This window comes from Lynx rufus, unplaced genomic scaffold, assembly GCF_022079265.1.
Source record: "Lynx rufus isolate CCGP_SWC_20201006 ecotype Redwood Valley unplaced genomic scaffold, mLynRuf1.p SCAF_7, whole genome shotgun sequence".
Classification (NCBI taxonomy): Eukaryota; Metazoa; Chordata; class Mammalia; order Carnivora; family Felidae; genus Lynx; species Lynx rufus.
In genome coordinates this window covers 96,244,854-96,356,336 of record NW_025814889.1, presented here as the reverse complement: position 1 = coordinate 96,356,336, position 111,483 = coordinate 96,244,854, and the positions used below count along the sequence as shown (strand labels likewise).

The following is a 111,483-nucleotide window of genomic DNA, read 5'->3' as shown; positions in this document are numbered from 1 at the left end:
CCATTTCTGTCATACAGGGTGATTAATATCTACATTTTATAGAGCTGTTATGTCAACTAAATGGGATGTGTTTATAGTGTTTATCACAGTGACTGATAGATATTAGATGCTCAAAGTGTTAGATATATCCCTATCCCTCATTGATTCTGAAACCAGAGTGATAGAAATTTGGCACTAGTTTATAATCTTTGGAGAAGACGTCCAAATGCAAAATATTACAAATGAAGAGGGCCATGTAATCATTAATGGCCATGTGAGTAAAAAGTTAAGAAATAAGACAGGGTCTACAAAATTAGGGAAGTTTTATTTTAAGGACATCAGTGAGTCCTGAACAAAGGTATTTGTGATACCTATTGAGGCATTTGTGAAAACAAGAAAGAAATAATATAGGCCATCCTTTACTCAGCTGGAAAACGGAAGGACTTCCAGCCTGGGAGGCTTTTGACAATCAGGACAAAGATATAGAAAAAGGTGATATAAATAGACTAAGGAAACCAAGGAATATACATGGTTCACAATTGGAACAGACCAATCTTCCCACTCTATCAACTTTCCCCACCACACACACATACTTCCATTTTATAGGCAAAAGATGAGAGACCCTGAGGACTTCCTATTTTTCCCTTACCACTCACTCCAATCACTCTTGACATCAAGAGAAAGCTAAGCTTCAGAGATGCAGAGATATGTGTTGGGGGAAATGATAAAAAGAAATAAACTAAAAGTAAGAAAGAATTCTCCTGGCTACTCCCAAGGCAAATGGAGAAAGCAGGTATGAAGTTACTAAAGAATAGCTATGAAATGTGAGAGTATGGAAATAATTTAAAGAGAATCAATAATGATTATTTTGAAATTGGGAATCAACAAAAGTCTGATCTTGTCCTTAAATAATTTATTGTTCGGGTTTTAAGCCACTATTTCAGCCATTCAAGTTTATGTCACAAGCAAATTTGATACATGCCTTCTGTGCTTAAACTCATGTTGAATGAAGCAAAAGAAAAGGCTGAACTTGATAACACAAAACCAACCTAATTAGTTTGCTTGGCTTTTCTTCCCATTGACATCTGACTCCTACATCTTACAGGGTGAACTTCAGGCTCCATGGCAGGAATTGTTCACCATCATGACTCCACTCCTAGTTCCTCCAACTTCACCATATGAATACCATGCCAAAATAAATGTATACCATGTATGAAGTATCTCCTTGTTGCAGTAGTAATTTATCAATAAAAGGAAATGAAATAAGCCTGCCATGACTACGTTTTGGGAAGCTCAAGCAGGCCCCTCCATAACACCATTTTCAAGGTATTCACAAACCAACATCATGTACATAGTTAATGAAGTAGCTGTTTATCTGGTACTTTAAATATCTACAAAAGGATCCAAACAAATAAGGCAGCGGGATGAAAAAAAAGTCATAGGTTCAACTAAAACCTTAGAAAAATGTCAGTTTAACTTTTGAGTCTTCATCAAAATTGATTTTAATCATGATAGTCAATATGACTATGCTCACATTTCCACACAACACCACACAAGTGGCCTCCACTGCCTCAACCCATATTAGAACAGGTGAAGGTATTTATAACACAACGGACACGTATTTATTCCTTTCGGGTACCCCTAAATACTACAGAAAATATTATTTTGAGGGGGGGAAATATAAACAAAGATAAAGCTCTAAACTCTGCAAGAAGTTTGTCTCAACCGACCAGATATCTAAACAACATAATCTAAAATTAAATCACAAAGGACGATTTGCTGTCTGACTGAACCTACCTATGGTTGAAAAATAACTTAAAACAGCAACCCACCACCTTAGGCATCTATTTGTTCACTGATAAAATGTTCACTGTCAAATAAACACCATAATTTCCATACTACTAAAAAGGCTTACTGCTGATAGATAGGTTTTATGATTGTTTTTAATTTTTATGATTACTGTATTTGCTATATTGACCAAGAGGGGTTGGCTTGAGAATGATCAGACCTCATTAATAAGCAAAATATGAGAAATATGCTGGTGTTCCCTATCATGTTTTTATAACAACTTTCATAAAAGGAGACTGATAAAAGACCAGCACATTTAAGCAAAATTTGAAGAGGATAAAACTGAAGCACAAGGGAGATAGTGCTTTACTTTGGAGTCAGTAGTCAGTGTTTCAGATGAAACCAGAATACATGGTTCAAGACTTAAACTCAACATGACCTCAGTCAACAGGAAACAAACCATATGGTGTCCCAAGGCTGTTCCTGTAGGATACTACGTTTTGAGGGGGAAAAAAACAAACCACAGAGCTTTAAGATAAAAAAAGATGGCCTGTGTGATATTTGGTTGCCATCAGATAACAATGATAGCATTTATCAATGCTTAATCATGCCAGGCACCACATTAAACGTTTTGTATGTTTTCCATTTACTCCTCACAACTGGGGTATTATTTTTCACCTCCAGATGAGAAACAGAAGGCTCAGAGAGAACAGTTATGGTCACAAAACAAGGCAACTGAACCAGATCTCAAATCCATGACTGTCTGGCTACAGTTTCACTTTTCTGTTCCATATTCTTAAGTTCAGTGGACATTTTCTACTATGAACAATTCCATCAGTTTGACTGAATTTTTCCCCTGACATCTGACTCCCAGAACTTATGGGATAAACCCTATGTCCACATCATGAACCTTACAAAGCTTAAGATGATGAAAGCATCCACATCCTACCCCAAGCCACCTTGAACTACTTGAGGAAACAAATGCCTCAAGCAAGTTGCACTATTTGTCCAGAAGTACCCCATTAATTCATATTCTTTGTGTTTACATGGGTATGTAACTCTAAATTATGACCAAGACACTTTGAAATCAGTGATAAATAACAAGAAAAATAAGGTATGCAACACTCCCTAAGGATTTTAAAAGCAAGTTTAGGGGTGCCTGGGTGGCTCAGTCAGTTAAGCGTCCAACTTTGGCTCAGGTCATGATCTCACAGTTCGTGAGTTTGAGCTCCTCGCCTGGAGCCTCCTTTGGATTCTGTGTCTTTCTCTCTGTTCCTTTCCTGTTCGCCCTCTCTCTCTCAAAAATAAATAAAACACTTAAAAAAATTTTTTAAAGACAAAGTTTAACAAAGAATAGCATGTAATATATTTAAAATCCATAGTGATGCTGTCAGACAAGGTGAGAGCCCTTCAGACAAACTTGGGAATCTTAGAAAAGAGATTAAAATAAGAGGGATCCCCCTAGACCAAGGCCATGCCTTTCATGGATTCACTCTACTGTGAAACTATCCCATGATATGCTCAGCCACATGCAAAAGAATGAAACTGGACCATGATCTTACACAATACACAAAAACCAACTCAAAATGGTTAAGAAATGCTTACAATTGGGGCACCTGGGTGTTCAGCCAGTTAAGCATCCAACTGTTGGTTTCGGCTCAGGTCATGATCTCACAGTTCATGAGTTCCAGCCCCGCATAGGGCTCTGTGCTTATGGCACAGAGCCTGCTTGGGATCCTGTCTCCAATCTCTCTGACCCTCCCCCACTCACTCTCTGTCTCTCAAAAATAAAAAAGAAATGCTTACAATTATTGAGTCTTCATAGAATAAACTCCCACTCTTCTAAACTTACCTTTTTATGTCTATTTCTGAAATACAGAATTGAAAAGGGATATGGAAATGTCAGCAACCTGGTATGTGAAAAGCATTGCAAAATCAAATTTAGAGAGTGGCCAAAAGAAGCAGTAATTTCTGTGGCAACAAATCTCCTTTTCCCCCTACAATACGGTAATCGTATTACTTGGTATTTACCCCAAAAGTACAAAACACTAATTCGAAGGGACACATGCACCCCTACATTTATTGCACCATTATTTACAATAGCCAAGCTATGGAAACAGCCCAAGTGTCCATCCACTGATGAATGGGTAAAGATGTGGTGTGTATATATGTATATGGGTAAAGAAAATGTACTGTGTGTGTGTGTACACACACATGGGTTCAAACCCTGCATCAGGCTTTATGCTGACAGCACGTGTCCTGCTTGGAATTCTCTCTCCCTCTCTCTCTGCCCCTCCCCTGCTCATGCTCTCTCTCAGAAGAAGAAGAAGAAGAAGAAGAAGAAGAAGAAGAAGAAGAAGAAGAAAGAAGGAGGAGGAGGAGGAGGAGGAGGAGGAGGAGGAGGGGGAGGAGAAGGAATGAGTCCTCTCTCATGTCTGGAATGAGTCCACTGTAAGTTAGGACCAAGGGAATAGATTAGGAAAAGGATACTGTTGAGGCTGTAATGGCCCCAAGATCCTGTCACCCGAATTCAATCTGCTGGCCATCAGCTCATAATTAAGAAAAGATGTGCCGGGGCGCCTGGGTGGCTCAGTCGGTTGAGCGTCCGCCTTCGGCTCAGGTCATGATCTCGCGGTCCGTGAGTTCAAGCCCCGCGTCGGGCTCTGTGCTGACAGTTCAGAGTATGGAGCCTGCTTCGGATTCTGTGTCTCCCTCTCTCTCTGCCCCTCCCCCACTCATGCTCTGTCTCTCTCTCTCTCTCTCTCTCTGTCAAAAATAAACATTTAAAAGAAAAAAAAAAAAGATGTGCCTAGGCCAAGGCTAACCCACCCATTCTGTAGGTTTCAGTTTATGAAACTAGGGCTTGTCACCCTTCTTAGGTATGAAATGTCAAGGAAAGAGATTCTGTTCCCCTCTATCCTCACCAATCAGTAAAACTTTGGCATGAGTCATACATACTAAACAGAAAGCATAAAGGCTAATTTGGAAAACCAAGTAACAGGATGTGAAAGAAGCTAGTGAGAACCATAAGACTGGGCTTCCCCTTCTTTGGGAAGTCCATTAGCCTTTTCTAGACTCCTTAAAAGCTCTGTAAACCAAAACAAAGTATTTGTCCCAAAGTTACTCAGAAGTTGAATTTAAATTGGGCAATTTAACAAAATTCAGTTTTTAGACTTAACTTCTTTACAACCTAATATGTGCAAAGGAATGTATCTTGAATTTTGTCTTTTTGGGAGGAAGAGGATATAGGAACACCTATGTGTTTATAATAGCATGTCTATTAAGAGTACAAAAAGTAAAAGTACTTGAACAATTTCACTCAGAAAACTTAACAATTTGGTCTTCACATTGCCTATTTGGGTTAGATGCTGTTAACTGCTAATGACTTCCTAGTCAGCAAATACTCCATTTGGCTCACTTAACACTTGACTCAGCTAACAAAAAGCAAGTGCCCTAAACTTCCTTTGGGTGTATCCTGCATAGTTGTGCCCAACAGTGACAGCAGCATGCAGTGTAATTGCTGAGCACTCAGAAGTACCTTGATGCTTCTCCACTGGAGAGCAATTTGGTTTACAAAGTGAGCCTGTGACACCCATGAAGAGATTCTAGTCCCTCGTACAACCAGGCCATACAGCATCTAAACCAATCTAGAAACAGCCCTATTTGTGTTTTTAAAGCAGTCTGCTAACCCATTGGGTTTGGTGCCCCCAGACTAGTGTGGTGTTGGAAACATCTATTTATGGACAGTCCCAGCAAAAGCCCATCTCTGAGGTTAATAAGTCTTCTTAATTAAAAAAGCTGAATCAGAAATGGGACTGCTCATTGATCACAGCTAAGCCTATTGGAATGTTCTTTTCACTATCTTCTTTTGCACATAGATATATGAGAAGCAATATACCATATAGATATTTGAGGAGAAGCATATTAAATAGCTGACTCCCTGTTATTCTAACATTCCAATTATAACTTTAGGCAAATATGGTATTTCTGATTCCTGACAGTTATTAGAAAAAGAGACTCTGGTTATAATCAGCTTTTCTTTACAGTGAATTTGTAAACAGTATAATTTCCCACAGGCTAAAATAAAAGTGCTTTGGATATCTAAAAAGAGTTACAGAAGTATGTCCAGTCCAAATTGCCTTGCCCCACCCCACCCCACCTTTGCATCAAAGGGCAACACAATGTTTTTCCCTATGTCAAGATGGATAACCTAAAAAATAGGAATCTATTTACAAAACAGTGAGAAAAAGATTTGTAATCAGAACAATACTCAAAAATCTACAACTTAAAATCCTCATATAAGAACCCAAGAGGAGAGCAGGCCACATACATTGCAACATTCAAATGACAGTGTATTCACATTAAAAGTACAGATATTTAGGATCAGGTAATGACACTAGATACTGATGGAAACCTCTCATATTCACTTCAAATTTAATCCTGTTTCATGTTTAGAAATAAAGTAACACTGGGAGTGCCTGGGTGGCTTGGTTGGTTAAGCATCTAACTCTTGATTTCAGCTCAAGTCATGATCTCACGGTTTCTGAGTTCAAGCCCACATCGGGCTGTGTGCTGAGAGCATGGAGCCTGCTTGGGATTCTGTCTCCCTTTCTCTCTGCCCCTCCACTTCTCACTCTCTCTCAAAACAAATTAAAAAAAAAAATGTTTTTAAAAGTTACACTGGAAATTTATCTTCAAAATGTAAAACGGAGGGGGAAAACTACATAGAATAGGCCATGATGACTGTCACACTTTTTACTAAAAATGGTGGCCCAAACTAGGGCAAATCCACCTTATCATCAAGAAACTATTTTAAAACTCACAGACTTGTCTACTAGACCGTAAGTCAAAATTTTAACCTATGAAATATATAATGGCAGTTCTCTAAATTCAGGGAGGCTCAGGAACCACATGGATGCCTGGAGAAAATGAGAGACACTTTGCGAAACTATGTGACTTGTCCCCAAAAATATGCACACAAGACTTCAAATATAGTAAAAGATTCATACATCTGAAAGCCCCAAGTAAAGAAATCCAAGCTAGAAGGATGTTGCCTGGTTACAGTAACACAAAAGTCAGGTAAAGTTCTAGGTTCTTCAGTAAACATTCTCGGTTACTTTATACAAATTATCTTTAATAATGGACATATATGAATTTCCCATAAGAATTCATTGGCATCCATAAAAACCCTTGCAAATGTCAGGTTCAGCTTTTCCTTATCTAAGCTTTTTAGTCAACACCAAGACTAAAGTTCCTAGCATACGAAGAGATGAAGAATCCTAGACACATGAGACAATCAAAATAGGGATGTTCTTAAATTCAAAAGGGCCGGGGCGCCTGGGTGGCGCAGTTGGTTAAGCGTCCGACTTCAGCCAGGTCACGATCTCGCGGTCCGTGAGTTCGAGCCCTGCGTTGGGCTCTGGGCTGATGGCTCGGAGCCTGGAGCCTGTTTCCGATTCTGTGTCTCCCTCTCTCTCTGCCCCTCCCCCGTTCATGCTCTGTCTCTCTCTGTCCCAAAAATAAATAAATGTTGAAAAAAAAAAAAAATTCAAAAGGGCCTCCCACAGACTCTCATATCAGAATTGAAAATACTTTTTATAGTTAAATCAGAAATTACTTAAATTTTAACAACTTTAAATACCAGATAATATGTATTAATATTTTACAAATTATCAGGGTACAAAAGGAACATCTTATGAAAACTGAAATAAATCTTTTAAGAAGTCAATCTAACCAATTTATCTGAACTATTTTAACAATCTCAATAGCTCAAGTTTATATAGCATTTCCTAAGTGGGTTTTATGGCTCTCATTAAGACTTTATCTAACACTATGCTGTATTATTATTTAAAAATGAGCTATACAGAAATTCAGACTGTTTAGTAAAAATGTTTTAACAAGTAGTTTTATAATAAAACTTGACAGAAGTTCAACTTATTAAATGTGCTAAGATTTTTTTTTTAACTCCGAAGTAGATATTGCATTACATAGTGGGGGAAAAAACCTCTCAAAACCCCTATCCAGGAAGAACAAGAAGGACATCAAGATGTTCTAAGCAATTTCCTGAACAACAGGAAATGAAAGGCTGAAGAGGCCGAGTTTCTAATCAGTTTACTTTTTTTTTTTTTGTCTAAATAGACTTACTCATTATTAACTGATGAAAGATAACACACATATGATATTAAAAACTAAAATCTAATGATTCTCCTGTCATGATTGTCAGTTAATACTCAAGTAGGAAAAAAGTTCATTTGGTTCCCTAGGTTTTTTTTTGGGGGGGGGGGGTGGAAATCTATCTACTGGACCATTTCAGAACTGCATTACTTTTATTTTACATTATTAACATCAATTGCGGGAAGTTGCTTTCCCAAGTCAGACAACTATATCCTCCAAGACAGCACTATGCCCAAGTCCATGCTGATGAAAATTCATTTTCAGTTATAAAAGGGGTCATGTTTCTTTCTCATGTCCATAACTTATTCCAAAGATTGTTTCAATCACATAAAAATAGGAAATGTCCTGGGGACCAGCTTGGATTTTTTTATTCTTCCAGTGAAGAACTAGCAGACTGCTTCTAAGTGTAATTTAACTGAAAACACTACTTCAACTTCAAATTTATTTAATGATATGTACAGGAGTTAACAAATTACAATTAAAACGGAATCAGTTATGTTAATTCCACATAACTTAAAATCATGCAACACTGCATGGTAAAAACAACAGCTTCGTTCATATACAAAAAAGTATTTTTTGAGACTCGTGATAGTATATTGAAATTTTTGACATAAGCTTTCTGCAAAGAGCATTTTATAAAAATTTAAAGACCTGATTAATCAGTTAATGAATTATTAGGAAAGATAATAAACACATTAGTAAAGTGAGGTTACAAGCAATTAATTTTAAAATTACACAAGGTACAGGGTTGAATGTAGTCTCATGAAATAAATGTTTGGTTAAGAAAATAGTTCTGAAAAAGTTATCATACTGAAGCTATGTATTACTTTTGTCAAATCAGGTTATATAAATCAATAGTCAAGTTTATTCAGTTAAAGAAAATATGCCTATCCTTTCTTATACTCATAAATAAGTACTTATTATATAGTCTTTATATACAAGTGAAGAAAAGTTCAATGTAAAAAATATACTGCCAATCCACTTATTATGGTTGAAATAGCTTTTTATCTACACATTAAATTGCATTGATGAAAATATCCAATTTAAATCACATTCAACCAGCATAAATATTTAAGCTGAGTACTGTTGTAAACAATAGAGAAAAACAAATTCTTTTATTTCATCACTTGCATAACACAATCTACTTCTCAGCTTAGAATGCTATAGAGAAGCCTAAGATTTAATTTAATCAATTCCAAAACCCACTAAACTTAGAGTAAACAAAGTGAATGTTTTTCAAAGTGCATAATTTCCAACTCATCCACTTGTAATATTTATCCAATTCCAGTTCATCAGCAAGAAAATAAAATGTACTTGGCTATAAAAATACTAAGGAATGTTATTGAAAAGGAAAGGCTATTTGGTAGAAGTAACTACAAAAATAATTAGTTTAAATCTTTGTAAAGCTTTAATGCAAGAACATCAGTACACTTTCTTTCCATAAACCTTAAAGCATGATCAACACCAAGATTTTAAATTTCCTCCTTTCAAGTACTTGAAAAAGGTCGCAACCAAGTGTCTCTTCAAAAATTAAGCAAGAAGAATGATCATGCAGGTGTTAATCTGCTAACATTTGGGGACACTGATATCTGTGTTGTGTTGTCATCTCTGGCTCCACTGGTAGCAAGTACGGGCAAGGCATCACTCTGAAATGTAGATGCAGGACAACTAGTCATGGCAACGCTCTCATCTTCACCGGTGTCTGAATCTGGTGTTGCAACTTCACTGTCCTGAAGCCCCAAGATCTCACAAACTGCTTGTGGCAATTCCTGAATGTGCAAAATCAAACACAAAACCATCATTCACTGTAGAGGAAAAGTAATCACAAAATAACATTTGGACTTAAGACTACACTGATTCCAGAATCTGAATAATTATTCTAACAGTGTAATTGTTACGTATCTTCTCACAGCTTCCTTCTTCAGATGAAATTCTAACCAGTTTTTTCTTAAGTGGTCCCTGATGTTCTATTCTGAATTAGTCACTCTCCACCCCATCCTACCACTCCCACAAAACACAAATGTTTTCTAATATTTTGAATTTATTTCATTCTCCTTGTTACTATAGTATCTTAGATATCAACTGAAATCTTATTTACACTATCTTTCTCCCTTAATACCCAAGGTTCCTTAAAGAAAGAAGTGTCTCACTCACATATTTTGAACAGAACAGCTATCAAATAAATGCTGGTAGAAGTGAACCATAAGTATTTGGAACCGTGAACAAATGACACAAAGACCAAACAGGAACTCTCATAAAAATACGAAAGCCAAAAAACATCAGAATAGAATGATTTAGTTCACAGTCAGATCATATCAAATTTGCCTTGTTTTTAGAAATATCTGAGAGCTTCACTGATACAAATGTAAGGATATAGACTAAATACCACCCATTTAATTATTTCTGATTAGCATCTGTCTTTATTTGGGGATACCACATTTAGTATGAGGTCCTAGTCTGTATTCACTAATTCTACTGGATAACACATCAATACTTCAATTCTACAGCCCCCTTTAGTTGTTGCAGAAATGTTTTCATTATTTTTGCCATTTTGCTGTACGATGTTTCTTATCTAGCGTAATTAATCAACTGTTTTCAATTAAGTGTTGTAACTCCATAATGGTAAACAAAATGCTAGCCAATGCTTGGTGTCTGCCTTCAACCTGCTAAAACTGCCTTTATCTTACATCTATAAAGAAAAATTTGTTCTTGACCACCAAAAACATACAAACAAAAAAATCTTACAATTATTTAAAACACTGTATACCTTGCATTTTACCATCTGTAGAGAAATTGCTTCTGCCTTGCATAGTACATCTTCCACATCAATTTTCATGGACAATTCATTGATATGCTAAAATGAATCCATAAAATAAAATAATTGAAACTAAAAGCACTATTATATTCTACTATATAAACAATTTATTACCAGTTATATTTCACTACAGATAAAATCTGTAAAATAAAAATATTCACATACTACAAATATCCAAGAGATTCAATAGATCTTTCAGTTTTAAAGTTAAAGAATAGCTAATAAGCTTATGGAACATTAAATCCAACAGTTGTCCCAAGTCTACCATCTCAAAGTTCTAAGCAAAAGACAATTATTTTTTTAGAAAACTAAACTACATAAAAAAGCATTTGTTAAATTTATTTTTCTTCCAAATTAGCCAGGTAAAAATAACTGCCCAATATGTATTCAACAAACTGTCATTCTCAGAGAGTCAGTCCTAGTACTAAGTGTTATTGATATAATTTAAGTTTTAACTCAAGGGATTCAGTAAAGCTCCAAGGAAATGTTTTGTGTATCAGTACCACCAAACAGAAGAAAGAGTCAAAATATTAAAATCTAAATTAAAGGAATAATTACCTTAAGTATTTCATTAAAGCCATAATGCTTTTCCATTATTTGCTGCTTTTCTGATTCCAGAATAGCACAACAGAGAAGAAGATGGAAATTTTTACATGGCAGTTCGGTCCACATTACCTATAAAAAATAGAACTATTTAGTAAACTATTTCAATTCTAAGATATTTTCCTCCCAGAAACAACGTTGAACTCTAAATGACTTCTATGCAAAGCAGAAGGTGCCTAGATGGGGTAGGCCACTGTTTTTCTAGTTAGGAAGTGAGGAGTAGGGAAGTGAAATTTTAGCTTTACCTACATAACTAACATCAAGTTCAACACTACGTGAATATGATGAATTCCAAATGGTGGCACTTTAAGTAACTACAATTAGCAAATCACCGAGCCTGACCTAAATGATAAATGTTATTAATTAAGAAGCTGTATCATAAGTAAGGTATAAGGGTTAGAGGCATTTTCAGTATTTCTCTGTGCCTTCAGTTTCTCACTTTTAAATCATCTTCTGTCTCAAAGGGAGGGGGGGCTATATCCTAGATGGTAAAATTCAGCTAAATAGTGCATGGAATCAAAACCACCCAGAGACAGCTGTACATTATATTACATAGCACAGAATATCCATGACTGTGACAAAAACTGAATCAACTACCCAAAATTTATACCCAAATGTATAAAACATTTGGTCAATAGCTGCATGTACTAAACAGAGATAATGACCTCAAATTTAAGGCCTTAATTTCCTCCTGTTAACCTACATAATAATATCTTACCTGGAAAAATTAAAAGACACACATAAAGAATACCTGAAATGTTTTACTTCTTTTCAAGGTGAATAATTTTCAGAGTGAATCCAATTTTTGAAAGTTTAATTATAGTGCAATTAACCTCAAAGTTTTCATTAAAAGTGCAATTTATTTGGTAAACAGATTGAGGATTATTCTAGCTATATATTAATAATATTCTCAATTCATCTTTTAAAAAAGAAGTTGAGACATTTATTTAATCAAATCGATAAACTTTAAAATATGATTCCATACAGAAAACAAACTGGTGGTTGTCAAAGGGAGAAAGGGGATGGGTGGATGGGCAAAACAGGGGAAGGGGATTAAGAGGTACAAAATTCCGGTACAACAATAGAGTATATATATATATATGTATATATGTATATATGTGTATATATACATATATATATAATATATATAGACAATATTTTATACACATATATATGTGTATATATACATAGATATGTGCATATATGTATATATTTATATATACACACATATATAGTCAATAGTACTGTCATAAATTTGTATGGTGACAGATGGTAACTATATTTATCATGGAGAGCATTTTGTGATGTATGTAAATGCTGAATCGCTATGTTGTACACTAAACTAATATAATACTTTATGTCAACTATACTCCAATTTAAAAATAAAGAGGGGTGCCTGGGTGGCTCAGTCGGTTGAGTGTCTAACTCTTGATTTTGGCTCAGGTCATGATCCCAGGGTTGTGGGATCAAGCCCCACACTGGGCTCCAGGCTGAGTGTGGAGCCTGCTTGAGATTCTCTCTCGGTCTCCCCATCTGTCCCTCTCCCCTGCTCGCACACAACTTCCCAAATAAAATTAAAAAAAAATTTTTTTAATATTATTTCTGAGAAAGACAGAGACAGAGTGTGAGCAGGGGAGGAGCAGAGACAAAGGGAGACAAAATCTGGAACAGGCTCCAGGCTCTGAGCAAGCTGTCAGCACAGAACCCAACACGGGCTCAAACACACAAACCACAAGATCATGACCTGAGCCGAAGTCGGATGCTTAACCAAATGAGCCACCCAGGCGCCCCTCAAATAAAATGTAAAAGTAACATAAACCCCCCCAAAATAAACCAAAAAACCACACAAAGAAACAAACAATAAATACATTTTTGAAAAGTACAATGCATTTACTGGAAAATTAGGATGTGATGATTACTGTGTTTTTTTGCTTAACTATCAAACCATTAAGATTAAATTTCATGACAACCCTCAAAAAATAAATTTTAATTAAATTAAGTATGATTCCAGGTAAAGAACAGGTGAGTTTTACTTCTAATTTCAAACAAAGGAAGTTATCCTACACAAAGCAATGATCCTTTGTCAGCACATCACCTTCTCTAATGGTGGCTGACAGTACAGGAGCCAGTCTCCAGCTGTAAAAACCTCAGAGGGCACAGGAGTTCCACTATATAGAAGTCTATTTATTATCCAAATGAATTATTTCCCCCATTCCTTCCTTAGGAGAGTTTCTGTAATCCCTAATCTTTATGAAGATAAGGTAGCAATTAGTCATTACACCAATATTCTATTTTAAAAGCACACTGATCCATTAACACTGATCCATTAACAGTCCATTAACACTGTCAGTGATTAAATGTGACCTTTCTTTCCTATCTTTGCTGTGCACATTCTAAAAAATAAAGACCTCTCACCTCTTCTTGAGGGCAATTTGGCAAAATCTATCAACAGCCTTAAAAACTGACTACTCTTTGATTCAGAGGTGTCTTGAAATTTATTCTAAGGACATATTCGGAGGTATCCATGAAAATTTGAATATTAAGATACTTGCCTTAGTGTTAAATATGATGTCATCGCAACGCTGTTGCGCAAACAAGCAAAATATCTATCAGGTAGAAATTAAATGGTCATTAACCATTCATCAGTTGATGGACATTTAGGCTCTTTCCATAATTTAGCTATTGTTGAGAGTGCTGCTATAAACATTGGGATACAAGTGCCCCTATGCATCAGTACTCCTGTATCCCTTGGGTAAATTCCTAACAGTGCTACTGCTGGGTCATAGGGTAGGTCTATTTTTAATTTTTTGAGGAACCTCCACACTGTTTTCCAGAGCGGCTGCACCAGTTTGCATTCCCATCAACAGTGCAAGAGGGTTCCTGTTTCTCCACATCCTCTCCAGCATCTATAGTCTCCTGTTTTGTTCATTTTGGCCACTCTGACTGGCGTGAGGTGATTATCTGAGTGTGGTTTTGATTTGCATTTCCCTGATGAGGAGCGACGTTGAGCAATGAGAAAGAATGAAATATGGCCTTTTGTAGCAACATGGATGGAACTGGAGAGTGTTATGCTAAGTGAAATAAGTCATACAGAGAAGGACAGATTCCATATGTTTTCACTGCTATGTGGATCCTGAGAAACTTAACACAAGACCATGGGGGAGGGGAAGAAAAAAAAACTGGTTAGAGAGGGAGGGAGCCAAAACATAAGAGACTCCTAAAAACTAAGAATAAACTGAGGGTTTATGGGGGGTGGGAGGGACAGGTGGGTGGGTGATGGGTATTGAGGGCACCTGTTGGGATGAGCACTGGGTGTTGTATGGAAACCAATTTGACAATAAATTTCATAATAAAAAAAAAATTCAAATAAATGAAATAAAGAAATTAAATGGTCATAGATTCATGAGATGTTTATTACATTATTAATATTTTTCTCTAACTTAAATTTCTTTTAAAAAGCCAAACACAAGTCAGCTCCCTCCCAATACTTCACATACTACAAAGTGCTATCTCAACAGACTGGCCTGTCAAAACTTCCTTGAACTCTATACAAACCTATACCAGAATGCATCAGAGTCTCACATAAAGTCAAGCCTCCCAAGGAAAGAACACAAATATAAATGGTCTAGAGAACTTGTTCTGGGAAACCTAGTGGCCCAGAAACTTCATGAGGATTGTGATTTATAGAAAAATGCTCCAAAGACCAGATATTCAATTTAAGATCATAAAATTTTAAGGAGAGACCACAAAAACCATATTTATACTATACTTATTACACACTTGCTTTAGAAATTTCAGTTAGACTATTATAATTCATTTATACTCTATAGAACAATAAAGTATTTTCCATAATAAATATTACATTTGTAAAATAATTTAAGAACTTACCTCCCATAATCGAAGAATATCTAGAAAACTAAATTCCCTTTTAAATCTGATTAAAAGCCATCTGAAGCAAAAATAAAGGTATCCAGAGTCCTGAGATTCTATACAGAAGAAAAAAAACATATATATGGCTTACTCTTATGTTAATTATCTCAGAATACAGTGACCTATTTCAAACTCAAATATTTCTACACAGCTTAAGCTATTAGAAGTCCTATAAATTTAATTGCCTTTACTAATTCAAAGAAACGATTATTCAAATTTGTTTAAAAGAAAACCATAAAATAGTAATAATTCATTTTATGAAGAAACTGTTTTAAGGCATAATTATAGAAAGATAGTTTGGTACCACACTTTGATTTCTCAGAGGAACTCAGGCAACAGTGACAGAGTATATGGGGCTTTCAGACAGTTCTTTACACTTTTTCTCTCTATATATTACCCTACAACTTGCTGGGTGTATAATTTGATTAACCAAACTTACCTAAGTAACTGCAAAATCCACTATCCAACAATCGAAGTAAGGTACTGAGTTGAATTAGTTGGGTCTTCATGCCTTGCATTTGTTCTTCAAAATTTTGATGCTTTAAAGGGAAATAAATGTTACCACATAAGTAATACTGAATACATATTTTATAGTACAAAATCATTGATAGATAAAGCAAGAGTCTAAGGACAAATGCTGGATTTATACCACACTGGTTATATTAAAAAAAAATCACAACAAATTAAAAAGCTAAAGCAACATTAAAAAGGAGGGAAGAAAATCCTTGGAATCAAACTAAGGATTACTTGTTTTCCTCTATTCATTTGACTTAAAGAAGAACGCAGAGCTACAGATGGATACACTTATTTCTTACATCAAATAAGAAACTTGGTGAAAGAAATACACACTTGCGAAATAAACTTTTATCAAATCACTTCCACTGGTAAATATTTCTTCAAATTGTCATATAAAATAAAATTAATTTTAGCTTTAACATATACTTCATTTTAAAGATTTCTTAAATTTGATGACACTAGGGAATCTGTGAAGTCAAAATCATTTGCATGACAATTCCAAAATATTATATGCATTTTGCACTTTAAATTCTCCCCCAAGTATGAAGGGCTATATGAGGAGTGACACTGCAATAGAATGAATACAGGAGCAGGTAAGAAAATCCAGCTGTCTTCCATTAAAGTAGACACTGAAGAAAATGGAAAATGGAAAACAATCCCTCTTCTCAGTAAATTGTTTCCGTTTGGAAAAGTTGCTTTTCATTAAAAAAAGGTTATAGGTGTTATGGTATAAAGGTTTGTTATTTTTAAATAATTAATAAATATTTATATATTTCTCTATTAATTTTTCATATGATAAACATCAAGAGATATAACCTACATAAAGAAATGTTCAGAGTCCTCAATAATATTTAAGAATGCGAAGGGGTCCTGAAATCACAAAGTTTAAGAATGGTTATGGTTTACTTTACATACTTTAAATAATCTGCAAAGTTGAGTAAACTCCCTACCAAAACTTTACCCAAGTGTTGGGAGGTGCATAATGAGACCAAAATAACAGGAAGGTTCCTTAGATCATTCTGATCCCTTTTATCCATGTGCCGCCAACTCCTCTACGGTAACCTACTGTCCTAGTGCTTATAAAAACCCTAAGGACAACATCTCTTCCCTCACACTTCTTTTTTAGCTTTGGAAACACAGCATCACTCTCAGCTTAAAAAAAAAAAAAAAATTAAGGCTACTGATTCTCAAAAAACTGATTGTTCTTTTATGCCTTAAGGAACTAGTTTACTAGATTGACACAAGCCTTTGGGATATCATTCCTTGACATTTACCACAGAGAGCTGTAAGCGAAAGGCAAAATTAACTCTCTGATTAACAGCATCATTTTTTATTATGACAGCCAAAGGCTAGAGTTGTTTTGGGAGTACCAACATGGCATACTCTGCTATAAAAAGAAGTGCTCCCAAAATGACAGAAGACAACTTTGGAAAAGTAGCTACTCCTGGAGAAGGGAAAATTAGATCAACAATGGATACACAAATGGCTTCAATTGCATCTGTAAATAAATATGCGTGCATATTTACATACACATGTATATTCATATATATACATGCTCATATATATTCGTGTATATGTATATATACACATGTGTGTATACATATGAGGAGGGAGGTGAGGAGAAGGAAGGGAGGAACTAAATTATACAGCAAAATGAATGGGTGGGTATAAGAAAGTTCATTAGATCATTTTGCTAATCTTTCTATAATATTTCTATAATAAATACAGTCTATGACTATCCCTACATTAGATGTGAGTAAATATAACAAGAGTAAATCTATGGACACCAGGTTCAGTCATCACAAAAGAAATAAAAACTTACATGAAATAAAGCTGTAAAACAAAAAGAAGGAGTCAAATAACAGTATGGGTTTAAGGACACCAAACCAACAGCAATGCAGTAAAAAATAATCATGCAGATTATTTTGATTGCAACATGTTACCCTTTTATTCAAATATGAAAAAAATGTTAGTAGACAATATATTAAGAGATTTTTTTTAGAATAAAGACTAGAAAAATCCCCAGACCATTCTCAATGGAAAAGGCAAACACAGAAACATTTACTATGAAAAAGAAGAATTTGAATCTTCATACACAAAAATGACAAATAGACCGTAAAGTGTATATTACAGATGTTCATTTACATTTGAGACCTAAATACATGCACAAGTATGTATGTATGCATGCATGTATGTATATATATGGCATCATAAGTCCATTTTTTGCACATGTCAATATTGGCTCAATTTTATGGAAACTATTACTGTAAAAATCAAAATGCAGTCAGTATGTTCATGTTAATTCTAAAGTGTCTAAACTAAGCACTGGGGAAATCTTCATGTATTTATTCTACAAAAATCTGTTGCACAAAAACCTCATGTTGGCATTAGGAAAATTCTGGAAGCATACCAGAGAACTAGTTAAACAAAGACATGAGCCTTTTATCAAGGAACATACTAGCTCTAGTGAAAAGAGGATAAACAACAAAAACACAAGAAAGGCAGACAACAGTTTTTATACAATTAGTATCAGTTGTACAGACCTTTATAACAAATGCCTCAGGTTTCTAGAGCACTTGGGAGTAATTGGAACTAAGAAGGCAGGTAAAATCAAATCAATCAAAAAGGTAAGGAAGACAAACTATGATATTAGCAGATTACTGCAATTAATAATCGTTCCAAATAATCCAAAACATTAATTCATGGTCATGACTATTCAGTTCGAAATACTTATTAACTTAATAGTAAAAGATATTTTTAAGTATCAAATCTTATCAAATATGTGTTTGGAAAAGCAGAAGAAGTGAGGATGAGTTGGAACCATGGATAAGAGACTTAAAGAAACAGGGAAAAGTGGGAAAAACTGGAAGGGCAAAGAAAAATTGGCAAGCTAATTCCCGAGAGGAAGAATAGACTAAGGAAAAAAGAGAAGGGTACTATTTCTAAATCCCACATTCGTATCCTAGAAACTGAGTTAAACCCTATGTTACAAGGAAACATTTTATATGATTATATAGTCAATATCTTTATCCCCTTGCTAGCAAGCCATTTGAATACCCAACCTCAAGGTCCAGCGGCAAGTGCATTAGTTTTACTCTGAAACAGTACAGTGACTTATGTAGTCAGGTCTTTGGATTTCATATGCCTTTATCTCCTTTTAGCCCTCTTCTATTTTTTTTTTTCTTTCTAATAGATTACTTGAGAAGACTGTTCTATTTTATTTCCCTGTTAATACTCTGTGCTATTGTCCCAGAATTCTGTCTCCAAGATACATCAGTGACAATAGATAAAATGTTCTTTGTAATAATATGTATATATAAACATAGTTCAACTCTAATAATCACATGCTTCTGAGAAAATAACAATGAATTACTAAGAAAGTGTCACCATTACAAATAGTTCAAACAGAGATCTAGAAGAAAAATCAGTTACTATAATGACAAAATCCAAAAATGTTCACAAAAAGTAAGGATATTACTTGGCATGACTAAGCTTTATCTCTGAAACAGATGATATGAAAGTTCAACTACTTCACAAGAACTGAATTCATCTACTTCATCAATATTCTATAATGACTCATAGCTCTTCTGCAGAACACAAGCATTTACTGATATTAAATCCTGATTACTCTTGTGCTACAGGCACTTACTATCTACTTCTTGTATTAAAAACAATGTCAGTATTTTCAAGCCCCTTGAAAAGGCTATTTAACAAAGAAACAAACAGGGGTGCCTGGGTGGTTCAGTCAGTTGGTTAAGCGTCTGACTCCTGATTTTGGCTCAGGTCATGATCTCACTGTTTGTGGGTTTTTCTTTCGTGCACTGACAGTGCAGAGCCTGCTTGGGATTCTCTGTCTCTTGTCCCCCTCTCTCTGCCCCTCCCCCACTCTCCCTCAGTCTCTCAAAAATAAATAAACATTTTAAAACAAGAAAAAAGAAACAAACAACACAGACCAATTTTTAAGTTCCACCATAACTGGCTAAAATATAAACATCAATCTTATGTAAGATAATATAACTAAATTTTTCAAAATTAGTTTGATTAAAGGAAGGAGCCCCTGTTCTTACCATTTGGTCCATATAAGAAGCAAAGCACCAAAAGGCATCCACTTCATTTTCCATCACATATAAAAGAGGGGAAAGTAAGTCACTCATTCCCTGAACATACCCTAAGAATAGAAAAAACAAACAAAAAACAATCATGTTTCTGAAAACCTAAGCTTTATGTAATTCTTCTGTGCATATCATTACAATTTCATCTAAAATTTCATCTTTTCTTTGGTTTCAGAAACTGGTAGATATTGACATCTACTGAGAAAAGAAAACAAACAAGGAGGAAGTCTAGCAATCAGGTAAGAAAGATGAGTTGTCATAGACTGAGATGCCAAGCAGATATATAGCTGCTATTCTATGTCTTCAGTGTGGTCATCACTATCAAGAGAGGGTAATATTATTAAAAATTAAGGGGGGCGCCTGGGTGACTCAGTCGGTTGTGCATCTGACTCTGGCTCAGGTCATGATCTCACGGTTCGTTAGTTCGAGCCCTGCATCAGGCTCTGTGCTGATGGCCTGGAGCCCGGAACCTGCTTCAGATTCTGTGTCTCCCTCTTTCTCTGCCCCTCTGCCACTCACACTCTGACTCTCTCTCTCTCAAAAATAAACAAACATTAAAAATTAATGTGCAAAATTACTACGATAAAACAGGAAAGGTGAGAAAAAACCCACAGGAACATCAAATATAAGTGTATATATTCAAAGGACATTTGAGAAGGACCAGTCAGAAGTAAGGGGGAAAAAAACAAATGAAAAAGGTGTTGTAAAAGTCAAGGGGGGAAAACATTTCAGGGCCCAAGAGTCAACAGCCCCTAATGGCCATGAACAAGCCAAATAAAATAAGAACTTTTAAAAAGGGTCCAACTGCTTTAGCCACCAGATCACTGGTAATCTAAACCAAAAGAAGTACAAAATTATGTATTTCTTTTAAATAGCCCTATCTATGTTCTTCTTGCCCTTCTCTTCTTGTTATTCTATGCACAACCAATGCTAGCAACTGGGTGTAATCCAATCAATACTTTGTACCTGAAACTACCACTCTGACTACCTTTCTCTGGATGTTGTTATAATTCTCAGTCATGACAATTACAGCCCTTGATTAAAAAGAAAAACTGTAAAGTTAAACAATCAGGCCCCTCACTTTAAAAGTCTTGGTTTTGCTTCTCACCTCAACATGTCAAGCTTACTTTTTAGTTCCACCATATAAAACTCTCAATTTTCTTAAGTGTTTTACAATTGATTTCAGATTTAAGACACATTCTTGAACCAACAAAGGGACAAAAGTTCATATGAAACCTTTTTACATACAGATTATCATTCAACTTTGGTAACTTTGGTACATCTGTTAAAGTTACTTAGAGATTTTTTTCTAATAGTAGCTTGAAGTCATGGAAAATATAGTCTTTCATGTGCAAGTCCAAAGCTTACATTCTTACCATTCACAAAAATCTATGTGCACTGAAGCCATTAGAAGTATATATTTTAAAAGGGAAGAGGGTATTTCTGCTAGAAATGATATACCATTCTACACCTCTCTTCCTTATTTTGGAATAAAACTTTAACAAAGGACTTCAGGAAGCATATAGGCCAGAGTCTCTTGAGAAAACTTCTGATCAGAGATATAACAGAGAGACAACTCAGATCACTTCGGGATCACCTTACTATCTCTGTCTGCTCTGAGCCTTGCCCTATCATCTACTCCTATGTTCCTATCAACCTAGGTCTACATGATACCCTGTGGAAAAGTATGGCTCTACTCGCATTAGCACGAAAGAATACTTGGGTTGCCATGGTGGGCATCCGATTACACCAGACAACAAAGTTACCAAAATATTTGGAGAAAAGTGCCAGGGAAAATTGGCATATGGTATGATATCTAAATGTAAGTATTTCTACAAGTTTATCACAGGCTTTTTAAAAATCCTGCACCCTTGTGATGATTAGCTTTATCTCTCAATTTGGGTGGGCCTCAGGACACTCAGATGCCTGGTTAAACATTATTTCTGTGAACGTCCTGAAAGTGTTTCCAGAAAAGATTAGCATCTGAATTGGTGAACTGATGAAAACAGATGCCCGCCCCCCGCCCTGCCCCCCACTGTGGGCGGACACCAGTCCATGGAGAGCCTGAGCAGAACAAAAAGATGGAGGAAGGTGGAATGTGCTCTCGCAGTAGCTATTTGAATTGGGACAGTGATCTTCTCCTGCCTTTTACAGCTCCTGGTTCTCATGCCTACAGATCTGAACTGGCATCTGCACCACTGGCTCTCCTGCTCTCAGGCTTTCCTGGGTCTCCAGCTTGCAGACAGCAGACTGTGGGACTTCTCAGTCTCTAGAATCGTGTGAGCCTACACCTCAGAAGAAATCACCTCAGAAGAAATCTTTTTCTTTTCTTTCTCTCCCTCTTTCTCTCTCTGGATATATATGTTAAAATATACAAGAATATATATATATAAACACAAAAAATACATAAACATACAGAATCTTAATGGTTCTGTTTCCCTGCAGAACCCTAATAAAAACACTTTTAAAAAAGAGTAAGTGGGTTAGAAGGAAGACTAAATTGTTATCATCAGAACTTCTCTAGATGGCACTGACACAGTGAAAGCAATGACCAACATAAAGGCTAAACCAGGGGTGCCCGGGTGGCTCAGTTGGTTAAGCCTCTGATTTCGGCTCAGGTCGTGATCTCACGGTCTGTGGGTTCGAGCCCCACGTCAGGCTCTGTGCTCACCGCTCAGAGCCTGGAGCCTGCTTCTGATTCTTTGTCTCCCTCTCTCTCTGCCCCTCCCCAACTAGCGCTCTCTCTCTCTCTCTCTCAAAAGTAAATAAACATTTAAAAAAAAATTTTTTTAAATGCTAAACCAATTAGAGTATGAAAGAAATTTGATCTGAATTCAGCAAAGTGCAAAAGAGTACTTCACTGGGTCTGACTGTATACAGTCTATAATAAAAATATTTCAAAGTGTGCTATTCAAAAGATTTACCAAGTACCTCTCGTCTAGAAAAAAAAAGTGCTTTATTATAAAGTTATAATGAATGACAATTTCTAAGAAGTTTATTTAATCATTTAAGTCTTCAGCTTTCATATGAGATCACTACCATATTTCTTATACAAGTCTTAGCTGAAGCAAGTAGTCAAATTAATCTTCATACTCTAGTTGCTTTTAATCTATTTTATTTTATACATGATGTTCTTTGGGGTATGTCATGAGTTGCGGGGGTGGAATTAATGTACAAATTCCTTTTAATTAAAGAAAGATTAAAGCTGTTTAAATTAGCATTCAGTGACACTAAGATCCTGCAGTAGTGCTGACTGATGCACATCTTAATCAGCACTACTACAATTTCGCAAGTAGTTCTCTAAAATTATCTCCACAGCAAGTTTCTTTCAGAGGGGGGTGGGCATGAGAAATGAACTCCTTATCCTAGCACACACTTTCTTACACTGCAAAGAAAAAAATCACCTACATATAGGTCAATTTCCAGGTTAACTGAACCTCAGCCCTTAGAGTATAAATAAAAAATATCAGAGGAGGTGGAAATCATTTTTTTTAATTAGACACTCTCTGCCTTCTTACATACGGTATTTCAAATATAATTTAATGTTTTGTTGGCTATTTAGGATCATCATCATGTACATACACCATTAAAAAAGATATCTCCCAAGAAACATCCTAAGTGTAGTGTCTTTGCACTAACGAAAAATTATTCTTCCTTGAGTTCTTCTGTCTGCTTTTGGTAATTTTTGTCTCCTTCCTCACTATTCATGACATTGTATTCAATGTAAATATACCTATACCTCATCTGTATGGTCTATGAAGCCAAACAACTCAATATGACAGAATTACTTACAAGAGTAAATTTACAACAGCCCAGGTTACTTTGCCATGAGTAAAAGGCAAGAAATTTGGCCCACTGCTTTATGAAAACTACACTGACTTCTCACAAGGCCAGAGTTCTTAACAGGAACCTTGACTATGTTTCAGATAACTTAGGTACTTGCCCAGAAAGAACGAGGGATTAATAGAGACAAATGAAGACAGTAATTTATACAGTTAGCTGGACTACGCCCTGAAAAAACTGAGCATTCAGGAACTCCTACGAATATGCATGAATTCCTATCTCAAAATTATCATCTGACAGTAGAGGGCAATGCCTCCATTCCCTAAGACAATGGTCCTATTCCCTACAGTAAAATGGCAATGGGTCAGTGTGGTGGATGTATAGAGGTGAAAATGCCAGCCTGAAAATAAAGACCTGGGTCTTTACTCCAGTCCAATATTTGCTACTTGTACAACCTTGAGTCACTCTCTGGATCAATATAACCTTATAAAATCGGAATGATTTCCCCACTTCTTTGAAAGGCTGCTATGAGAGTCAAAATCAAGTATGACAGCATTCTCTAACCTGAAAAGCACTACTCTACCAATAGGTTTTCAATGATCCAATTTGAGGCTCATTATTTGAGGTGATAGATAGGACTAAATTTTACATTTTAAAGATAAATCTGTGTTTTTCCATTTACTTTCACCAAAGAGGCTGATGCCTCAAGATGCATAAAGAGTTTACATCTTCCCCTAACATATAAAAGAAGCCAAGAGGAATTTACATAGACACAAACAGTGAAGAAAATGTACCACAATTCAAGGCTCACTTGGGTTTAATACACTAAATATCTAATTACCTTTTCCAAAACCTTTTCAAGCTCTACTAAAATATTCTGGAAACCATCTATTTCCACCATTCTCTACTTGGAAGTTACTCACATGGTAGATAACTCAGAAACTTATCCATTACTTATACTTACTTACTTGCTTAGAGAATCTGTTCGTCCTTTAAAGAAACAACTCAAGTTCTCTTATCCCTTAAAATATTGATTCCTTATATTTTCTACTCTTATCATCCCTTCCCCATGCAAGCTGCAACTGCCCCTCTCAGCCTGTCTTTCTAACCCATTCTTGGTAGGAAACACAGTTATCAAGAAAAGAGAGTGAAGTTCTACATGGCCTAGATAATTATCTGCATGGCTTGCCCAAGACATCACATCAGTATTTTCCTTCACAAAGTAGATAAGTTTTCCAAATAAAAGTTCCCAAACTTTCTCAATTCACAGACTTCTTAACATCTTAGTAATTTTTTTCCAAAGCACTCCTCAGCTCAAGAAAATAACTAACACTTCCACTTATTAAGTAGTTAGATCCAAACAACTTAATATCTATTTATGTCCTAAGAACTCAGCACCTGTTGGATACTACACTATTTCTCAAACCTTGGAATCCAATTGGAAACCACCATTCCCATTTCCTGTCCCTCATCTATTTTCACACAGTACTTGCTGAATCACACAGCAAGGCCTGAAGCTCTGCTTTGCAAAACTAACTTCATCAGGAGGAATGTGACCATCTAATGTTGAAACTCTGAACTACTTTAGCTAGGACTTACAGCAGTACCCTACAGAGTTCACGATCTCTCTCAAAAATTTAAAATATCCCACATTGTCCCAAGAGTATGCTGTGACAACCCCGTGCTCTTCAGTGCACAATTTGGGAATCACAGCCTTCTAAGTTTCCAGTCCAGTAGAACAATCCCTACAGAAACTAGCCCACAGAGCTGTTACATACATCTAACAGGTTCATAAATTTAAATTCTAAAATAAATATACATAAATCTTTCTAAATTAGGATGTCAGAGAACTTACCTAAATCAAAATCATACATACAGTAGGTCATCAAAATGTCATGAAGCAAAATCAACCCTGGATTATCTTGGCCTTCATAAAACTTGTTTGTTCGATCTGTTCTGTTAACATCTTTTTCTGAGGAGGAAAATCATCACATATTTGAAAACCTTTCAAAAAACAGATTCTTATAAAGCTTACCTCTTACAAGAACAAAATTCTTCTTGGTACTAATTTCACTCTCTTGCCAATCTTTCACTTAATGAAAAAAAAATCATCAAATTCTATTTCAGATATGCAATAAAGTAACATTTTGGAATACTTTTTCAAAAATCAGTCCACTTCCTCATGGGTATACTTTCAAATATTTCTCAATTCTTATCTAAACATACATAGAAATTTTTTAATAGTAGAAAACACTTTTAATTAATTAAAAGCAATACCAAGTAATAATTCACATTAGTTAGCAATAAAACTGCCAGTCATGAATGCATGTGATAGGCCATATTATCTGAAAATGGTAATAAAAAAAGCTCTTAGGCAATCAAGTGTAATAAAGAGATGTGTTTCATTCATATCTGCTTCATTCATTATCAACTTCTTTGTCATGTTCCATAATCATCTTCAGGACGAATGACTTCCTTATTCTCATATATACATTATTCAATTTATATATTAGTATAAACAATATGTATTAATTTTGAAAAAATGAAAACCCACATTTTGCTGGAAATGATTTCATGACACTGAAAACAGATTTGGAAGCTTTACCATGAGCATACCCCAAACTGTACTGACAATTCAATTCCCAAACACTGATACTAGCAAATGCAGCTAATTGTGAAAGGCTTTACTAACGGTCTTCCCCAAACGAATCCCTCAGTAAATTAAAAAATAATTTACAGAAATTCAAAATGATTAATTTATTCTATAACCAATTCTGTTTAAAAGTTATAAATGACCTCTCCCCACTACACTCCACCCCTGTAAACTGAATAAATTGAAAACACTGTCCATACAGATACTCCCGCTTTTCAGAAGTTTGCATTACACCACTTCACTTTTACAAAAGACCTACGTTAGTACCCGTTTTCACTAACCAAAAGAAATCCGAAGAGGATTTTCACTTTTCCAAAAAACGTCCAGAAGCAAAAATAACATTCAGCAAGCTGCTAGAGGCAGCATGCATCCTGGGCAGCCAGATGGGTCCCGCCAAGCTCTTTTCCCGGGACTTACCCTCAACCATCCATAGCTTTGAACTGTGTCTGCGAGCATCTGTGCTTTATCATAATTTATTTTGTGTATCTATTAGCAAGATGTGTCCTAAGGTATCAAAAAAGTCTAAAAGAGGTTATTTTTGGGGTGTGGGAATCCTTAAGAAATCTTTCATATAAGCTAATAGTAATTATTTCTTTGCTTTACGCCATTTAGGCTTATGAAAGGTCTCATAGGAACGCTCTACTTTCAGATAGCTGGGTAAACCTGTACTTGTGAAGAGATGGGGAGGTATTTTACAACCGAGTAGAATCTAACAAATAGAAGATGACATGAGTTTATATTCTGTAAGGGCATTTTTAAAAAATATTAGAATATTATAGCTTTCTATTAAAATATACTACATTAGATTTAATAAAACCAAGTATGTATCTATAGAATTGTGGAACCGTTTATCAAACAAATAAGGAAAAGCAATACCAAAGAAAGCATAATAAATGTAAAATTTCATTTAAAAACGTCAAAATGGTTCAGTCTCAAACAGGTACATAAGTTTATTTTTTTATTAACTCAAGCACAATTTATACAGTCATAACAATAATATAGAATATATCTGCCTTAATAGGGGTTTTAAATGTGGTAAAAAATTATTTATACCCTCATGAAGTGTATTTCTTTCCTCTTGTATATTTAGAAGTGACATACCAGGCAGAAAACAAAAAGGGATCAAAAGTGATATATAAAAGTATTTTATAAGGGAAGTACTTCCAGAAACTAATTTTCTAGAAAGAAAATTAGTAAGTTAAAACAAAAAAACAAACCCTCGTTAAAACCAACTCTCCATTTAACTTATTATGGCTAAAAAAGACAAGCAAAACACAACCACCCCAACAGATCCCACTTTACATTTGCCATCAGTAACCTCATGTGGGCCCCTAATTCTGCCTGGCACTCATGCTCTATTTCCTTCATCCATTCCCTGTCCCCATTCATAGAACTACTTTACATCTTCTCTATCTTTAAGCTTCCAACATGGTATATTCTCCGAACTCTAGCTCTTAGATGAACACCTTGCTTCTTATTTCTGAGAAAATAGAAGTTATCCAAGGAGAACTTCCATAGGATTCTACTATTTTAACCACATAACTGCATTTGTATTCACACAGTCCCCTTCTCTCCTATCACTCACTCGAAATGAGCTTCCAAGATCGTGGCTAAGTCCAACCCCTCCTCTTGTGCGTGAAATCCATACTCTACTGGCTACCCAAGGACGCTGCTCTAGTAATTCTTGTCTCCCTCTCCAGTTTCATGAGTTTTTCTTAGTTTTCAACCATACTATTGTTTCTCTCTTCATAAAAACCTTACTTAACCACACTTTTCCCTCGAATGGCATCCCATTCTGTCTCCATCTGTTTAGAGCAAAACTTCTTGAAAGAGATGTATATATTGTCTCCAAATCCATTCCTCCCGTTTCCTCCTGAACTCACTCCAATCAGGTTGTCACTTCACCAAAACCTCTCTAATAAAAATCTCCAGTGATCTCAATACCTTGTGCAATGCTCAACCCAAGTCTTCATCTCACTTGACATCCTAGTTACTCCTTATTGAAATACTTTTTTCACTTGACTTCTGGTCAAAACTCTCAGGTTTTCCCTCTTTTTTCTCTGGCTCTTTTCTCAGTCTATTTTGCTGATTTCTCCTAATTGTTCCTGTTTATAAGTTAAAGTACTACCTCAGAAGGGTGCCTGGGTGGCTCAGTCTCTTAAGCATCTGACTTTGGCTCAGGTCATGATCTCACAGCTCTTGAGTTCGAGCCCTGAGTCAGGCTCTGTGCTGACAGCTCAGAGCCTGGAGCCTGCTTTGGATTCTGTCTCCCTTCCCCTTCCAGCTCGTGCTCTATCTCAAAAGTAAATAAAAAATTTTTTTTAATTAAAAAAAAAAAATAACGTACTACCTCAGAGCTCAGTTCTTGGATCCCTCCTTTTCTAAATACACCACGCCTTTGGCAATGTCATCTAGTCCTCCACCATCTATATGCTGATGACCTCTACATTTTTATCTCCAGCACCCTTCTCTCCCCTGAATTCTAGCCCTATACATATACTTCCAACTCTATATATTAATATATCAACATCCAATAGGCAGTTTCACACTTAACATGTCCAATAAGTTCCAAATATTTCCTTTCAAACTCGCTTCTCTCACAGTTTTCCGTGTCTTAATTAAAAACCTACAATTCCATTCCTCTGGTTACTCACTTTAAAAACTTTGGAGTCATTCTTGAGTCTTTGCTCCCCTTGTCTGACACAGATACATACGTGTGTGTGTGTGTGTGTGTGCATGTCTGTGTGTCAAACTTTCAAAATACATATAGAAACCAACGCGGAGATCTCCCATCCATTCATTCCATGCCACCCCTCCCATTCACTTCACTCTAGAGAGCTACAAGGGTCTCCTCTTTGCTCTTCTTCAAACGTGTGGAGGTCCTGAAGGACAAACAAGTCTAGACCATGCTGTTCCCCTCTGCCCAGATGCCCTTCGTCCAGATAGCTGCATGGCATACACTCTCTGCTTCTTCAAGTCTCTATTCAAATCTCACTCAACTGCTAGTGCTCTGTATCAACCATCATCTCTTGCCTAAATTATAGCAATAGCCTCACATGATCTATTTCCACCCCTGCCCCCCTACAGCTATTCTCCAAACAGTAGCCAGAGTGATTTGTTTAAAGGTCGTATCACTCCTGCTAAATATCCTCCAGTGCTTCCCATCACACTCAGAGGAAAAGCTTATGTCTTTACGAAGAACTATAAGGCTCTACATGATCTGTACCTATTCCTTCATTGTTTCCTCTCTGAACTTCTTACTTTCTATACTCTACCCCAGCTCATTCTAACCACACTTACCTCCCTGCTATACTTCAAACATGCAGAGAACCTGGGGTGAAAACTAGTCTTAATATACATTGTTCCTTTCTACTTGGATTGCCCTTCACCTAGATATCAGCATAGCTCACTCTTCCCCTTTTTCAAGTTTCTATTCAAATACCACTTTTTCAATAAAAGCCTTTTCAGGTCACCCACGTTAAAACTGCAACATGACCGATAAACTTCCTAACATCTTGCCTGTCTGATTTTTCTACTTAGCACTTATCACTAACATACCACATGTTACTTATCTTGTTTACTGTCTGTTCTTCCCCACAAGGATAACAGCTCCTTGAGGGTAAGTCTTTTGTCTGTTTTGTTCACTCATGAATACCTAATGCCTAGGGGAGGGCCTAGTACATAAAGGCACTAAGTAAATATTTATTGAATGAATGAATGTATGAATGTTTAAAATAAAATGTGATTTTAAAAAAGATCCCTAGTGATTCTAACATGCAGCCAAAGTTAGAAACCAGTGCTGTAAAGACCAGGATTCCTGGGCCTTCTTATCTGCCTCCTCCCCCCCCCCCCCCCCCCCCCCGCCCCAAATGATATCATCCATTCCCAAGGATGTTTATACTGATAATACCCAAATTTATATCTCCTACCCAGACTGTTGCAGATTACTCAACTAGCCCCTTGACATTCCATTTGTATATCTCACTATAAGGTATATAAGTAATATCTAATTCCATTTCACCATCCCCCATTCTCTTCATCACTATAAGTAGCACCACCAACTGGCCAATTTCTTTAGTCAAGAAATGTAGTCCCATCCTAAATTCTCTTCTTCTTCATACCCCACATTTAATACATCATAAAGTCTTATCGATTGCATCACCAAAATATAAGTTGAATCCACTTATTTATCTACATTTCCACTACTACCATCTCTTAGAGTTCTCTACTAATTGGTCTCCCTGTTCCTACCTGTACCTTGATTCAATCCATTTTTCCATACAGCAGAAATACTGATTTTAAAATACAAGTAAAATGGTCTTATTCAAAATGCTCCAATAGTTTCTTTTCATACTTAAAATCGAACACGTTGGCACTAACCACAAGATCTACAGCTTACCTGTGTATTTTTTAATAAAATGAATTTATACCAAAGAAAACAACAACAACAACAAAAAAGCTTTTGGCAACCTTTCCCCAAAAAATACTTTTGAGAAAAAGTACTATGGAAAAAGAATCCTTTAAAACCAACTTATTATATATACTTCTACTGGTAGAAAGTATGGTACAGTAACTGAATTAAGAATCAGATCTGAGAAAAGTAACTGAATTAAGAATCAGATCTGAGTATGAATGAGTCTGGGCTATGGAACTAACTAGACAGATGACTAAAGACAATTTACTAACATTTTCTGGGCTTCAATTCTGTTATCTGCTAAACTAAAAATGAAAAAACTGGATGAAAGTATGGCTCAATTCTTTTGATTTGAAATGTTTACATTTTTCCTCCAAACTCCTTGAAGTGAGAATAAGACACAAGAAAGATTGAGAATTATCAGAGCCATTATCACTGCTCCCTGACTAAAAAAAAAAAAAAAAAAAAAAAGGAAGATGACATAGCATGTGGAAAGAAAGGGCTTAATTAAGGGGTGCCTGGCTGGCTCAGTTGGGGGTAGCACACAACTCTCAATCTCGAGGTTGTGAGTTTGAGACCCACGCTGGGTAAAGAGATTACTTACTTATTTATATTAATAAAGACATGCATACACACACACTTAAAAAAAAAAAAAAGAAAAGAAAGAAAAGAAAGTTACTTAATCTGTAAGATCCCTTCCAGTTCAAATATTTTATGTTCAAGCAGGAAAAAACAGTCCATTACCATTTTTTCCTACTGAAAGTGAAAACAGCAGGGGACTTCAGTTGGAAACTTCAGATAATTCCATGCCTCAAGATCCCCAACCTTCTGAGTTAACTGGAGGAAGGACACAGTTTATTCCAGTATAATTTATTTTTTGGAAAAATAAATTCTTTTACAGCCAAAAGTACTGGGGTACCCAGCTGGCTTAGTCGGAGGAGCATGCAACTCTTGACCTCAGGGTTGTGAGTTCAATCCCCATGTTGGGTAGAGATGACTTACATGAACAAATGAAAACCTTATAATCCAAAGTACTATTACCAAAAAGATCTCATCATTTGTCTTTATGTCTTTACAAAAGCTACCAAATTGTTTATGTTGGGCTTTCTAACTATAATTTGTAGAGATTTTCTTCTTCCATGGGAAGGTGATGTTGAACATGGTGGTAAAAACATTCCCCATCTTTATTTATGAAGCTATAAATAAATCCAAAAGCAATATAAGAATTTAAAAAGTAAATTCCACTACTATCCAAAGCTATCCTAAAATTATGTAGAGGCTAGCTAACAAGATAGTTAAGAGCATTAAACTGGGTTCTGCTCTTATTAAATCATGTGATCTTGGACAAGTCAATTATACTTTCAATGGTTCAGTTTTCTGTAAAATGGAGATTATCAACTTAAAACTTTAAGACATGTACAGAAGTAACTATGTATTCTTTCAATAACTTACACCAACCTGGCCTTTATCATAAGAGCTAGATGACCCAGTACTTACTCTCCTGAAATAAGTCTAATTCCTTTGATGTAAAATTCTGTCAAGCATCTCTTTTTTATGAAATAGTTATTCCTAGATGAATTCTTATTCAATTCTCAAACATTAACAAACATTTACTATCTGAAGTCATGTATTAAAAAAATGAATTATATGCATATTTAGAGATGGTCTGGAGGGACACAAACCAATGTCTATCAACTATAGTTATCTCTGCATGACAGAAACAAAACCAATCTTTATTTTCTTCTTTTTGCTTATCTGTAGTTCCTAATTTTTCTATAATAGACACAACTGTTTTTTGTAATAAGGGAGACAATTTAATAAAATTAATTCAATAAGCAAATAAAGTTAAACACTTTTTAAAATTCACATTTGAGAACTGAAAATGAAATATATCAGTACTTATACTGACTGAATTCATATCTTATTAGAAAAGGAACAACCAAGAACATCAAATAAATATTCTAATGTACTCTCCAATTCTGATATCTCTTTTGAGCCCTACTCTGTAGCATATATTTCACTTCTTAAATCCTATCAAGACTTCAATGTAAACCGCTCTCATGCATTTTTAAAATGAGGAAAAAATTACCAATAAGACTTCTATAATCTCTTAACCTCGAATTTCTCTTCTCTTGTTCCTCACTGACAGATTTCCACTGCAGTTTCATCCTGAAGTATTCATCACTACAGAAGACAATTTATACCAAAAAAAGCTATTAGAATACTATATTTTTAAAAATTCTAATTGGGTTTTTGTATAAACAATATATCAAAGCATTTATGATGCTAGTCAGATGTGAGGTTATAAATGATAGTAAAATGTTTAAAGTTATGATACATGCGTGAAAACAAAGGAAAAATAACCTTATATTTACCATAAACTTTACTTAAACTACTAGAATATTTACGTATGATTTTTTTACCTTAATCCTTAATATGATACCTAAAATTATTCTAGTTATTAAATATTTTAACCACTAAAGTTTCTGAATAATTACAAATACAAATCTATAAATTATTTTTTTAATCTGACCTAAGAGTTCCATTTTTCAATCAGTTTTTGCACAAACTTGTTAATGTGAAATATCTTAGGAGGACTGCAAAGGTGTTGAAAGAGAAAGGATGGTCTGAAAATTTAAATACGCACATAAAGATTCAGAGTGAGCTTTAAATCAAAGGCTAAACTGATGACCTGGGAATATGAAGGGTACCTGGAAAGTTCACCTCTGTTTCTTTTCAAGACTGAGAAATTACTTAGAGAAACACTCTTCCAAAAAAATGAAAGATTAGTTTACGTTACAAGAGCACGAGGGAACTAAAGGTAATTAACCTAAATGGTAAATACACTTCTTATGGGCCATTTTTATAATTTCATAATAAATTGTAAAAATTAATCAAGATGAATGATGTATTTAAAAATCCATATCTTATTTTTCATTTATGCAAAATGCTTTTATAAGGGAAGTGGAATTTTTTTTTTGCCATCTTTCTACATATTCACCAACACAACTGCAATGTTTGAAATGACTAGTTTGAAATAACTACAGGGCTCATAATTTTTCAATTAAAAAGATGAAAATAAAATTATTTTCCCATACCTTCATCTATTTCAAATAGTCATCTAGAAGCACTATACAAATTTGTACGAGTGAATTATTTTAATTTCTTTGATGACAAAAGACCTTACTTACGTTTTTTGTTTTTGTAATTGAGTTCTTTCCTCCTTGGTACTGTCCCAAGGAAAATAGCCCAGAAGAAATTTCCATGCCTGCTTTCTCAAAGCATGACTAAGTCCCTAAAGAAAACATGCGTATTAAACGCATTCGTAAATGGTATGCAATACTTTTAAGTTCACAAAACTTGCATATAAATATACAGTAAGACTAATATTTAAAAGATAGTTTTATATATAAAAATAGCTCAATTCAATGAATACTACACCTTGTTCCTGACCTCCAGATTCAGACAATGTTAAGTAGCTGCCAGAAAGCTTCAACAATGCAGAGTATACAGTAGATTATATAGAAGTCAGAGGGACTGGTCTTTCTAAGCCCTATCTTACTAGATAAGGAAACTACCACTGGGGTACATATATGCCTCCTTCACATAACTCACAGAACTTCCAGTAAAGAAGACTATCTTTCCCTAGACTTAATGGTATCTTCCCCCACTCAACCCTCAGGGACATCAAAGGGACCTCACTCTGTCCTACAGGGATTATAAAACATCATTTATCAAAAAGGAATTCATTCCCTGACTCCCCAAACACCTCCCATAAAGAAAGAAAACTTAAATATCAGCAGTTTCAAATATCATCCCTATTAAGGTATTTACCCCTCTAAATATCATCTGCTTCATATTATCTACATTTAAAATTCTTCCTTCAGAATCAATGTTCTTAGTCCACTCTTCCAGGGATACTGGCTCTCTCCTTTGAACAACAGGCCGTTCTCCCAAATCAATCTAAATTAAGAAAATAAGGAATGAGGAGTACACTTTTTTAACCAGTGAAATGAAATAAAGGTATATAAAAATTAAAATAAATACCATTTATTACTGACATGATTTCTAACATTTCTAATATCTTCCTTTATTTTCCAATGTTCAACTTTTGAACTACAACAGCATTCCATACATTTTCCTTCCCACTAAACATATAAATAACAGGGTTATAAATTCAGAGATAGGAGTACATTTGCAATTTTGAGTTTCAATTATGTAAGTATAAAACATTCAACATGTAAATTCCTTAAGAGACCCTTCAAATTAAATGGTATGCTACATTATTTAAAAAGACAGTACTATTCCACTAATCATATTCTAAAATTAGCTTTTCTTCCAAACTAAAATTTGTAGCTCTCAGAAGTGATTCATGATCCATTAGCTCCACTTGGTATTTTCTACAGTTTTTTTATTCAATTAACAGATGTTAGTAATTTTAAAGTGCCATCTGCAAGATAAGCCTTTTAAGTATTACAATTTAGATATTTATAGCATTCTAACTATGTACAGCCTAAACTTGTAGCGAATTCAAAAGTCTTGTTGAGCATTTATAAAGATCTGCCATAATTCCGGGCTAAAGATCCATCTTACTTAAAAAAAGAAAAGATTGACGGGGCGCCTGGGTGGCGCAGTCGGTTAAGCGTCCGACTTCAGCCAGGTCACGATCTCGCAGTCTGTGAGTTCGAGCCCCGCGTCAGGCTCTGGGCTGATGGCTCAGAGCCTGGAGCCTGTTTCCGATTCTGTGTCTCCCTCTCTCTCTGCCCCTCCCCCGTTCATGCTCTGTCTGTCTCTGTCCCAAAAATAAATAAAAACGTTGAAAAAAAATTTTTTTTTAAAAAAAGAAAAGATTGATATGAGAATAAAAGCCTCAGAGTAGTGTCCTGACTAGCTGCCTCTGGCACCTACTGAGAAAAACATACAAACTAGGAACAGAACTAGGAACAATATGCAAGGCACACTATTCTCTCACTGCTACACACTCAATGAAACAAACAACCTGTTCATTATTATCAAAAAGTGATAAAAGAAAGATCCAACTTAATTAACAAAGTGTAAGCAGTAACTGATGAAGACCAACCCAAGAATTTGGTGGCAGAACAAGTACTAGTTGTTAGAATATTAAGTTAGCAAAAAAGTTGTAAGAAAGAATTATGAGAAAGAGGCAGATATAATCAAAATTGAGTTTCTATTTCTAGCACATCCAGTGCGTGCTTCAAAAGGATTTCTCTTGCTAGAATATAGAGCTATGTTCATATAAATCTCCACTCACCCTTGTGATGACTTCAAATCCTGGTTCTTCTTGTTGATTTATTTTTAAACCTGGAATAGCATCACTAAGAAAATCTGCCATTTCTGACGGTGGTCGTTGATGTGTAGAGGGATCACTGCCTCTCAAACTATCAAAAATGTAGTTTGTGACTTTGGAAAATCCTACCATAGTTGCTGTATAAGGGTCCTTTTTAATTTTCTATGTAGTAAGAAGAAAAACATTAGCATTATTAATTCAAATCGAGAATGAAAATACCTTCTGATGGGCAAAAGGGCAATGTTTTTTAAAGGGGGGAAATCAGAACTAAAACAGCATTCTAAGATTATCTTGAATTTTTTTTTTTTCTGGAAAGAAAAATTTGTATTTTCTGAGGCAATTTTTCATTTGATTAAAATAGTATATAAACAGCAAGTTAATGCTACTGATTGAATTCCAGATAAACAAATGATTTGCAGACTTATTTGATCTGCATACATCACAAATATATGCAGCGCTTACTTTCCACTGATGCATGGCCCACAACAGCTTTCTTCTGTCTAGCAGTCCTGCCTTCACAAAAAAAATATTTCTTGAAGTGTGCAGAACCAAACTAGTCTAACAGAAAATATTGAATAGCTAAGTTTCAAAGCTCATAATATTTAAATATTAACTGACATTTTAATCTAATTACAGTAAAACCTTACTTTGCGAGCATAAGTCATTCTGGAAACATGCTTGTAATCCAAAGCACTCGTGTATCACAAAGCAAATTTCAAGAACCAGTGGCTCAGTTGTGATGTGACATTGGGCATCATGTACTACTCCTACTGCAAGACATCACTCGTTTATCAAGTTAAAATCTATTAAAAACGCTTGCTCATTTTGCAGAACACGTTACTCGCAATCTAAGGTTTTACTGTATAAGGTTAATAAAATCATGCCAGTGAGTGTAATCTGTTCTGGACAGTGCTGCCCTGGAAAACAGCTAAAGGTTTTTCTATTGCTAGGATTACTTCTAAATCCCAAACTGCCTGCTTATTCATATTTAGTAAAATTAGTTACTTTTTAAAGGTCTAACTTTTAAATGATTATTTTCACATAAGAAAAACTGTTTTTTCACTTTTTACTTTAATTGGTGTCTAGCTGTCTTGTCCTCCTTCCTCAAAAGTTCTCTCTTTATCTTGTTATCTTCATTCAGAACCAAGAAGAGACACAGTAAGCACTGTGACACAGTGAGCACTCAAACATTTTTTGAATAAGTGAATAAACAAAGATTTCATTAGTTTACATAAAAATCTGAGTGAAAAATAAATTAACTTTATTTCTGCCTGTGCTAAGTGAATTATTTTTAGTCAAATGTAAGAATATACTCAAATACTTTAAGGGGGATTAGATTATCATGACCCTAAATGAACCTACTTAAATGGAAAATAAAAATTCAGGGGCGCCTGGCTGGCTCAGTCGGTTGAGCAGCCGACTTCAGCTCAGGTCATGATCTCACGGCTCGTGAGTTTGAGCCCCGCGTCGGGCCCTGCGCTGACAGCTCAGAGCCTGGAGCCCACTTCGGATTCTGTGTCTCCCTCTCTCTCTGCCCCTCCCCTGCTCATGCTCTGTCTCTCTCTGTCTCTCAAAAGTAAATAAAAATAAATAAATGAAAAAAAAAATTCAAACCATATTTTTAAGTTTATCATTAATGAATTCAAAGTGGCTTACCCAGTAACCTTTCACCTGATTCAAACAGTGAAAGCTATAACAATAAAAATCTAATGTCCAATTTCAGAATTACAACAAAGGGGAAAATTGTTTTAATGGTAACTAAGAACCAAAGAAGCTTCTGACTCTTAAAAATAAATGCATATTATTTCTAAAAAATTATGGAGAATAGGGTCACTGGGGTGGCTCAGGTGGTTAAGTGTCTGACTCCTGATGACAGCTCAGGTTATAATCTCATGGTTCGTGAGATCAGGCCCCACACTGGGCTCTATGCTGAGAGTGCACAGCTTGCTTGAGATTCTCTCTCTCTCCCTCTCTCCCTGTCCCTCCCCTACTTGTGCTTACCCACTCTCTCTCAAAATGAATAAAAACTTTTTAAAAACTTACGAAGAATAGTTTCATAAAGTTTACACATAGAGAGGCACTTGCCCATTCCATATAATCTCTGAGAAAGTAAGAGGTGGGAGGATATAAAATAATGCAATCAGATTAATAGATTAATACAAAATAGATTAAGAAACATACTTGTATTAAACCATAGGCAGGTTCATCAAGAAGATTTTCAAATGACTGTGAAAGACTCTTATTCTGACAATTCACAAGAAGTGTTCTTTTATCCTGTGGAGATCTGTAATAAAAGAAGGGATCTGTAGAAAACACTAGCACAGTCGATCAATTACTACCTGAATAATTATTAATGCCTAGTTACTTTTACCCCAAAACTCAAATGTCCACTTCTAGAACTGTTTCCCATTAATACAATATTAGCAACTATTTAGGAACTATCTTAAATGAGCTCCAAAACTACGTGAAACAGGAAATACTAAATTAACAAATATAAAAGGACTAAAGCATATTTTTATTCTAGGTAAAGCCAAGAAGACTAAGTTGTAATGAACTCAAATTTTTGTTTATAATTATAATAGAAAAGCCTAACAAATATATCTGCCTTTGTTATCATGAAAATCTTTTAATGTTAAAACACACTTTAGGATTCATCAGTATATTTAATATGTACAATACAGGAAAATGTCCTATTTGGAAAGGGTTTCCAACTTCATTCCAGAGATTGGTAATACTACATTATAAGGTATTTAAAAACACAAGATAAAATAATTATTTGTTAAAGATCATTAATTATACTAACATAATTATAAACACATACAAAATTATTAACAAAGTTATAAGGTACGGTTCAGGTACAGTATGTCTAGTTCTGGCTTAAGCTCTAGAAGCAAGTTTTTCTTCACATTTCTTAATAACTACAGAATAAATCTTTTCCAAATAGACATCTAATTTCAAGTAATCAGATGAATTATCCAGTCTTTTTTCTATTCAGTAAGTTTTATACCTTAGTAAGTTAGCTATAATAAATCCACAACTTTTCTGTGTTTAAAATAAAACTTAAATGTGTTAGGTTACTGCTATCTACTTCTAGTTTATTATAAATGTTTGAGATAAGAACTTTAATAACAGTTATCTCTTCCCAATTCTAACATAAAAGGATGCAACAGCAATGCTAGAGGGGATATGAACTCCAAATCAGGATCTTATTCTTACACATTCAGAAACAACAGTTGTCTTCAGAGACAACAGTAGCTTAATAAGCTCCTTGGCTTTTTAAGGAGCTGAGGTTGAGTCATTTGAGGCAGAAAAAAAAATAACTTTTAAAATGCTCAATTTTCATTAAGTGTTATGTTTCTGAACACTTATCGGGATTATGCTTAATATGAAGACCTGTATGTTCTCACAAGGCATTTTTTAATGGTAAGTCTTTTAAATGTAGCACCAGAAAAAGAAAAGTAACTAACAGAGCAATATACTTTGTCCTGGCACAATGCAACTAGCACTATGGTTATTATTTTTTTCTAACGATAAATTAAGTCAAATTATTTCTTTAAAATCCAAATAAAAAAATTATCACGAAAGTCAAAACATGACTATGCATGTATAAAGGGAACAGATATGTAACCTGTACCTATCCGGCCTCAGAGAATTATACTATTGCTCCAGATTTAACACTGTAATCAAGAAATTAGTGATGGAAAGAAGAAATGACTGCCTAACCAATACACAACCACTCTTTTAAAAAGAAAGGATTTCACTTTTTATACCCAATGCTCTGTGATGAGGGGCTGGGAAAAGTTCTGAGAGAAAAGACATAAAAAATTTAAGATTTGGTTGCCCTTAGCTAAAGAAATCAACAGAAACATTTTTTAAAAGTACATTGGTCAAAGGACAAGTTGTATACTGCTAGGCAATTGCAGAACTCATCAAAAGGAGAGCTGGCATTCCAGAATAATGTTATGCTTCCACCTGCCAGGTTAACACACTGATTTAATTTGGAAAGATCAAATATTATGGATTTGTATGTATGTATTCTGGAAATATAATGGATTCTGGGAAGTTGACATCTTATGACAACATTATTCAAGACTTTCAAACTCACTGCAGCAGCAAGACAAAACTTTTAATGATGTTAACATCAGCAATTCTATTAGAGCCTACTAAAGCGCTTAAAGAAAACCATAGTCTAATATCACAAGTATAGAAGTAGATCTACTGTAAATTCAGAAGTATTTTTCAGGCTTTGGAATGAGCCTCTCCCAAGGGCCTCAGAATACATTCTGAAATGGTAACAGACGAAGAATGCTTTGTGTGCTGAGATGTGGTGGTAACTATTTTCCATTGCTACTGAGAATGGACCAATATGGAAAGATTAAGAAAGAAATAAAAATATCATTGCAAAGGCTATCAAAAAAGTTAATAAAAATAAAAAGGTGCAGAATATTTACAACAAAACTATATATATACGATATTCTATTTTACACATATGTCTCAAAGGGAATAAATGAAGGTCTATAACCTAATCTTATAAATGGTATTATATGATGATACAACCAATTTGGCTTTTTAGGAATTATCTTACTGTGTGGATATTATATATTAATGTAAAAATGTCCCAATATACAAATTAATTTTACTGGAACCTCTGTGTTACAACCTTCATTCATATCCTAGCAACCAACTTGATTCCAGAAAGGTAACATAAACGTACTTATGATTCATTCTTTGAGTATCATGTTTTAAATGGTAATAAATCAAAGATCACTAACAAACATCAATGAATGGAGCAATGAATGTTTTTCGCCAGAGATAAGAAAACCATCTGAGAAATAACAAGTCTAAAGAAGCTGGCCTATTTTGCACTGACTGATCTGAGACTGAAAGAAGGACTGTGCATAGCTGGCCCAGCCTTGTTCTCACTCTTAACAAGGCGGCACATCCCCACTGCGTTCACAACTTCTGTTCATCTGTATGGTAAGGCCCTTAATTCTTTAGGGGGAAGTATTAAGAAGATAAGATGGCCACAAACGCAAGCCACATTATTCAACTTACGTTAAACAGAGAAAAAGAGAATATAGTCTGCTTCTCTCTGTTGGTTTTGAATTGAGAAGAAGACAAGAAGAGTGACCCTGGCAGAGCCTGCCTGACATGTCACTGAGGCTGCGTAACTATTATTCTTCCTTCTGGCCTCAACAACAATCTCTGACCACAGGAACATGATTCTGGAAACATTATTTTGCTTAAGACAACAGCTCTCGGGACAGGAAATGAGACTGCCATGGCCAACATGTAGTAGAGTAAAAACCTCAGAATATTTGGAATTTTCATTTCTTTGGAGTTCAACTTAATGGAGAATTCCACTTATTTAGATCATAACTAATAAAGAACAAGTATCTTTAATATGTCCCTAAGAATCTAATAGAGATGACTTACACAGATATGGAATTTTTATATTAGTGACAGTTTATTTGGAGTATCTGTATTCTACCACTTGGACTCAACATATAATCTCTGGTGAACTCTCTATGGCACAATATAATTGGGTATAATTTACGATAGGAAAGAGAATAGGAAGTGTTTATTTTTAACTTAGGGTATAGAGGGGCCTTGAAGATAAAATATTTGATGTACTATTCTTACACATTTCAGACCATTCAGGGGGCAAAGAGTAAATTAGCCCCCAGTGTCACAGAAGGATACAGAGTGGAGAAGTGGCTAGTATTAGCGGTATAGTTTTTGACAGACTCACTTTAAGCTATCTCTTTCCCCCAGAACAGCCATATCCCTGGTTGACTATAAATTTAATAAAGCCCAAAAGTGGGGGGGGGGGAGCGGGGAGAGAAAGTATAGGGAGGGCAGTCTCCTCTGGTAGGTTTTTCTCTTTGACCAGGTCACTAAAGGTTGCAATTAATCACTGATGCTCACATCACATCCCCTTTTATCCTCCACTTAATTTCATTCCCTCTCAAAGCTTCAATTACTACTGACACACAAAAAACTTCCAAATTATCCTATTATATGCTCTCACAGTGTTACATATCTCTTATTTGGAGCACTTATTATAGCTGAAATGTTACATTTATTTGTATAAGTAATGTTTGTTTTTCCCACAACAGTACAAACTTCATGAAGGCAGGGGCCATATCTTTTTTGATTACTGCTCTTTCCAGCAGTTAGCACAGTACTTCCAGGACATAAGTGCTCCTCAAAACTCAATGAATGAAATACACACACACAAACACGCACGCACTCACAGAGGAACACCATTCCCATGGCTTCGTGTTTTCAAGTGGAAATACGCACATCTATTAAACGAACTCTCCTTCACTAGGACATACTTGATTACTGAGATCAGAAAAGAGTAAGGTGCATGCTTGACATAAATAACCCCTGTGAATTATTATGATGCTTATCTAAGCCTCACCAATAATGATATTTTTACCATCATGTCTGATTCCTGTATTTACTCCTGTTTCCTTTTCTGTATTAGTAAAGAAGTTTCATTTACAACTCTCATCAAAATAGCACTTGAATGTGGTACAACACACATTCAAGTACCCATACTCTTATAAGCACTTAAGTGATTGTTCAGTCTCTTTTTGAACCTACCCAGGATAGAAAACTGTCTAACCCCTGAGCTACAACCTGTTACCTTCTAATTGCTCTTTGGACCCATGCAAAACAAATCTGCAATATATTTCTTATAACAACCCTTTCAAAATTATTTGTAGAATTGGTAAGTACTGTGTCATTTATTCATTCAACTGAGATTTACTGTGCAAGTATTATGTGCCAGCACTGTGGCTAGGAACCTAGAGGAGAAAATGTAAACAAAACAGATGCAAGCCCTGCCTTTGTAGGCATACATTCTAGAGTAGAACATTTAAAAAAGTAAAGAGATAAAATTATTCAATTAAGAGCTATGAAGGAAGCAAACAAGGGAATGAGACAATGAAATAGAAAGGGGGTGGGAACCTACATTACACGGGAGAGGAGACATCCAGGAAAGCTGCTGTGAGGAAGTGACATTACACTGAGACCTTAGGGATCAGAAAGGGAGAAGAATATGCCAAGCAAAAGAGAGAACACACATATAGGACTCTAACACTGTCTGTCCACAGTCTGGGGCATTTCAGCAACTGAAAGAAAATCATATGGCTACGATATAAAAGAGAATGGCATAAGATGAGGCTTAAGAGGTAAACAGAGCCTGGGTAGCTCAGTCAATAGAGCATCCAGCTCTTGATTTCGGCTTGGGTCATGATCTCAGCGTTGTGGGATCATATGCACTGAGCATGAAGCCTAAGATTCTCTCTCTCTCCTGCTCACACACTCTATCAAAAATTTTAAAAACAGAAAGAGATAAAGTTAATAAGGCAAGGCAGGATCTCACTGACCATTTTAAGAGGTTTCGATTGTATTTAATGTTGCACCCAAACTCCTTTTGTTCAAGTTAAATCCCTACATCCTTCTAATGTTTTCCACGATACCACTTTGATCCTTCTCATTACATTAGTCATCTTTTCCATATAGTATAGATAGTCTAACACATTTAAAATGCAATATTTAGGGGTGCCTGGGTGGCTCAGTTACGCATCTGATTCTTGGTTTTGACTCAGGTCATGATCCCAGGGTTGTGGAATCAAGCCCCTCATCAGGCTCTGCACTAGGCATGGTGCCTACTTGGAATTCTCTCTCGCTCTCTCTCTCTCTCTCCCCCCCCACCACTGCCCTTGCTCTGCATTCGCAAGTATGTGCACACACCCTCTAAGTAGAAAAAGAGACAGACAGATAAAATGCTTAAAACCAATCCTAGTTCTCCAAAGACCATTAAAGAGCAGAAAGGAACTACCACTTCATCCTAATACTATGCTGTAATCAATGGTCTCAGATTGAATCAACTTCATAGTGACAGTTACATCACAACACTGATTGATACAGAGCCTGCTATGGTACTAAAACCCCCTAACACCTGCTATTCAACAGCCAAACCTTTGCCCTCCTGAAATCTACTTATTAATAAGTCCCTGGGTAGTAACCTATTGATAGCTTCTTTCTTCAAGATCTAAGACCCACATATTGCCAACCAGGCTGGACTTTCTTATGGATATTAGTCTGAGCAATATGCTTAGTGCCAGTCAGAGATGGGTCAACAAGGTAGGGGGAAGAATTTCTTATCACAAAACACAGCCAAACAATGAGAAAGAATGAAATTCTGCCATCTGCAGCAACATGGATGGAACTGGAGGGTATTATGCCAAGTGAAATAAGTCAGTCAAAGAAAGACAGGTATCATATGTTTTCACTCATGTGGAACTTGACAAACCTCACCGACGACCATGGGGGAAGGGAAGGGAAAAAAAATAGTTACAAACTGAGAGCACTGAGCAGGGCACTTGTTGGGATGAGCACTGGGTGTTATATGTAAGCGATGAACCACGGGAATCTATCCCCCAAACCAAAAGCACACTGAACACATTGTATGTGAGCCAACTCGACAATATATTAGAAAAAGAAAGAAAGAAAGAAAGAAAGAAAGAAAGAAAGAAAGAAAGAAAGAAAGAAAAAAAGAAAGCAAGCAAGCAAGCACAGCCAAAATCTCCCAACTTCTGGATCACTCCTGGATTTAGATAATCTAAAATTAGGCATCATGTTACTCTATTATAAAGTGACAACATTATAACAAGGTTAACCATCATCCCTACAGTTCCCCAAACTAAAAAGCTCAACTTCTCCCTTCTTCTTACCTCCACATACCCACTCAATCACAAAATCAAACTCTAAATATTTTTCTCCAATACTTCTATCTTTCCTGTCTCCTCATTCATGCCACTATAATCTCATCTAGATGACTGGAACAACTGGCTAAAACGATTTTAGTAGGTCCTTCATGCTCTAGCCTTTACTCAGCTCTCTGGCCTGATCTTTACATTTGGTACCTTCTGTTCCCCTACTATGTTGCCCTGTGATACCAACTACTCTGTTCTCTACTTACATCATGTTTTATACATTTCCTTCCATCTAAAACCTCTCTCCTCCAATTATCTCCTCTTCATGCTAACATTCACTCGTCAGGTCTCAACACATACTACTTACTTCCTCCAGAAAGCCTTCCCTGACCCCTACCCAACTAGGCTGAATGAGGGACCCTTCCTCCCTTCCTGGGAGCCCCAAAGTACCTTGTACTGTATCTTAGTTCTTGCGATGTATTGCCATTTACTGGTTGGCATCCTTCACAAGACCATATGCTCTCAGGTATCTAGGAAAAGCCTATTGTGTTCACTACTATCTATCAAGCAATTAGCACAGTCCTCAGAAATTTAATAGATAACCAAAATATATTTGTTAGGAGTGAAGGCAAGAAAGAGTATGTGTGTACAAATGCACATGGGTGAATAAACAGAAGACAAAAAGATTTTTGGAAAGTGAGAAAGCCCTGTCTTCCACACTTATAATAATTTTATAAAGGCCGTAGGTTTGCCAGATCTAATTTGCAACATTACAAATAAAATTCTATCTTAAACAGATAATATGTAATAAAATATAAATTAAATAAATATGTAATCCATAAATTACTGATGATGCATCATTTAAATGTGTATAAAAACTACTGGACCACTCTTCTTTAGAACAGTAATAAGGTGATACATTGCAGATCCAAAGTACTAAAATGGCAAAATTTTATTCAATCATTCATCCAAAGCAGTCAATATCCCAGAAAGAACAAAGCTGCTTGAGCCCTCATCTACACACAGGTCCCTGATGCCCAATGACAAGTAAAAATTGTTTGCCTTGGGACCAATATAACAATCCAGTTTCAATAAGTAGAAAATAATTTGATACTTACTCACACAATACCACATATTTTTCAAGAGAGTCAATCAGTAGTTTGCTATCTCCTTGATGAAAGTGCAGAGCAGGGAGAACGACGTCATCCTTTAGACAGAATACCAAATACGACCAGCCCATACCCTCTTTGTTTTGCTTGATTGATTTCAGGTCTGTCAAACTGAACAGGAATGACCATTTGCTTTTCCCATTTCTATGACTTGGAGCATCTTAAAAACAAGAAAGTGGGGCAAAATATTTTTGTTCACCTTTTTAAAAGGTACTGACAGCGCTCTTCATGACTGCCTAACAGATACCTGCTGAACCTAGGGAATGACTATAGCATTCATATTACAGGCTTCTACCTGTATTAGAAATGGCAACACACATTTTCTTAAAAGAATAGTTTCTTAAATAATTATCTTACTTGCATACAGAGTGAAAAAAAATGTTATCCCTATTTAAAATATAAGCTTTGCCCAAAAATGACTATGGCTTTGGAAGCAGGCAGGCTGGATTCAAACCGCAGCTTTACCAACTTACTAACTGAATGATCTGGGGCAAATAACTGATTCTCTCTGAGCCTTAGTTTTCATCTGTAAAATGGAGATAATTATACTTACCTCCCAATGTTATTCTAAGAATTAAAAGAGATAATACTTGTCAACTAACTAGTGTGGTGCCAATTATATAGCAAACACTCAATAAATGTTCATCTTTTCCACTGCCCCCTCCCCTCAAATACAAATGGCATGATGCTCTTGGAGTCATTAAAAACAAAACAAAAAAATCTTTACTTCCTCACTTTCTTTTGCAATTACTTTTACTAAACTATATTGAGTGAAGGTAAAGGTAAGTACACTGGTACAAAAAAATAACATTGGAGAAATATACAGACAGACATTTTATTTGCAAAACCCCAAAGAGCAGTGGAGAATTGAGGACGAAAATATAAGTAAGCTGTGAGTGCTTCAAAGAGAATGAACACAGTGCCCACTTCGGCAGCACATACACTAAAACTAGAACAGCACGGAGATTAGCACGGCCCCTATGCAAGCGTGACACGCAAACTCGTGAAGCATCTAACATTTACAAAAGAGAGAATGAACCTATTCAATCATCTTACTACATCAACCATCTACTAAATTAAGACCTCAGTTCAACCCAAACTATAGTAACGTAAAATAAAGCATTTTCTGAGTTTGTGTGCTATTTACAGAAGCTTAAAATCCTAGGTTTGTGAACAGTATAATAACAAGCAGCTTAATAAATACCTAAATAAAAATTTAAAGAACAAAAGGGTAAAATGTTTCCTACTATTACTTATACTTCTTATCCAAAAATGCCATTTTGACCTGTTTTAACTCCAACATAAGCATGTCATGTCTCTGAAATTTTAAGAAACCATTTCTCGAATGTTATTTCCTAAGAAGTGCTGCACTGTCCTGTTATGCAAGGTCTTAATTAACTCGATCCCACACTACCAACTGCACAAACATAAAACTACATAGAAGATATGTGCTTATAGAACTTGATCAAAGGGTAGATCAGTGTTGACCTGCACATATGTCACCTTCCCATATAGTCAGAACACCATAGCTCCATCACCTCCAACAAGATCTCCTAAATTGACACAAAGAAATCTACCGCTCACAGAACCTCTACCTACAAGGATTACAGGCACCATCACTTTTTCATGGACACTTAAACAAGTATCATTTGAGAGGAAGTCCAGAAAGGCTGAGTAACTTAACTATGCAGTGACCTGCCTAGGTTCCATACCAGTTTAGATAGTGAACACATATCCAAGGCTGGTACTGGATTAAGTACCATGTGCCCATTTGACTACTGTACATCCTATTTCACTGGAATTTATACCACAGAGCTCGTAACATCACTACAAGCTAATATCAAAGTGAGAACAATTCTAATTTCCAATGTCTTCCTAAATCATTTACATGTGACTGTGTCTGGACTACCTAGAAAGGATACATACTACTAGGTATTTGCAAAGACCAAAAATATTTTCAAAGCAATGAAAAACTAGATAGACAATTTTTTTAATTAAATTCTTAAATTACACAAAAAGAATTAATCTAAATTAATGCCAGAAAACCATATATGTTAATACATGCAAGCTATATGAATTATCAGGAGTTTGTACATATTCAAAAGTAAAAATTTTACACAGATTTTCCCACATTAATGGAAAAAATACATCACATATGAAATACGAAATATTCATGTATAGAAAATGCCTCACACATTTCCTCACTTGAAGCTCTAATAAACAGTGAAAAAAACATTACAATTCAATTCTAGAAGTCCTTTTACTTGAACATAGTAAGATTCATGAGAACAAGAACTTTATTTTATTCACAATTATATTCCTAATATCTAGAGGAGTGACTAGCACATAGCAGGTACTCTAAGATGCATTGAACAAATGAATAACCTGGTACCAAGTCAACATAAAAGAAACATCAAGTTAGTCTACCACCAATAGCTAAACAAAAATAGAAATGGTTACAAAGGAAAACTAATAAATCCAAAAGTTAACTCAAAATTTCCTTCCTTCTCTTAAAGAAAGGTAAATAAAACTAATTAGTTCTGATGAACAATGTAACCAAATACATATAAAACATATCTCCAGCACAATGACATGGGAAAACTGACCACAACAGCAGAAGAGTAAAACTAAAACAGTTAAATAAGTCCCTATATGTCTTGAATAGAATCAACACCAAGAACATGACATTTTATTTGGATAGGTGTACAGAACATGACGGCAGTCTGTTGTTGCGGGAAGATACATTTTCAAAACATTTGTTCTGATATACAAAAACAAAGACTGAGCAATAGAAACTCTTAAAAATTGTAAAGAAAGTTAAGTCTCTGACAGTCAATTTTTAAAATGTTTTGTTCCAGGGACACCTGGGTGGCTCAGTCAGTTGAGTGTCCGACTTCGGTGCAGGTCATGATCTCACGGTTTGTGAGTTCGAGCCCCGCTTTGGGTTCCGTGCTGACAGCTCAGAGCCTGGATGGAGCCTGCTTCGGATTCTGTGTCCCCCTGTCTCTCTGCCCCTCCCCAGCTCACACTCTGTCTCTCTCTCTCTCTCAAAAATAAAATAAACATTAAAAAAAATTTAATGTTTAAATGTTTTGTTCCAAATTCCCTTGTCACACAAAGAAGTAAAAAATATAACATGAAAATTATAATAAAATAAAATTTTACTAGAAAAATGATTCAAAAGTATAAAAATGTTTCATAATGGCATAAATTTGAATTTTGAAACATCAAGCTTAGAAAATGTCTCCTTTTGAAAGAAGTTTTGATGAAATATAATTGGATGAAATAATCTAGAAGAGGAAGGGATGGGATGGGACAGAATGCACTGCACTTCATAACTCCTGGCAGACAGGTACATGTGTATGCATACTGAGTTATACTAGGTTCAATATTATTGCTTACTGCTATACACAATCGTAATAGTTTTCAAATACTGGGAAAAAAGAAAATATCTCCTTAACTTTTAATAATTGCTAAATAAAGTCTCCTTACTTTATAAGTCACAGTGCATGGCCAAGCCATATGAGCAGTATTTTGCTAAACTACATAGCTACACACAGGTTCTCAATTCTGCACGTTAAAATCAACAGGACAACATTTGAAAAACAGATGCCTAGGGTCCAGCAGGATGAAATACAGGCATCAGTATTTTTCTAAAAAGCCTAAACTCCCTAGGTGATTTCAGTGTGCAGCCAAAGTTGAAAACTACTAACCTAAAAAGATGTTTATTATCAGCATTTCACATACATGCAATGTTTCTTTCATTTATGAAAACTCACTCCTTTGTTCATTCCCATAGCCTGTCATTTTCAAAGATTCAACAATATTAGATACTATTAGGTACAACCAACAAAACAAACAGAAAAAGATCAATTCACATAAATTAATTCTTAAGACCTAATCTAAAGCAGTTAAAAATCACTTCACATGCCAAATATGCTAAAGTCCTATGGTCTTAATATTTAGTATTGTTCTGGTAAAAATCTTCCCTTTCAGTAGAAAGAGAATACCAAAAAGAAGAAAAAAAAAAAAAAAGCAAAACACCAGCACTGAGCTGACTATAATTTACCAAAGGCTTACAAATTACTATTAACTTCTTCATTACCACTGTTTCTAAGAAATGATATAGTACAAAGGATAACTACTATATATGAGAATGATTCCCCAGGCCACAGATGAAAATCAATTTCACTTAATAACAAGGCTATATAAATGTAGTGTATGTATTCCAGCCAATTTTGGCCAGCTTTTCTGAATTTGGCAAATGTGGATAAATCCTAAATTCACACCAAAATCATTAAGAGATAAAATTAAGCTATAAAACACAAACTAATCACTATGAAAAAACCACTTTAACTCTGTACATGTATTTACTACTTTTAAAAGAATCACAAATAGGCTGGCTACCTCACAGATGGGCTACCTAAATCTTATTTGGGGTAGTATATATGTTCTGCCAGGCTGTTAGCTTGGGTCTTTTTTGTTATCTACATGTAGATAATCATCACATAGCAGCATAAATTTAAATATATACATGTAATATATAAAGGAGAATAGTCACTGAACATATATAAATAGAAGACTATAATGAGCTGTGAAGATCTCAGTAAGCACTGAAATTAGAACAGTACAGTTTAGTGGTATACTCCATCTCCCCCTGGTGCTTTAGGATGAAATAACATGAATTTTTTTATTCTAGAAAAATGTGCTTGAGAGACATCTAAAGCAAGTTTTTAAAGTGTTTCTATTTTCTTCCATGAGTAACTACAAAACAGAACAAGTATTTTTAAAACCTTTTTTTTTATAAAGTCACAACCATCAAAACAAAAAGAGAGATGAATACAGAATATAATTAAAATATTAAGAGTTATATGTATTAAAGCACGAAATCATCCTTGTGACAGAGGAACATTAAAGAATTTTCTTTGCACTTTTATTTATATTATATTGTAGCAAATTAGTTTAAGCTTTCAAAAGATTTAATTCATACCTCCATTGGTATGTGGTTTCTTTTTAAACGGAACTGTATTGACCATGTCCCACTCTGCTTCATAACTGTTCAGATGTTCCGATCCCCGATAACCTCTTTCCTTTGGGGGCTGTGTCCATTCTACAACTGAACTGGAATCCTAAAAAAAAAAACATACACACACATACACACACACACACACATATGTAACATAAAATATTTAGGAACTAAAACTAAAATTTAATTTCAATTAATAATATTTTCTCAGCTTCTGCATAAACTAAAACTATAGGTTGTGGCAGACATCACTGGTAGGAAAACTGACCACTATTTCCTATCCTTGTTCCTCTCTTGCTTATCTTTACTTGCCATCCACTCCATCCCCCCCCAAAAACAAGAAAAAAAAGAAAAGCCTTTCCAGACTCCCTTGTAGTTAGGGTTGCCAATGAAATAAAGGCAGAGGTCAACTGCAGGGCCTCTGGAAATACTTTTGCTTTCCTAATAAAAGCCTCATCCCCTTTCCCCTTTTTCCTGCTTTGACTGTAGCCACAATGTCTCAGATTATGGCAGCCATCTTACGACCACAAAAGAAAACAGAGGAGAATCACTCCAAACCTCTAGATTTGCAGTTATTTGAGGAAAATAGCCAATGGTGGCTATTTTATTTAAGCCATCATTGGTTGCATATTTCTCAATAAAAATTAGTTAAAAGCTACAAATAATATATCTACATGTATGGTTCTATACAACTTAACATTTTAAAAGAGAATAAAACCAAAAGTCTAAAATTCAATACTAATAATTTAAACCAAAAAATTTAATTTCTATACAATAAAAGATAGCAAACATAAGCAAGCCTGGGTGAAAATGTTTCCAAAATATATGGCAAAGAAAAACATCTAGAATACAAAAACACCTACACCAAGTTATTTAGAAATTGGCACATAACAAATCTGAAAACCATGCAAATGGTAGGAATAAGCAAGTCAAAGAAGAAATATGAAGCAACAAACATACAGGAAGATGTCCAACTTCAGAAACGGTCAAAGAAAAGTTAAGATGAACTTCAATTTTTTGCTCTATTCAAGTAAAAAATAAAAATATGAAAGACAGTGTAAAGACATGGTACCTCACACTGTTGATGACCATGCTAATTAGTACTGACTCCAAAAGGGCAATAGAGTCATATTTGTTAAGATTCAAACTATGCCATGTGTGCCACCAAAATAATTCTCTTTACATCTTCCACTCTAGAGAAATACTAACACATGCATACTAAGAGGCATATGCAAGCATTTTTACTGCAGCATTGTTTATAAAAATGAAAAACTGAAAATATCCTAATATCCATAAGTGAAGGAGTGAATAAACAAACTAGGGGGTAGACAAGGAAATACTAGGCCATAGTTTAAAAAACTAACATATGTTAATATTTATTTACTATTAAATAATAGTAAATAAAACAAAGAAGTTGCAAAACAATGCAGTGTAACTACATGCAGCATATGCAATTAGCAACACAGAAAGAAAACTAGACAGATAATGAAATGTATACAGACAAAAGTCTGGAAAGATATACACTAAATAGGGACAGATGAGTGACAGGATTCTAGTCAAGCAGGACTTCAATTTCTATTGTCTGTTTCTATTACTTGAACATTTTTACAAGAATGTATTCATGTACTGCTAGTGTAATTCTTTTTAAAAAGGAACAAAGGAAAATTTGTAAGAAAAGAAAGATACTATAAAGGCACAAGAAAAATTAAGAAATAGAAACAGACTGAAAGAAAAGAAAACTAAATGAATGAAATGAATAATGGGGAAAGTTAAGAAGCATCTACAGAATCCCACCAGCACAAAGGTTTGGAATTGGTAGATCAGGTACTTTTGGAAATAAGGATAAAGGTCAAACTAAAAAGAGGACTAACAAAAGTTCAGAAGGCTGGAAGTGTTTATTCATTAAAGAAAGTAAAACAGATTATCTCTGGATTAGGAGAAACCAACCACACTGAATAATGGGATAACACACTGAAAATGAGAATTTATTAAAAGTCCATCTATACAATGAATTGGTGAGATTCCCAGCTCTCTTCCTCCACTCAGTTCTCAGAACACTGGAATCCAGGCTTACCCTCCCAGGCAGGAATCTGCAGGAATTCCAGACAAATGATTAATTAGCCCAAGAGAAAGGATCTAGCTTTAACAGTAGAGATTCCCCAAGGAATTACCAAGCCTACCTATACCTACCTATACCTACAGAGTATAATCAACCACTTTTTTTTGTCTGCTGTTAAATCTAAGCATCACACCACAAAGATTACCAAACATCAAAGGCAAGTGTCTACACAAAAGACAAGGTCCCAATGAAACAAGGGGGAAAAAAGTCAATTAAAAGTAGATTATGTAGAGAGATAAAAACAAAATGCCTTAGGAATAAGGAAAGATATATTCACAAAGAACAGGATGCTATTTTTAAAAAGGACTGGAAAAGGGGCACTTAGAACAAGATGCTCTAGAAATTAAAAATAAAGCAGAAATTAAAAAGGCAAGAAAGCCAAGAACTGAAAAATAAAACTGAAGAAACTTCCTATAAAAATATTAAAAATAGGAAAAGAATTAAAATAGAAATTAAAAATAGGAAAGAAAGGATTAGAAAACTAGAGGACCAGTCCAGGACTACAGAGTTCCAGAAAGAAAGAAAATAGAAAATGGAGAGGAAGAAAAAAATCCTCACTGAAATAATTCAACAACATTTCCTAAGAACTAAGACACAAGTTTCCATATTAAAAGAGCCCATCAAGTGCCCAAAACAATGGATATCAAGGACCACAATGGCTCACTGTGAGGACATCTAAAACACCAGAAACAAAGAGGCAATCATAAAAGCTTCTAAAATGAAAAAAAACATACAATGGATCAGAAGTTACAATGTTATTAGACTTAACAATAAAGGAAACTTAAAAAACCTAAGGCAGTAATTTCTTTTCAAACTATAATTCTATGCCAGTCAGAATATGGATAGCAGGACCCCTGGGTGGCTCAGTTGGTTAAGCATCAGACTTCAGCTCAGGTCATGATCTCACGGTTTGTGGGGTCAAGCCCTGCATCAGGCTCTCTGCTGTCAGCACAAAGACTGCTTCAGATAGTCTCCCTGTCTCTCTGCCTCTCTCCCGCTCTCTCTCTTAAAAATAACCCATTAAAAAAAAAAAAAAAAAGTCTAAAAAAAAATAAATGTTTTTGTTCTTATGCACCCTTTTTCTCAGAAGTACTAGAGCTTCATGAAAACAAAGGAGTAAAACAAAATAGAAGACAGCACAGGATATAAGAAATGGGGATAAAAACATAGGGAAGAATCCTCAGGACAACTGCTGCACAGCCAACCAAAAAGGCAACCAGGTCAGAATGAGCCTATAAGACGACTCTGGAAGAAAGGTCTCTAAAAGATGAAATCTGAATCTGTGTTTAAATATTCTGAGAAGAAATGTGGAGAAATGAGACTGAGTTTCAAGGGAATTAGAGATAAAATAGAAATAGATAAAATAGAAATCTCTACCTTCCACAGCGAGAAGTCAACACATGCATGATACAAGTGGTAAATGCATAGTTATCATATAACCCAACAATTACACTCCTATGTTTATTTATTTATTTTAAGACAGAGAGAAAGACAGAGACAGAGCGAGTGGATTTCAGGCAGAGGGAGAGGGAAAGAGAGAATACCAAGAAGGCTCCACGTTCAGTGCAGAGCCCAATGCAGGGCTCAATCCCACAACCATGAGATCATGACCTGAGCAGAAATCAACAATCGGATGCTTAATCGACTGAGCCACCCAGGCGACCCTCTACTCCTAGGTTTTTAAGAGAAAAATATATGTCCATACAGAAATTTTGTTTTGAATGTTCACATGAGCATTATTTATATTAACCTAAAAAAGGAAAAAAAAAAATCCATCAACTACCAAATAAACAAAATGTGGTACAGTGCACCCCGTTATCTGTGGTTTTCCTTTTCCACAGTTTGTTATCTACAGTCTGTTACACACAGCCAACAATGGTCCAGAAGCAGATGATCCTCCTTTTGACATATTGTCAGAAGGTCAACAGTAGCCTAACACTACTTCACGATGCCTACATCATTCACCTCACTTCATCACGTAGGCACTTTATCATTTCACATCATCACAAGACAGGTAAGTACAGTACAATCACGATTTTGAGAAAGACCACATTCATATAACTTTTATTACAGTATATTGTTATTATTGTCATATTTTATTATTAGTTATTAGTGTTAATCTCTTACTGTGCCTAATTTATAAATTAAACTTTATCATAGGTATGTATAGGAAAAACACAGTATGTACAGGGTTCAATACTATCTGTATTGATAGTATTCAGGCATCCACTGGGGGTCTTAGAACATATCCCGCATGGGTAAGGGGGGATTACTGTATATCCATAAATGCAATGTTGTTCAGCAGAAGGCAGGGAAGGAAGGCAAGAAGGCAGGGAAGGAAGGCAGGAAGGCAGGCAAGAAAGAGGGAAAGAAGAAGGATGGATGGACTGAGAAGTGCTATAACATGGATAAACCTTGAAAACATTATACCAAGTCAAAGAAGCAAGTCACAAAAGGCCACATACTGTATGATTCCATTTAGATGAAATGTCCACAACAGGCAAATTCTCAGAGATGAAAAGTAGATGACTGGTTGCAAGAGGCTGGAGTTAAGTGGGAATGAGGGGTGTACTACTAAAAGGTATTTTATTTTTTAGGAGTGATAAAAATGTTCTAAAATTAGATATTGGTGATGGTTACACAACTCTGTAAATATATTAACACCACTGAATTGTACACTTTAAAAGAATAAATTTTATGGCATATGAATTATAGCTCAAAAAAGTTATTTTAAAATGGCATTCCTTGGGGTGCCTGGGTAGCTTAGTTGACTTAAGCATCCGATTTCAGCTCAGGTCATGATCTCATGGTTTGAGTTCAAGCCCAGAGCCTGGAGCCTGCCTCAGATTCTGTGTCTCCCTCTCTCTCTGCCCCTCCCATGCTCACACTCTGTTTCCCCCCCTCTCTCAAAATTAAACATTAAAAAATAATTGTTTTAATGGCATTCCTTATACTGGAATAAATAAATAGCAAAAACAAAAACATAAAAATAAAAATAGCATTCCTTGGGTGCCTGGGTGGCTCAGTCAGTTGAGCATCTGACTCTTGGTTTTGGCTCAGGTTACAATCTCACAGTTCGTGAGTTCAAGCCCTGCACCGGGCTCTGCACTGACAGCGTGGGGCCTGCTTGGGATTCTCTCTCTCCCTCTCTCTGCTCCTCCCCTGCTCATGCTCTCACACTCTCTCTCTCTCAAAAATAAATAAATAACCTTTAAAAAAAAAATTCTTAATAGCATTCCTTCCTTTAGTCACACCCTTTCTTTTTTAAATACCTTTCCAGCGTAGAGAATACTAGAAGAATCTAAAGCATCATCCAATGGTCTCCAGTCCACTATTACTTCAGCATCCTAGAGAAAGAAATTATGGACTACGGTTACTATTCAGCAATATCTTACACTCTTAGTCACCTATGTGTAATTCCCTGAACCCAAAATGAAAATTTTAAACCACTAAATATTAGCATTTTAAGTATGTAATATCATAAACTATTTGATAATTGTTATATAGATTTTTAAACTATTATTATTCATTATAAAAAATTTACATTACTGCAACTTTTACATAAGTTTTATAATAGTCCATGCTATTTTACTGGCTATCTAAAGTTACTTTTTTTCTGGGGTGCCCGGCTGACTCAGTCAGTGGAGCACGGGACTCCTGATCTTGGAGCAGTGAGTTTGAGCCCCACACTGGGTGTAGAAATTACTTAAAATCTTTTTTAAAAATTTTTAATTATTTTTTTCTAACATCATTTTCATGTTAAATTTACAACCACTGTTCAATTACATAATTTCACCTCACACATGAAATTCAAACTAACAATGCCCTAACGATGAACCACTGCCATAAACAATCATAAATAAAATCATTTACTAGAAACCCACCTTTTCTAACACACGTAATATTCCTGAAATCAAGCTGTCTTGGTCATTGGTCTTTCCACAAGATGAGTGAATATAGACCCCTTCCTGTTCGTATATAATCTGGAACAGCAAAAAAAAAAAAAAAAAAAAAAAGAATTAACCACACATTATTAAGTACTGTTTCAACATTTGTTTTAAAAAAGTGAGATATTTTCCTATAATGCCTGAACCACATTTCTGATTATTTCATATATAAATGTATTATTTGAAAAATACCACTCAAGTTTAAGAGCACTTCAAACTAAGACAAACTGGAAGGAAGTTTGCTTTGTTATGCATGGAAGTTTGATTTAGTGACAATCACAACCTTGATCTTCTCCATAAACAAAAATGCTATGTGTCTCAAGCAGATTCCACTTAAAATATATTATTAACAAACATTAAGCAAGATATTGGGTTCAAACTGAAAAAGGATCTGAAAATACTCAAGAATAAGAACAGATGAAATGCAATAAGGAATCACTGCTTTCTAACTATTCCTAGAATAGCACGTTTTACTGTAAGATTTCAGTGTGTTTTTATAGCAAAATGGCATAGAAATTCAGGGAATAATATGGGAATTTTAAAGAGTAATGATGAGGACCATCTAGGAATGATTAAAGTAGTTCAAGCACACAAATATTTATTGAATACGTAAAACACTATAGTTACATAAGTATGATTAAAACATGGTCCCTGAACAACATCCTATGGCAACACAAGGGAGACTTAAGTTAATTCCTAAGTAAACTGAACCATACAAAGGTAAGCCTTATTTTCTAAAAGCATAATGTTATAAACTAAGATTCCATTCCTGGGACCCATTTTAAACCACTACAAATTTTTTTTCATTAGGAAAATAAGTAAAAGAGAAATAAAATAATCACTTCTAGACCTAAGTATTTTTGACATATATAAGTTTAGAACAAAGTGCAGTTTCCATTTATGTAGACATTTTCTTTAATTCCAGTACAATTAACATAGTTATATTAGCTTCAGGTGTACAATATAGTGATTCAACAATTCTTTACTCAGTACTCATCATGGTTAAGTGTACTCTCAATCTCCTTCACCTATTTCACCCATCCCCCACCCACCTGCCCTCTGATAGCCACCAGTTTGTTCTCTACATTTAAGTCTTGGGTTTGTCTTTTTCTTTGTTCGTTTGTTTAAATTCCCCATGAATGAAATCATATGGTATTTCTTTCTGACTTATTTCACTTAGCATTATACTCTCTAGATCCATCCTTGTTGAAAATGGCAAGACTTCATCTTTTAAGGGCTGAGTAATACTCCACTGTGTGAATGGGGGGGGTGTGTACACCTCATCTTTACTCTTTCATCTATCGATGGATACTTGGGCTGCTTTTGTATTCTGGCAATTGTAAATAATGCTGCAATAAACATAGGGGTGCATATGTATCTTTTCAAATTAGTGTTTTCATATTCTTTGGGTAAATACCCAGTAGTGGAATTACTGGATCATATGGTAATTCTATTTTTAATTTTTTGAGGAAATTCCACACTGTTTTCCACAGTGGCTGCACTAGTTGGCATTCCCACCAACAGTGCACGAGGATTTCTTTTTCTCCATATCCTCGCCAACACTTGTTTCTTGTGTTTTCAAGTTTAGCCATTCTGACAGGTGTGTGAGGTGGTATCTCATTGTTATTTTGATTTGCATTTCCCTGATAAGTGACGTTGAGCATCTTTTCATGTGTCGGTTGGCCACCTGGATGTCTTCTTTAGAGAATGTTTGTTCATGTCTTCTGCCCATTTAATTGGATTTGGTTTTTTTTTTTTTTGGTGTTGGGGTGCATAAATTCTTTATATATTTTGGATACTAACCCCTTATCAGATATATCATTTCCAAATATGTTCTCCCATTCAGTGGGTTTCTTGTTTTGTTGATGGTTTCTTTTGCTGTGCAGAAGCTTTATATTTTGATGTGATCCCAATAGTTTATTTTTGCTTTTGTTTCCCTTACTTTAGAAGACATATCTAGAAAGATGTTGGTGCAAATTCAAAGAAATCACTGCCTATGCTTTCTTCTAGGGTTTTTATGGTTTCAGGTCTCTTATTTAGGCCTTTAATCCATGGTAAAAGAAAGTAGTTCAGTTTCATTCTTTTACATGTAGCTGTCTAGTTTTAGTAGTGCCACTTGTTGAATAAACTTTTTCCCATCACACAATTTTGCTTCCTCTGATGAAGATTAACTGAACATATAATCATAGATTTATTTCCAGGCTTTCTGTTCTGTTCCACTGATCTGTGTGTCTCTTTTTGTGCCAGTACCATACTGTTTTGATTACAACAGTTTTGCAGTACATCTTGATATCTGGGATTGTGATACCTTAAGTTTTATTCTCTTTCAAGAATGCTTTGGCTATTCGGGATCTTTTGTGGTTCCATACAAATTTTAGGATTATTTATTCTAGTTCTATGAAAAATGCTGTTGGTATTTTGATAGGGATTACATTAAATCTATAGACTGCTTTGGGTACTATGGACATTTTATATTTATGTAGAACTTTTATTAATATAACCACATCACTATTCAGAATAGCATGTGGACCAACAATGCAAGACAAGCACCATCACAACCTATCACCATCACACCCTAGTTACAAATGTAAATGGGTATGGGGCAACTGGGTGGCTCAGTTAGTTGAGCATCCAAGTTCTACTCAGGTCATGATCTCACAATTAATGAGTGCGAGCCCCACATGGGGCTTGCTGCTGTCAGTGCAGAGCCCACTTGGGATCCTCTATTCCCCCTCCCTCTCTGCCCCTCCCCTGTGTGCTCACGCTCTCTCTCTCTCTCACTCTCTCTCTCAAAAATAAACTTTTAAAAATGTAAATGGGTACGCATTCTGTTGTTTTTAGTTAGCATTTATGGAACACTTATGCACCGGGAACTCCGCATATCATAGCTTAATCCCTACAACTCTAGACCACAGGCTCTATAACTGTATCCTACTACATCATTAGAATGAGAAGCCCATTTGTGTTAATGAGAAAACTGAAAGAGAGCTTAAATAACTTGTCTAAGGTTGATGACACAAATACTAAGGGGTAGTTAAGGAGTAGTGTGGAGATTAAAATCCTGGCAGTCTGACACCAGAACTGTGCTCTTAACCACTACATTAAAAAGCACCACATTACTTTTACTGCCTGTCCTGTGTTGTTAGTCACTTGTGATATGAATTTGTACATTAGGAAAAGAGTCCTTTTAATTTAGTAATCAAGATCAGAGAGAAATTCTGATCTCAAAAACCCAAGGTAGCATTCAATGTAATAGTTGTTAAGCACCAGACCAGCATTAAGCAGAAGGCAAAGACTGGGGACAGTATGAGTTGGGAAATGGTAGGAGACATTCTGTATTATTTGTATAAAAGTAAAAACTTTCAAAGTACACAGATTTATTCACACATATGCATAAAGATATGTTTAAGACTATTCACAGTATTATTTACACCATCAGGGGAGGTGAGGGAAGGAGGAAAGAAGGGAAGTTATGAATTTAAATATCCCACAGAGGGAAATGATCAAATATATCCTGGGATATTCATTCTACAGAGAATACTATTTAGCAGTTAAGAAAGAATATGGTACATTAAATGAACAGAAAGACACAGAAAACAGCCAATTACATATAGTATATGTCATCCACATTTTTTTTTTTTTGTTTCTCTAAATCTCTGTAATACACAGAACAAGTTCTGGAAAGACACACTTAAAGCTGTGAACAGGGGCGCCTGGGTGGCTCAGTCGGTTGAGCGTCCGACTTCGGCTCAGGTCATGATCTCGCCATCCGTGAGTTTGAGCCCCGCGTCCGGCTCTGTGCCGACAGCTCAGAGCCTGGAGCCTATTTCAGATTCTGTGTCTCCCTCTCTCTCTGACCCTCCTCCATTCATGCTCTGTTTCTCTCTGTCTCAAAAATAAACAAACGTTAAAAAAAAAAATTAAAAAAAAAAAAGCTGTGAACAGAAGTTACTTGAAAAAAGAATGGGATATGGAAAGGCTGAAAGAGAACTGTAACTGTCTATGTTAATGCCTCTAACTGACTTGAATATCTTGAAGTTAAAATATAGTTATACATTGCTTCAGTAATAAAAAAATGATTTTAACGAGTAAAGTGGAAAAAGGGAATTCCAGAAGTATAAGCTATAACCTTTCCAGACTTCAGCTTATCAATTTTTAAAACAAGAGGTTAAACTGGATAATGTATCTGAGGCCACAATATGGAAGTAGGAAAAGGTTAGGAGGGGGAAAAAAAAATCCCTTAAAATTTCAAGTTTTTGTGACAAATAGATCAGAGACATACCCCGAAACTACACGTTAGCATATTTTCACCTAAGACTCAGCTAATAGAATAATCAAGAGCTTCATAGTTCTCATAGTAGAAAAAGTGACACTTATTTACCCAGAAAAGCTTGGTATCATTAATAACATAATCTAAGATTCTGTGATACCATTAACACTTAACAGATTCTGGAACCTTAATAAAGTAAGTGAATCCTAAAGAGTCAAATAAAATACCTAACTGAAGCACATTAAGCAACTCTTTCTTTCCCATACGTATGTTGGCCAAGTGTTGTCTGTTCTCTTTTTCATTTACGAAAAGGCTGAATTTCCTAAGTAATTTAGCTGGGAAAACACCTAAAAAGCATGATAGTACTAGGTATCTTATGAAAAAGTCCAAGCTGCACTCATTCCATGTTCTGTGTTCCTTAACTCTTTAGTACTTTTTGAGGGACAAATTACATGTCCAAATATTCACAATCCCAAACCAAGACTTGTACTGTCTTTAGAAAGCAGTCATATTCGGCTAATTTGAAGGCTGTGATGTTAACCGATACAAATTACTAATTCTGCCAGCAATAGGATGAAATTAATAAACTTACCTTACTGAGCTCCTAACCTTTATTAAGTCTTGTAAGACTTAAAGGGACAAAAAAAAGTTCTAGTTGCATCAAATATGTAATTTACTTCAAATATTAAAGTTAATGATAGTTTAAAATTTTTTTTAATGTTTATTTTTGAGAGAGAGAGAGAGAGAGAGAGGCAGAATACAAGCAGGGGAGGGGCAGAGAGAGCAGGAGACATGGAATCGGAAGCAGGTTCCAGGCTCTGAGCTGTCCACACAGAGCCCGATGTGGGGCTCGAACCCACGAACTGGGAGATCATGACCTGAGCTGGAGTTGGTCGCTTAACCAACTGAGCCACCCAGGTGCCCCTTAATGATGACAGTTTTAATTATTTCTTTTTTTTGAAAAAAAAATTTTTAATGTTTATTTTTGAGAGAGAGAAAGAGCACACAAGTGGGAGAGAGGCAGAGAGAGACACAAACAGAATCCAAAGCAGGCTCCAGGCTCCGAGCTATCAGCACAGAGCATGACAAACCATGAGATCAGGACCTGAGCTGAAGTTGGACACTTAACTGACTGAGCCACCCAGGAACTGCAACTATTGACTTTGTTTTCAAAGCAGTCTGATGTCTTTTGATCCTCATAGCTAAACTGAATGTGTCAGAAATAGACCTTATTTCCATCTCCATTTTACAGAAGAATAAACTGAGACACAAAGCTATTCAGTGACTACTCAAGACCACATGCACATCAAAGGAAGGAGTGGATTTCAGATTTCCTAACATCTTCATCCATTAAATCTCAATTGTTACTGCCTCAAGAAACTACCAGAAAAATTCCACATGGTTTCCCTACAGAAAAGCAGTTTCTGAAATTGCTTAGATGTAGAAAATAATGCTGTTTAGGCCTAAAAGCAATTTTTAAATGTCTTTAATTTATAAAGCAATGCAGCAGTTAACTAACAATTGGGCCTTTTAACAAAAACTCTTGGTTTCTCTCCCATCCGAACTCCTACTAAATAGTACACAAAAGAAATTTGTAGGCCCTTTTGTAACATGCATTTATTTTATTTATTTTAACATTTATTTTTTGAGAGAGACAGAGAGAGACAGAGACAAAGCGTGAGCAGGGAAGATACAGAGAGAGAGGGAGACAAAGAATCCCAAGCAGGCTCCAGGCTCTGAGCTGTCAGCACAGAGTCTGACACGGGACTGTAACTGGTGAACCGCGAGATCACGACCTGAGCCAAAGCTGGATGCTCAACCGACTGAGCCACCCAGGCGTCCCAAATCATACATTTTACTCCTAAAGTCCTCCACTCCACTTTTGAGGGAATGATTTCACTTTTTTTAATTTACAGAATATGTTTGTTCATCACTCGTTTCTCAGTACATGAGCTTATTAATAAAACACAACTCTACAGGTATCAACTATCTACAATAGCTCAAAACACAAAAAGAGAAGTCCAATTAAAATTGTGATCTTATACAAAGTGTTAAAATGGTGTTTCTTCTTCATTAGACCCTATAAGTAAATTGATTCCTGATGAGTATCTTTCTGCCATAGGATATTCTGCATCCTATCTTCGTCAATGGTAATAATTAGTATTTGAAAAGCTATCTCTAAGCTTGTTTGGTATGAAAAATTATTTTGCTACAGGGAATAATTATGATATCAGGAATTTCATCCGAGGTAATACATTTAGTAAAACAGGTTTTCAATTTCTTTACTCTGGTTTTGTTCATAATCTCTAATTCAAGATAAAAAAGAAAGGTTAAAATGCTATTATCATCAGCATGTAGTATTTCTATTATGCATTACTTTACACAGCATTTCTACGTTATCAATTTGATCCTCATAACACAATTAGATACGTGTTATCATTCCTACTTTGTAACAGAAAAAAATGCAAGGACATTAAGTGATTTGACTGAGGTTCTTCCACTAGTTTGGGGTTGAGATTTGAAAAGTTTTATTTGTCCAAAGGGTACACAATGAAAACGACAATCAACTTAAGGCTCAGTATATACAGACACTAACAAAATTATTCCAGTATACCATATGCTCATATTCCCATCCGAAGTAGTCACCAATTACCAGTGTTGTGAACATGAGTTGGTCCTCTGTGCTACAGGAAGCAAAGAAAGGGCATCAGCAATGCCTCTCTTTCTACTACCTAAGATTTGAGAGAAGATAAAGAGTTCATAAGCATAACAGGAAAAAAATGTCAGAAAGAAAAACAAAAAATTATATTCTACTGAAGTGAAGGGCAATGAAAACTAATGTCAAGAAGCTGGCAAACGGAAAGCTAGGAGAAGAAAAAAGACTGAGACAAGGGTGCCTGAGTGGCTCAGTTGGTTCTGCGTACAACTTCTGCTCAGGTCATGATCTCACAGTTCATGAGTTTGAGTTCTGTGTCTGGCTCTGTGCTGACAGCTCAGAGCTTGGAGCCTGCCTCAGATTCTGTGTCTCCCTCTCTCTCTCTCTCTGCCCCTCTCCCACTCATTCTCTCTCAAATATAAATGAACATAAAACAATTTTAAGGGGTGCCTAGGTGGCTCAGTCTTAAGGTTAAGCAACCAACTCTTAGTTTCAGCTCAGGTCATGCTCTCACAGTTTTTGGGTTCAAGCCCCACATCAGGCTCTGTGCTGACAGCATGGAGCCTGCTTGGGGTTCTCTCTCTCCCTTTCTCTCCGCCCATCCCCCACCTGCACGGTCTCTGTCTCTCTCAAGGTAAATAAACTTAAAAAAAAAAATCCTAGCAACAGTAAAGAAATGTAAGAAAGTAAGTACTAGAAAAGTTAGGACAGGAGCCCCTGGGTGGCTCAGTCAGTAGAGTATCCTACTCTTGATTTTGGCTCAGGTAATGATCCCAGGGTTGTGGGACTGAGCCCGCGTCAGGCTCCACGCTGAACGTGGAGCCTGCTTGGGATATTCTCCCTCCCTCCCTCCCTCCCTCCCTCTCTCTCTCTCTCTCTCTCCCCCTTTCTGCCCCTCTCCCCAGCTTGAACGCATGGTCTCTAAAAAAAGTTTTTTTAATATATTTTTTAAAAAAAGGACAGTGGTTACTTAGGAGAAGAAGGTACATGGAAGGTCTTCTGGAGTGGCTGCAAAGGTCTACTACTTCTTGACTAAAGTGGTGTTTCCCTTATGATGTTATAAAGGTGTCATTTTTCTGTATTATGTTTTGTTTTACAACCAAAATGCTAAAAACTACTGGTAATAAATGCAAAATATGCAGTTTTAAAAAGAATTTAAACCAAATCTCAAAGGTAGTGGAGGAATATTGTCAGATGGAAACCAGGACATGACTTCAACAATAAAAGGACCTACCCTGAGAAAACAAAAGGGAAGGACACACCAAGCAGAAGATCAGAAGATCTGAGGGAAGAGCACCACCTATCACTAAGTGTACCTGCAAAATAAAAGGAAGTGAAAGAAGAGAAAGAATGCTATTGTTATAGAGTATACACAGACTACCAATGAAATGGGGTAAAAAGATACTAATATAAATTACAAACTGATATAAACCTACTCTCTAGAGGTGATGATGACCTTCAGCTACCCAAATATCTACTGGCATTCTCTACATAATCAGCATCTGATAAAATTCTTGAAGGTCTTGTTGACAATGTCACCTCTCAGAAGACACATGACAGAAAAAAACCAATACAGACCAACAAGAATAAAACGGTTATTACAAAAACTCTGAAAGAAAAAGACCAGCTCAGAGTTCATAACTACCAAGGAAATAAATCTGGAACACAATCAAACATTCAGTCTGAGCTTGAGAAAAAAAAAGGATATATAACAGAAATAGATATTAATCCCACCAAAACTAGAGAAGGAAAAAAAAAAAAAAAAAACTATAATACCTTATACTTCCAGCCAAGAGGGCAAGAGCCTGGATTTACCCTCCCACCAGGAAACAAAAACAGAAAAGAAGGAAAGCGAGCAAGTAAGCAGGCCAAATCGATGAAACAGAGTGTGTGTGTGTGTGTGTGTGTGTGTGTGTGTGTGTGTGTGTTTAATCAGGTAATGAAGGACAGTGACTATTCAAAGGAAACAAATCAGGTGGGCCATATAACTGCCCCAGCTTACTGTCTTGAGAGAGTTTCTAGCTGGCAAAGTGAGAGAAAACCCAGCCAATGCCTAGTGGTCTCCTGGAGTTGAGGACACAGAGATGGGAATTGGGGGAAGCCAAGTCAGAGTTCACAGGACAGAGTACCATAGAAGAGATAAGTGCACAGAGAATTCAAGAGATCTGTAGAGGTCTCTCCCTGAGTAGTCAGCAGAGTGTTGGTCAGTGCATGTGTGTCCATAAATTATCAAAGGCTAGGAGGAAAGGTCACATGAAATTATTAGAAGAAACAATATGCAGGCTCACATGGAATTGTTCCCCAAAGGGTGGGAAACCTCATAATTCACAGGGCACTGGGTAAAGTACTCAAAGCAGCCTGGCCTCAACAGTCGGGCAATATCAGTCCCACACTAAATACTGTGCTGTAAAATCAACTAACAAACTTTAAAAGACCCAAAATTATTTTTTTCCAATCTTACACAAATTCTTCCAGAAAACTGAAGATGAGGAGTAACTTCCCAACTCATTCTATGAGGCCAGCACTACCCTGGCACTGAAATGAGACTAAAACATTACGAGAAAAAAAAAAAAAACAAGGGGCGCCTGGGTGGCTTAGTCAATTAAGCACCCGACTTCGGCTCAGGTCATAATCTCACGGTTTGTGAGTCTGGGCTCCATGTGGGGCTCTGTGCTGACAGCTTGGAGCCTGGAGCCTGCTTCGAGTTGTGTGTCCCTCTCTCTCTGCCCCTCCCCCACTCACACTCTGTCTCTCTCACAAAAGTAAACATTAAAAAAAATTTTTTTAAGAAAATAAAACTATATTGGGGCACCTGGGTGGCGCAGTCGGTTACGCGTCCGACTTCAGCCAGGTCACGATCTCGCGGTCCGTGAGTTCGAGCCCCGCGTCGGGCTCTGGGCTGATGGCTCAGAGCCTGGAGCCTGTTTCCGATTCTGTGTCTCCCTCTCTCTCTGCCCCTTCCCCGTTCATGCTCTGTCTCTCTCTGTCCCAAAAATAAATAAAAAACGTTGAAAAAAAAAAAAAAAAATTTAAGAAAATAAAACTATATACACCAATATATCTCATGAATTTAGATGCAAAAATTTAAACAAGATTTAACAAACTGAATCCAACAATATGTAAACAAGGAAAATACTTCATGGTTTAATACTCAAAAATCAATCTCTGTAAACTCACCATAGCAAAAATATTTTTAAAGAAAAACCATATGATCATCTTACAAGGTGCAGAAAAGGCACTCAACAAAATCCAATGCCCATTTCTGATAAAAACTCTCAACAAATTTAAGAATAGAAGGAACCCTTTTCAGTCTGATAAAGGGCATGTATGAAACACTACACCTGATATCATATGCTTAAAGACTGAATGCTTTCTCCTAAGATCAAGAACAAGATAAAGATTTTCAATCTTATCCCTCTATTCAACACTATGCTTGAGGTCTTAGACATTACAATAAATAAAAAATAAATATAAGGCATCTAGACTGGAAAGGAAAAAGTAAAACAACTTATTTGCAAATGACATAACCGTCTACGTAGGAAAATTAGTAGCATCTACATAAAACCTACTAAAATTAAGTGAAAACCCAGCAAGGATCCAGGACTCAAAACCAACATACAAAAATCTATTATTTACATACATACACGCATATCAGTAAATAAGGTTTTTAAATACAGCATTTACAATAACTTCAAGAAATATCATATACTCAAATATAAATCTAACAGATAATGTGTAAGACTTCTAAAGTGAAAATTATAAAAGTATTTGAGAGAAATGAAAGAAGACCTAATTAAATGCAAAATACACCATGTTCATGGCTTAGTGGAATCAATACTGTTAAGATGTCCATTCTCCCCGAAACTGACCTCTAGATTGATTATAGTGCCAAACAAAATCCCAGCAGGCTCTTCTGGAGATAGTAAAAAGCAGATTCTAAAATTTGTGTGGAATTCAAATGACCTAGAACAACCAAATCAGACTTGCAACAGAATAATGGGTGGAGCACTAACATACCCGGCTATAAGACTCAGTATAAATCTACAGTAATCAAGAAAATGTGGTACTGATGTAAAGAGAAACAAAGAGATTGTCCAGAATAAAGAATTCTGGAATCAACATAAAAATGCATATATGGTAAATTTATTTGACACAAGTAGAAAAGAAATTCAGCAAAGAAAGAATAGTCTTTTCAACACACAGTAATTAAAAAACTTGAATCAGTGTGCAAAAAAATAAACTTCAATCCATACACCACACAACATATACAAATTAAATTGAAATGGGTCACAGATTTAAATGTAAAACCTAAAACTACAAAATTTAGGAAGAAAACAGAAAATCTTATGGTCTTGGGTTCAGCAAAAATTTTTTAGAAATGACACCAAAAGCATAAAAGAAAAAAATGGATACATCAACAAAATTGAAAACTTCTACTTTTTTTAGTGTTCATTTATTTATTTAGAGAAAGAGCAGGCACGCATGCACACACAGACACACAAGTGGGAGAGGGACGGGGGGGGGGGGAGAGAGAGAGAGAGAGAGACAGAAAGAGAGAGAGACAGAGAGAGAGAGAGACAGAGAGAGAGAGGGAGAGAGAGAATCCCAAGCAGGCCCAATGCTGTGAGCGCAGAGCCCTCAGCCCCACCTCATGAACCGTGAGATCATGACCTGAGCTGAAATCAAGAGTCAGACGCTTAACCAAGGGAGCCACCTGAGCGTCCCGAAAACTTCTGCTTTAAAAGACACTCAAGGAGCGGCTGGGTGGCTCTGTTGGTTAAGTGTCCGACTTCAGCTCAGGTCATGATCTCACAATTCGGGAGTTCGACCCCACATCGGGCTCTGTACCAATAGCTCAGAGCCTGGAGCCTGCTTAGGATTCTGTCTCCCTCTCTCTCTACCCCTCCCCCCCCTTGTGCGCTCTCTCTCTTAAAAATAAACAAACATTAAAAAATAATTTTTAAAAAATAATAACTAAAAAAAAGGCACTATCAACCAAATGACAAGCCAAGGCTCAGGCAGGGAAAATACGCTTGCAAATCATATCACATATCTAACAAAGGGCCTATATCCAGAACATAAGAAGTCTCACATGTCATTCATTTTCAAATGTCTCCTCTCTGTAAAGAGGACTTTCATACTATTCTTTCTAATCTTATACTCTAATAAACTTTTGCCTGCTGAAAAAAAACAAAACAAACAAACAAAAAAAACCCAAAAACAAAACAAACAAAAAACCCTCTCATAACTCATTAACAAGAAAATGAATAGCTCAGTTTAAAATAAAATGAGCAAGGGACAACCTGGGTGGCTCAGTCAAGTGAGAGTCTGACTCGTGATTTCCGCTCAGGTATTGATAACAAGGCTCCATGCTGGGCACAGAGCCTGCGTAAGATGCTCTCTCTCCCTCTCTCTCTGCTCCGCACAAGCATGCACACTCGCTCTCTCTCTCAAAAATAGAATAGACAAAAGGTTTGAACACTTTACCAAAGAAGATTTACGGATGACATATAATCACATGAAAAGATGCTCAACATCCTTAATCATTAGGGAACTGAAAATTGAAACCATAATGAGATACTACAAATCTATTAGAATGGCTATAATTAAAAAGGCTAACATACCAAATGTTGACAGAGATGTGGAACAATTGGAACTTTCGTACATCACAGTAAGCATGTAAAATGGTACATCCACTTAGAAAAATAGCTTGGCACTTTCTTAAAATGCTAAGCATGCAACGAACATTATGATCCAGACATTCTACTCCTTGGTATTTGCCCAAGAAAACAGAATGTGTCTGTTCATACCAAGACTATACCAATTTTCATAGCAGCTCTATTTATAATAGTCAAATGTAGGAAAAAATCCAAATGTCTATCAACAGGTAAATAAATGAGTAAATCTTGGTATGCCTATACAGTGGGATACTATTTGGCAATAAAAATGAATAAACTGGGGCATCTAGCTAGCTCAAAGGAGCATTCAACTCCTGATCTTGGGGTCATGAGTTCGAGCCCCACATGGGGTGCAGAGATTACTTAAGTAAGTAAAACTTTTTGAAAAATGAATAATGCAACATTAATGAATCTCAAAATAATTTTGCTGAATGAAGACTAAAAACAGAATACAAAAAAAACAGTTATATAATTCCATTTATATAAAATTCTAGAAAATGTGAGCTCCTCTATAATGACAAAAAGCAGCTCAATGGTTGCCTGTGTACAGGGTAAAGGTACTGACAGATTACTGTGGGTCAAGAGGAAACTTCAGTAAAAATATTATCTTTACTGCGCTGACCGGTTCAGTGTATATATACACACATGGTTCACAGTGTATACACACACACACACACACACACACACACACACATCATAAACTATCAAATTAAACACACTATATGCAACTTATTGTCAAGTGTACCTCAAAGCTGTATAAAAAAATAAGTTACATGGAAGGCTTACTGTTTAAACCGTAAAACCCCATATAAACATAAACATGTAAAGGTAGAAGATAGTTCCATTAAAAAAGGGGGGGGGAGGTTAATCCCGCCTCAAGAAAAAAATTTTAAATCACACCATGTTTTTCGTTGCAGATTAAGTGTCTACAGGGAGCAAACACTATCACCAAAAACTTGCCACTTCATGGTACTAAGCTAGTTATATAAAGTTGATTCAAATTGAAACTTTTATTAGCCACTTATTATGTGCAGACATTATAAAGAACAGAAAATAAACAAGATAAAGTTCCTTGCCTGTGTGTACCTAGCAGTGTTATAAAGAACGTAAAATCTGGGGCGCCTGGGTGGCGCAGTCGGTTAAGCGTCTGACTTCAGCCAGGTCACGACCTCGTGGTCCGTGAGTTTGAGCCCCGCGTCAGGCTCTGGGCTGATGGCTCAGAGCCTGGAGCCTGTTTCCGATTCTGTGTCTCCCTCTCTCTCTGCCCCTCCCCCGTTCATGCTCTGTCTCTCTCTGTCCCAAAAATAAATAAACGTTGAAAAAAAAAATTAAAAAAAAAAAAAAAAGAACGTAAAATCTTTACACAAGCTAGAATATTCTAAGTGCTCCCCACCCTCTTGGTGGGAGAGGGGGGAGAGAACAATGTATTGAAGTACCAAAGAAAGGAGAAAAGTCCATTTCGAATAAAACCGCCTCATACCCTCCAGACTATCTATTTTTAAATATTTGCTAAGATGCCTAACCAGGTAAATATGTTTCTATAACTCCCAATGATGATGGCCTGCTGATGGCAACATAAACTGCAGTATTTTTTTCCTTTAGCAAAGGAACTATGCCAGATTGAAACTTACTAAAAGAACTCTAGGAACCACAGCAAATGTTTTAGAATAAACTTGCTGACCTCTAGTTTAGCAAAAGTTAGAATTAAAAGGCAAAAATAAAGCAGGCAAAGAAATTCAAGTTTCTACATAAAAAGAAATGTACTTGGGACAATCCAACTCAAGACCATGCTACTTCCCGACAAAAAAAGCTGAAAAAGATTAAGTTGCACTATATCATAGCAAATAATTTTCTATATTGTTCCTACACTTAAGTGGGATTGGATTTTTATTTATATTATGAATATCATATCTTTATTTTCCAAAACTAGAGATAAATGATAACATTGAACCCAAATATTTTAAATTTACTATCAGGGATAAAATTCTTGCCCTAAATCTTTGTTCAAACATGGAAACCCAACACCTACTATACATACCATACATTCTTTTTTTTGTTTTTAAGTTTATTTGGAGAGAGAAAGAGAGAAAGACAGCAGAAAATGTGCAAGCAGGGGAGGGGCAGAGAGAGAGAGAATGAATCACAAGCAGGCTCCACATTGAACCCAACAGGGGTTCATCTCACAAACCATGAGATCATGACCTAAGCTGAAATCAAGAGTCAGATGCTTAACTGACTGAGCCACCCAGGCACTCCACAAAACATACATTCTTGAACTGTAGTACCTATGTGAATTTTATAAGCTAAATTTAACAAAAAAGTGACAAAAATTCAATTTCTTTAAAACTATCAAGCATATTGAAAATTTTTAACTTTTGGTTAAAACACCAGTGTGAGCCCAGAATTCTAATGCGCTCAATACCCAAATATCTAAGCACCTACTTGATATTTTCATTTCAATAACCCACAGGCATCTTAAACTCAGTACATCTTACCCCAAATCTGCTCTTCTGATATTCCCACCTCTATCAAAGACATCCCATCTACCAGTTATCCTCTTTTTCATCATTCCCATCCTATTTCCTAAATCCCTCAAACCTTCACCTCTGACACTGACCCCTCATCATAGCTATCCTGGGTTGCTAAAATAACATTCTGGTCTCTCTTCTCCCAATCTGGTCATCTCCCAAAAATTTGTGTAAGGTGTGTAAACACCGCCAAAACTGATCTTTATAAAATGTACATGTGACCACACCATGCCTGAACACTTAAAATCCTTCTGACTTTACCCTCTATCCTCTACACTTTACCTCTGCAGCTAATCAACACCTGACACTCCCTAATACATGCAAACTTTGTGTCTTGGGTCACTCTGAACCCACCTGGTTCCCTCAACCCTTTGTACCTTTTTATGTGTGTTCTCTGTTCTCTCTTCATTACACCTTCTCTCTGCAAATAACTTCTACCAGATCCTTCAAAACAGTACATTTTTTTTTACTCATACACTCAACAAATTTACTGAGCTTCAATGAAATGTGAGGAATAAAAGTTGTCAGTAGAAACACACACACCAAAAAAAAAAAAAAAAAGTGTCTGCTGAAACTAGTAACATCATGTAAACCAGTAAATAGTCATAGCACAGTGTGATGGAAGGCACAGGCTCCTGAATGAGATGTCATTTTCAGTTATTTCTCCAATTAATATACAATTAATGCATACAATGTGCCAGGCACAGAGCAAGCTTCTGGATATAAATACAGAAGATTCAGTCACTGCCTTCACAGCACTTACAACTGAAGAAGAGATTAGGACAATAAAACAAATAATTACAATGTATGATTTAAGTATGAATAGGCTACCATGGTAGGACCTAATAAATGATATCTCATCTAGACTTAAGGGCTAAAACAGGATGAGAAAAATCAGAAAGACTGAACTACAGTGATATATCTATCAACTGAGACCTGGAGAATGACAATTTTAATTTTTTTTATTTGAGAGAGAGAGAAAGAGGGAGGGAGAGGGAGGGAGAGGAAGAAGAGGGAGAGAGAGGAAGAAGAGGGAGAGAGAGGAAGAAGAGGGAGAGAGAGGAAGAAGAGGGAGAGAGAGTGCTCACACAGAGAAGGGGCAGACAAAAAGAGAATCCCAAGCAGGCTCCACATTCTGCACAGAGCAGGACACAGGGCTCAATCCCACAACCCTGGGAAAATGACTTGAACCGAAATCAAGAGTCAGCCGCTCAATCAACTGAACCACCAAGGTGCCCCTGGAGAAACAATTTTAACCAGGAGGTTTATGTTCTTGGCAGAGTGTACATTCTACACAGAGAACAACAGTTCAGTGCATGGCTACAATCCAGATCAGACAGTAAAGGTTAAAGAGTTTAGGGACAAAAGTAGAGACCAGATCAGATCACAAAGAGTTTTGTAAACCACACTCAAGAATTTGGGAGTTTGGAATTTGTCCTGAAGATAACTCTTTGCCACTAGAAATCCATGAAAAAGTTCCAGCAGGGGAATGCCATGGTCAGACCTGCCTTCTCGGAGCCAACACACTGGCTGCAGAGCCAAGAATGAACAGCTGCAATAATCCAAGGGAGGGAGAGATTCATGGTGGCTTGAACTACAGCTGTGGCAGTAGGGATGAAGAAAAGCAGATGGCTTAGAAAAATATTTAGAAGGTCAAAGTGACAGAACTTCATGACTGATTAGATGTGGAAGATGAAGAGAAGAGAAATCAAGGACAAAACTGAGTGGATGAGGTTATTCACTGAGATAGGGAATACAGAAGGAAAAAAAAAAGTGACTTTCATTTGGGACAAGTTAATCAGTAATGACTATAGAACTAAAGAAATGTAGAACATAAGTTGTTTTAAGAGTAACAACCACAATCAATACTACACAAAGCAATCTACACATTCAATACAATCCCTATCAAAATAAAACCAACATTCTTCACAGAAATAGAACAAACAATCCTAAAATTTGTATGGAAACAGAAAAGACACTGAATAGCTAAAGTAATGTTGAAAAAGAAAACCAAAGCTGAAAGCATCACAATTCCAGACTTCGAGCTGTATTACAAAGCTGTAATCATCAAAACAGTATGGTACTCGCAAAAAAACAGACACACAGATCAATCTAACAGAATACAGAACCCAGAAATGGACCCACAAACATATGGCCAACTAATCTTCAACAAAGCAGGAAAGGATATCCAGTGGAAAAAAGACACTCTCTTCAGCAAATGGTGTTGGGAAAAGTGGACAGCAACATGCAGAAGAATGAACCTGGACCACTTTCTTACACCATACACAAAAGTAAACTCAAAATGGATGAAAGACCTAAACGTAAGACAGGAAGACATCAAAGTCCTAGAGGAGAAAATAGGCAACGACCTCTTTGACCTCAGCCACAGCAACTTCTTACTTGACATGTCACCCACAGGCAAGGGAAGGAAACAAAAGCAAAAGTGAACTATTGGGACCAATGAAGATAAAAAGCTTCTGCACAGGTAAGGAAACAATCAGCAAAGCTAAAAGGCAACCAATGGAATGGGAGAAGACCTTTGCAAATGACATATCATATAAAGGATTAGTATCTAAAATCTATAAAGAACTCATCAAACTCAACACCCAAAAATAAATAATCCAGTGAAGAAATGGGCAAAAGATATCACTAGACACTTTTCCAAAGAAGACATCCAGATGACTAACAGACACATGAAAAAATGCTCAACATCACTCATCATCAGGGAAATACAAATCAAAACCAAAATGAGATACCACCTCACACCTGTCAGAATGGCTAAAATCAACAACAGAAGAAATGGTGTTGGTGAGGATGCAGAGAAAGGGGAACCCTTTTGCACTGCTGGTGGGAATGCAAACTGGTGCAGCCACTCTGGAGAACAGTATGGAGATTCCTCAAAAAACTAAAAATAGTACTACCCTAGGACCCAGCAATTGCACTACTAGGCATTTATCCAAAGGATACAGGAGTGCTGATTTGAAGGGTCACATGCACCCCAATATTTATAGCAGCACTATTGACAACAGCCAAAGCATGGAAAGAGCCCAAATGTCTATCAACTAATGAATCGATAAACAAGATGAATGGATAAAGTACACACACACACACACACACACACACACACACACACACTGGAATATCACTCAGCAATCAAAAAGAATGAAATCTTGCCATTTTCAACAACATGGATGGAACTAGACTGTAATATGCAAGTGAAATAAGTCAGAGAAAGACAAATATATGATTTCACTCCTATGTGGAATTTAAGATACAAAACAGATGAACATAAGGGAAGGGAAGCAAAAATAATATAAAACCAGAGAGGGAGACAAACCATAAGAGATTCTTTAATTTTTTTTCATGTTTATTTATTTTTGAGATAGAGAGAAAAAACATGAGTGGGGGAGGGGCAAAGAGAGAAGGAGACACAGACTCTGAAGCAGGCCCCAGACTCTGAGCTGTCAGCACAGAGCCAGACAGACATGGGGTCAAACCTATGAACTGTGAGATCATGACCTGAGCTGAAGTCAGACACTTAACCAACTGAGCCACACAGGCACCCCCATAATTGACTCTTAAATACAGAGTACAAACTGAGGGTTGCTGGTGGGGTGCGGGTGGGGGGAAGGGCTAAAGGGGCAAGGGTTGTTAAGGAGGACACTTGTTGGGATGAGCACTGCGTATTATATGTAAGCAATGAATCATTAAATGCTATTCCTAAAACTATTATCCCACTATATGTTAACTAACTTGGGTTGAAATTAGAAAATAATAAATCTTTAAAAAAATTAAAAAATATATAAAAAATGAGTAACAAACCACAGATATTCTGAGAGTGAAGCTATACAGATATTGAGATATTAAGGATGTTACAATTCTCATAGGCAGGCAGAACTATTATTGTTTCTTAAAAACAATATTTTGGGGCACCAGTCAGTTGAGCATCTGACTTCGGCTCAGGTCATGATCTCACAGTTTGTGAGTTCGAGCCCCGCTCAGGCTTTGTGCTGACAGCGTGGAGCCTGGGACCCGCTTCAAGTTCTGTGTTTCCCTTTCTCTCTGCCTCTCACCCGTCATGCTCGCTCTCTCTCAAAAACAAACACTAAAAAAAAAAAAAAAAAAAGAAAAAAGAAAAAAGAAAAAAGAAAAAGAAAAGTTTCTTAAAAAAAAAAAAAAAAAAACAGTATGCCAAACAATGTCAGACAGGAAGGCAGGAATAATTTAAGTCTGGGGAGGTATAATGAGGACTAAGTGAATGCCTTCTCTTATACCAAGAACTACATATACATTATAGTATTGCATATTAAGAGACAAATAGATTTCATAAGGATTTCAAATCTTCCACTCAAAAGTGAAAATCAAAAAGTCGGGTTATAATTTCTCATTTAGTCCCAGCAGTTATGTCACATCAAAGACCTAACAGTTTAACTCTTTCACCAAAAAAGGTCATGTTTTTATTAATTCATAAATTGAAATAACTTGTTAAAATTGCTAACTACTGTATTATGTCAAAAGTAAAGTCTGTGTTTAACCACTCTGTGTCCAAAGAACTCAGTATACAAAAGGTACTCCAATGTTTGCTAAAGAATGCCAGAAAAAAAAGTATTCATAATGTATTCTACACCAGGAAGGTATTACCATGTTATAAGATCTAGTGTAGGAAAAGAAAAGTTCTCCAGGAATATCTAGATACTAAGAATATTCTTGATGTTTCTTAAGCACAAAGGTTTCACAGGGCTATAAGCATATCTAAAAGGAATTAGAAGAGGCCAAAGTTAAGGTACAAAATAAATTCCTACTAAGAATGCCATCAAAACAAACTAACAAAAATAAAGCTGATTTCCCAAACGTCTCAAGTTCTTTTTTTTTTTCTTTTATTTATTTGAGAGAGAAGGAGAGAGAGAATCCCAAGCAGGCTCCACGCTCAGTGCAGAGCCCAATACAGGGCTCAACCCCTGGGATCATGACCTGAGCCAAAACCAAGAGTAGGACACTCAACCGACTGAGCCACCCAGGCACCCATTTCCAATAGAACTAAATTCTAAAACAATCACAGTAAAAACAGGAGTGAAACCAAGTGTACTAAAATAGGGCATTTTAACTCCAAAAGAAGAGCACTCAGTATTCCATCTCTCCCACTCTAGTCCCCAATCATTTTCTTTACCTTCTTGCTTGTTCCCACTCACTGAATATGTACTTTGTGCCAGAATCTAGGCAGGTGAAACATTTTAGGCCCTGCCCTAATGATTAGTCAGTTTACTGGTCTTCAGAATACATATACTAAAAATAGCACCACTCCTGAAATCATTGTTGCACTATATGCTAACTAATTTGGATGTAAATTTTAAAAAATAAAAAATAAAACAAGTAAAAAACAAAAAACAAAAAACACCTACTTCAAGGACCTGAAATTCATTTTGCATTTATTTACACAAGATAAAGGGGTGGGTGCTAGTGAATATTTTCCTTCTAAAGAACTGAAGTCTATAAGACAGAAGGTAAGGGGCTGATATACCTCCAATACCTAATATACTGCCTGAAACAAATTAGGTGCTTAATAAATATTTGCTGAATAAGTGAAAGTAAACTTTAACAATCAGGGACCTGGATCTAAAGCAAAACTTATTTCGGGCTATTTTCTTTCTCCTGCCTTCTCTGCAGGTAAATTCAACTCATTCCATTAATTCAATTCTGTCCACCAGTTATAGAAGACATATGATGACCTTAACAGGCAGTGTCCCTATTTCTCCCTTCAATACTCATATGAGAACGTCACTTTCCCTATTTGGTTGACGTTAAAACATACTGTTGTACCCACAGATAGTAAGAAAAAAAAATAACAACAACAACAACAACAATTGAACTCCAAGAACTAATCGGGGTTTATAATCACACTCAAACCCACTTTCAAAAGCTCAGCTAAAATATATATGCAAATATATATCCTTGAATTTAGTCATATCATCAGAGACCTGAAGACATCAAATTGGTACCCTGTATTTACTGAACTACTGAACCACCCACTGGCATAAAACCATCAGCATACTAGGGGTATTATAGGGTCCTTCTTTCTTACCAGAAGGATACAATATGCCATATAAGTACATACATTATATTACACAGTAAAAAGAACTTACAGGAGAGTTTATTCTCTGTTCTACCCTTTAGAAACTAGTTTTTTGGGGGTTTTGCTTTTGGTTTTATTTTACTGTGGATCTACCATCCTTATAATGGATCGGGTTCCCTCTTTACTTTGGCCACTAAAAAACATAGAGCTAAACTGTGGCCCACTCCAGCAGTTTATTTAATAATTGTAGTATTTCCAGTTCCATTTACCTTTCTTATACTTATTTATTTCCCTTTTACCTTTTTTCTAATTTATCTTACATAACTGTATAGCTCAAATCTTTGTGGAAAATGGCAGCAGAAATCAGCATTCAATTATATCCTAACCAATAATAACCTTACAATTTTTAAGGAGTCTGAAAGGTTTTCTTTAACATAGTAATAACAACAGCTAACATTTCTTGAGTACTTACTTGACACCAGACACTATTCTAAATGCTTTGCAAATATTAATCCTTTTTTACCATTCCACAATGGAAATATTATTATCCCTCATTTACAAATGAGAAAAACAGGCACAGAGAAGTTAAGAAATTTACCCAAAGTAAAACAGCCATAAAGCAGTGGAGCCAGGGTTTGAACCCAATCAGGCTCCATCACCTTAACCACTGTCCTACTGTGATGATTTTTTTCATTCATCAAAACTACATGATTTTTTTTAATTTTTTTTACATTTATTTATTTTTGATAGAGAGAGACAGAGCACAAGTTGGGGAGGGGCAGAGACAGAAGGAGACAGAGAATCCGAAGCAGGCTCCAGGCTCTGAGCTGTCAGCACAGAGCCTGACACAGGGCTCAAACCCACAAACTGCAAGATCATGACCTGAGCCGAAGTCAGACACTTAACCGACTGAGCCACCCAGGTGCCCAAAACTACATGATTTCTAAAACAAGGTATTTTTCAACCCCTAAAATAACAATGAGATTTAGAACAAGAGCCAACTTCAAAAATGAAATTTACACCCATACCAAAAATCATATTATAAATCTTTAAAATTCTGCCATAACCTAAATAATGACTTGCAGAGAAACTGAGATTACAAATAACACACAACATCTACCATGTATTGGTAGATCTAATATATTTACTTATTGATCCTCCTCACAATCCCATAAAATAGGTACTATATCATCCCATATCACAAATGAAAAGACAGAAGCACAGTAAGGTTAGGTAATTTGACTGAAATCACTAGTAAGTATGAAGTTAGTTTTGAAACCGGTTTGGGTCCAGAATCCAAACTCTTAACTGCTACTTCACAACGCTTCTCTACATGACAAAGATTAACTTCCTCTATCACTTCTTACGCTCAAAGTACAAAGCAAGCAAAACAAAACTGTTAGTCTACATCCTAGATCTCAACAATGAGAAATTCTAATTCAATAAGGCTGGGCTGTGGTCCAGCATCTGTATTTTTTTTTTAAGTACCACATGTGGTTCTTGTGAACCTTGGTTAATATCCACTGCCCTAGGCTTCTAAGCTTGACAGGTCTTAGCTGAACCTTTGGCGGGGGGAAAGAGGGGTGTGGGAATAAAGAAATACATATATATATATATATATATATATATATATATATATATACACTCACTCTTTCAAATATACAGACACACGTGTGTGTGTGTGTACATATTCTTCCCTATTCCCCTTTCCCAAAGGAACAAGACTAGAAAGTAGGGAAGCAGAAGATAAAGCCAGGAATGGAACATGGCCTTTTTTTTTTTTAATTTTTTGTTAATGTTTATTTATTTTTTTGAGAGAGAGAGACAGAGCATAAGCAGGGGAGGGGCAGAAAGAGAGGGAGACACAAAGTCTGAAACAGGCTCCGGGCTCTGTGCTGACTGCTCATGCCCAGGGAACATGGCCTTTTATGCCATGTTAAGCAGCCTTTAGTAGTATTTTACTGGAGACAGTATCAAAGATTTTGTTAAAAATAAAATTTAAGGGGCGCCTGGGTGGCTCAGTCAGTTGAGCGTCCGACTTCAGCTCAGGTCATGATCTCCCCGTCTGGGAGCTCGAGCTCCACGTCGGGCTCTGTGCTGACAGCTCAGAGTCTGGAGCCTGCTTTAAATTTTGTGTCTCCCTCTCTCTCTGCCCCTCCCCCACTTATGCTCTCTATCTCTCTGTCAGAAATAAACATTAAAAAAATTAAAAATAAAATAATATAAAAATTTTTTTAAAAGGGGGGGAGGCACCTGGGTGGCTCAGTTGGTTAAGCATCTGACTTCAGCTCAGGTCATGATCTCATGGTTCATGGGTTCGAGCCCCGTGTCGGGCTCTGTGCTGAAGCTGTCTCTCTGTCTCTCAAAAATGAATAAATCTTAAAAAAAAAAATATATATATATATATATAGTTTGTTTTTTACAGCTAGAGATGATCAGCTTTGTACATTCAGATGTATACATTACAAAAGAAAACTTCCAGTGGTGATGTAGAGAGAGGATTGTGGGCAAAGAAACTGCAAACAAGGAGAAAAATCTGTTAAGAACTCAAGACTAGAGGTAGACTAAAGGAACTAAGTATGGAGAATGAAGATGATGCAGAAATTTCAGAAATCTCTTTAAGGTAAACTAAAAAACTCAGTTCTTGATTAATTGTTGTTATTGAAATAGATGTCTCCAGGTTTGTTTTACATGCAACCACATGAATGATGATACCATTAAACTAGATCTGAACCTGCTGAGGGAAGAATAAGTGGGTTCTGCTGGTCATGACAGTATCATTTAGGAGAGGGGCAGTTTTGGGCATAGAAAATGGTTTAGATGGAATGATGGTAATGGTATTGCAATGAGAATAAAGGAGGTGATGAAGTAGAGTTATGAAATAAAAGACTAACTTTAAGTCATATTATGAAAGAGAGTGGCTGGAAGGAAAGGGTGAAAAAAGTCTTACATTTCACAACTGGGCATCACCTCAAAGATTCTCTCAAAATCAATCCACACCTGAAAAAGGGAAGTGTAGTTCAAATGGAAAGGATCCCTTCTTGGAATGATCTACACTGGAACAGTCCAGACAGAAAATCAAGCAGGATAACTTTCAAATATGTAATGAGTCAAATAGAAAATCAACAGCCACCGTGAAGACTTAAAAACCAACACAGCAATCAAAGAGCATGAATAATCCAAAAACTACAACCAACCCATCATTTAAAATAGCCAATATGCAGAAGTATGAAATCCTTCTTAATGCTTTCATTATTTCATGTAATCCTAAACAACTCCTATACAAACAGTAATAATTCTGGAAATAAAAAAATATGAAGGACAGAGAAATCATGCGTGCTCAGTTTCCCAAGGTCACACCTCAAAGTAACACCAAAACCAAGACCAAATGTGTTATTCTGCCAAGTCTAGTAGTCCATACACCAAACCACAAACGTTGCCAAATAATTCAAAATGGGATAAGGAGAGCAACATAGAGAAAATGACGGAAACTCAAAGAACAGAGGAAGCTATCGGCGACAAGTAAATATGTAGTCTTTAGTGTTCGATGAGTCATCACCAGCCCCAACTGTTTACGAAATACTCCCGCAGTGGGAAATGATGCCTGTGGCATGTCCTGACAGTCCTAAATAACAGGCATTAAAATATGCTCTCGGAAGGTGTATATGCACTATACAACGAAATCTCCTCCGCACCTAATCCTAGTTGCTAACTAGGAGGTGTTAAAACAGCATCACAGATACTTCCACAAGAATATCGTAAAGACGCCTAGGAAATAAATACCTTAACTAACGCCTTCCTAGACAAGCGTAGGATGGTGTAAATCTCCTGTTCCCTGAGTGGAAACACGCCCTGCTGCTCACAACCACCAGCCAACTCGGCAGTCTGGTAAAATGAATCCAATACTCTCTTTTCTTCTAAGTGCCCAGCTGCACAGCACCTGTTTTCAGCTCTTCCCGAAAGGGACAAAGATGCCTTCAGCAGAGTGAAGCAGGGAAAAGCCAGGGGCAAGTTAGATTAACGCCTCAAAGAAAGACAAAAAAAAAAAAAAAAAAAAAAAACCACAGTGGAATCAGAAGAGTAGATCTAAAAAACTAGAATTAGGAAAAAGTGAGCCACAAAAAAGAAAGGAACGAGGCAACTACCTGTTCCTTACAAAAGGCAATACAAATAAATGTCCCCTTGCTCCGGAGCAGTGCAGGGGAGAAGAGAGCCGAGGCCTAGTTGGCCTTGGAGCAGGAGCCGGTCTCTAATTCCCGGACTGAGCCGGCAATATCGAGAAAACAGCTGACACGACCAACTCCTCTCCTCTTACATCCGCCACACGCTGTTCCTGAGGCAGAGTGGCCTTCACGTCCCTCCCCGACCGGCCTCCAAGTAACAAAGCACCCCTGTCCCAGAGAAAAGTAGGGGCGTTCGCCGCGGCCGTTACTTACCTTCCCGCTCACAACACCCGCCGCCGCCATTTTTCCTTCGCGTGCTTGTGATGACGTAGCAGAGCCTCACGTGTCTCTCGGATTCACAACAACATCCGCCAAAACTAGGCTGATATCCGGGCGGGAAAGGGGCGGGGAGTAGCGGGAACGGCGTTGAGAGAAGGGGCGGGTGGGAGGAACAGCCTGACGCAGGCGTACTGAGTAGATTTCAGAGGCCGCTAGGGCGGAGCCTCTGCTGCGTTCCGCGCATGTACCAATTTATTTTTACCAGGAGGTAACCTAAATTGAAGTGTTTTTGCAGCGGGGTTTGCCTGGGGCGAGACTCTGAGCCACTCACAAGCCAGTTCTGTTTGGTCTGATGGGAAGAACACAAATTGGGAGCCAGCAAACGTGGTCCTGGCTTTGTGGCCATGGGTGGGTCACACCTTCAGCTTCTGTTTCTCATCTGAAAATCTGGATAGTAGGACTGTGGTGAGGGTTAAAGGAATCCCCCATACAGAGACTTTCCCTTTCTGTATGTGACGTTTCTGAATTTGAGTCTGCTCACTGCAACTCACACATGGCTTTTGAGGAGGCATTTTGATAGGAATTGCGATAATAACCACGCCCTCGTTGCTCCAAAGTCGAAAGCACATAGCTGATAGTTCCTCCACACTTACTTAACTGTGACGTGACACAAGTTTCTAAATTCATCCAAGCTTCAGGATGTAAAAATGAGAATTACCCATGGATTGGTTGTACAGATCTCATGGGACAGTACACGTGTGTTAAGACGATTTGTTGAGATTCTAAGATGTTGATCTGTTTTCAGTGCTGTAAAAGAATGCGGGGGGCGGGGCAGGGGGAATGCCGGAAGATGATTGGGTACTACTCCTGATAGCTCTGGGACTTTCCTTGCCCCAGTAAAAATAAATGACCCATTTGTATCAAAACACCTGTACCCACTGAGGTACTTCTCTCTCCAAACTATAGAGAGAGGTTAGAGACTTGTGAGGTTAGTCGAATAAGAGGCAACCAAAGGGAATAACAGAAAAGGAGGGTTGAAATTTCTGTGAATATCAGGAACCTTGTAAGTGAGGAAGGTGGCAAGACCTTCAAAAGGAATAAATGTATAGTTTCCATTAAAGAGGCTGCACACTAAGCATCAGAGATTCCAACCATGGCCAAGACCCCATGCCTACGCTTGTCATTGAATCAGCAAAGCAGCTCACCACCAAGGGATAAATGAGCTGGGGAAGCAAGCATATTAGCAGTAATCAACACTGAGTGAAGACTTGAGGCCTTTCCCAAAAGTTTTGGGCTGAGTGAGAACGCCTAGAACCTTCATACCATCCTAGGTGTGGTGTGTGGATCCTTAATAGTGACCCACATTAAACTTTCCACCCACTCATTTAAAAAAAAAAAAAAACTTTGCACCCACTCAGAGTAATGGGGTGTGGTTAGAGGAATGTTTTAATATGGCATTTCTTACACCTTGTGTTTCGGAGAAAAGTTTAAGCCCTTAGTACAGTGCCTCGAATAGTATATCCCACAAATGGCAGTTACTATTTATATAATAAATTTGGGAATTAAAGCGTTCTCATTGAAAACTTGGCATCCTAGTTTCATCTGCTACTTCCATGTTTTTAAGCCCCATCCTCTGGATGCCCCTTAAATGCTGGCACTACCCATGGGCTATCCTTGGGCTTCTACTTTTTTCCAAGCACTCTTCCTAGACTATTATCTTTATATTCTGACATCACACCTCATATGTGCTAATGACTCTGAAATATCTCCAGCCCAAGTCTCTCACTCTTTCCTAAAGTCTAGGCCCAACACCTACTGCCCACTGGACCTTTTTACTTGAATGACCCATCACACCTCAAAAAATTCCTAAATCTTTGCTCCTCAAAATGTAGTCTGCAGACCTGCAGCAGCTGGAAGCTTGTTAGAAATGCAGAATCTCAGGTCCCACCCCAGAACTACTGAATCAAAACCTGCATTTTCACAAGATTTCCAGTTGACTTGTATGCACATTAAACTTTAAGAAGCACAGTCTTAAATGAAACTTACATTTTGCTTTTGTTCTCTGAAATTCACTACCATTTGCTCAATTAGAGCTGCAGCCAGAACACAATTTCTCCACGAAGGTGTTGCTGTCATGTTACCCAGTTCTGATGTGTCTTCTGGAGAGCTCATGGCAAACATCCCCCCATTGGGTCTCGTTCCTATTCCCACTACCAATCCTAGAGTTGAGGTCTCTGGTTACCTCTAGTATGGACAACTAGTGTGGCCTCTTAATTCATTTGCTTTCTGCTTCATCTTTCCCCTAATCCATCATTCATAGCTACACCAGATTAATCTTTCCAAAGCATAAATGTGATCATGTGAACTCGCTGCCTAAATTCCCTATGGCTTTCCATCTCTTCAAGAAAAGGTCTAAATTCTCCTGCATAACATGCAGGGCCCTTCATAAACTCTTCTTGCCTACCATTTTAGCTTTATTTCCCAACTCTTGCCACTCAGACCCAATTTTCCAACCACAGCCAAATATCTGTTGTTCCCTGAATACCATGCTGTGTCTGTCCCAAGATTCTTTGTAATTGTAGCAGATTGGCTTAGTTTGGATCGTGGGACCATCCCTAAACCAATCACTGTGGCCCAAAGTATATATGATATTCTGATTGGCAAGATTTGACTCATATGCCCACAGCGCCAAAGTACAGAGAATGAAAGGAAGGGTAATTCCCAGAGAAGAATTCAGGAACCATTCTAGAAAAAAGGAGAATGGCTGCTAGGCAAGCCAAAGCAGACATCAATTACAGAGGATCCATCTTTGTGATCCATGGTATCACACTGTAAAATACTTGGTTTACTGACCTGCCTTTCTTTCCCTGGTAGGCTGTAAACTAGTGGAAAGTATGGACTATGCTTTTCTTTGCGATGACCACCAAACCTGGCACAAATGCCAGACCCATAGTAGATACTAACCCTGGGTTTGTTTAACAAATTAAGTCAATTCTCTGTTTACAAATGGCACAGTTATGCTTTACATTCAAGAGAAAAGAGACCATTTTCCTTCTTCGGTGATGTCCTCCGTATATATGCAAAGGGAAGAAACAAGGTCAGAATTTCAGTGTAGTTTGTTTTCTTGTTTTAGTTTTTTACTGTATTGGAAGAAAAAAATCATAGTACACTTACATGAAACAAATGGACATTTTTTTAAAGAATCATGAATATAAATTTAATATAAATAAAGTTATGGTGTTCCCTATAACTTAAAATAATTGCTGTTTTCATGGGAGTGAGTAATTTTATAGTCCTAAATTCACTCCCACAAACTATGTAGTCACTCCCTAACTATAACTTATCACTCAAAAAGTCATCACTCAAAAAGATGTAAAAGAATCTTAGGAAGTATCTTAAAGCAAATTTATACCTGGCCAAGACTTAGCAGTAGTTTCCCCATGTTCTCATTTGAAGAACTTGAGTCTCTTAGGAGATTAATGATTTGCCAAAGTGGCAAGCAGCTTAACGGCTGAAATTAGAGACTTCATTGCTGATATATGTCTTAGTCAGCTGTACCACACTATCAGCTGAAAGTGATTACTCACCTCTGTAAACTACATTTAATTACCCATTCAATTTGATTCCCTCTCACCTCAGTTTCCAACCGAACTATTTGTCTTTCAGGGCTAATCCCATGTCACACATCATCTATTAAGACTTACCAACTTTGCCACAACTCACTGACCTCCACCTTTCCTGAACTCTTACAACAGTCAGACTAAAAACATTGTTTTTGTGCTTAACTATACGAAGTAGGACCAAAGAGATGACAGCCAAAGACTGTAGGACTTCTCTCTGGGTAAATTGACCAGCTGAAGAAATCAGGCCTATAGGTACCAACAGTTAGAAATCTCCATTGAAATTACCAACCACATCATCCTACAGTAAACACCAAATAGCAACAAACCCCACCTGTATACCTAAAGCTTTCAATCAGCTTTTGGTTTTAGTTCCTTAAATATGAACAGAAATCATTACCCAGTTAGGCTGAAAGGCAGGGGCCAAAATGAACAAACCAACAAAAAAAGTAATTTGATACAAACAATACAGAGAACAGAAGAAAACTTTCTAATTACAATAAATACCACTGAACTGTACACTTAAAAAGTGGCTGAAATGGTAAATTGTATGTATATTTTACTACAATCTCTTAAATAATTAGAAAAATAGAGGAAAATATTCAGGATGTAGGGTGAAGCATAATTCTTAGACTTGACATCAAAATTATGATCCATAAAGGAAAAGTTGATAAATAAAACGTTATCAAAATTAAAACTTTTGCTCTGCAGAAGACTGAAAAGGATGAAAATAAAACAAGCTGTAGACTAGGGTAAAATGTTCGCAAACCACAAATCCAGCAAAGAACTAAAACCTAGACTTTATAAAGACCTCTCAAAACTGAACATTTTAAGAAATCCAATTGGTAAAAGAAATTGCATTAATTTTCTATTGCTGCTGTAACAAATTACCACAAACTTAATTGCTGGAAAACAAACAAACATCAGATGTCAACCACAGATCTCACTGGCCTAAGATCAAGGTGGCTAGAGGCTTTAGAGGAAATTCTATTTCTGTGGTATAAACCCTGACAGGTTGTTTTTTCTTTGTATGCAGGTGCCTGACTTAAGCTTTGACTGCAGAAGCATCCACTGCAAAGAGGCATCGACTTTGTCATTTGCAACATTGTGGATGGAGCTAGAGTGTATGATGCTAAGTGAAATAAGTCAGAGAATGGTAAATACCATATGATTTCACTCATATGTGGAATTTAAGAAGCAAAATAGCTGAACGTATGGGAGGGGGGAAAAAGAGAGGGAAGCAAACCATAAAATACTTTTAAAGATAGATAACAAACTGAGGATTGATGGAGAGAGGGGGGTGGGGAGTTGGCTAGATGGTTGATGGGTACTAAGGAGGGCACTTGTGATGAGCACTGGGTGTTGTATGTAAGTGATGAGTCACTGAATTCTGCTCCTGAAGCCAATATTGCACTGTATGTTAATGTTTTGAATAATAGTAATTCATGATAGCTGCACTTTGTTTCGTGGAGGAAAACTTTATTAATTATAAGGGAAAGGGAATATATAATTATAATAAACACAAAGAGGGAGAGAAATATAGAGAACAAAGAAGGGTTGATATATCAAATCGGGTACTCACAACACTCAACCTTCTGGCTGAGGAAGCCCTGCAGTGAACAGCCCACAGCCCGGTTGGAGTCCCAGTTAAGGGTCCTGGGTGGAATGTCCTCCCTTCAGGTGACAATTCCTGAAGTGGAAGGTGTTCTCACCAGGGCAATATATACACTACCCCTGTGTGATTTATGGTTAGTCATTAAGTTTGCCTAAGTGCAATCCTCGGCAAGCTGTTTTTTTCTGTTTCTTCTATCATATCTCACAATCTTAGACAATCTTAGAAGCCTTGGCATCTGCATATTTCTCTTCTCTCTATGATCCATTCCAGGGGCCCAGCCTGGTCTGGCTCAAGGAGGTGAGGCAAATTTAGCCCTCTTGGCGTCAGGAACAGAAGGCTCACTTCTTATCCTGAGGCCAGATACGGAATGAGTACAAGCCAACTAAGCCCCCATGATTGTATAAGTGCGGCTCTGGGCAGAAATGCATGACAAGTCACACAGACAACATCTATACAGAACAATTAAGTAAATAGAATTTACACAAAAACTTGAAAAGAAAAACAAAGGAATCAACTTCAATGATGGCTATTTCAAATAAATACATTTCTAGCCACAGGACTAGATGAAGAGCCAGGCTACCTCCCCACACTGAGGTTCCTTTGTTTTAGAGGTCTTGATTGATTTTAATAACTGACCATTTATGCCACTTTGTTTTTTGTCTTCCCGCACTTTAAATTCCTACCTTTCAGTTAAGCGTCCGACTCTTGATCCTGGCTCAGGTTATGGTCTCATGGTTTGTGAGTTCGAGCCCCACATCAGGCTCTATGCTGACAGCTCTGGGCCTGTATGGGCTTCTCTCTATCCCTCTCTGCCCTTCCCCTGCTTATGTGCATATTCTCTCTCTCTCAAAATAAATAAATAAAACTTTAAAAAAAGCTAGCAATATGCCATCTTTGCAATCTCTCCATCTCTGGTCTTTATTTTTTAGTCACAGCTCTCCCTGAAAGTTTCTCCACTTAAGGATTCATGGGATTAGATTGGGACCACCTGGATAATCCACACCTGGATAATCCAGGAAACTCAACTCCTGGATGAGTTTCCCCATCTCAAGTTCCATACCCTTAATCACATCAGCAAAGTGCCTTAGCTGTGTAAATATTCTGAGGTCCTGGGGATTATGGCATGATATCTTTGATGGTCCATTATTTTGCCTATCACAGACATAAACAGACATTAAAAATTTTTTAATGTTTATTTTTGAGAGAGAGAGAGAGCATGCATGAGTGGGGAAGGGGCAGAGAGAGAGGGAGACACAGAATCTGAAGCAGGCTCCAGGCTCTGAGCTGTCATCCCAGAGCCCGACATGGGGCTCGAACTCATGAACTGCGAGATCATGACCTGAGCTGAAGTCAGATGCTTAACCAACCGAGCCACCCAGGCACCCTATACATTTTACTAAAGAAGATATAAAATTGGCAAAATAAACACATAAAAGATACTCAACTTTGTTAGCCATTAGGAAAATGCAAATTAAACCTGCAATGAGATATCACCACATACTTATTACAGTGGCTAAAATAAAAAATAGTGGTAACACCAAATCCTTGTAAGGATGTGGAGAAACAGAAGCAAATACATTTCCAGTTGGAATATAGAATGGTACAGCCACTATGGGAAACAGTTGGGCATATAAACTAAACATATACTCACCATATGACCCAGCCACTAACTGTATCTTGGGCATTTACTCAGGGAAATGAAAACTACGTACACACAAAAACCTTTATGTTAACATTCATAGAAACATTATTTATAATATCCAAGGCTGGAAACAACCCAAATGTCCTTTAACAGATGAATGATTAAGCTGTGATCCATTTATTCCATGAAACACTACACAGCAATAAAAAGTAATGAAGTTGATACATGCAACAACTTGGGTGGATCTCAAGATAATTATGGTGAGCAAAAAAAAAAAAATCTCAAATTATTACTATGCTGTATGATTCTATTTACATAACATTCTCAAAATATCAAAATTATAGATACAGAGAACAGATTAGTGGTTCCAGGAGTTGGGGATTGGGGAGGAAAGAAAAAGGGGTAAGTATGGAGGTGCTGATAGTGATGAAATAGTTTCATATCTTTAAAAAAAATTTTAATGTTTATTTATTTTTGAGAGAGAGAGAGAGAGTGCAAGCAAGGGAGGGGCAGAGAGGTGGGGGGGGGGGGAGACACAGAATCTGAAGGAGGCTCCAGGCTCTGAGCTGTCAGCACAGAGCCTGATGTGGGGCTCAAACTCACAAATTCTGAGATGGTGACCTGGGCCGAAGTCGGATGCTTAACTGACTGAGCCACCCAGGTGCCTCTGAATAGTTTCATATCTTGATCATTCTGATGACTACATGAATCTACACATGTGATAAAGTCGCATACTATGCACACTGTGCACGTACAATTACAAATAAGTGCATATAAAACTGGTGAAATCTGAGTCAATTCTGTGGGTTGTACCAATAACAATTTCCGGGGTTTTGTATCATGCTACCGTCAAATAAGAAATTACCATTGGGGAAAAGTGAGTGGAAGGTATATGGGATTTCCTGTGACCTTTTTTTTTTTTTTTTTTTTTTTTTTTGCAAATTTCCAAAGTTTGCATATTGGGTATTTTTAAATTCAGTTACATATTCACATACATATCAGTTAGGATACCTCGGCTGCAAATAGCAGACCACTCAAATAAAATTGTATTAAATAAGTGGATTTTGTTTTGTCTTACATAAAAATTCAAGAGATAGGGCAGTTTCAGGACTGATTGACTCACCACCTCAACATGGTCATCAAAGACTAAGCTTCTTGCCATATTTCTGCTCTTTCATTTGAAGAATGTGTGAGACTGAGACCTGAAACAATAAAAATTCTAGAAAAGGACACAGGCAGTAACCTCTTTAACAATGGCCATAGCAACTTGTTTCTAGGTAAGTCTCTTGAGGCAAGGGAAACAAAAGCAAAAATAAACTATTGAGACTACATCAAAATAAAAAACTTCTGCCCAACAAAGGAAACAATCAACAAAACTAAAAGGCAACCTACAGAATGGGAGACTATATTGCAAATGAAATATCTGATAAAAGGTTAGCATCCAAAATATATAAAGAACCGGGTGCCTGGGTGGCTCAGTCAGTTAAGCGGTGACTTAGGCTCAGGTTGTAATCTCGTGTTTTGTGAATTCGAGTCCCACATGGGGCTCTGTGCTGACAGCTCAGAGCCTGGAGCCTACTTCAGATTCTGTGTCTCCCTCTCTCTCTGCCCCTCCCCTGCTCACGTTCTGTCCCTTTCTCTCTCAAAAATAAATAAACATTATATATATATACACACATATATATATATATATCTTATACAACTCAACACACACACACGCACACACAATTAAAAAAACAATTAAACAATTAAAATGGGCAGAAGACAATTAAAACATGGACAGAAGGCATGAACAGACATTTCTCCAAGGAAGATATACAGATGGCCAACAGACACATAAAAAGATGTTCATCATCACTTATCATCAGGGAAATGCAAATTAAAACTACAATGAGATATCACCTTATACCTGTCAGAATGGCTAAAATCAACAACATAAGAAACAAGTGTTGATGAAGATATGGAGAAAAAGGAACGCTTCTGCACTGTTGGTAGAAATTAAACTGGTGCAGCCACTGTGGAAAAGTGTGGAGGTTCCCCAAGATCTACCCTATAATCCAGCAATCACATTACTGGGTATTTACCCAAAGAATACAAAAACACTAATTCAAAGGGATACACACATTCCTATGTTTATAGTGGCATTATTTACAATAGCCAAGATATGGAAGCAGTCCAAGTGTCCAGTGATTGGTGAATGGATAAAGAAGATGTGATACAGATAGAGATAGATATATAATATTCATTAGATATATAATATTCGTTAGATATAATATTATACATATAACATTCATTGTATATCTATATAGAGAGATGAATGATTATATGTGTACAATGAATATTATTAAGCCATAACAAAGAATGAAATCTTGCCATTTGCAACATCATGGATGGAGCTAGAGAGTATAATGCTAAGCAAAATAGTCAGATAAAGACAAATACAATGTGATTTCACTCATGTGGAATTTAAGAAACAGATCAAATGAACAGAGGGAAAAGAAAGAGACTGAAAGAAATTAAGAAATAGACCCTTAATTATAGAGAACAAACTGATGGTTGGGGGTGGGGTGGGAGGATGGGTTAAATAGGTGGTGGGAATTAGGGAATGCACTTGTCATGATGAGCCCGGGTGATGTATGCAATTGTTGAATCACTATATTGTACACCTGAAACTAATATAACACTGTTAGTTAATTGGAATTAAAATAAAAACTTAAAAAGCCAAAAAAAAAAAAGGGCTAAGAACTTGAATAGACATTTCTCCAAAGAAAACATACAAAGGGCCAACAGGCCTATGAAAAAATGCTCATTGTTATTAATCATCAGGGAGATGCAAATCAAAGCTACAATGAGTTATCATGTCATATCTGTCAGGATGGCTATTATCAAAAAGACAAGATACAAGAAATGTTGGTGAGGATGTGGAGAAAATGTAACTCTTGCACGGTGTTGGTGGGAATGTAAAATGATGCAGCTGCTATGGGAAACTGTAAGGAGCTTTCTCAAAAAATTAAAAATAGAACTACCCTATGGTCCAGCAATCCTTCTCTAGGAGTTTCAAAGAACGTCATTCCAAAGAACGTTGATCAGAATCTTAAGTAGATATTAGTGCTCTTATGTTCATTGCAGCATTATTCACCATCACCAGATGTGGGAAGACGCTAAATGTACATTGGTAGGTAAATGGATAAAGAAAGTGTGGTGTATATGTACAAGAATACTATTTAGCCTTTAAAAAGAAGGAAATCTGGGTGTGTCTGGGTGGCGCAGTCAGTTAAGCGTCTGACTCGTGGTTTCGGCTCAGGTCATGATCTCATGGTTCGTAAGTTCTGGCTCTGTGCTGACAGCATGGAGTCTGCTTAGGATTCTCTCTCTCCCTCTCTGTCTCTGCCCCTCTCCTGCTCTCTCTCTCTCTCAAAATAAATAAATAAACTTAAAAAAATATTTTAAAAGATGGAAATGTGAACTATGTGGCAACATGGATAAACCTTGAAAACAGTGAAATAAGTCAAGTGAAGCTAAGTGAAATAAGCCACTCACAGATAAATACTGCATGGTTCTACTTATATGAGGTATCTAAAATAGCCAAACTCATGGAATCCAAGAGTGAAACAGTGGTTGCCAGGGAATAGGAGAAGGGGTAAATGGGGCATTGCTAATCAACATACATAAAGTTACAGTCAAACAAGATGAATGAGCTCTAGAGATCTGGCTGTACAATATTGTACTTATAGTTGACAATAATGTGTACTTAGACATTTGTCAAGGGGGTGAATCTCATGTTAAGTGTTCTTACCTGAGTTTTTTTAAGTGAAATGGATAGGTATACTCTGCAACCCAGAAATCCCACTACTAAGTATATTCCTTGGTGAACCTTCCCCATGTTGTGAAAAGTCATATATAAGAATGTTCACTGCAGCATTATTTGTAATAGTAAAAACAATGTGAAAGAGCACCAAGGAAAGAATTTTATATAAGCTGTGGGATACTATACACCCATTCAAAGGGATAAACTAAAGCAATTTGTATTAGTATCGGTAGATTTCAAAACTAATTTTTGAAAATATTTTTATAATGTTTTGTCTAAAAAGGTTTTCAAAAATCTATGGCTCGCTTATTTTTATGCACTGCTAGAAAATTGAAATCTTTTTTGTCTTTTTCATCCTTGAATGAATTGTCTTTACTGTCTTACCATCTCCTTCTCTTTTCATTTGTTAAGAAATAATTTTCAAGCTGTTATAATAGGAAGAACAATACTTGTTTCCTGGCTTGTTACAAGATTGTATTTCCATTCGCAAATTCGTCATGGTATATTAAAACACAAATGAGGTAGCTATAATCAATAGCAGTGGAACTCTAAAATACAATTACAGTGCTTCACAATTTGACTGGAAATGACAGATTGTAATTTGGATTACAGCATATTACAATTAATGCTAAATTGCCAATAGCGAAATGCATTTAACCCCCTTCACACTTGTAATCAGTCAAGCATGAGATAAAGCATATCAGAGAACACAAATCATTACAAAATAAAAAGTACAGGCAGTCGCAGAAGAAATAATGCAATATCCATTTCTGTTAAAGTCAACTTTTGTTTAATGCTTTTGTTTTGGAATGTAAAAGGCAATTCTCATGGTAAACCATTTCATCAGATTTACTCACAAGAACCTGTTAATTTGAAAGGAAAAAAAGTCCAATATATCTTATGAAATATTCTTTACAAAGAACTGGATTATAACATGTCCTTCTTTACATGGAGAGCTCTTCTTTTATTGAAATGAATTTTCATAAAGAAAACAATAACAAAAAACCAAAGTACCTGTGACCAACGTTACATAACCTTTGATTAATCATACTTGTCTACTAATAAATCAAATGTGGTTGTGAGAATGTCTCGGGTAGTGTCAGTAGCATATGTTTATCCTGAGTCTATATTGAATCACAGAATATTGGAAATTTCCCTTAGGAATAATGATGCTATACTATTAAACTCATATACCCTCTTTCTAAGATGCTAAATTTCACTTTATGAATTTGAAATTGCATTCCAAGAATGAATTTTTCTCTGTATTGGATTCTGCCTATTACAAAGGTTATCATTCTACATGCAATTAATTATCCAGAATTGCTCAATATGCAAGCTCAAAACAAGGATTAAGTTAGCCTCTTTGTGGTGACAAATGAACAACACAGTATCATTTAATAAGAAGAATTAATCTGTGGTAGTACCACAGTCTCCTAATGGAATTCATGTTCCTCTTTCTAATTCACTCTCAGAAAGTAATTTAAGGGTTGAAAGAACTGGTTGATAATTAACCTTTTAGAAAGCTTCAGGGAAGAAGAATGGTTTTTTATTTTATTTTATTTTATTTTTTAGTTCCTATTAGTGTCCCATAAAGTAACCATTAAGTACTTACTTGGTTTTGCTCTTATGTCCCTTCGAGTGTCTGGATCCAATTACTAGTCATGCCTATAAAAACGCAGTAACAGAGTCTGTCTATGGCCCATTATTACTAAAGAGGACCTTAAGTAACCATTGGGGACATTTTGCCTCTCTCGAGAAGAACTTTGGACTTCCCTTGTAGCCTTGCCCCATTTCTCAAGGATTACCTATTCCAGTGGTTCTCAACCCTGGCTGTTAATTAAAATCACGTGAAGAATTTAAAAACTGTCTATGCTCAGGGTGCCTGGGTGGCCCAGTAGGTTGATCATCGGACTCTTTTTTTTTTTTTTTTTCAACGTTTATTTATTTTTGGGACAGAGAGAGACAGAGCATGAACGGGGGAGGGGCAGAGAGAGAGGGAGACACAGAATCGGAAACAGGCTCCAGGCTCTGAGCCATCAGCCCAGAGCCCGACGCGGGGCTCGAACTCACGGACCGCGAGATCGTGACCTGGCTGAAGTCGGACGCTCAACCGACTGCGCCACCCAGACGCCCCGATCATCGGACTCTTGATTTCAGCTCAGGTCATGATCTCACAGTCTGTGAGTTTGAGCCCCCAGGCAGGCTCTGCACTGACAGCATGGGTTCTGCTTGGAATTCTCTCTCTCTGTCTCTCTCTCTCTCAGTCTCTCTCTCTCTCTGTCTCTGTCTCTGTCTCTCTCTCTGCCCCTCTCCAACTCTCACACTCATACACTCTTTCTCTCTCTCAAAATAAATAAATAAACATTTAAAATAAAATAAAGGGAAGAAAAGTTAAATAAAAACTATCTGTGCTCAATCCTTAGCCCTAAGATTTTTGGGAATGGGGTGTAGGTATCAGTATGGAAATTCTCCAAGTGATCTGAATGTGCACGCAGGGTTGAGAACTATGTCCAATGTTCTTTCTTTATGCTTTCCTTCCTTTGTCTTTGGCTTAAATTTGACATTTTCAAACTTACTTTAGCAGCAGAACTATTTTTATTAAGTTTTTTATTTTAATTCCAGTATAGTTAACATACAGTGTTATATTAGTTTCAGGTGTACAATATAGTGATTCAGTAGTTCTATATATTACTCATTGCTCATTATAATAAGGGTACTCTTACTCCCCTTCACCTATTTCACCCATTCCTCCCACCCACCTCCCTTCTGGTAACTACCTTTTTGTTCTCTATAGATAAGAATCTGTTTTTTTTCTCTCTCTCTTTTTTCCTTTTATTTGTTTTGTTTCTTAAATTCTACATATGAGTGAAGTCATATGGTATGTCTTTCTCTGACCTATTTTGCTTAGCATTATATTCTCTAGCTTCATCCATGTTGTTGCAAATGGCAAGATTACATTATTTTTTATGGCTAAGTAATATTCCAGTGTGTGTGTGTATGTGTGTGTGTGTGTGTGTGTGTGTGCGCGCGCACACGCGCGTGCACACTATGTCTTTTTTTTTTTTAAGTTTATTTTTTTATTTTGAAAGAGAGAGATCATGAGCAGGGGAGGAGGGGCAGAGAGAGAGGGAGAGAGAGAGAATCCCAAGCAGGCTCTGTGCTATCAACATGGAGCCCAGTGTGGAGCTTGAACTCACAAATCATGAGATCATGACCTGAGCCAAAACCAAGAGTCAGATGCTCAACCAACTGAGCCACCCAGGTGCCCCAACATCTTCTATATCCATTCATCTATCAGTAGACACTTAGGCTGCTTCCATAGTTTGGCTATTGCAAATAATGCTGCAATAAATATAGGGGTGCAGCAGAACTATTTTTAAGGAATTCTAATAAATAATACAAATTAAAGGTATAAACAGGGTGATGGTTAATTGTGTGTGTCAACTTGAGTGGGCCACAAGATGCCTAGCTAAAAAATTGTTTCTGGGTGTATCTTTGAGGGGGTGTTTCTGGATGAGATTAGGATTCGAATTGATGGACCCAGAAAAGTAGATTGCCCTCCCCAGTGTGCTTAAGGATCATCCTATTCATTAATGGCCTGAATGGAATGAACAGTGGAGGAAGAAAAATTCATCCCATTTTTCCTGTCCCTCTGCAAGAACTGTGACTTCTCATCTTTTGCCCTGGTACTGGGATTTATACACTCAGCTTCCCTGGTTCTCAGGCCTTCAAATTCAGACTGAATTACACTGGCTGTGTGCCTGTCTGACTCAGTTGGTGCAGCATGTAACTCTTGATCTTGGAGTTGTTCGAGCCCCATGGGAGAGATTACTTAAAAATAAAATCTTTAAAAAGAAAAGAAAAAAAAAAGAATTATACCATTGGCTTTCCTGGGCTTCCAGTTTGAAGATGGCAGATTGGGGGCCTTCTCAACCAATTCCTTCAATTAATCTCTAGATAGAAAGATAGATAGATAGATAGATAGATAGATAGATAGATAGATAGATAGATAATCAATCTCCTATCGGTCCTGTTTTTTCTGGAGACCACTGACTAATACAATTTCTTTAGACAATTTAAATCTCCATTGTTTGCAAAATCCTCATACCAGCTCACTGAGCTCTAAGATTGCCGAGTAGAAATTAAAAGTCACTTTTTGGAGGGGGGGCACCTGGGTGGCTCAGTCAATTAAGCATCCAACTTTGGCTCAAGTCATGATCTCATGGTTTGTGGGTTTGACCCCGCATCAGGCTCTGAGCTGACAGCTCAGAGCCTGGAGCCTGCTTCAGATTCTGTGTCTCCCTCTCTGTCCATCCCCCCCACTCAAAAATAACTAAACATTAAAAAAATTAAAAAACCACTTTCTCAGGCCTTGGAGTATCCTCCAGAAGCATTTACCAAAAATACTGGAAACATAGTGACTCCCCACAAATCCATCATATTCACAGTCCCATTTGGGTCAGGCTCTGAGCTAACAGAGCTAGTAAAGAGATAGGAGGAACAGTTCCAGTCTTCAAAGTAGCTCCTGGTCTAACACAGAAGACAGAAAAAATAGATAATCACAACTCAGTGTTCATTCATTTGATTCAGATTTAGTGAGTGCCTATAATGTTTAGGCATTATTTTAGGTGATGGGGATGCAGGAGTAAACAAAGGAGACAAAATTCCTGTTCTCCTTGATTTTACATTCTAACCAGGGAAAACAGATATAAACAAAATAAACAAGCAAAAATTATACTATGTTAGAGGGGATAGTTGAAAAAGTTACAATTTTAAGGTAGTAAGGAGGTCTTGGGGTACAATGGAAAAACACAGGAGAGGCATCTTGAATATAGCTGTGCTTAACCTTGGTAAATGCAATTTTGTGACATGATGGGGTCAAGTTGAAGCCTGCAGTACTTTGAGGAATGAAGGGAAAGTAGGAGAACATGGAGGTTCCAGTGTGGATTTTCAATAAATTTCATTATAAAACAGGAAAGAAGAAGAGATGCTCACAATTAAGGATGGATTTTGTTTTGAGTGGGAGGCTTTTGATCATGTTTATATTCTAGAAAAAGGGGCAGTAGAGAGAATGCTGTTCAATATGCTGTGAGAAAAATGAGATCATCTAGTAAAAGACCACCAGGTGGGAGGAGGTAGGATAGAGCTGGTGGGAAGTGTTAGCCTTGGGTGAAATAATACAGGCGAAGTCTTTTGCTAATAGTAACAACTGCTAATATTTATTAAGAATTTATCATCCTGAGCGTGTTCTAAGCACTCTATATGTAATAACTCATTTAATATTTTCAGCAACTTTACAAAGTACATACTATTATTATTTCTACTTTATAAATGAAGAAGCAGGGCAAAAAAGTTGCATTTCTCACCAGGAAATACAACATAAAATATCAAAGCCAGGCATCTGGCTTCAGTCTTCAGTCTCAATTCCTATCCTATACTGATAAGTGTGAATGGAAAGGAGGAAGGAGGGTCACGCGGTTTGAGTAATGACTTGAGTTTTTACAGAGATGGAGATATCTAAGGATGGATGAAGGGTTAGGGGTATTTAGAGAGTATCAGACTGAACGAATACATAGTCAAAATTTTGAAACGAAGGGGAACATGGAGGTTGCTCACTTCGTTGAGGCCCAGAGGTGCCCTCTAGACTAAGCTCTATCAGAACAGGGATCGCATTCATTTGGTTCACTGCTAGGTACACATGCAACACGTAGCACTGGACCTGGTGAATAACAGGCAATCATTAAAAATATCTGTTAGCTGAGTTAAGAAAATTGAAGGTAGATATGTGCCTGGTTAGGTTGGTATTGGGTGGAATGTTACAAAATTACCGTCTATATTAGTCTTAATTCTTCTGTGAAGGACTTACCTTTCCTTCCTATTTTTTTTACCAGGCACAGTGCCCCCTGCCCCCAGTCAAGTCAATTTGCTTGCTAAAGTTTGCCACTTCCCATTTTCATGCCATTGCAAATTTCTTCTTAAAATGTCTACTTCATCCTCAATTCATGCCTTGCTTTCAAAGTCTATGGTAAATATTACCTACTCTCAAGTATTCTTAAATGATTAAACCTACCTTTGTTAATTTTAAACTTTGTGATCTCTTGTGTCACATTAAGATATTTCTTTGCAAAAATACTAAGTTTTTTTTTTTGTTTTGCTTTGTTCTTAGCAAATGCTCTGTTTATACACCTAATTTTTATTTCTTAAGTTTTATTTATTTATTTTCTGGAATAGGCAATATATTTGCATGGCTCCTATTAAAAAATAAAAATAAAAGCATATCCAATAAGAAGAATGTTTCTCTCCCCTTTTGCCATCTAACTCAATTTGTCTCTTCTGAGGTAACCAATATTATCAGTTTCTTATGTATCTTTTTGGTGACATTCTAGGTCTCTGGAGTCAAATATATATACGGGTTACCCTTTTTTTCTTTTTCAATGATGAAAAAGATCAGGAATAAGGCAAGGATGTCAATTCTAATCACTTCTATTCAACATTGTACTGGAAGTTATAGCCAGTGCAAGAAGGCAAGAAAAAGAAGTAAAAACACATCCAAATTAGAAAGAAAGAAATCTTGGGGCGTCTGGGTGGCTCAGTCGGTTAAGTGACCGACTTCGGCTCAGGTCATGATCTCACAGTTTGTGAGTTTGAGCCCCACATTGGGCTCTGTGCTGACAGCCTGGAGCCTGCTTCGGATTCTGTGTCCCCCTCTCCCTCTGCCCACCCCCCCCCCACTCATGCTCTGTCTCTCTCTGTCTCAGAAATAAATAGAAACATTTAAAAAAATTTTTTTAAAAGAAAGAAAGAAATCTCTTTGTTTTTATTGACCGATGATATAATATGTATAAAAAAATCCCATGTAATCTACAAAGAAGTTATTAGAACTGATAAATGAGTTCAGCAAAGTTGTAGGATGCAAGATCAAGTGGTAGAATTTGTTTCTATATGCTAGCAATAAATATTTACAAATTAAAATTTGAAATATTATTTGCAATAACATCAAAAACATGAAATACTTAGAAAATCATCTGGCGAAAGACCTGTGCACTAAAAACTATAAAACATCACTGAAAGAAATAAAGAAGTCCTAAGTAAATGGAGAGCTATACTGTCTTTATTGGTTTAAAGATTTAATAATTAGGTCTTTTCCCAAATTGATCTATAGATTCAATGCAATCCCAATCAGCATTCTGGCAGGGTTTTTAAAAATTATTTTCATAGAAATTAACAAACTAATTCTAAAAAATTCATATGGAAATGAACCTAAAGTAGCCAAAAACAATTTTGGAAAAAAACGAAAGTCAAGGACTAGCATTACTTGATGTCAAGACCAACTATAAAACTATAATAATCAGTACAGTGTGCTGTTGGCATCAAGATAGACAAATAAATCAGGGTGCCTGGGTGGCTCACTTGGTTAAGCGTGGGACTTCGGCTCAAGTCTGATCTCATCATTCGTGAGTTCAGGCACTGCATCCGGCTCTGTGCTGACAGCTCAGAGCCTGGATCCTGCTCCGGATTCTGTGTCTCCCTCTCTCTCTGCCCCTCTCCTGCTTGCACACTCTCTCTCTCTCTCAAAAATAAATAAAAATTAAAGACATGTGTTTTTAAAAAAGACAAATCAATAGAATAGTGTTCAGAAATAGAACCACTCATCTGTGGACAAATGATTTTCAACAAAGATGCAAACAAAAGCAATTAAAGAAAGGATAGTCTTTTCAACAAATGGGCTGCAGCAAAAAAAAAAAAAAAAAAAAAAAGTTCAATGTTTACCTTGTGTCATATAAAAAACATAACTCGAATGAGCCATGGACCTAAAAGTAAAAAGCTTTCAGAAAAATACATAGGAAAACAATCTTTGTGACCATGAGCTAAGCAGAGTTCTTAGAAACAAGACCAAAACACAATCCATAAAGGAAAAGTGGTTAGATTTCATCAATATTTAGAACTTCTCTTGGAAAGACATTGGAGAATGAAAAGGTGAGATCAGGAGGAAGTATTTCCAGGTCATATAACTTTTTGTTTTTAATGTTTATTTATTTACTTTGAGAGAGAGAAGGAGAGAGAATCCCAAGCAGGCTCTGCTCTGTCAGTGCAGAGCCTGATGTAGGGCTTGATCTCAGGAACCATGAGATCATTACCTGAGCTGAAATCAAGAGTTAGGTGCTTAATCGACTGAGCCCCCCCAGATGCCCCCAAATCATATATCTGATAAAGACCCTATATGCAAAATACATAAAGAAGTCTCAAAACTAGATAATATAAAAATCAATAAATACAGACAAAATACTTGAACAGACATGTCACTAAGAAGATACAGAAGTCAAATAAGCACATGAAAAAATGCTCAACATCATTTGTCATTAGGGAAATACAAATTAAAACCACAATGATATATATACATCTATTTGAATGGTTATAATTTTAAAATTTTCCCGTATCAAGTGTTGGCAAGGATGAGGAGGAACTGAAAGGAAGGGATTACAAAGAGGTATAAGATACTTTTTGGGGTGGGGCACTTGGGTGGCTTAGTTGGTTAAGCATCTGACTTCAGTTCGGTTCATGATCTTGCAGTTTGTGAGTTTGAGCCCTACATTGGGCTCTGTGCTGACAGTTCAGAGCCTGCTTCAGATCCTCTGTCTCCCTCTCTCTGCCCCTCCCCTGCTTATATGTGCTCTCTCTCTCTCCCTCTCTTTCTCTCAAAAATGAATAAACATTTTTAAAAAGGATACTTTTGGGGGTGATGGATATATTCATTATCTTGACTGTGATGATGGCTTCATGGGTCAAACTTGTCAAATTGCGCACTTTAAATATGTGTACTTTACTTTATGTCAACAAAGCTAATTACTTTCTTTTAAAGCAGTAGACACAGTTCTGCTCCCTGGCCTTTTTTTTAATTGTTAATGTCTTTAAAAAATGTTTTTTAATTAATTAATTTTAAAATTTACATCCAAGTTAGTTAGCATATAGTGCAGTAATGATTTCAGGAATGGATACCAGTGATTCATCCCCTATGTATAACACCCAGTGCTCATCCCAACAAGTGTCTTCCTTAATGCTCCTTGCCATTTAGCCCATCCCCCACCCCCAACCCCTCCAGCAACCTTCAGTTTGTTCTCTGTATTTAAGAGTCTCTTATGTTTCATCCCCCTCCTTGTTTTTGTATTATTTTTGCTTCCCTTCCCTTATATTCATCTGTTTTGTATCTTAAATTCCTCATGAGTGAAGTCATATATTTGTCTTTCTCTAATTTTGCTTAGCATAATATACTCTAGTTCCATCCATGTAGTTGCAAATGACAAGATTACGTTCTTTTTGATTGCCAAGTAATAATTGCCAGTGCTCTCCCCAACAGGTGCCCTCCTCAATGCCACCTTCCCCTCCCTCCCACTCCCCATCAACCCTCAGTTTATTCTCAGTTTTTAAGAGTCTCTTATGGTTTGGCTCCTTCCCTCTGTGTAACTTTTTTATTCCCCTTTCCCCTCCCCCATGGTCTTCTGTTAAGTTTCTCAGGATCCACATAAGAGTGAAAACATACGGTATCTGTCTTTCTCTGTATGACTTATTTCACTTAGCATAACACCCTCCAGTTCCATCCACATATTATATCTTCTTTATCCATTCATCCGTTGATGGACATTTGGGGTTTTTTTTTGTTTTTTGTTTTTTGGTTTTTTTTTTTTTTACTTCATGTGCCTTATTAATTGCTTCTTTTAAATATACAAAGCTCATTCTTTTTTATAGTTACCCAGGATTCTATTATATACATACACTATAATTGATTTTATGATTCCCCTACTGATGTCAGTTTACAAACAAAGCATTGAAAACCCTTACAAACTCATTACTTTCACATACAAGCATGTCTATAGGATATATTCCTAGAAGTAAAACTGCAAGATCAAAAGGAAATACATTTTCAGTTCTGATTGCCATTGCCAAATCAATCAGGCAGCTTTCAGTGCAGGAAACAGACGCCATTCTAGATATTTTAATTAAAATTTTTTTTTTAACATTTATTCATTTTTGAGAGACAAAGACAGAGCGTGAGTGGGAGAGGGACAGAGAGAGGGAGATAGAATCCAAAGCAGGCTCCAGGTTCCAAGCTGTCAGCACAGAGCCTGAAGTGGGGCTCAAACCCATGAACTGTGAGATCATGACCTGAACTGAAGTCGGATGCTTAACTGACTGAGCCACTCAGGCACCCCATCATTCTAGATATTTTAAACATGAAGGCACTTGTTATAGGCACCTTGGTACTTAAAAGGTCATTGGAAGGGCTGAAAGATCAGGGTTTAGAAATCTAAGTGGAGCCTCCCAGAATGAATCCCACTGTGATAGAACTGATTCACTGGAGGCTACTACCTCTGGAGTCATTGTGGAGCCATGCTGGAAGCCAGAGGCTATCACCACCTGCTCTCACTCCTGGGAAACTGGAGAAAGAAGATATACCACAATCCAGGGATTAAAATGTTATTTTAAGAAGCTGCTGCCACCAGGGCACCTGGGTAGCTCAGTCGATTAAACGTCTGACTTCAGCTCAGGTCATGATCTCATGATTTGTGGGTTCGAGCTGCGTGTTGGACTCTGTGCTGACAACACAAAGCCTGTTCAGGATCCTCTGTCTCCTCCTCTCTCTGCCCCTCCCCCCACTTGCACACACTCTCTCTCAAAAATAAATAAACATTTAAAACAAAACAAAAAAGGGGCGCCTGGGTGGCTCAGTCGGTTAGGCAACTGACTTCGGCTCAGGTCACGATTTTGCGGTTTGTGGGTTTGAGCCCCGCATCAGGCTCTGTGCTGACAGCTCAGAGCCTGGAGCCTGCTTCAGATTCTGTGTTCCTCTCTGTTCCTCCCCTGCTCGTTCTCTGTCTCTCTCTGTCAAAAATGGATAAACGTTAAAAATATTAAAAAAAAAAAAAAAAAGAAAAGAAAAGAACAGAAGTTGTTCCTGCCACCATCACTACTTCTCCAAATCCAGAAAGTTGGAGAATAGACCTTTGATCACTGCTGCATGGGAACATTTCCCATATTCTTACAACATGCAAGAACTTCAAAAGATCGCCTCTACCTCATTTCTCTTTCCAAGTCATGCGGAGAACACATAATTGGGAAAATCTAATTAGCTTCCAGAACACTAGCAGCACAAAAAAAAATCCGGGAAATTAATTTTTTCCCAACCTTTCTGACTAGGAAATAAAATTGGTGGTTGAAAGAGTAAATCTACAATACATAAGCACACCATTTTTAGAGCTTGTTCTAATTTACACCTCAACCAGCGCAAATACTTGTTCCCCAATTCTTATGAATAATATCTAGGATGTAGCACAGTGTTTTTATAAAATTAAAAAAAAATCTCCTTGATCAAATAGGTTAAAAACTAGTATAACAGTATAGTTTTATTTTGTACTTCTCTTAACAGTTAAGTTGAACTTTTATTTTCAGTCTATGTCATTTGTATCATTTTCTGTGGAAACTCTGTTTATAGTTTTGGATCTTTTTCCTTTTGGACTGTTGAATTTTATCTTACTGAATTTTAGGAATTCTTTATATATTAAAATATGCATGCTATGATTTGCAATTTTTTCAAATATGTAATTTCTTTTTGCTTATGGTAGTTTTTGTGATGAAGAATTTATTTTATATAGTGAGATATGTATATATATCACTACATTATTGTAAATTTGTAGTGCATACCATTTTTATTACTTCTGGATTTTACATCAAATTTAGAAAACACTTCACCACACTAAAACCTTTTAAGATTCTCCTATGATTTCTTCAAGTATTTTAAGCTTTTCAGTTTTCACATTTAAAACTGGATTTTATTTTGGTTGAGGTATGAATCCAACTTTTATTTTTTCCTGCAAATAGCTACCCAGGTGTTCTAACACCTTTTAATGAATAAGCCATATTTCCTTCACTGAATTGAAATGTCATCTTTAGCTTGTGCTAACTCTCCATATCTGGGTCTATTTTAGACCTATTTGATTCTAATGATCTGTCTAGTTATATGCCAGTACCAAACTTTTAATTACTGGAGTTTCTATTTTTAATATTTTGTAAGACTTGTCTGTCCTCACTGCTTCTCAGAGCTTTTCGGGCTAGTCTTTTTTCATAGGAACTTTGGAATCAGTTGTCTAATTTTAGAAAATCCTGGTATTTTTGAGATTGCATTACATTATAGATTAACTTAAAAAGAACTGGCATGTATATGTTGGTAAGGCTTCCTATCCAAGAATATGATATGCCTCCCCATGTTTTTGTGCTTTCTTTCCAGGAGAAACATAGCTTTCTTTTTGTGGTCTTGCATAGTTTATTACTAGGGATTTTCTTCTTTGTTCTTACTTTAAAAGGAGCTTTTTCTTCCATTATATCTTATAATTGGCTGTTGTTTATATAAATGAAAGCTTTTAATTTCTGTGACCAATTTTATACCCAGTGACTTTGTTAGTTTTAAGATACTTTCAGTTGATTCTTAAGCTTTGCACTATCTTCTACAGATACTAATTTTACCTCCTCCATATTTAATGTCTCTAAATTCTCTCACATCTATTAGATAATTCTCCCCTAGGATTTTAAGTTCCTTGAAGGCATGAATTACAGTAGTACATTTTATATATCTATCTGAGCATCAGTAAAATGCTCTACATAAAATGTTAGGAAAACAGAAATACCAAGTGCCTGCTAAATTCTGAATCTGCTTATTTATTCATACCTCTTTTGTCAGGTCCTACTTTTAAATGAACCCAAAACTGAAATCCTTTGAAGTGTCACATATATATATTTTGCAACAAAGTAGGCCTTTTAGCTACAATTTTTTTTCTTGAATTTACATATGAAATTGCAGGCAAAACCTAAAATTTTTAGTCTCAGATTTGCTTAAACATTCTTGGTGAAATTCATACATTGTCTATAGCAGGTTTCCTAAAGCAATGTATAATTTTATTTATTTATTTATTTATTTATTTATTTATTTTATTTATATTTTAACGTTTATTCATCTTTGAGACCGAGAGAGACAGAGCATGAACGGGGGAGGGGCAGAGAGAGAGGGAGACACAGAATCGGAAGCAGGCTCCAGGCTCTGAGCCATCAGCCCAGAGCCCGACGCGGGCTCGAACTCACGGACCGCGAGATCGTGACCTGAGCCGAAGTCGGACACTCAACCGACTGAGCCACCCAGGCGCCCCTAATTTCATTTAAAAATTATATATTTTAGGTAAAATGTGAGGTGGGAGGAGAGAATAGCAATTAGAGCTTAAATCAAATAGATCCAAACCAAACATATTTACATGCATGACAGAAGACTGAATTCTATACACTATACAAGAAAATCAGTCTTCCTTCGGGCTCTGGGCTGATGGCTCAGAGCCTGGAGCCTGTTTCCGATTCTGTGTCTCCCTCTCTCTCTGCCCCTCCCCCGTTCATGCTCTGTCTCTCTCTGTCCCAAAAATAAATAAACGTTGAAAAAAAAAAAAATCAGTCTTCTTACTTCACGTACAATCTTACGTTAGAATATTTCCAAACTATACCAGTTGCCTACATAGCAAGGATAAATCAGTCATGTGTGCATCCTAAAGATACTACGTCAGTAGCTCCACTTGATAAAGCAAGTATTTCTTCCCCAGGCCTGTGCCACTACTATTGGCCTTACAATCTTTGAAGGGGAGGAACCACCCATGCCACTTCTTCAGTTAAAACATTTTCAGGCTTTAAAATATTAACAGGGGATTCCGTTGTGGTGGTGGGGGTGAAGGGGAGCTTATATTGTATAGCTTTTAGACAAGATGAATAATTTTTCACCCAGGAAACAGTAAAAGATCCTCAAAGTATCATCAAGTCCTTGCTATGTCATTTTTCCTTCACAGGACTTTTATATTTTGAAGAATTGTCACTAGATCATTACAATCATTCTTTTGTGAATTAGTGCAGATGAATTAATACAGATGAGTATGTTACTTCTTGCTAACTCATGAAATAGTTATTTAAAAACTGATGATTTCACTCTATTTTCTCCCAAAAAGAGCCAAGAAGGGAACCGATAATTTAACTTTTAATATCCTTAAAAGGCATTGAAAAGATTATCAGAAAATCCAGTTATTTGTTAAGCTATCTTTCTGGCCTAGGTCTTCAATTTCAGATAGGAAAAAAGGGACCCATACTCCTCATTTGAAAAGTGCATTTAGAAATACACAACTTGGGGTGCCTGGGTGGCTCAGTCTGTTGAGTGTCAGACTCTTGATTTTGGTTCAGGTCATGATCACGGTTTGTGGGTTTGAGCTCCGCATTAGGCTCTGCACTAACAGCATGAAGCCTGCTTCAGATTCTTTCTCTCCCTCTCTCTCTGCTCCTTCTCCTACTCTCAAATAAATAAATACATAAATACATAAACATTAAAAAAAAAAGAATACACAACTTAGGGGCTCATGGCTGGCTCAATTGGTAGAGCATGTGACTCTTGATCTTGGGTTTATGAATTCAAGCCCCACAGAGAGCCTGCAAGCAAGCAAGCAAGCAAGCAAGCAAGAAAGACACAAATTATACTGTGATACACTCTCCAAATTGGCCTACTATGACTTAGGAATGGATTGTGTCCTGGATTATTATCTGGCGACAAGATATCATCTGTTAAAAGCAAAGAAAACAATACAATTGCTTTTTAAAATTCATTTTTTCCCTAGCTTTAATAAAAAGCAGCCGTCTAAATAAGCAAAAAGCATTTGTTTCTTCACTGCTATTACAAAATCTGGAAAAGCAATTTGGGCTTAAGGATCACTTAATTGTCCCCTTGAAGCTAGAAAATAAGTTATTCTATTTTAATTTGGCTTGAAAATGTATTATTTGCAAGACTCAAAATCATTCTGTCCAGATTTACCTTAAATTCACTATCAGCTTCAGCTACTGTCATTCTAATTACCTCACCCCAAAAGTTTGACATGTACATATCTGATCAAACCCAGAATGTGAACACGTGTGCTCAGCTGACCTCATATCTACAGATAAACTACTTACCTCCTAGACAATAGGCAAAGTCATCTTTCCCCATCTCTAAGCTCTAACTCTAAAGGAAGGCTGGTTCCTCTGCTGTATGTGCACTCGGAACAGAGCAGGTACTCAATAAATGAGTGAAAGTGATAGAATAGTCATGATGAGCAGAATGTGTTTTAATTTTTTTTTATAAGACTATCCAGAAACAATTAACAGAATCATGTAAACTGCTGCTTAATTTCCCCCTTGAATTATTTTCATTATAAGTCAAATATGAATAAATTTGTTGTTCTGGGGCGATACACTTAACTTTGTGTCAAGGCACTCACATGCTAAGCTAGAGCTTAACAGTGACAGAAATACCTGGAAAGTAATTGTGGGGGATAACTGTAATGCTCAAGTAAGATAATATGCTGAGAACAAGGCCAGCTCAGACTTACACAGGTATTACCACACTCCTCTTTCCCAACCCTATTTCCACAAGATATAGAAACCAGTGACTCGACTTTCCCAGAATGCTAGTTATTCTTCAAGCTTAATTTATGATAAACATAAAACGTATTAAGAATCTAGTTAACTTCTAGTTCAAGAACTGTCGCCACTGATTTAACGTCCTTTAAAGAAATATGATTCTGGTTTGTTCTCGGTAAATAGGTCAGTTGGATTGAGGTTGGAATTTGATATAAAGGTTGATTTCAGAAAACTGACAATTCATAAAGGCCAAATATAAATAAAAACATATATGAGAGATACAGACACATACCAACTGTTAACAATTGTTACCTTTTGAGAGGAATGGGGAGGGGCGCCTCGGTGACTCAGTAGGTTAAGCTCTTGACTCTTGATTTTGGTTCAGGTCATGATCTCAAGTTTCGTTGAGACGGAGCCCCGCGTTGGGCTCTGCTCTAACAGCGCACAGTCTCTCTCGCAAAATAAATAAACTCTAAAAAAAAAAAAAAGGAATGGGGATGGGGGATGTTGGGGGAAGGGAAATCTGAAAAGGCACTGTTCTTGTTTTCATTAAAGACAGACCAAACATAAGTTTTAATTTTTGGTGCCATGAAGTCTTGTTATGTAACTATTCCAAGTTGTGTAGAGACTTGTTTTATCTTGCTCTGTACTCTTTCCCTGTCGGCTATACCTTCCCTCTTTTTCGTTCCCTCCCTCAAATAAAAACCTATTCTGAATAAAGACTGCTGAATTTTTGAATTGTATATATTGTCAACAGTAGGCCAAAAGTAATGTACTTCAAATGAATTATAAGCAGATGCCTTTTTTCCCCTCGACTGTTCATTTATTTTTGAGAGACACAGAGACAGAGCATGAGTTGGGGAGGGGCAGAGAGAGAGAGACAGAATCCGAAGCAGACTCCAGACTCTGAGCTGTCAGCACAGAGTTTGACAGGGGGCTCAAACCCACAAACTGTGAAGATCATGACCTGCGCCAAAGTCAGACACCTAATCGACGGAGCCATCCACGTGCCCCAGCAAATGCCTTTCTAATATCCCAATTCACATGCTTAAGGAAGACCCTGATTCTGTCTAAGCGCTGGCTTGCATCTACATTCTAGGAGTCTAGTGAAATCTACCTAAGTGACAAGATTCCTTTTGGGAAGGTTTCATGGAAAGTCAGAAGTTATCCTGAAAGGCAAACATCCCAAAGAGATGTGACAGAAAATAAAATGAAAGTATGCATATACTGACATAACAGTTCCTAAACATGTTGGTGAGAGAAAAAAGCAAGTTGCAAAACATATGCGTAGGAAGACAGAATTTATATAAAAATTTAGAACCCACAAAACTATGTATTTCTATAGGTAAATATATATGTATATAAATGCACAGCAAAAAGGTAATTGAAGAGAGTATATACTACAAAGCAATGTTTTCCATTTGGGAGAGGGTGCCTGAGGGGCACTTTCACAATATTTATCCTTTTTTTCCTAGAATATATTCTCAGATAATTAAAAAAAATGAGCTTTTACATTTCTAGGAAGTACTACATGTGATGGTTTCCTTAAAAGAGCTTGCTACCAACGATACAGTTTAGCAAATACCACTGTTGTATTTCAACATTACCGTACTTTATCTCTGCTGTCCCTCACCTTTCTCTCATTGCTCTACACAAGCTCGAACTTAAGGAAGTCATATTAGCTTTTTCTTGAGTATTTGATAATGAAGAGATGATACAGTTGTCTGGAAGTATCAAAATCAAGGTGAGAACTGATACACTGGGAATAAAGACAGACAGGTTCATCTTTTGGCTTTAATGTAAAGCACTTAGAAATACGTGCAGGCCTCTGAAGAGGACAAGGTGCTTAAAGAATAAGATTCTTACTGGGTGTGCCATGTAACATCAACTTGCCATGTTAGTGTATCTACCGAAAATTTGTGGTAGAAAGGCTAATATTTAAAAGCACGCTCAGCTTCTCAGAAGGGATGATAAATAAATCAGAGAGCATACGCAGTGCTAAAAGTCTATCAAATTAAAGTGGTATTTGTTAGGAAGAGAAGCATTGTTGCTTGAAAGTGGAAACTCTTAAAAGAGCATTTTTACATTTTTTCATTACATATGATTAATATTATAATACTTGCATTTAGGAAAATTTGCTCAGAATTCTGATTGATTTGTTTTCTTTGAAAAGGGAAAAGACATCGAAGCCAGACATATATGTAACATGAATTTTGGTCCAAATACATTATTGTTTTTGTTGACTGAAAATTATAGAACAGCAAAATACTAGAATCAACGCCTATTACAAAATCAAGTGAATGTATATATTCAATGAATCCCAGCTTTTAGTTATTAAAACCTAGGTAATACATTTTGAAATTTAGAAAAGAATAAAGATCTACTTAGTCCCTGTACTTTAGACATTATCGTAAGGCTCCTGCTGGTTGCAACGATCTACACCCTTTTCTAGAAGATCTCAACAGCTTTACTAGCCACAAAATATGTATTCCCTCTTTGCCAGACTGCATCTATAAAGAAAACTATATGGGAAACGGAGGTCAAAAGATGAATTTCAAAAGTTAAAGGCACAGATCAACATCTCACTTCTGGAGAGAATATAAGTGGTAATTATAAGGGTAAAT

The 111,483-nt window shown here is 36.6% G+C and overlaps 1 protein-coding gene and 1 non-coding gene across 3 annotated transcripts; one reads left to right on the top strand and one right to left on the bottom strand.

Annotated features, from left to right (window-relative positions):
- Positions 1-8,369: 8,369 nt before the first annotated feature.
- On the bottom strand, positions 8,370-82,789 carry TBC1D15 (TBC1 domain family member 15). 2 transcript variants are annotated; one of them, XM_047064854.1, is made up of 17 exons: positions 82,707-82,789; positions 57,006-57,104; positions 56,394-56,468; positions 50,967-51,105; positions 45,926-46,136; positions 38,257-38,359; positions 36,040-36,237; positions 34,602-34,730; positions 33,959-34,062; positions 32,857-32,951; positions 25,556-25,672; positions 19,873-19,973; positions 15,729-15,828; positions 15,248-15,345; positions 11,315-11,431; positions 10,709-10,795; positions 8,370-9,710 (listed from the first exon to the last, which is right to left on the bottom strand). In XM_047064854.1, exons 1-17 carry the CDS (start codon positions 82,734-82,736, stop codon positions 9,489-9,491), a joined length of 2,025 nt encoding a protein of 674 aa, XP_046920810.1. In that variant the 5' UTR covers positions 82,737-82,789; the 3' UTR covers positions 8,370-9,488. The 2 variants fall into 2 exon arrangements, with proteins under 2 accessions (XP_046920810.1, XP_046920808.1); XM_047064852.1 differs by lacking the exon at positions 82,707-82,789 and adding an exon at positions 63,953-64,023.
- On the top strand, positions 46,896-46,999 carry LOC124502782 (U6 spliceosomal RNA). Its single transcript, XR_006960034.1, has one exon. It is a non-coding gene; the product is annotated as a U6 spliceosomal RNA (small nuclear RNA).
- Positions 82,790-111,483: the final 28,694 nt, after the last annotated feature.

Bases quoted from the DNA above. Each gene is read 5' to 3' on its own strand.
- TBC1D15 (XM_047064852.1), bottom strand. From the start codon at position 64,006: ATGTTCACAACACTGGTAATTGGTGACTACTTCGGATGGGAATATGAG. The intron at 51,106-56,393 runs GTATTTAAAAAA...TTTTTTTTTTAG, and splicing joins GTATTCTCTACGCTGGAAAG to GATTCCAGTTCAGTTGTAGA. The intron at 10,796-11,314 runs GTAATTATTCCT...GATTCATTTTAG, and splicing joins GCTTTAATGAAATACTTAAG to CATATCAATGAATTGTCCAT.